Below are 121,896 nucleotides of genomic sequence, written 5' to 3'. Positions count from 1 at the left end.
CCCTAGAAAGTGCCGACGCACGGTACCAGAGCTGTTTTCGCTGTCAACAGCATGGGTGTTACTAACCTCTGCGCCACACAACCGGATGAATTGTATCCCCCATTTTGGTCCCAGCAAGGGGAACACCACCATACTATCACACACTTCCGTTGTTGTAAACTGACCTGCCCTCGTAGCTAATGGATCGAAAAAATTGCACACGGGAGGGAAATGACAATTTACAGCCATAGCAATCGGAACCGCTAAAAATATAGAAAAATGCGAAGGGATGCCTACTAATCAGGCATAGTAACAAGGATGTGCAGATCGGTTTGAAGGCGACTGTCATTTCCTGCAAGTAGCGAAATGCATGGTTAAATTAATGCTGCAGAGATTTTCTCTTAAACCACAAAATTAATCGGGTGAATGATGATGATAATGATAGATGGTCGGTGCTATTGTTTGGTTTAGGTCGCATAGTCGGTGGTGGAACCCCACAAATTCTTAGCAAAAAAACCAAGAAGTATCATATCAACGAACCTAGTCAATCGAAAAAACGCAGAATTCTAAACATCTACAATTTACAAATGAGTTGCAAAGGAGATATACTATAAATGCGTTTTAACCATAACCGCCAACAGGAATGCGACCCCTCAAATTAAATAAACAAATTTCAATCCTCATCAGTTCGTGAGAAACATTTTCACAAATTTCTAAGGACTAGTCTTTACTAAACATAAAATTGCCATTTCGGCATTTTCCACACGGGGCAACAATGTTCGGCAATACCACGATCTGTCACTGCACATCTCCCCCAATCTTTCTACTTTCTCTAATAGTCCACATTGACTGAGCAAGTGATTCCATAACTTAATGCTCCCTTTCTGGGATATGTCGTACAGCCAACGCCCATCGTGAATATAGGGAACAAGGACAAATAAAAAAAACTAATGCCGAAAATGAGAAAGAGCCATAGACCTACATATACAAAGGAAGAAAAAAAATAGATAATATTCAGAGATAGGTTTGGGATATCTTCAAGCACACACTTTACACAACACCATTTACTATGGTGTGAGAAGGCCCTCGAGACTGTGTACCAAGCTATAAGAACTGGGCGTCTGAGACTAATAAACGAGGAGATTTTATCTCCAAGGATTTATTCGGTCGTAGAGCAGGAGAGATTAAGAGTAGTAGGCTGGCATATAGGTCTTCGAGAAACCACACAAAGGATTGCGGAGTATCGGGACTGATTGGCACGAATTATCCAATCTGAATGTGGTGAATTACTGGCATCCATCATTGAATGGAATTAAGAATTTCAATTAAGTAAATAACATTTATCAAGCCAATGGACTGAACGTTAGCGCACGTCTGAGAAGTTCCAGTTATAGTGATTGGGGATGAATGTGAACGAAGATAGTTTTATTGTATGAGCTCATATTTCCAGTAGAACCATACACCGATTTATAAAGACCTTGACAAGTTTTTGCTCCACGAGATTATGACTTGAGAGCAGTATGGCACCGGCTGAAACATATAGGCTGACCGAGGTGCAGAGCGGAAAGATCAGATGCTAAGCGAAATAATTTAGAGACGCAATTTAAAAGAGCATTGCAGGATATTTGGCCAGCCGTTTATTTTGTGATCCCAAAAAGCTTATTAATCCAAATAAATTATATTCACCAAAACCAACTTAAAAAAAATACCTATAATTAACCTATTATCTATGGGGTCCTTTCATAAAGATTGCAATTATCAGTTATCAGGCATTTTAATTAACACCATCTTTTCATTTATTCTAGAAAAACGTGGTTTGCACTTAGAAAATTTCAATAACATTCTATAGGGTCGTACTCACAAATCGAATACCGCCCAATTAATCACCAAAATATTTCAATAAATAAATAAACAACAAACATTATATCAGACTTCCAATAAATGATTCTCGCATGGGCATAAATGAAAGATAAACCAATTAACTTATTTGTCTTAACACAGATATATACGGTTGCACATGTCAAATATTCAGAAATTGAAGACGAAGGATTTGGTGGTATCGAATTGGAGAATTCTGGTCAAACATACACATATGCCTTAATTGCGACGATGATTATGGAAAAATGTTAAATGGCTTTTCAAATCTAAATACAACAAGATGCGACCCCAATATTTAAGTATTATTAAAAGTGAATGTTTTATTAAACCACACTCAGCGGCGGGCACTTACCATCTATCCGGAATTTTTTTGTCACCTTTTTTTTTTTTGTATTTTCTTTGACAAACTTTAGTATTTCAAAAAGCGATACATGTAAATCGGTATCTATAATCATTATAAATAAAATAACTCTATATGATATTCTAATGTATGTTATATTAAGCAAACATTTTCTTCTCAATTTAAGTAGTAAAGAAGATAGTTAACTATATACATCGTACCACTACTATTGCGTAAAAATTATTTTTGGTCAATACTCTCACAATTGAACATAAGATTGCACATAAGAGGCAGAAGGCACATTAATTCCTCTATAATCAAGGTATATCTTTCTGTCAGGGTGTAATAAAAATTGGAGAACATCTCACAGTATTTTTGTAATTACATATTATACCATTTTTTTTCGACATGTTTTGATATACACTAATAACTCATCTGTACCCTGTCTCCACTTTATGTCTGGGTTGCTTTAAAGGTTCCGGAAAGGCAATTTTTTGAAGCCATGATACTTTCTTTTAGAATGGGATATACATATATATACTTTTTTGTTAATAGAATGTGTAAATGCTTGGGTTTTTTAATTTTTAGTTTAGAAATTGGTAGAGTAATAGTTATTAGTAGTAGTAACGCTCACTAGGTGGGTCAGAGGGATGGTGCTACTCATACATCAAGAAAGTAAGCATCTCCACAAAATGCTAAAATTACGCTCGGATTTTGATTTTATAATATTTTTGGAGGGGATCGGGCGAGTTATCAGACAAGAAAGCACCTGCTAAAAGCCAGTTAGATGGCAGGCAGCGTGTTTGCTGTTGTTGCTCTGAGATTCCTCGGATGGTGAATTATCAAGACATAATTAGTCTATTAATTCCTATTCAGTATCATGTCTTTATTATTTATTGTTATTCACCCACAAAAATACTAGAAGACACGATTCTACCCTGTTTCTTTGCATATATGGTTATGTTATCCCTACTACATTAGTTAAACATTATATGTAGAACTGAGCGGAAAACAACCAACCTGGAGAGCAAAAATAGGAAGCCTACAAAAACACAAAAATCAAATTTTAATTTGTAATATACGAGCACCGAAAAAGGACAAGAGAATGTTGGACAACGCAGGTAATTTAGTTATTAAAAGACGAAAATTTGTTTTATTTTCCGGATCTCTGAATATTAATTCTGAACACCAGATGGAATTTTAGGTAAAAACTTGAATAGTGTAGTATCCTGACAACAATAAACTGATAAGAACCTTTAACATTATTATTATACAATCTCTTTCAAATTCAGTTTATATTTATCAAAATGTATAAGCTCTTGACCCTTAAATAACGAATCCCATTATCAATTTAAGTCTATATAAATGAAGTAATTGTTCACAATTCGGAACAGGAACCGAGGATAGGACAGAACGAATCAATCCCATTTGAAATAGACTTTCCAAACAGATTTCTTAATTGTCTAATTCAAAGGCCACTCCATGAATAAGCAAATTAAAATATCATTAGTACTCGATATTGTATACTTCTCTAAGTTACAACCGAATATTTAATAACCTATCGGTTGAAATAGTTTAGTAAATTGCTTTAATTAATCCCCATAGCGGATGTGGTTAACCTTATGCTGATGTGATAATTCAATAAACTTACCGGTATTCTCATTCAGCAAAGGATCAAAAGCCTCCAAAACACTGACTCGGGAACTAAAAAAGAGAAGGCATCAGATAAGTTTCTAGACTAATCGTAATCAACATTAGATCTACTTACTAGTCCTCCTGATTGAGGTCAATCAAATCGTTTCCAGTACGATGGACGACCCCAGTAGATGACATCTGCCCGCCGCTGGTAGACGCTACACGTCGTGGCGGCAGGGACACGCCATTTGCTTCTGGAATCTTCGGTTGGCTGGGCAAGCCATTGTTCGTCGCTGGAGGATGTGAAGGAGGTGGGTTTGGACGCGAGAAATCCATATGGGTGGATGCAATTGATGCAGGAGGTGCCGCAGCCGAGCCGGGCGGGTGCTGAGCATAACCGTATCCATGGCTAACATACTGAGGCGGCATAAAGGCAGCCGAGCCGGGCACTATGGGCACAGCGCCAGGATAATAGAGGTAGGCGGTTGGTTGAACTACTGGTTGGACCACAGCCAATTGATTATGATTGGGCAGGCTGTAGAGACGTTGCAATTCCTCGTTGTTCAATGGACGTTGCTGCTGCTGCTGTTGGGGTTGATAGGGAACCAATTGCATGCCAGCACCGGCAGCACCTGCAACTGCTCCACCATAGGGCATAGCGGAGGGAGGCGGAGCAAAACCATAATGCGGTCCAGGTGTTTGTGCTGGAGCAAGTGGGACTAGAGCCGTTTGTGGATTTGTTGTCTGTAGACGCTGCAAATCCTCGATTAGTTTACCAAACGGTGTTCCTCCACCCTCCGGATGTTTGCTAGTTGGACTGGCAAAGCTTATCAAATCATTCTCTGGTGTCTGAGAGGCTGGCGGAGTCCGCGATCTTTCCACATTGCTACTGGGTCGAGCTTCCGTTGTCAATGCTGCCATCGATTGCTGATGGATCTCAGAATGCCTACGCTGGGTAAGATGAGTACCACCACCACGCTGCTGCTGTCCATAACCATAGGCCGCCGGACCATATTTCTTATGTCGCCTATAATCATCTAACGCCTGTTGCTCCAAACTGAGAGCCGTTGCCTTGGCCATGTCATCCTGGAATTGTTTGTCATAATCAATATCGGCCTGGTTTGACATTCTAGCGCCACTGCAGAGTCCAACAGTTTTCTTCTTGTCGTCGTCTTCTTAGTCTGCAATTATACAAAATATTAGGTCGACAAAAATAATACATATTTCTTTATACTTTTGTTATTGCCTTTTCTGACTCTCTCGAAACAAAGCCGTGTGGACTTTTTTGTTTCTACCTACATAAATGTATGTATATAGTATGTACATATAATAATTCTCTTATCTGGTAAGCGATAACACAAAATCGGACGATAAAAGTGATTAGAGGTATTGCAAACGTTTTTTTGAAATGGCCAAAGGGGTGTGCGGCAAAGGTAATTTCTTAATTACGGGGAGCGTTTCATTTACCATGATAAGCAAAATAAAAAGGACAAAGAATTTAACATCTCCCTTTTTTTTAGGAAGGGGAAGCAAACTGGAAAGAAACTGAGTGGACTCAAAAGGCTTTACAAAAAAAAAAAAGTACGAAACCCAAAAATGAATCATCAATATATTCCCTCTGTCGTGGTCATAACAAAATCGATAACATAATTCTGTGATAACATATTTTTCAAATATGAAACTAAAAACAAATAAAAAATAATAGACTCCCGCAAATTAGAATCGTAAAATATTGTTTCGAAAATAATCTGCCAAAATCCTACATAAAATACTAAGAAATTTGTGTTTTATCAAAATTGTAAATACTTCCGGTAAAAATTACAGCTAATTAAATTAGAAACTTCTGTCGCCAATTATTGTGAAACACTTGATTCAAATTTTTAGATAGTTTCAAATTAAACTTTTAATTAATTAAAGGCATTTGTTATATACAAATGGACTTTTGCAATCCTGACCATGTGATAAAGTGAAATAATAAAATACCCTTTAGGGAAATATATTCTCTATTTTGCGTTTTTATAGCTTGTTCTTAAATACTTTTATCGTTTTAATATAATTTAGAGCACCGGATATCAAAATTCCAAACAAATATTGTGATAAACGTTTTATATAGTTTTTGCGAAATTATTTTAATACTCTTTTCATAAAACAAACATAGAGCTACATGCCATATCAAGATCTTATGGAGTTTGTAGGAATAGAATCAACAAGTTATTCGATTGTCACGATGTTTTTAAACGAAATTTTCGATTAATTAGCAACGTTCTAACGAGATTTTATTGTACATAAGAATTTCATTGAGCGCGTATGTACATTATTGCACATCTTACTGATCTTATTGAATAAATGATTGATATAAAAAAAATGAAATAGGGTATTAAAACAAACGGTGAAGGCAGCTGGCATTTTCTTATTGTTAAATAGATGATAGGAAACAGCTGTTCAGCATGAATGCCCAAACAAGCACAGATGCTGTTACATACATACATACAACATATCTATATATGCAGATACATATAAAGGCTAGGGAGAGAGAGAAAGATGGGGCTATGTTAGTAAAGAAAAAGAGATCGTAAACCGGCATAGAAAGAGAGAGAGGTGAAGCCAATGGCTCTCTCGATAGAGGTTAGAGTCAATTAATTGAAAATTTATGCACAATATTCAATAAACAACAATCAAAACTAAATTGATTATCAATTTTGAATATTATTTTCTTTTTGCAACACACGCACACACACATTCACTCCCGCTTTTACACACACACAATGGTTAGGCGGACAGTGGGAAGACGAAACGATAATGGCGTTTGTCATTAATATGCATACATGTGTATGTATGTATGTATGTACATTTGTATGGCTACACGGCTCTTCTTTTTGTTTGCTGTCTTTTTCGCATTTTCAGCCAACTTACATTTCCTTTGTCGTTTTTGTTTTTCCTTCAGGTAATTAAATTCTCTTCTAATTCTCTGCTGTTTGCCGATGACGCCTCGTCCAATTTCAGATATTGTACTGTAGATTTCGTTAAATTGTTACTACAGCGTTTCCCCTCCCACACTCCATTAAACTCCTACAATAGTACACTAACACGAAAGCACAAACACACACACAACAGATGTACACCCATACACTGAAACGTTATGGGGAAATACTGATCAAACTTGCACTTTAGTTAAACATTTACTGTAGTAGCTTCAAACACTGCTATTTACATTCAAATACATAACATAAAAAAAAAAACTAAAAAGAAAACTGTGTGTGTGTGTGCGTGTGTATATTGCCTCGTCACACTTGCACTTGTCGTTTTGTTCGTTTGTTTTGGTCGACTTTCGCGTCTCGCAGGTCAATCTGTGCTAGCTGATTTTTTTGGACTTTGCTACGAAATAATAAACTGTGCTAGCCAATTTTAAGGACTGTGCTACGAAAAAAAAAACTGTGCTAGCCAATTTTTGGAACTGTGCTACTAGGGTTTTTACACGTTATCGTCAATCGAAACTAGTGTTTGAAAATATTATAGCCTGTCTATCGAATTATCGAATCTGCGAATTTCCATCACATTTAACTTGTTGATTGTAGTACGTTTGAATTAACAGCTGGGCGGGCTGTATACCTTACTCGGTATCACACCAATTGTTAAAAATGTCGGAAATGATACATTTTGAATAATATTATTTCCAACTCCAAAAAAAAAATTCATTGTTATTTTCGCCCTGTTGACGTGTCTCTTTTTTTTTATAGTATTGAAGGTCCCATTTTCAGGATTCACAATATTATTTGATTTACAAAATTAAAAAACTGGATATAAATGTACCTAACTAAAATAAACTATTAAAGACAAATTACTATTTGTTGGCAGCTCTGCTATTACATAATATTTCAATCCTTTTATTAATTATTGTGCTTATTGACGTTTACAAATTTAATATTCATATTTCTTTATAGCATATTTTGAGTGCTTAATTTATTCCGTACATTTTATTACTTATTGTTATATTTACATTTCGGAAACAAATAATGTTATCCACAAAAAAGAAAGAGAATATTAAAATTGATTTTTTGGCAAACGAGCCACAATGCAATTATTCAGATCGAATAATATTTCGTCTCGTTGCAGACGTTTTTTTTTTATTATCAAGTAATCAAATAAATAAACAATAAACCTAAACAGTGACAAGATTGTATTTTGTTTTTAACATTAATGGAATGTTTCAAACTTTTACATATAAATTTAGTTTCCGGCCTGCAATTTTAAGCAAATTTCTATGCTTATGTTAAGATCAGGCTTAAATCTATTAATTAACCGCAATAAATTTAGTTTTTTTGTTTTCGAATTATTGGACTCCAGTTCATACAAGGTAGAGAGATTAACCAAAAGACTCTCATTCAGTGATTTCTGTGGGTTTAAGTTAATTGCCCTTTCATACAGAGTAATCGCATCTTTCAGTTTGCCGGCATACAACAAGCAAACGCCCATATTGTTCAAAATCATGGTATTACCAGAATCCAAATGCAAAGCTTTTTGAAAAATTAAGTAGGCCTCAGGAAAATCATTTTTAGCCACAGCAATTAGACCCTTATCAACTAGATCCCGTAGATCTGGATTAGAGTTCCTACAATGAAAAATAATTCATTTAGATTTACATAATTTTCAAAATGCCATGAAAACTTACATTTCCCTTAATCTTCGGGCAACAGCAAACTTTTGTTCAGCTCCAAAAATATCACCAATTTGCAAATAAATGCGACCCCACGCTGAATATAAGGATCGTTGTTCATCTTTAGTGAGACTCGAGCGAGTTAACAAGATGCCGCTAATTATGTCATCGATCATACTGAATTTTTTCATCTGCAATGAATATATGATTATTATAAGGAGTTTTAAAGTTTGTTAGTCTCAGTTACTCACCATTAAGGCACAATTAACAATTGAGTGGAGAACCATTTCTCCTCGTATTAACCAAAATTCTCCAGCTGGGCTGTCGTTTAATGCAATAAAATGTTCCCGAATTTCTTTACAGGTCACATATAGCTCTGAAAGTCTGTCCAAGGCCAAATGAGGCTTGCCCAAGTACGTGGGCAACTCAGCGATGAGCAAACGGAAAGAGAAACAGGCTATAGATCCCGTCTTACCATTATACATTTCGGGATAGTGTTCAAAAAAGACATCTGGTCCATTTAAGTGACTGCCAAAGGGTTCTGCTTCCGCTTGAAGCAGCTCATATTCTCCCAATTTGGCCAACAGGGCAAGTCGAGTGAACCAAAGTTGTAGAGAGTGCGGTGAGTGCTTAGCTGGTTGTCCAGAACGTCCATATCCCTGGCCATATATCGTGAGCAATCGTCCACTTAAATTCACAGCCGAACGAAAACAACTGGCGTGGATAAGCATCTTTAGGCCTCGTTCATCTTGAGTAACATCATCGACACAGAGAATTTTGCGATGTTGTAGCTCAGCTTCATCCAGATGTTGACTTACCGCTATAGCTATTGGATCGGGCTGGAAAATATAAATATATATTCTATAGAGACCGATGATGTTGCAATTTTTCTTTGTCTTACCAAGTCCCCTTGTATGTGTATGCCGGGCATAATCAATTTGTTCTGTTCGGAGGGCAGCTCCCAAAAATTTCGGACATCTTCGCTGACCTTGATGCCTCCGTCATCTGTCTCAGTAATTTCCACATACTCGGGGGGTTGAAAACCACCTGTGAAGCCGCTGGACAACATGGTGCTACCTCCACTTGGTCTCGGTTCTGGTTCTTGCTCTTTTGTGTTCGGTTTTGTAGGAGTTAACTCATCAAAAAAACTAGGCGGATCGTTAGCAAAATATTCACTTAGATTTGACATTTGGCCCCAACCAATAATATAGACATATGTTTCGCTTAGACTACAGAGTTGCCACCTACTTCGATATTATTTATTTGTATATTGATAATATATCGGTGTTTATATCGACTTATCGATAATGTTAAATTTGAAAATATATCGAAACTGCTAAACGGCTGCAAAACGTTGCACACAATGGTAAATTATTTGTCATATATTTTGCGTTTGGGGAATATCTATTTAGAATTTTTTAGGTAGAAAATATATGTTCACATGTCGATAATTCTTCATTAGCTAGTCAGCCTAATTAAAAAAAACATATATAGAATTCAAACCAAATTCAGATTATTCTGATATTTAAAATCTTCATGCAGGATATTCAAATTTTAAGCATTTGCTTAAATATAGTTTTAATTTTACGACGTATTTAATCAATCGCAAATCTCTAATATTTTATTAATTTATTATTTCTTGGTACTCTTGTGGTTCATATAGAATATCATTGAGAAGCTATGTACATAAGTCAAAAATCATGATTATGTTCATAGGTACGATAACTTTCAAATATTATAGGAACTTCAGGTACTGTAATGATATTTTGCGTTTAATTTATCTTTAGTGTTTGTTTCAAAAGATTTCGGCAAATATTATTTCTTCATTTTTTTTTCTACTTTCCCAATTAATCGTTACTAGAAAAAGTTTTCTCGTCCATTGTTGAGAAAAATGAATTGTTCATCATTTCATTTGCATTACTAGTCAAAAAAATTCTATTGAGTAGTGAAACGACAAACAAAATTCTGTGCGAAACATTTGTTTTATCTCATTCCAAAATAAACAATCTTCTATTTAAAATTTTGTAGTGAATCCCCAATTTGCAAATTGTAAATCCCCGTTTTTATTTAACGTCAGTATGGAATACCATGCAACACTTTGAATAAACTAGGTGATTTTATTCCTTCAGTTAATACATTGCTTGCAGAACTTCTCTTTTCATTCATTAGACAGAAGTTTGGCCACAAGTCATAACTTTGGTATGTAAAAATTATATGTCTTTCTTAAGGGAAGAAAGCCAAGAGTTGCACATCCCGATTTACCTTTTCGTTAAGAATTTGTATAAACTCTTTTGTAATTTAACTACTTACAATCAAAACATGAAATAGATGAAAGCCAAATACCACAGGAATACACACTCTCAAGTAGGGATATTGATTCATGGGAGGAATCTATTTTCTTTACTTGCCAGAAACACAAAAAGTGAGTCCTTTGATTATTCGTTATTTAATTCTAATTTCAAGCGAATTAAAATGTGTTCATTTTTATCTTTAACTTGTTTAGATGATGCACCGTACATTTTTATCAATGTATCCTCGATCTTTCTTTTTTTCAGTTGATTTTTAATGCAACGAAATTGCCAAAAAATTTTAAACCCTTCTAAAGACTTTTGAAATATTGTTAAAATTATAGCTTATTTAATCGGTATACCACAAATTTTCAATTAAGACCTACAGCTCGCTTTGAAATTATCAATTTTTTTGTTTTTATTTTGGGGTCTTCCGATTTGGTGAGTCTTTAATTTATTTCCAAGTATTATTTTCCTTGAAGTTCAAAAGAAATTGCGTTCAATTCCGAGTCGAATGAGATATATTTTCAAATGTATGGCCAATTAAGAAATTTCTAAAAATTGAATTATTTAATTTATTTATTATTGTACAATACAATTCGTTATTTTGTCATTTGATGACATACATACATTTGTATTTATTAATTTATTATTTACAAAAGATGAGAAGAGGAGAAAAAGAGAAGACAAAAAAAAAGAAAAAAAAGAAGAAACAACAGCCTCTGCCTGTAGTTAATGTTTATTGCCCATTGAAAATGGTTTCGGGATAATAGCTTGGGGCATTGAACATGCGCGGAAAACAACCATTGGCATCCAATTGACCCACAGGCAAAACGGACATTATATCACTGCAAAGATAGAGAGAGAAAGAGAGAAAAAACAAAAATTAAAAATAAATAAAATTAACATTAAAACAAAAAGTCGTGTGTGGGTGTGGGTGTGTGGGTGTGAGGGTGTGCGTGTGTGCGTGTGTGTGTGTGTGTGGTGCAATTTGACACTCGGAAAGTGAATCGAACCGAACCGAAGAACCAGCGGGATGCGGCATATGCTACACGCATGCGCTCGATGCTGTGGCACGTCCCCTTTTCTTTTTTTTCTTTTTCTTTTTTTGTGTGTTAGCCTCTAAAAATATGCTTAGAGAGGGCCAAGGAATTGCTGCAAAATTGGAAATAAAACACGCTCAAGTGGATATGCAAGTGAAAGATGTGGAACTGGACGCAAGTGTTTTACGGTCACTTACAAAACGATTTTTAATGCCAATTCCAAAACAATAGAAATCTTTTTTTTTAGTTTCTTTCTCAATGCTCAAGTGAAGTCGTTCAATGAGTAGTTTTTTCTTTACGAGTTATATGGAACTGAGCAAAGTGACAAGAGAATTGGGTTGACAAAATGAATTGGTAATATGGTAATAATATAAAATGAACAAATATTATGTATGTTACTTTTTTATGATGGAACCAGCAATGAATTTTTTCTTTAAACTCTTGTAAAGATCAATAGCAATTTATGATCCTGACATAAAGTTTGAAACTGAAAATTTTCAATTGAAACTGCTAAGAACGAAAAATTGAGAGCAAGCAACAAAACAAAGAGGTTTTTTTTTTATTATTAGCTAATTCAACTATTAGTTGATGGGATAAATATGTATATGGAATATCAATAATTCTGTTTAAATAATTTTCAATTCTTCTTACGGTCTTTGCTGTGGCGTACGATCCCTTTGTCGGCGATTTTTAAACCAATTTGAAACCTGGGTGAGTGTCAATCCTGTCTTTTTGGCCAGGGTCTTTTTCTCATCGGGAGTGGGATAACGATTGGTCAAGTAGCAATCCTTTAAAGCATTTCGTGATTTCTCCTTGAAACAATAAACTGTCTCCTCGCCATCCCAAATGGTTTTGGGTAATGGATATTTCTTGCGTAGACGATATTTATCCACAGCCCCCAATGGACGTCCACGGACCTTTTCGGCCTCTTTATAGTGGGCCTTGAACCAGAGATTCTGCAAATCGACATGATATTTGATGGAGAAACAATGTGTCTCTAGTAAATTGTATAATTCATGAAATTGTCCCAGATTATAGGCAACCATGGCGCGGGCACGAAGTACACTCTCATTGGTGCGAAAAAATTCGCTTGGTGGCAGGCTGCAAAGAAATGTGGTAAGCTTCTCAATGTCCCCCTTTTGTTGCAAGGCCTCGCACATGCATTGAATCTATAGAGAGAAAGAGAGAGGATATCATATATAAAACAACAAATACTAGAACAGATATGAAGGAAATATCTACCTGATCAGTTGAGAATTGCAACATTTTGGCATCGATGGGAAAGTTGCCCACAGCGGACATATTATGGGCAGTTGTTAGATTCGAAATCAAATGGCCACTACTATTGCTTGAATGACTAAGATTTGCAGTGCCGGCGACTCCAACAACACCGACACGTTGTAGGCCAAGTGTATCTGTTGTTGTTGTTTTTGTATTGCCATTGACATCGTTCTCAAACATAATACTGTTCAGATTTGGGTATAGTCTGGGCGTGGTTGAGGCAATGGGCGGTGGCGTTTTATTTTCATCATAGCCACCATTTGTGATATCCTGAAAACGTCGTTCAAGCAAATGCTGTTGATGTTGTTGTTGTTGCTGCTGTTGTTGTTGTTGTTGATGATGATGGTGATCCTTTTCTGTGGCCTCATACACCTCATCCAACTGGAGTACGGTTTTGCATGATATATTGCCGCGATAACCTAAAAGGTTACAAATTACACATATACATATGTACATACATATTACATACTTATATATAGAATTTCTTTTTTGTTTGCTTTTGATTCTATTTTGTCTGTGACTAATAAAGTTTTCTGCCTGTTGTCTTTCGACACCTTCTTCCAAGACGGCGTATGCAAATAAATTAAAACGTCATTTGAGACACACACACACACACATATGTACATATAAATATATATATATGTATATATAAACATAACTTTTTGCATAAGTAAATATTTAAAAGCATTATGCATTGACTGACTGACTGACTGCATTGTTTTGGCTACATGAAATGCTAAACCCTTTAGCCGAAGTGTCATATACCCTTTAAGAAAATATCGTCAAAGATTCTTGACCTTATGTCTATATAAGGAAAATAGCTCAATCTCATCTTCCCCAAGGACCTCCCATTAACTAACGATATTAAATTAAATTTGAAATCTATTTTTCTGGATATTAACTTGGATTAACTGAAATGAAATTAAGATTTTCTGTGATATAAACTTTGATCAACTAAAATGAAATTTAAGATCTTTTATCAATTTTTGGGCTATTAACTTTTATTGATAACTAAAACAACTTCTATAACATTTTCATTAAGTGAATTCTTAATTTTATATTCGTTTTTCTTAAATGTTCTGTTAAATATGAATTTACTTAAACTTTGAAGAATATGATGGAATTTATAGCAAAATTTCAAAAATTGAAGAATAAAGTTTTCGAATTTATATTATAGTTTTTACAATTATCCTAAATGTTTATTTGTTTGTTTTGATAATTAAGTGTTGTTGGTTTCAGACAATACCATTCAGATGTTTAAACTTAACACTTTCTTTTGTCTCTTTAGATCCCCAACTAGTGAGTCCTTAAAGTGTTCGAATCCCTTATACTGACAAAATGCCTTCAATGAAAATTACAGAGCTGAAAATCTTGATTTTTTAATCGAACCATTTTCAACCACATTTTCTAGACTCTAAATCTTATTTACCTGAAAAAGCATAAAAAGGATAATAATATAGAAAATGATATTTTCCAAAAAAAGTTTCAAACAAAAATTGTTTTTCCTTGTTTTCTTGATGAAATTTTCCCTGTACTCTTTATTTACATACATAAATTCATATTACGCTAAGCAAATTCTACAGTCCTCCAAAAAAATGTGTAATCCTCAGCAAAAAAAAACATAATAATACATGGCAAAGGCTTTAATTGTTTATGTAGCGCGTCTCATTGACGCCTCGGTCTGATCAACTGTCTCTTTCTCTCTCTCTCTCTCTCTCTCTATCTTTGAGCCAAGAAGTAATATGAAACCAAATGGTCAAGATAGATAAGATTCATGGTATCCATGTACTTACCAGCATGTGGCAAAAATAGTGATCCATAGGCCATGGGTGAACTAAGATTATCCTGTTGGATGGCCGAGTGATCTGATGATGTGCCACCTGATGAGGTCGAGTCCAAATCACCGCTAATTGATACTGATAAATTTGTTGAATTCATATTTTTCTCAAACATTTTCCTTTTGCACAATTGTTAAGCTTGATTAATAAAACAAAACAAAACAAACACACTTAAAAAAAAAACAAATCACTTGATTTGGCTTGCCGGGTTTTGTTTTCTTTTGTTCAACTTGTCATTTTTGTAACGGTTTTTTTGCACTTGAAGAAAACCAAACACAAAAAAAAAAACCCGGGATTTATATTTTTTGATATCTTTGGAATTTAGTTGAATATCAGTTTTTTTTTTGTTTTCAAATTTGCCGTCTAAACGCTTTGACTTTTCAAACTCAACTGCAAGTGGAAGTGGCAAGAACGCAATGCTACCGCCAAAGGCAACGTCGACGTCGACAGCGCTGCCAGCAGCAGCAGCATAAGGGAAATTGCATTGGCTCTGGCCCAGCCAGGCTATGGGAACATTTGGGAATTGGAACAAGAGAACCGTTAACACACGCACACTGACTGACTGTCTGTCTACTACTGGCTGCTGCGTATATTGAGCCAGCCAATTTAGGGGTTGTTATCCTTTGTAATGGGCGTGACTTGTGTCGGCCATTTTGTTTTTGTTGTTGCTTGTACAATATTTGAATATTGTGCAATTTGCTATTGTATATGTGTTTCTTTGTTATCTAACCTGTTTTTTTTTTTTGTTAACTGTGACCTTATTATGGCAGTGATTTTTGCTTCTTCTTTTTTTTTGTTTTTGGAGTAAAGATATCTAATGAATGCCCGTGTGCAGTTTCTAGGAATTTTATGTTAAATTTCTTATGACATTGCTTAATATATATGTACATATATATATGTATATGTATATTTGTTGCATTTTGTTGTCAGAGTTGAAATGAAAATATAATATGCAATTTGATGCCCAACTCCCTTCAATGGAAAAACGCCAATGGAGGAAGCTGACAATGAGAATGAAGAAGAACAAGAAGATGATGATGATGATGATGATGATGAAGAAGAAGAAGAATAATTCATCTAATGGCATCAAATTTCAATTACACAAAATGTGTGACATGGCAAAGGTGACAAATCCACAAAAAGGCTAAACAGAAGGAGCAGCAGCAAATGCAGGAGACGATTATAAAGGGGGGAGGGTAGACAGTAGCAGCAGCAGCAGGAGCAGCATTTTTCAATTTTCCTCTTGTTGTTGTTGTTGTTTATTGTTGAAAAGAATTCATTAGGAGGGTTGTGACAATTATTTTGTTGTCACCCTTGTTTTTTTTTTTTTATTTCGAGATTTGTCACAGGCAACAGATTTGAGATCACATTGGGAATTATTTGATTTTGTTGCGTGAATAATATGAATGAAAAGATAAAGCAAAAGCAATCTCAAGAGAGAGACAGAGAGAGAGAGAGAGAGGGGGATTGCAGGTGTATTCTATTCCTACCCTTCCCCCCAACCACTCCACCCTTAGCAACGCCCTTTTTGAAAATAAAGGTGTTCCCTCTAATTGACCGCTATCGAAAGGCTTATGTAATCGCATCATCCTCATTGTATCAACAGCTAATTCCCTTCATTTTGGGGGAATCACGTGTCAGGACTTAGACAGCTTTAAGCTGGTTGTAGCCTGTCATCGGGATTGGCAAGTGAATAAAATAATCAAGCTTTTGCCTTGTGCCTCACCCCCCACTCCCTCCTTCTCCACCGCCCTCTCTTCCTTCAATGAGTAACGGTAAAGTTTTGTCTCGACGCGTTTTTGGTTCCCACAGTGTTTCATATTTAGTTGCTGATTTAAGCAGATTTTTTTTTAGCTTTTGTTTTCCTCACTCCCTCCCTTTCTGCACTATGGCTAGAGTTGGAGTTTGCTTTGGTTGTCTGATATTACAAATAATGCAATTCGGCGACCGGACAGTGTGTGTGAGTGAGTGTGTGTGTGTGGGGAAGTGCATGAGTGCAATACACACAAGGCAGGGGCATTAGAAACTTCATTAGTCCGATTCATAAAGAATTTGATATATCCAGTAGCGGATCCTCGGAGAAAAAATTAGTGAAATTTTCACTCCTAAAATCGACATTTTAACTCTGAAAATCTATATAAAGGAATGATTCTGAATGATTGATGAATGATGAATGATGAATGATTTTCTTGGCTTTTGAACCCTTGAACTCTTTGAAGAAATTGTAGATCTAGCAAAACTTAGATAAACTGCATACCATAAATTTTTAATTTAGCCCCAACTTTTGTATATATATATATATATATTGCGTAACACTTTTGGAATCATGGAATTTAGTTCTTTATTTTGAAAATAAAGGAGCTTTATTTAAATGTTTTTGATCTATATTTAGAGCTAAATTTATTTTCATGTGGATCAAAGTAATGTCAAGTAAAAGTTGTATACTCAATTCAATTCATAATGGACCTGATTTGGACAATTGGAAAGCAGAATAATCAAAAATTGACCACACAATTTGAATTCTGAATTAGATTATTTGAGTTGTGATCCTATAAGTATTTGATTTATCTGACTTTTTTCACATTGTATTTTTGTTAACTTTTAACCAATTTCCAAAATTTATATACCAATTAAACCGTAATTTAGCATATTTTAGAATGGCATTAAACACTTGGTTAATTGCAAAATTTATTTCAATACGATTTTTGGAAAAAAAAACAGATTTTTGTTCTCGAGATTTAAAAATGCAGATTGAAAGACATTTTTCTTATATGAAAATCAAGACATGATTTATTCAAACGTTTCAAAAATTGTCTAAATTAGAACTCCATAAAATGAAGGTTCGTTGGTTTATTTCCTGTTCTTTGGCATTTCTTGTCTTCGCTTAAAAATACGACTTGATAATTAGTGTGACTAACATGTGTTTAAAATTGAATTTAAAAGTATTAAATATAGATATCATTTTCGAAAAATCGACTAAAATTTAGCAAACTTCCCAAATTAAGAGTTTATGAGAATTTTTAAAATTATGTTTTGTCAACAATGATTCAATCTTCCAGTGACCAAAAATCGTTTTACAACGTTCAGAAAGGGTTAAGTTTTTTCGCTTTTTGAATCTGAATTTATACCACATTAAAATAGTAATATTAAACAATTTTATTGTGTTATTTTAAAGCTTAGAGGTGGTTTTTGTTTGGAATATAGGATTTTGGTCTAGTAAAACTTAATTAGACAAACTTTGTACCACAAATACAATTTGGAGCCAACTCAACATCTGAATTTAGTTTGATTTTATTTTTGGATCCTTTCTTTTGTATCATTTTACGTAACAAATTATTTCTAAAACATAACAATAGCAGCTAAATTGAATTACGATTTGAAAAAGACATTTTATTTATTAAAATCACATACTAAAATACTTTTTATCGCCTCCCAAAAATATGAATTTTTAGTCTTTCTTGCAGGTAAGAGAGGGTCAAGTTTGATTAATGTAATCCCGCAGAAAAAGAATTGAAATTTCTTTTAATATTAACTTAAAGAGTATATAAGTCCTATTATTAACGTAAAGAATGGGATGATTTTTTCGACAGTCGATCAAGTTTCCAAGTCAACAAAATGCAAGGTATTGTTAATTTTCATATAAATAAACCTTTTTAATTGAATTTTCAAAAATTTACATATGTAAGCGTATATTGTATGTATGTATTATATGTTTAATGTTTGTGAGGATATATATTCCTGATTAAATTGAGACTGCATCTAGATAATCCAATTCATCAGTTATTATAAAAGGACATTTTTTACAGACTTTGGTCTTATTAGGCAAAAAACACATTGATAACATTTTACAGATGATTTAGAAATTTGTTTTTTTTTTAACATCTATCACTGAACCTTTCTATGTACGAATATTTGATATATCAAATATCATATTCTATCAATTTGCCTAATGATTATTTTCTTTATAACAACGTGAGACTTGAGTCTGAGTTTAATTAAGAAATAGGAGAGATAAACAGAATTGAATATCAAACCAAAAATCGTTGAATGAATAAACGGCTCATTCACTTGAAGACAAACTAAACATCCATGTTACATTTTTATGAGGAGTTATGCAAAATGACTCCAGTTACTCAGGGACTATACAGATACGTCTATATAACATTTTCAGTTCCTAATTTTAATGGGAAAAAATGTTTTAAACAAGTCAATACGGCTAACTCTAATGATAAGATGGAACTCGTTATCATTTAGTTACTTCCTGTTAAGAAAAATTGTGTAAGATAAAATTTGCAAGCATTTGCTGTTCCGTTTTTCTCACTGGTGATGCGATTCCAGGTATTTTCTTATATAAGTTTGTTCAGAGAATGTCCTTTTTTTTTTTTGAAAAACACTTAAGAATGCACAAGAGTTTTTAATCTCGTCTCGCTTGTCTGTTACCTTTAACTCTCAACCTTGCCAAAAGTTTTGCCTTTCTTTTGCCCTTTTTGGAAACGTTGATTTACACATAACTTCTTACATAATCACTTGTCGTCTACTCGAGATGGCCCATTGTCTGGGTCGATGAGACGCGACTGCCCACAAATTGCAGTCAGGAACAATCGGGAGCAGCAAGCAACCTGCTTAGATAATCCTTGAGTTTTTGGTTTGAAAGCAAACAGCTTATAAGATAGAAAGAGAGAAAGGGAGATAGAGCTATGTAAGTGTATAATCGCAGAATTCTGAACAAAAAAGGTTTGTACACTGTGTCTCCCTGTCGATCGAGCGAGCATTCTATTCATTCATTCATTCATGAATGCCCAAGATTACAATGGCTGAGTTTTCATTATCCGCCCCTGATGATCGTCGCACAATAATGGGCAAACACTCTGGAATTGAGGGATTATGAGAGAAGGTAAAAGAATACAAATATACACACATACATATGCATACACATTGTTGTAGGAGTAACAGATTGTGTCTACTGATTTTTCGCACCTTTAAAACAATTTGAGTTATTTATAAATCACAGCAGGAAAAACCAACAACCAAATATGTATGTGGTACCCAATTAATATACTTCAGCAATTAGTTAACAAAAAAAAAAAAAAATAAATACCAAAAGAAATGAAGGAAAACAATGTTTTTGAGAAAATGGAAACATATGTCAATATATATAGCATTTTTACAGCTAATTGGGGTAATATTCTTTCCCTTTCGCTTTTCTCAATGTTCATTCAAGGGGGTGAACTCAAATTGAAAGACGAGAACCTCATTAATGAAAGCTTCGGATGACCAACACAAAAAGATAAATAAGTCGAACCAAAAAGTTTCTCTTACTATGTAAAATGAACTATTTATTTATTCATTTCGATTTTCATTTTGTTTTCTCTAGCTAGTTGTCCAGAGATTTGAATATGATAATTGAGTTCGTATTTAAGGGAAATTCTTTCTAAGAATTCAAAGCCTAATCCCCATGATAAATATCATGGACACCCTTACAAAATGCAAGGTATTTATAGTTTGTTCTACATTTAACTCAGATCCGAATTCATGTGACTTTCGTCTTGATTCTGTTAGTCGAGAATTTAACACTTTTAGTTAGAATTAGTTTCAATTCATTGTTTTAGATATTTTCAGACTGAAAGACAGAGTAAGAATGTAAGAGTGGAAAGGGTATGTGAAATTCGGTGCGGCTTACGTTTTGCATATTCATCTATTTATCTAGATCAGATTGATTGATTTCTGCTTAAAATTTTGTAGAGGAAATGAAAGGATTTTGAGAACAGCAAATGCCTTTCTTCATACTTTTGTTCCCCTTTCAACACCTTGGCCCTCTTGTTGATCAGAGATCTTGCAGAACAAGAGCCAAATACTTCAGTTAATACTTACTGCTAGTAGAAAACTTATAAGCCAACTTAAACAGACAGACATAAGTAATGGAGAGTTGAGTTAGATTTTTAACTACTCGATTGAATGAAGGGACTTCAAACTATTCAACTACTTAAATTGAATATAGTAAGTACTAGTTAAGGTCCAAACAAGATATTACAAACATTTTTTGAAACAATCTACATTAAATTATTTAGCCAAAATTTCCAAATATTTTTAATTTTTAACTTTAAAACAGTTCAGTTAAGTCTTCTCTACAACTTCTATTCAAATCTCAAGAAAAAAAAGAATTGTTTTTAACCGCTTCATTAAATGAAATTGTGGCCAATGAATATTCTCGCGGGATGCAATTAGCTGATTTTATTTGAATTTTTGTGGACATATGCTGAAAATCTGTTCCCCGTTGCCACACCACAAAATGAGCAAATAAATCATAAATGTTTCGCTATCGTTTTATTCAATGTAATTGAGCTAACACACCCTTAAATCTCACCAAGAGCCAGACCATTAGCGAGGAACAGGACCAAGACCGAGACCAGGACCAGGACCAGAGACCAGGTCGTTATGGCTACACATTTCTCTGAACACACAAAAAAAAAAAGAAAACACTGTGTAATCCGATACGGAGCTGGTTTTTGTTACCTTTGTTATCCCCCTCCTCTCTCATTCTCTCACCGCCTGTTGTTATGCGTAAGATTGTGTGTTGTCGAGCAATTTGATGAACTGCTCCCGGATAGGGATAGAGGGAAATTTCACATTTAAGGGTTGCCCGTGCAAGCTCCTCCCACATTGGAACGTATTGGCAAATGGAACAGGCAAGTTGGAATTTTATTGAAAAGGTCAAAATTTGAAATTTGAAACAGAAACAAGAACAGAAATCAGTTAATTAAATAACAACTTAAAAAGAATTCAGATATTTGAGATTAATAATAAGTGTGTGACATAAGTCAAACTTTGTTGGAATGTCCTTTCTCTTGGCGGTAATTGACATTAATCAGACGAAGACTTCCGCCCACAGTGGCCAATGGTTTCATGAAGTTATTCAAAGTCTCCGCCACTGGTTCCAATATATCGCGCATGGAGCATAGAATATTATAAAGGAATATCATCGGTGGCTGCAGATAACCATTAAAGATCACTGTCAGTATCGGTTTTATCATATAGTCCGACGTCATATGCAGCAGTCCGACAATTAAAGAATTGACCAAAGAATATAATATAAAGCGATAGAATTGCAATATAAAGGCCACAATAAAGGCAACTCCAATGTGTAGCAGACCAAAGAGTTCGGCCCAGAAATGAGTGGCATAGGTTGTTGCCCGATCGGCAATTATAATGGAATTGATTTTTGGGTGTGTATCGGTGGTGCTTAAATAGTCGGCACAGCCATGCTCAAAGGGATAAATGCCAATGCAAGTGTGACGCACTGCCTCCTTTTTATTCCAATGCGGTTCGGGCAGATCATCGATGATATTCATATGGCCTTTTGTTTTGGGTGGAGTGCATTTGCACATGTTGTCCAAGGTAGCCACCAGACGTGCCCAGTAGCCAGCTGTTTGTCCTGAGGCTACCTTCTCCGATGCCTTGTTCGACTTGAGTTTGCTATGCGATTTTCTTCTCGGCGGTATAATCATATGTGGCAGCTTCTTCCTGTGATAACGTTGAAATTCTATGCGATGTGGCTGACATTTAAATGGACGTTCCTTGGGGGCAGCATGAGCCTGCATCTCGTAGAGAACATGCTGAGAATTACTGGAAACTGTGGTGCATTCCGTACTCCTTTCACCCAATTCACCCTCGTTTTCGAATACGTGATAATTCGTCATTTTCGCTTGAGCCGGAAAAATTTCCGAATCACTGGATGTACTCTGTCGCGGCATAGGCAGAAAGTTCTTCAATGGAGATTGCAATTTGGCCGTTACACCAACATGATGAACTTCAATCAGATGTGATTGCGAATTGGTTATATTTATATCAGTTGATTCGGACATTTTTATAAAAATTTTCTTTCTATTTAAAGTGTAAATATTATCATAAACAGAACAGACTGAATACAGCTCTGACCAAAACTCTTTCTTGTTTAAATAAAATTTGGAAAATTCCGACGTTTATCTCATTACATACTTATATAATATCAAAATACAACTGATTGTAGATTGAAATTGGCCAATATTTATCTCAACCAGTGATTACAATGAATAAAAAACAACAAAAATTTTATGAATTTGAATTTCCCGCTAAACATTGCATATGCCAGAATTTTCAATATATGCACTTATGGCAACCCTTGAAGAAGTGCTATTTAAATATCGATAGTGGGCGCCATCGAGCATAAAATTAATAACGATCTAGTGAATTGTATTATAAATGACTTCATAGAAAATTAGTAACAAATATCTGACTGTTTTTTTTTCATTTCTTTACAAATTTTTTCCCACCGATAACACTATCTAAAGAAAACTAATCGATGAAATAGTAGTCGAAAAATTGTTCACCATCGATAGGGCTATCGATTTTTCGACCAACACTAATTTTGAGCTTTTTCCGGCATTTTGGACGAAAAAAAAAATCAAGTAAATAATTCTAAGTCACCCGTCCCTTTTAAATAAATTCATTTTCGCTTTAGCCAAATTTTAAAAGAAATCTCTCTTCAATGTTATCATCCGCTTGGCGAAGTGTTGCAAATAGCGTCGAGTCACAATTAACGGCCGCATATTTTCGAGGTTCGATACGGAGCAGTCGAGCTCCGATTTGCTCATTTGGTGCTGGGATAAGCATAAGCAAACGATTTCTGGTTTTGCAAATCTGTTCAAGTCCAAGTCGCAGAAGTCTCGTCAATTGTAATATATATATATATGTATATGTGTATATGTATTTGTGTTATAATCTTATCTAGTTTAGTTGATGTTGTTGTTGGTTAACTGTATATCTGTCATAATTTGCAATATTGTTTTCTGTTCATTCTTGTTGGCAGTTCAAAAGTTACGCACCGTTGGTTTAAGAGGCATGCATAGCACTTTGGAGGATGTGGCATTGGCCGGCATGCAGGTGAAAATCTTGCCAGCCCTGCAGGATAACTACATGTACTTGATTATCGATAATAAAACAAAAGAGGCCGCTGTTGTGGACCCCGTGGATCCCGATCTAGTGATTAAGACAGTCAATGAGGAAAAGGTGACCTTGAAGAAGGTGCTAACTACACATCATCATTGGGATCATGCAGGTGGCAATGAGAAACTGGTTAAACTGTGGACTTCTGGCGAATTGAAGGTCTATGGCGGAGATGATCGCATTGGAGCTCTTAATGAAAAAGTTCGCCAGAATGACACCTTCAATATAGGGTCACTGAATGTAATGTGCCTATCGACGCCATGTCATACCACTGGGCATATTTGCTATCACGTCTCAGCAGCGGATGATGCAGCCGCTGATTCTGGTGCTGTTTTCACTGGCGACACCCTCTTCCAAGGTGGTTGCGGTCGCTTCTTTGAGGGAACACCCGAGGAGATGTATGAGGCATTGTGCACTAAACTGTCAGCTCTGCCCGATGACACCAAAGTGTTTTGCGGTCACGAATATACACTCCAGAACATGAGCTTTGCTCGTCATGTTGAGCCCGACAATCAGCTCATTCAGCAGCGCATCGAGTGGGCCAAACTGCGTCGTGCCTCACAGGATCCAACTGTCCCATCAACCATAGGAGAGGAGAAGTCCTGGAATCCATTTATGCGCGTTCATGAGTCCACAGTACAGAAGCATACAGGAAATACTACAAATCCGATAGAAACTATGGGCAAGTTGCGCAAAGAAAAGGATAATTTTAAGGCCTAAAATGCTTTAGAAACGCTAATAGTTAATTTTCTTAAATCGTTTCATAAATTGTGATTAGAATGTAACAGGAATAAATAAATATGGTTGGAATTTTACAATACTGCAAAGGAATATAAACTATTTTCTTTAAACTGGCCCCAAAAACAAAACTTGATTATGAAACTATCAAAATATCAATGATTTCTTGCGAACCCTACCATTATAATCAATTTTTGTTGTTGGGAACATATACGAAAATTTCTAATTTCAAAGAATTGAAGATGTTTAGTTTTCTAAAGGGGCGATATATTTGCAATGAAGCTAAAGCTCAATTCAATTCCAATTAAACTTTTGACCTGCTTGGCAACTTGAAAATTTTTGCCTCATCGTTAAGGGCATACAAATCATTTTTAAAAACAGAAATTTGTTTTGGTATAAAGCATTTAGCTAGTATAGTATGATATATGACATTTGTTGAACTTTAGGCTTTGGCTGCAATATCTAGAGCTTGTTGAAGATCACTTATTAAGTCCTCAGAGTCCTCCAGGCCGACTGACAAACGTATTAGGCTATCAGTTATTCCCAATTTGAGTCGATCCTCAAGTGGAACGGACGCATGCGTCATGAGAGATCTAAAAAAAAAAAGATTATAATAACAGAAAATATTTCGGGGATTCTACTCGAACATACGGTAATTCTGCCAAACTTTCATAGCCACCGAGACTCTCAGCCAAGGTGAACAGTTTGAGAGCTTTAAAAAATGCCGTGGACTGTTTTAAGTCGCCTTTGATATAGAAAGAAAACACTCCGCTATAGCCATAGGTCTGTTGCAATGCAATCTCATGCTGTGGATGTGAGACTAAACCTGGATGCAGAACTTTATCCACGAACGCATGGGATTCTAGGAACTTGGCGATTGCCAGTGCATTGCTCTGATGCTTCTCCATGCGAAGTGAAAGTGTTTTAAGGCTGCGATTCACTTGATAACAATCAAAGGGCGAGGGAACAATGCCACAGGCTGAAATCAAAATCGGGTTAGTTTAACCAAATGGCATCTTAATAAGATTTAAATACAAACAATTCTGTAAAAACTTCAGGGCCTGATAAAGTTTATCCGAATTCATTGTAAGGCCACCCATGACCACATCCGTGTGCCCATTCATATACTTGGTTAACGAATAGCAAACCAAATCAGCTCCTAACTCGAGGGGTCTTTGGAAATAAGATGTCAAGAACGTATTATCCACGGCAAGAGTTATATGATCACCGATCTGATGACAAATAACACTTATTGCTTTGATGTCTACAATTGTAATCAAAGGATTTGTAGGCGATTCGATCCATACAAGCTGCAAATAGACATGATAACCTATATTAGAGTAAAACATTTCAAGTGACTATATCTAATAGCTCTCAAAAGGTTTTTTATCAAGATCTTATTCTTTTTTACGAATATTTTCAAGTTATATACCTTGGTTTCGGGTTTAAATGCAGCTTTAAATGCCTCCAAGTTAGTTGGATCAACAAACGTGGCAGATATTCCAAAACGAGATGTAATCTGCCTAATAATATATAATATAAATAAAATATATAGATCAAGTATTTAGTCAGCTTTTACCGTATTAGCCTATTGGTTCCACCATAGATATCATCTCCAACTACTATATGATCTCCAGCGCTTAGCATGGACAGCACTGCAGTTGTCGCTCCTAGTCCAGATGAGAAAGTTAATCCATATTTTGCATTGTCCAGAGCAGCTAAACATGTTTCCAGAACCTTGCGAGTGGGATTGCCACCTCTTGAATACTTAAAGCCCTACAAAAAAAATTAATAAATAAATTTATTAGCAAATATAGATTTTCAATATTTTGTAAAATGAAATATCCATACAAATACTTCCATTTTTAAAAGTTATTTGGTTTTTCAAATCTTAATAAGAGAAAGTCAGTAGTCAGAATCATAATCATTGCTCTAGCATATATTTAAAGTATTTAGTTTAACAAGTGTCCAAATGAGACTCTTTAAATGTCGTGTAGATCGTTAAAGGTTCGTTAATTAGAATCAATTTAATAATACTCACTTAATTTAATTTTGTCTGAATTAAAGAAGCGGGAAATAGTGACCTATTTCTTATGACTAGTGCTGAGAGGAAATCAGTCTTTATTATTAAAATTTTAACAACTCAAAAAATATCTTTTATATACATCAACTATATTTTGTATAATTCTATTGCAAAATATGTAATATTTTAGATAGGGAAATAATTTCTCCCACCTTTGAATTGATAAAAATGATAAGAAACAATAATAATAATAACAAATGTGATAATGATAAGTTTGCAAAAGTTTGTGAAATTCATCAAGCAAATGTTTGATAGTATTGCAAAGAAAGAAGTTTGTTTGTATGTGTAATTACCTCCTGCGGAAAATAACCTGCCAGGTGTTAGGTAAACGTGACAATTATATAGATTTATATTACCAAAGCACTTATGAGCGATAAAGCTCAAGCATTTGAGACGTGAACATCTGTTTGCCATAGTAGGGGATATTTTCAGGGTTTTATATTTGAGTATCTTTTGAAGTATAATAAATAAATAATGTATCAATTATATAGTATTTAACTCTCATAAAGTAAATTCTTCAGATATTTACTTGGGAAGTAAAAACATCCAGAGAAATGTTTAATTAATTAAGGTTTACTTTTTACAAACTTTGTTTATATGTTATTTGAGTCTTATTTTTATTTACACACATATTTTCGATATAAATAAAATGATACATATATATAGATTTGGACAACGGAGTGATTTATATTTAAACTTCAGAATAATACCTAGGGGAGGCTACTGTAGAATATTCTGTTTAGAATACACTTTCTCTCAAGATGATTTTTGACAAGACAAAATTTTAATTTATTTTAAATAGATTACATTCCAAAAACGTGGTTTTCATTGAATTTTATGATTCATATAAACAAAACATAAAAATGTTATTTTTAGGATGGTTTCGAGTCACTCTAAGAACACAAAAACAACAAAAAAAAAACTATAATTTTGTATGGCTTTGTATATGGCATAAATATTTTGTAAGCCGGTATCACAAAGTTATTAAGACGGTACTTATTTGCTTATTTGTAAAACTTATTATGCGCTTACATCTTTTTCCGGGGGAAAATTCTGTTTAAAATTTGTGCTTAATGATATCGGAGGAATGACAGCATTGCTTTTCCATTGCTCTGGTTCTTGACCCGCATGAATGGATTTGGTGGCAAATCCTTTGGGTTGAACTCTGAATGACATTTTGATAAAACGAATAACAGTTTGTCACGGTCCGGAGATCGCCAAATAACTAAAATAGTTACAAAATGATATAATAATAAAAAGTACTCTGCCGGCAGAACCGTTTCAACTAATGGATCTATCGATAATGGAAAATATTTACTTAAGCTACTCGAGATTTCAGTGTTAAAAAGTGTTTCAGTGTTGGCAAACACTATTTTTTATTTGGCGCGTTGCTTGACCGCCCTGGCAGCCATATATTTTCCTCTGATTTATGAAATTGAGGAATATTGGGCTGCTCTGGCAGCTGGTTGAAATAAGCTGTGAACCACATATATTCTTGTATGTACAAATGTATGTAAATTTGTACACATTTACGGCATATAAACTTGCATGCATACGTAAGCACATGCATAATATGTATGCATACGCACATATGTATGTACATATTGTTATTGTATATTATAGTAAATACATTTTTAATTACAATGTTTAATGTTTAATTTTTTCCTTAAATTATATTTTATTTGTTCCTTTAATTATATTATTTTATGCATGCATTTTATGTTTTATTTTTCCCTTTAAATATGTTATTATATGCTTGCATTTCATGTTTTATTTTATGTTTTATTTTATAGATAAAATGAAGTACATTTTTAATTACATATATGAATTATATTGTAGTATTTTGTTATTGCATATACAGGTACATACAAATATCCAAATATTTTATACATATGAATATTATTCATGTTTAAGTTATGGGGTAAATAAATCCCCTTTGGCGAGCACATGTTAAAATCCCCTTCACTACGCCCTAATGCAAGCAACCTTTTAGTGAGGGGAAACATTCCGATGAAATCTATCGATCACCATTTGTAATATATATCGATATTAACATCGTCCCTTACTTTACGGACATGCCATTTTGGCCGGCGCTGAGATGATTGTCAAATACGTTACAGCAAGAAGTTCGTTAATAATCGTTCATCTCTAGGATTTCAGATATACAGCTGTTCTGCACAAAACAAAACAACTTTTTTTTATATAATTTTAAACAAACTGAAATGCCTCGCAATCTAAATGCAGAGCGGGATAATCCCTGCCTCAAGGTAAGCTTTCAATTTAAAAAAGGTAAAACCCTGATGATTATTATTTACATTCGTATAGGAGCAAGAGCTGTCATTCAAATGTTTAAATAAAAACAATTTTGACCGGGACAAGTGCGAAGTTTATTTTGCCAATTATAATAATTGCAAAGAGTTTTGGGCAAGTTTGATAAATTAAACCCCAATGGTTATTGAATATATTGACATTTCTACAATAGAATAAAATTCGAGCTGATCGCCGGGCCAAGGGCATCGCACCATATTTGCCGCCCATTGAGGAGCGTGAAGCGATCAAGGCGGATTACATGAAGGCGAAACCTCCACAGACCTCATAACAAAAATGTAAAAAATAAATATTTATGTGATTATATTTGCCATGTTAAGAAAACATTTAATTGTCGTCTTCTTGATGTATAACATTAGATGCGACTATTTTAAGTGGGGCGAGTGCGACTTCCAGCATAGCAGTCGCCAATTCCATTTCCAGATTTTCTTTGGGATCATTGAGAATTAGCAATTTCAACGAAGGCAGACGATAAAGGCAGGATAGGCCCTCGGCCGTGACTCTGGTGCCTGAGAGATCCAATACCTCGAGGCGTGGGTATTCACTGCCCGAAACACGGTCCAGACAGAAATCATCAAAGGTGGAAACATTGTGAAAGGATAAAAACTTTAAGTGATCGAGGCATCTTAGATTTTCCAAGCCTTCAAAGTATAGAATCATATTATCGCATCGTAAGGCTTCCACCTTATAATCGGGACTGAATTTATTGGGTAAACTGAATTCGCCATCCTCTGTGGCTCGGTGCCAGCGTCGTCCCTCAGTAAATTTGACTGCACCACCGCGATAAAGTATGAAGTGGGCAGCCGCCAGTTCAGGTCCCAGAATCTTGTGCCTTTCTGGGATGAACTGTTGCATGTGCCGTTCAATTCTTTCCTTTCGCTTGTCCCACCAATTTCGCAGATTTGAGGGACTTAGGTCAAGAGGTTGCTGCATCATTACTATAAAATCGGAAGTCTGCTCCGAGTCGGAGAAGAGCTTCAGTTTGCTATTCCAGTCCTCTGGCCGGTCGCCAATTGGCTTACGCCAGTTTAGTTTCTGTTTGTCAGCAGCCATTTCCTCACGGATCCGTTTGACGGTGCTACTCAGCTCATCTTGACAAGAACTACTGGGCTGCTGATGGGTTGATAAGAGTCGGCACGCTCTATTTGCCAGGTGTCGCGGACGAATTAATTTCAACATATTTGCTGACAAAATTTCTTATTTAATAATAAATTTTCGACTACTTTAACAGCAGCCCTAGTGTGACCACATTATTAGAGATGGGAATGTTTGATTTAACAGTATCGAAATGAGTTGCTACAACAGCTGTTAAATAAAAATAAAACAAGTTGGCATCACCAAACTGGTTGTCGCCATTTTTTTTCCTTGCGTCAAAACGTTTTAATTTAAGAAAGAGAAAAAAAACAAAGTAAAACGTCAAATTCCACCGATAATCGTTACTAAATATTTTCAAACATCACAACAAGCCTTTGGAGTCAACAGCAGCAACAGCGCAGCAAAAACAACAGGATTTGATTATTACATGTGACTCATTTGTTGACTGGCAGTGTGAGAGTCCTAGAGATAAATTGGAGTGCAATTCTACCCATATCAATATCATCACAGCATGGTCAATTCGTCAGGCAGCGAGGATGGACAATGGCGTAGCCCCCAAATTGGCCATTATCTCAGGTGTGTACAGTAAATTGTGTTAAAAACAACAATTGTAAGGAAACTACTTTACATACATATATATACTATGTGCGAGTCATTGAAAAATTGTTGCTGCATACACAGGCACACACACACAGCCAAATTCACATCCACGCGCACACATGCATGGAGACAGCGACGGCACACCAGAGGTGCCCAGTTAGCGGATTTGCCGCCAAAACGAAAGAACAAAGACCTTTTTAGAAAGAATATATATGAAAAACAATTAAAATTCCTAGCTTAAACTAAGGAAACTTGGTTTAATTGCTTTTCCTTTTTTTTTCTGCACAAATTGGTTCCATTTTTCAAACAATATTTTCCCAAATTCTTTGTTCATAGTGTATAGCCGAAAAGCGATTTCAGAAGTTTGCGTTCTGCATTCGATGCAGTGTTTAGCTTTTCCACAAAGGTGACAACACTAATGTTTTATCCTTTTGTCCTTCTTTGTGCGTGTGTATGAGCCTTTCTGTGTGTGTGTATAGGTGTGTAGGTGGATGAAACGATTTTTTTTTCTTGCTCTCATTCCGTTTTCATTCGACGACAAAAGCTAAAAACAAATTGTAATTGTAAATTAAACAAAAAATCAATTCTTCCCCTTTTACTTACATTCCATCCTTCTGCTCCTCCTACACACACACATATACAACTTCCTTGCTCTTTCTCCTTCTCCTACCTTCATTTCCTGTGCTTGCTCACTCTCTCTCTTCCTTTTCCCTTTCTACTTTATATGTTTGCCAATAACAAAATAAAAACCAAAAAAAAAAAAAAGAATGTACTAAAAGCAAAAAAAGAAAAAAAAACATATTTAAACAAAAACCAATTTACTGAGAATTTATTATTGCAAATTGCATTTGTAATTGTGCTTTTTAATTTACTTGAGTTTTTTCATTGCAAATAGGCCAAAAAGTGTGTACTTGTCCCATGACCGAGGCGCGCGATGGCCAAAAACAACAAAAACTAATAATCATATAAAACCAAAAAATCAAATGAAAACAAGAGAAAAAAACAAAGAAAAATCAATCAAAATAAACAATTAAACCAACTGCAAAAAAGAAAAGAAATGCAAAACAAAAAGAAACAAATACAAAACAAAATGAATAAATAAATAAGAAAAAAACGAAATATGTGCTCTCGCATCAGCTGCTGCAGTGTCTGGTCCTGGTCCTGGTCCTGGTCTGGTCTGGTCGTAGATGTACACGAATCTTCTCAAGCCAAGCCAAGTTAACATCAATTAACGGTGAACTCTGTCTCTCTCACTCTGTCGCCTGGCGGTAAATTATCAACAATTCAAAATCAACAACAACCCAAACAAAAATCAACAAAATATTTCCAATCTGATTCTTCTAATAATACAATTAATTACTCTTACTTTTTTACAAACAAAAAACACACACACACAACAATTCCGCAAAACAAATAACAAAAACGAAAAGAAAAAACTAAAATCCTTTCAGCAGGTTGCGCAGTCTCTCCAGTAAGTGTTTAACATTTTACAGCCCTTGAGATGATGATTGTGTGTATATTGCTTCAAATTCAAAAATCAAAAATGTATGAGAAACTTAAATGTAAAATTGCTTCCATTTATGGGGATAGTTGTAACTGAATTGACGAAACCACAAGTGGTTCTTGTATGAAAAGGATATATGCCACCTTCTTCTTCCCACTTACCCAACTCTCAGGTAAGTATCAAATGTGATATTCGCTTTCAGCTGTTTCTCTCTCTCTTACCTTATTCTTCCTTATTCAAAGAGCAGTTAAACGAACGAGGCGGAGAACAAAAAATTACGGATTCGACTGAGCAAGGGAAGGAACTCCAGATTGTGATTGCACCTGAGATATTAGTGTGTAGGCCAACTGATGAATATCGGGGCCCAGTAAATTATTTGCTATCCATTATTGTTTTCCAATGTTTTCTCAAATTAGCCGGGATAACGAGTATTTCCTTCGAATATATAGAAGTAGTATAAACATAAACAGATATACTTCCAACGCATGATACATCCATTTTGGGATTAATGTAAATAGGTCTCAAATTAATTTTTCGCTATATTTCATAATCTATATTGTATTTTTTTTTCTTTTTTTTTTTTACAAATGTTTTTTAATAATTATTAGCATGATCAAAAAAGGTCACTACAATTAATGGCCAGTATAATTTTTGAAAGATTTTAACATAATCTCTATTGTTTTTTTTTTTTATAAGTTTTAGATAAACTTTGCAAATTTCATTAAAACTTGATTTCTAAGAGTCATATATAATTGCTTTTAATTCCTAGTGAATTCATTACAAGCTTCATCTTTTTTTTTTGTAGTGATTAAAAATCATTCTTATAAAATACAAAAATATGATGGATAATGGTTTATAATAATTTATTGAGTCTCCTTTAGTTGACCTATCCACAATGACATTTTAAACCAATCTGGGGATTCTTTCTGCTTGTGAGACATATATTAATTTTAATTGAAAGATCGATTCCCATATTGTACAGATTATTGTTTGCCTATCTAACGGGAATTAACAAATTCAATAGCACAACTATTTTGATGCATGCAACAATAACAACAACACTTATTCTAATTAAATCTCCAAATTCCAATAAGCACAAACAAAAAAATTGAATTGTAAATGAAAATGTTAACTAATCTAACTTCTAAATCAATCCTAAACCAATTTTAGGCAATTTTTTTTTTATTTTAATGATTTCAAGATATTTTCCTTTAGATTTGTGCTTTTGATCTTTCTCTCTACCTCCCACCATTCTCACCAACACCTACCCCCTCCGCCTCACCCCTGAATTTTTTTAACCCAGTAATAATGGAAAAATTACACTTTATATTTTCTCTACTTGTTATTCAAGGGAATGTTTTCGGTCAGAAAAAGAAAATGAATAATCTACAAATTAGTTTATAAAAAGGTCTCCCTTTCTCATTCTACGCAACTTCTTCCTTCTCAAGGGCACAATGTAAAATGTAAACTTCTTGCAACAAGACTGCAGCAACCCATCATATGTACATATATATATATATAATAGCCAAGACGGCCTGGCTAAATCGCGATCCTCGGTCAACAACAACAACTTGTGCGATGAAATGAAAAACGTTTAGTGAAAAGTTTACCACAAATTTAGGGATTTACTTAATTTACCTTATTTTTAATTTTTCTTTTAGTGCCGGCGATGATGATGAACATGAAGGAGACGGAGATGCCCTGTATATACAACCGCCGCAGGCTAGCCGGGACTTGTCGGCAACACGGCGTGAGAAGAAAAAACATTCCCGCGAGCGAAGAAGACACAAGGATAGAGGAGAAGATGTAGGAGGAGGAGGTGAACATCGTTATGGAGATTATCGTGCTGCACGAGAGGAGCAACACTATCATCATCATCATCATCGGCGAGAGCGTTCTGGAGGTGCAGCCGAGCCATCTAGACATCATCATCATCATTTACAAGCTCATCCACAAAGCTATCATTATGTAGTACCGAATGCTTTGCCACCACCGCCGCCACCATCGCATCATCATCACCAGCATCAGCATCACCATCATGGCATTTCTCGTATCCAGAATCCACGAGGAGGAGATTCTTATCATCATTCCTATGCAGCAGCAGCAGCAGCAGCTGCATATCATGGCACTAGTGCCCGGCATGCTGATTATCCAATGGAAGAGCCACCCCTATCATCATCAGCTGCAGCACCAAGACGGACCAAAGATGCAGAAAGTCTTGAACAAGATTTACGATCTCGCTTGCTTAGTAAGCGGCATAAATATGTCAAGGACTATGAGGGCAGAGGAGAGATACGCAGCAGCAGCAGCAGTAAGGAGGGTCGTGGCGACAGGGAACGTGGTAGCAGGAGCAGCCATAAGCAAAGGCATGAGCGTGTTATCGAGTTACTCGATAGCCCTGAGTCAGTGCATCCGCCCAAGGGAAGCAGAAGAGGGGTGATGGAACAACAGCAATTAAGCAGCAGTAGTAGAAGAAATTTACACGAGGATCCCGAATTGGTGGCACGACGAGAGAAACTTTTAGCCGCCGAGCGCGAGAATCGGCAACGGAAACAAACGGCCAGAGAGGAATTGGAGGCCAGGCGAGAGCTTCTGTTTCGGGAAAGGAATGAACATCAGATGACTTCGGGTGATGCTCTCAGTCCCTCAAAAGTGGCGGCCAGTGTGACGGCTGGCTTGAATATATTTAAGCGAAAGAGCTATGAAAAGGATCAAGAGAAACATAGGAAGCGAAGAAAAGGCGGCGCGCATGTGCCACAACATGAGAATAAAGAGGATGATGACGACGACGACGACGACGACGACGATGATGACGACGATGATGATGATGATGATGACGATGATGATGATGATAGTAGGGCTCGAGCCGTGGGTGCAGAGGACGATGGGGAGAGCGAAAAAAGTGATTCCGAGGACGATGAAGAGGATGAGGACGATGATGATGACAGCAATGAGAGTGCCAGCGATTCGAATAGCGCGGAAAGCTATGAACATAAAAAGAAAACCAAACGGAAAAACAAATCACAGCCGCAGCCACAGCAGGACAACCAAGAAGACAATGAATTGCCCGATCTGCCAGACAGTCCGTTGAGCGTGGGTGAACTATACAAGTCACCGCCCAAACCAAAAACAAAACCCAAACCCAAGCATCAGCACAAACAGCGCTCTCATTCGGTTAGCTCCTCCAGTTCCAGCTCTTCCTCCTCCTCGAAATCCAGTCGTCGCAGCAGTCGTTCCCGCACCTCGAGAAGCCCATCCCGCTCTAGCATAGAGGAGGGTAATGCACGATCGCCTAGTTCGAGCACCCGTAGTGAGGAACGTGGCATGTCGCAGCAAGAGGATAACAAGCCATTGCCTGTAAGCGAGACAAAGGCTTTGAAATCCTTGGAAGATCTGCCACCATGTGATGACAAGGGTGTCCCCTTGCCCAACTATTATCCTGGCGTCCAGGGATGCCGATCTGTTGAGGAATTCCAATGTCTCAATCGGATCGAAGAGGGTACCTATGGCGTTGTCTATCGCGCCAAAGATAAACGAACCAACGAAATTGTTGCCCTGAAACGACTCAAAATGGAAAAGGAAAAGGAGGGATTCCCCATCACATCGTTGCGTGAGATTAACACTCTGCTTAAGGGTCAACATCCAAATATTGTGACTGTACGGGAAATAGTCGTTGGCTCCAATATGGATAAGATATTTATTGTTATGGATTATGTTGAGCACGATTTGAAATCACTAATGGAAACGATGAAGAATCGCAAACAGAGCTTCTTTCCTGGTGAAGTCAAATGCTTGACTCAACAACTGCTCCTGGCCGTGGCCCATTTGCATGACAATTGGATCTTGCATCGCGATTTGAAGACATCCAATCTGTTGCTCTCCCACAAGGGTATCCTGAAAGTGGGCGATTTTGGTTTGGCCCGCGAATATGGTTCGCCTTTGAAGAAATATACCTCTCTGGTGGTCACATTATGGTATAGGGCACCGGAATTATTACTCTGCTCGCCAGAGTACTCCACGCCCATTGATGTTTGGTCGGTGGGCTGCATATTTGCCGAATTTCTGCAAATGTTACCTCTATTCCCAGGCAAATCCGAGATAGATGAACTTAATCGCATTTATAAGGTGAGTTTCTCAAAGCGTCAAAGACTTCACTCACTTATCTAACTTATTGGTCTTACTCTCTTTTGCAGGAACTGGGCACACCAAACGAGAAAATCTGGCCTGGTTATAATGAGCTGCCTGCTGTCAAGAATATGCTTAGTCAGAACTCACAATTTACAGAGTACCCTGTCTCACAGTTGCGTAAACATTTCCATGATAAAACATCGGAGGCGGGTCTGGCTTTGCTTCAGGGTCTCTTAACCTATGATCCGAAACAAAGACTGACCGCTGATGCGGCCCTCAAGCATGGCTATTTCAAAGAGCTACCCCTACCCATCGATCCATCCATGTTTCCCACCTGGCCGGCAAAAAGTGAACTAGGGGCGCGCAAGGCTCAAACTGCATCGTCGCCGAAGCCACCATCGGGTGGTTCCCAATTCAAGCAATTGGGTAAGGATGAGCCCATTGCCACACAGGGTGGAGCAGCAGGCGGTGGTGGAGGCGGCATGGGATCCATCAATACCGGCAATAAACTATCCTCGGGCATTATAACGGGCAATAAAAAAAGTGGCATTACGGCTGGTGCAACGGGTGCAGCCAATACAGGATTCGTTCTGAATGCGGGTTTGACACAACGCCAATTGGCCATGGGCCCCGGTTTCAGTTTGAAATTCTGATTCCGGCTGGGATTTTGGGTTTGGATTGGATTTCACTCAAACCTCATCCCGCCGCCGCCACCGCCGCCGCTTCTCCTCTGTGCCCGTCCCCACACATATTTTTTTTAGCCAATTTTCGATTAATTGTTATGTATAGAACACGTAGCCATGTAAGCCAAAAACTTCGTTTAGTTGTATGTAAAAATATTGTTCCAAAAACAAAAACTAATTTAAAAAAAAAAAAAAAAATTAAATAGATCGCCAATGTGAAACAAAAAAAAAAAAAACAATGTAAATTGTTAATGTTTTGTATTCTTGTAAGTCATCTATGTATATAGCTATCTCATTCATTCTTGTGATGGATAGATCTATGGATCTACATGGAATGAAATCTGGAAAGCTTCGACATCAAGTATTGGGTCACTCGGTTTTTCTTTATTTTTCCGGCAGAGATTCAGCAGAGGCAATACACATAGAATAATTGTGAAGAAATTATGGGGCTTATTTCATTTATTACATCTATCCTCAGCATTTTATAAAATTTCTAATCTCAAACTAATCATTTTCGATTCCATTTTCTGAGTAGTTTTAAATGAGCTCGTTGTCTAATCTGAAATGACCCCTTAGTTGGGAGAAAATGATATTCTAGCAAGGAGTGATTATTTCCTTGCTGATTCGACTCCTTTTTGAAGGATTCCTAGTCATAAATGACTAGTTTTAGCAAATAATCGTACGCTCCCCGATTTGGAAACACTTCGGTTTCATTCATTTGGTTTAGGCTGATTTAAAAAAAGATCAAGACAAAACTTTATGTTAAAATGCAAATGTGTTTTATATATAATATAAGTATATATATATAAACAATTTATTTTTGAATTAAAAAAATACATTTCCACCATCCATTCATGCCATGTCAACTTTACAACTTACACTAAAGAAAATACTCGCTGCTAATTATCCTGCTCCTGTTTATTATAAATTATTGAATATTTCTATGTGGACCACAAATAGAAATATATATTTTGCCACGTCGGAATGTAGTCACGGAGTGGTCCAGCTACTACTTTGGCAATGGGGACACTTTCGGCCACAAAACCCAAAATTCTATTTATCTTTGACTCGGTATAGTTCTCATAGAATGGAGAGCGTACCAAGTAATATAGAAGATTGATGCAACGACGGCTCAGTTCCAGTTTCTGTTGCTGTGACATCAAATGGCGATGCTGACGATACAGATGCACACTGTAGAGATCAAGGCTGAGGGCAATGGCATATTGTTTCCAGCTGCGACGACCAAACACGCCCATAGAAAGCAAATGAATTAGTGGTTTTGATATATACAAATATTCGGCTTGCATCAGTTCTCGAGGTATTTGAGTTCTAGCCGCCTCGGCGTTGTCTACATGAAGCTTAAAGTCCCGATATTGAATTGGTGGAGCGCCCTCCACTTTGCGTATTACACGTCCAGATCTCTTCAATTGGAAGGTAATGGAATGCTGAGAGTTGACAGAATTCATCGCCTGATTTTCGTCTGTCACCACAGGTTTTTGCTTCTTGAGGGCCCTACGGTTGAGTGCGGCAATCGGTGGTGATGTTATTATATCCGATGTTGAATGCCGCAGAATGAAGAATCTTCCGGCTGCCTTGAAGACTTGAATTAGGGCAATTACCAGCCATCGGCCAGTCTGACCAAGCAAACGTCTAGCCGATATCTCAATGAACACCTCACTGTACTCAAGTGTGGTCAGAGTGACCTTTAGTCGATAGCAAAGTTTAGATTGCCGCTGGAGTACAGAGTCGGTACTATTCCGGCGACGCGATTTCTCAATGATGCGATCATTGTAAAAGACCAGCATGTTGGACAACGTGTAGACGAGCTCGGATACAACATTCGAGGATGATATGCGACCTATGGGAATTGCATCAGAGAGGGAATAAGCGTTAGCACATAAGACCTTCAATTTGTTTAATTAACTTTTTGTTCTTATCTCTGACCTGCTACGAAATATGAGACCCATTTGGCTGTGGTCTCAAAATCGCCAACCATGTCGGGATTCTTGGCTACCCAGGATTCGTAAGATTTCAGTATATCCTTTAAATTGTCCATGTTTTATTTTGTTTTTATCGTTCGATTCGTAATATAAATTAAAAAAAAAATGGGAATAACTAAAATTGAGTTGCGCGTAAATGAAATACAACCTGCTGTTTCAGAGTTGCCACCTAATTCGCTACTGGCCTCACCATAATGCAACCAGGGCTGATAAACTAGTTTCATCACTAATAAATATTTCTTTCGTGTTTTGCTCTCAATAATTTGGGTATATTACTAATTTGTTTATAGGTACTTATAACAATAATATGATGATTATTAAATTAAACAATTTTAATATCCGATTAAGTTCAGCATAAATAATCACCTTAGCCTGTACATTTTCCCAACTATTCAATAAAGGTTTTAACAATTTAGTCGCCCACATTTGATTTTTACAGAAAACAACTTGTGGTTAGTTAGTTTAGTAATTAAACTATATTTTTGTGTATATAATAATTATTATAATTATTTAATAAAAAACTTAACAATTTATATTCGAAGTCAAACGTTTCAGAGTGATTTTAAAATTCTCACTCACAGTATAGTCCTCTTTGAAAACTACAATTAAATTGAGTTCAAACTCTGAAAAAGAAGACAAAAAAATTAATTGGCAATTTAACTTTAATTTGCAATAACAAACCAATTTTAAAGTTCTTTGTTATCAAAGTGGGACATGTGAACAGTCGAGGTAATACCATATATATAGGTAATTCCAATTTCGGCATAATATTTCCATCGCTTATCTGTATTGTTTGAATTTCTGTGGCATCTTTGGAATATCCTTCGTCGCATCCACAAGTTTCCACGCGTACCAGCTGAAGGTCTATGGACTTGATGGCCGCCTCTGTATGCTGGACGATTATGTGTCCTGTTAGTGGTTCGGTAACACAAGATTCGAGTCGATCTATACTGCCTGTTATAAGGAATCGGGGCATGGACAGACGCTCCTTAGCCGTCGATGCGACATTCTTCTGCAGCGAATCGGGACTCAAACTAAATGGCACCGCTTTGCGGGCTTCGATATCACTTTCACTCAGTTCTTTTGGCTTGTATTGCACACAAAATTGTTGAATTTTCTGCAAAGATTTGCCAAGAAAATTCCTCTTCACATCACATCTGAGTTGATAGTTGATGCTAATGAAGACTCCATGATATGTTTCATATAGCATCTTGGGCTCCTTACGGCAAACCAAAGGCAACTCAAAATGAAACTCAGAACGTCCAGGACTCAGTTTGCCTGGCGCCGCCAACTCTAGGCTGGATTGTAGCAAATTGATTGGTTTCACCGAGTTATAGAAGGCATCGAAAACACCCACAGTTTTGCTACTCAGCTGAAGGTTGACGACCCCCTCGAGAGTTAGGAAAATGCCTTCGTGTTTAGTTTCTGTTTCCTGAGGACACTGAAATTGAACGCAGCCCAACAGCATGTCCTAAAAAAAAAAAATAAAAAAAAAATCAGAAAGAATTTACTTGGTTATAGATTTGTTTGTTTACATTCTCATAGTACACTTTATTTTCTCTGTTTTTTAATTTAATTTCAAAATTTATTGCATTCATCTCTCTTTGGTTGTTTGGCCGTCGAGCGCAGCTGATTTCCTCATATCAGGTGGCAGCTCTGTTAAATTCAAACAATTTGTATTAGTGATGGGCGCGTGGTAAGCGGAGCCGAATTTCGTCGAAGAAATTTTCATAATTAAATTATTTATTAGTGATGTGTTAAATTAACACTTAATGGTATAAAGTGCTCATTATATTTTTAATTTTATAATTAATTGTAAGTAATTCGATATATATCGCCTAACTATAAGCATTTAATGATATGTTAAAGAGAGTGAAGAAGGAGGGATTGACATAGTAAAAAAAAACTCACGTAAAACTCAAACAATTAAACAATCAGTTTACTTACTTACGTAAAACTTAAACTATTAAACTGATCGTTTAGTAGATGGGTTTAACTGATACTCATTGGCACTGTTTATTACTGTCTTCACCCCCGGGGTCCAACGGGGCAGTGTGTATATAGTAACGAGCTTTTTAATTCCGAAAAATGTGTCATCTAAACAGTTATAAAGAGTTGCATTTCCATATGTATGTATGTACATATACATACTTAAAAATATTAAGTTAACTATCGCATCGACTTTGCTATACCATGCACAATTATAAATTTGTATCCGTCTAACAAATATTAGTGCGTTATATTGATAACCGAATCGAAAAAGGGGTGGTAAAAATTTAAAACATAAGTTTAAGATGAGCTTCATATGGAGGATCAACGGATCGACTCGGCTATTGATGCTGATCAAGAATATATATACTTTAGGGGATCGTAAAAAGCTTCTGTCTACCCTGTGGATGCAGGGTAAAAAAATTGCAAGGCCTCTGATAATGATTAACTTTTGTGGGGTCCAAATGAGTTCGTATCCGCCCATCCGTCCATCTGCCTGTCTTCTATTTACCATTGAATAGTTTGTACATGCATACATATATGGACAAGATCGGTCGAAAATATGGTTTTAGATCAATCATTTTGTTATATTTCAAGCAGGTACATATATGAAAGACAATTAGAATTTACCCCATGGTAACCAAGAAGCGACTATCTTAGGGGCTGCCCATAAATTACGTAACGCATTCAGGTGGGGGAGGGGGTCTCTGTGTGTGTGACAATTTGTGACATAGGGGGGGGGGGGGGGGGGGGGAGGGGATCTGAAAGCTTGTGACGTAACATATATTTTTATAACGTTTCAAGACAGAAAAAGTCCGTTAAAAGTTCAAATTTAGGCTGTACAAGTGTGTTCATTGGCACAAATACGGTCCCAGTTCCGTATTATTAGTTATTATTAGTTAGTAGTTATTAGGTAACATTTTATATCGAAATTCTTATTATATCAATGTTTTTTTGATTGGCTTTGTCTATGTCTCAAGAAAATCAAAAAAACTAGGCTACATTGTGGTTAATTATAACAAAGGATCTCCTACAACCACTTGGTGTGATCTTCGAACAATAAAAGCCTCTACATGAGTACACGCCTAAAATAACTCTTTGTAATATTTTCTCCACTTGCACCATTTTCTCCTCTTCATTTTTCCTATAACTCAATAATTGATTGTTTTGCCCAACTAAAGAGCTGTTCCTCATACCAAAAATAATATTGACTTTACTATTAATAAATAGTTTAATTTATTTTAATTCCGAAATGAAAGCCGTCAAAAATAAATTTAATAACAGCCGTCGTTTCAGTAATTTTGACATCCATTGTTTTTTGCTATTTTGATACAAATTTATTTAATGGCAAGAAGCTGAAAACAGTCGTATAATTATATATATGTAGGTAGGACAGTCTTTCTTTAAATCTTGCAAACATTCCAACTGGTCATATCATGAGAACAGGCACAAGGCATGGAGGCACAGTGGGTTGTTTTTGCAACCTTGGGATCTAAATTGGTTTGCCACATTAAACCTACATATACTGGCCACCAAAATCTTTATGTTTTGTTAACTAAAGTAACATTATTTTTGCGATTTAATATCTAAAATTTTTAAACTTATTTTGAAAATAAAAAAAAACTCAAAAAAAAAGGTTTATATAAACTGGAACTGAATTTGAATTTCCTTATTAAGTTACCACATTTTTAAAAGATTTTTTCCACTAACAAGTAAAATAAATTTGTTTTTTAGATTATCTGCATTTTCCTTTGTACATATTTAATTTAACACAAAAAAATAAAGGTACTTATTTTGAACTTTTACTATAATGAACAACCAAATAACAATTTTGCGACTCTTCATATCAAATTTTTGATACGAGTTTTCTAAAAACAAACCACTGTGCACATTGTCTCTCTTTGCTGAGTAAATATCCCAAAAGGGAAAATTTTGAAATAACCCAATATAGGATTTGGCGGTTTGTAAGAAAATTGAAAGAGAAATGTAGGGAAACCTTTTAAACAGTCGGGAATAAGACCCCCCATAAATGCTCAGAGGGAACCTTACCTTAAATATAGAAGGAGGAAAGACATTTCAACAATTGTTTTTTAATTACAAAGTGTATTAGTTGAAGAACTCTTCAAGAAAATCACAATAATTGGAATTGGTAACTTGCTAAAGGAGAAACTAATCAAACTGTTCATATGTCCTTGTAGACCATTTTAAAATGATGGGTTAAAGATAAAGTTACGTTTAATTACTTTGAAAATAAGTTTAACAACATTGCTAAACTAGTTGAGATCTTAACTATACTATACTTTATAGATCAAGGAGATCAAGGTGTTGTCTAATCAAAGAACTCCAGATAATAAACTTTGAAAAACTTTGGAATAAGTTTCTATAAAAAAAATACGATGAAAATAATTTGTTAAACCCTATTGAATTTTATCATTAGATATTTAATAATTTCGCGATTTCATTATGTTGCTTTCCATCAATTTGCTATAGCTTATTGAACTTGTACTCCCTCTCCTTCCCACACTTTGTCCCTTTCTCGCTTCTGATTTCTTCTTTTTATGAAGGGGCAGTTTTGGATAAAGTTGTAATTTTTTTTTATGATTAAATTCAAAGTTTATGTACCATAAGGCGTGTGTTTGATAAGTGTCATAAAACGAAATTGGTTTTAGTTAGTTGAATGTGTAGTGCACTGTCATACGTATACATAAAACGCTTCAGTAAGGGAGATGGGGCGAGGAATTCGTATGCGGTTTACTTGCCCCATAGAATTTACAGACATTCCACTCGTATGTATGTATGTAGTATAATTTATGTGTATGTGTGTGTGTGTGTGTTGGTTACGTACCCGCAAATGGACAAAACAGGTAACTGTAAGTGAACGGACGTCAACAAATGTCATCTCATTAAACGCATATGTAACCTTAGATACCAAGTTGAATCTAGTATGAGGTTTATCTATCTTTCCATATCCTTGCACAGAAAGGTTATAAATATTATGATTAGCAGCATTTCTGATATTCTATTGATCAGCATGACAAATTTCAAAGCATCAAATTTTGATTAAAATCTGCATTACTTATATTTCAATTTTTCGGCTTTTTCTAAATAAATCGTTTTTGGCTCTGACTCCTGATGGTAAAGAGTTAGACAAAACCCCACAAGGTATATAAACAACGGCAGGCACGGAGTAAGCTCGCTTTTGATTTTGGTTCAGTTTTAGCGTTAAGGATATGAATTATAATCATTGCAACACTGACGTCTTTTGGTAAGGTCTGCTGAAGATAGAATGTTGATGGTTTTTGAACTAGCCATATTGGTTCTACTCACCTTTTGGAGGTGCCACTGAAAACTATATACTACTTCGATATACATACATACAAATATTAGCACTTACTTTCCAAATAATAAATTAATGACAACAAAAGTTTAACCTTTCAACTTTAGGATGGTCAAATGGAAAAGAGAAATAAAGGATTCGAAAGAAGGACAAAAGTTGTTTTCCTCTTCTGCTCTACACTTTAAACACGTTTCTTTAAAAAGAATCTGGTGAACTTATATAGTGTAAAGATAAATACCAGCATAGATAAATTGTAAATCAAATAGCTAGTAACTGAATTAGATGAAATTAAAAAAATAAACATGAACTAACATTCATTCAAACTTCTATTTCCACATATTGCCATATATTGCGGCGAATTAGTCTTTCTATTATAAGAATATGGAATCAATATAGTCGTTTGTGTATTTTTTTTTTGGAAAGTTATCAACCATATTTAATGGCAGTTTTTAAAATCCTCTTGTTCAAGCCAAAATACTACAAAAGTTTTCATGACGTATGTAATACATATAATCCCAGTAGAAACTAACCCAGTGTGCGAGAAGATATACAATCAATTTTGTATTTTGTATTTTTTTTAAATTTTTGATAGCCATACAATTTATGCAGAAGCGACAATTGACTTGTTTTAGCGTTTTGTTTTTAAGTTGAAAATAAAAAGAAAATTGTTGTTTTCTTTGAATCAAGAAAAAATAATAAACAAAGAACGAAAGAATAATATTAAGTATTTGTTGTTTTAATTAATATTGGCTGACTTTTAAAAATAAATAATCAGAAACGAAAAGAAGCCTGATACAGAAAAGAGACTAAATTAAGATTCCTGTCCAACATCTGAGACCACAAAGTAAAGAGTCATTCTCCTCTTTCTTTTATACCATCACTGATTGTGCTAAAGGAATAATATTTAAAGAGTTTAACTGTAAATTTCACTCATCTTTAAATTGCTGAAAATATAGTCTCTTATTAATTAAATATACAGTTATGTATACTCTTGTATATATGTATGTACCTATAATTTAAATTTGAACAATTATCTACGTTGGCAGGGAGAAAAAGCGAAAGCAACTGCAATATGCATAGGGAAACGACTTTGTTGAAGAAAGTTTAAAAGTTGTTGAAGTTAATCAAAAAGTTTATGTCTTGTATAATGATTTCCTCGAATCAAATTTCCGTTTGATACTAAAAAGCAAAATACAAAAAAAAAAGGAGAAAAAGAAAAGAACCAAAGGTGAATGAAGCAAATTGATTTCAAGTCATAATTCGAAATTCCTTTCATTTACCTTTTGCAACTCTCTGTTATTATCTTTCAATTTGCCAAAACAGCTGGCAAAACAGCAGAAATTTCATCTTCACTCACTCACACTACCACCACGAACGACACACTCACACACACACACGCACACCTTGAACAATTCTTTTTGTATTAAAAAGAATGAAAAGAAAAGAGCAGCAAAATATACTTAATATAAACAAACAAGTACAATCGTATGTATGTATGTATGTATGTATGTACATATATATGTTCACAATATTTAGAGTTTACGGGTAGCAAAGCATCCAACTTTATTATTCTTAGCATACTTTTCTGCTGGCTGGCTTCCTTGCCGCTTGCCTTATGAACGGACCTGGGGACCGGTAAGTGCATATCAATTTCCTATGCCCCGTCTCTTTACCCATTCCACCATTTTCCCCTTGTTTTCTCTCTCTCTCTCTCTCTCTTTTTCTCTCTTCATCTCGCAACTTCACACAATCTATTGCTCTTTTGTATTGCACAAAAAACTTTAAATCTTTAATAAGCTTGTTGTTGTTGTTGTTATTGTGTGTATTGGTGTGCGTGTCCTACCTACACATATGCACTGCTTTTTATGTTTGCTATATAAATTACTTAGCATAAAATTTGCTCTCAGTCTCTCTCTGCCTCTGCTGATGCTTCTTTCGATATACATGCATATAAATATTGCTGCCTACATGCGACCAAAAACCAAATCACTAAACCTAAATCTTAATTGAACCGACATTCTAATACTCTTAAGTGCAATGTAATCGAGCTGCAGTTGTTGGGGACAGACAAAAACATGTTTACAGTCGATTCTTTTTGGGCAAGTTCATGTACCTTTTTATTTTATCAGGGTATAGAAAAATAAACGAAGCAAGTTTCAAGTTCACTAAATTATGTACATACATACATATATAGAGGTTACTTGCAAGTGCTGTCTCTGTGTATGTATGTGTGTGTATTCAGTATGTATATTTACTCGTCTCGACTCGACTTTACTCGACTTTGACTCGTAACTTTCTTCCATAAAGAAAGTCTTTTTCCCTCGCCTATACACACAAAATACACTCACAAGGAGTAGGCAGGAGGAAGGACATGCAAGAGATGGAGTGAAAAAATGTATTTATTTAAGGCATATATTGTTAATAAATGCAAGGAATGAGTAAGAAATTTCAGTTTACTTTTATTAAAAATTGTGATACACCTCCAGCTGAAAGCTATTTAGAATGAAAATGCATGAAAGTTACATTTTAAAAATTCTAGATGGTGTTTCAAACAATACAATACAATAGTGGGCAGCTGATAACTCATCTAATTATATCTTTAGTAAAAACAGACTTGAAATAACGTATACGCAGGGGGCGCCAGTACACAAATATTTAAAATAATTACCAAAAATTAGGAAGAATAAAACGAAAACCTAATTAAAAGCAGCTTTTGATTATTTTTGCTTGGCAAGCTTGATAAATAATATTTATAATATTAATATTGACAATCAATTTCTTTTAGATCGAAATATTAAAGAGTATTGTATTTTCTTAAGGAAATTTGTTGAGAAAATTTTGATAATTGGCAAAAATAACAATTGGGTAAGAAATTAGTATATTTTGGGCAATTTAGTAGGACATAAGACTTTCAAATTTGTACATATTTATTAAGTTTAATATATATATTGTATTCTAAACTAATTAATAGCTCTACCGAATTTCATTAAGATGGCCCGACTATATTAATTAGCATCAATTAGAGAGTAGTGTATTAAGATCGCCAAAATGTATGTAATAGGCAGAAGAAAGTATTTTCGATCATATAACTTGACTTGGTATCTAGTAGATGTACACTCATGATGAAAATAATACATTTTAGTTTCGTCGCTAAGTAGGATATTACACTCATTTTTTTGAACTTCAGATGCTGCCCATGTGAAATAGTGGTTAGGAAATCATTGCTACATGATCAAATCTTTGGTTCGCATCAAAGGAACCCTTCTTGCGATACGAACTGATAGATTAGCCATTTATAGTCATATCCTAATTGGAAAAACATTAATATCATTGTGCATTTTGGATCCAATGGCTCTCAAGGATTCGAAAGGGTCAGAATTTTCGTGGTTTCTGGTTTCTCCTGATCTGAATCTCATCGATAACTTGTGGGGTCAGCTATAGAATCAAGCGGGAACAGAAAAAAGTGCGTCAAAGAAGATTTCGATAGAGTCCTGCCAAGCTCTGATTAAGAGTATCCACAACCGGATGCAAAAAGTAACGGTCAAATAAAGGGGGATACATTAGATATTAATCACATAATGAAACAAAAATAGATTTTCAGTGATTTAAAAACCAAAAAAATTAAATTTGACTTAGTCAATTAAAGTGTACTTATTATTTTCATCAAGTACGAAATTGTACAATTACATTTTTTTTGTTGTAACTTTTAAATAAAAGTATTGTTCTTTTCCAAATTAATGCATTTTTATAAACAAATGTTCAATAAAGAAAGGTGCATTTAAATTTTTGTGATCAAGTTAAAAGTTGTGCTAATCTTAAGTCAAAAAATTTAAATTTTAAGGGGTGTACTTATTATTTTCATCATGAGTGTATATGTATCTATAGGAATCTCTACAGGATAGATCAATACTTGGCTAATCTTCGCAAGTTCTTTGTTGTGGCTGCAAAATTTTATTACTTTCTAGCTATAGTTAGCCAGGAATTTCCGATTGTATTATAGAATATTGGTAATGTTAGGAAGAATCAAAATATCAATTCACCATTTATGGGTAGCTTTATATTCATTTACCTAAATTAATAATATTAATTTTTTTGTTATTTTATTTTAATTTAATTTTTGTCTACATTGCTAGCCCGTAAAAAAACGTAAATAAATTATTAACTATTTTGCATGTTTGCACAAAGAGGAAAGAAATCAGGGAATCATGAGCCATGAGCCATGAACATTCTCCTAGCAACTTTTTCGATTTTAATGTTTTTGTTTGTAAATAATTGAAAATAAAAACACATAATACTTGAAAGCTTACAAGTTTGGAGAAGTCAATTAGAAGAGTGTGCAAGAGATGAAAAACTAAGGAAAATTCGATCAATAACAACAAAATCCATAGGGAAGAACTAAAATTTTGTTGCTTAAGTTCTTTATGCACTTAGGATTATATATTACATACCTAGCCACACACTTTGCACCTTTCAATCGAAGTGGAGCGCTTTGAAAATATAACTCGTAAAAAAGGAAAACAAATTGATAGGTATGAGTTACCCTTTAATAGAGCATCCCTTTGGAGTTACACCATTTAACACAAGATTCCTTTACATATTTATGCCGAAAATTGTAACAAAGAAATAATTAAAATGTGCATGCAGGTGTCGTTAATAAGTTAATTAAAGTTACTAGTAATTATTTGTACATTCTTCATATTTACTCAGTTGAATACTCATCTTTTTTTGTTGGCAGTATCAAAGTTTGCCTTTGGTGAAGCTATCTGATATTGCTGATGAAATCTTTATCTTAATACTTACCGAATCGATATTAAATAGTTGTACAAACTTTTCTTCTTATTATTATTTCAAATTTTCGACATTTTCGGTTAGAGTGTTGCAACAAATTGCCGAAAAATTCAAACAGACTGTGTAGAAAAATTATTCTTTATCTCTTTTCATCTGAATTTGTTTGCCGCTGGTATGTGATTTGAAAATGGTTTTTTGTTAAGAAGAAATTAGCAGTGTCCTTTATCCCAATAAGTATGCTACGCTTTTTTTTATTTACTATAACATTTGTAGTGTAAATAATGTATTGAGGCAACCGTGTCAGATCTCAAAAGAAAGAATTAATATTAAGATTGTGTTAAGAAATGTTTGAGAAAATTTGAAATCATAAAAAAACTTACGATAGTAGCAATACATATGTATTTAAATATTATTTAATGATCTAAGTTTTTCAATATTAATTTAAACCATGTTTAAAATGGTTTCTTATCCAAAAACAAAGCAACTCAATTAAATTGAATTTTCAATGACAACTCAACAAACAAATCAGAAAGTGTTAGCCTAATTGTCTTAAGTTCATACATACCTCAATTTCACCTATTTATATATCAAATCTATAGGTTTTGACAATTTTTATAAACATTTTTCGTTCTAATATTCTTTCATCTTCCAGGGTAGAAAAACTGTTGCTTTTTTCTTTTATTGTCATCTGAAATGTGAAGACAATTTCGTTTCTGCTCAACCAAACCGAAATTGAGTTGAAAAGATGATAGAGGAACCATAGCAAAGTTAAGTCTAACCACTCTCAGTTTTCGTCCTTTCTATAAATGGGCCTGTGTATAAGTATATGTGTGTGTGTGAGTTTGTTTGGCACTAAGCGAAACTTTTCTTTGCAGACTTCTTGTATGTACGTGCTATGTATGCTTCTTTTCCTTTTAGCTTACATTTTTTTCCTTTTGGGTTTGAAACATTTTACATTTTGACTACAGTATACATTCTATAGAATAGAGCATGGACAAATTCAGAGTTTAAATCACAAAAAATAACAACAACAAATGGCAATAAGAAATTTATATATTCTTTTGCGTAAGTAAGTAATGTAAAGAAAGAGAAACTTTTCACACCAAATGTTGCCAAGACAACTGATGCTACCATTTTCACTACTAAATTTGCCTATTCCAGTCATTCATCGCCCACCAACCGTCAATGGATAACACTGGCGGGAAATGGCAGGAAAAGTCCCGTTTGTCAAGTCGTGTAATTGATTTAAAATTAGCACATCGCTTGACAAAATTTTAAATTGTTTACATGAGCGCCTTGGGAGCCAGCTGGCAATGTTTCTATCTATGTGTGACTCTCCATATCTGTGTGTGTGTGTGTTTGTGGATGTATGTGTTTATGCATGTTTAATGAACATCATGACTGTACCAAAAACAAAAACCCTGGTGGCAAGGGAAAAGCGTGAGAGGGGGAAAAAAAATGCCTGGGCTGCTGTAATCGCATTTCAATATGCTGCCATATCCCGTTGCGCTTGTTCCTTGGGCGAAACGGCAATTTAGTTCGTTTGCTGCCGGAGGGAGGAGCCAGGCCAGAAAGTAGTAGTAGTAGGAGGGCCAAAAAACTTTTTCCATAGCCCACCACCACCATCACTCTGACCCGTAAACGAGGTCAACACAAAAAAACATTTTGAAAAATTCATATGCAAACGTATTTTCAGTAGCAGTTGCAGTGGCAGCATTTTCCAGGTGGAAAATGGCACTGCCATCACAAACAGAAGCAGCAGTAGCAGCAGGTATGCAAAATTTTCCCTTTTCTCTTACCATTTGCAGAGAGTGAAGGGTTTTAAGAGGAGAAACTTTTTAATGGCCGCACCAATTTTAATAGGTTCGAGTCCAAAGTGATGTTGTTTGGTATCTCTCATAACAGGGCAAGTTAAAGAGGCTGAGAGACTGAGAGACCAAGGAAATGAGGCGGGACTGGCTCAAATGTTTTCCCAAGTTGAGCGTAAAGTGCAAACGTTTTGCTGCTTTATTAAGTGTTAGTAAATAATAAAAAAAAAGCAACCAAAATTCATTACGTTTCTATTTGAAAATTTAATTATGCTATTACAAAGTATATCAAAAAATTTTCGAAATTGCAGCAAATTGGGTTTCCTTATTCAAGTAAAAGGCAGAAATTTAAATAAATCTCACTTAAGTTTTTGCATGAATTCTTATTCATAATTTGAAAAACTTACATTCTTATTATAGTGCATTTTGATAGACCTGAAAAAACTTAATTTCCTATTAAGAGTAAATAACAAATCTACCATATCTGAAATAGCGACACGACGGCGGTCAAAGGACCTTAAGTATAGTCCTCAATTGACACCGATTACTATTAAATGGATGAGGTTTAAATAACTTCAACTTAAATAATACACGTATATTTACTAATTTAAGTTATCGCAAGCGATTTGAGAAACTAACTATACATAAATCTTTGAAAACAATGTACGACAACTTAAATGACTTCTCGATGCTGGCAAATCTTTCGAATAACTTATAGAAACATTAGATGTAGATCTGGGTCAGACTTATGCCGACTGCGAACTTAGACCGAAATATTAATAAAAAATAACATGTGTTGAATTCGAAGAGTCTAAATAGCTTGCGTGGCTTTTTATTTAAAGTTTTTTGGTTTTTCTTCTAACAAACGGCGATTATAAAACTGGAATAGAATGGCTAGTCGGTCGTCGATTGTATTTAAATCTGAGCCGCACAATGCTTCTGCTTTCCGGACTAGCCCCACTTCCTTAGATGTAGATTGGGTGCCTTAGGGGCAGTTGGCTCATGTTGCTCGCTAACCACATGATGCAATTTTTGGTCAGATTTCTGAAGAGCAGTTGATAATCTATCACTCAATTCAGGTACCGCCTCGTCTTCAATGTCCATGCGCTCGTTTGTTCGGAACTGTAAGCATAATCGTCATAACAGTCAAAATAGTCAGCATAATCTGCAACGCCTTCGTCCAACATTTGAGAAGGATTCCTTGTCGGCCAGAGAATGGAAGGCTTTGCTATTCTCCTAACCTTCTTTCTTCTCGCCTAGATAATTAAGGAGACGCTCGATATTAATTGCCGCATATGAAGAAAGGAGCCATAGCCACATGTTTTTGATCCTCGAATAGATCATCTCTCGAATGGCTATTGAAGAAGCATTTGCGCTCAGTTAAAGGATTCTCCAGTAGTTTAACCCATTTATTTCGAAGTTCTTTTCGGTATGTATTTCTTACCTCTTCAATGTCCTCAAAGTGGGCATCCTTGTCCTCATTATCCATTTGATTCGCTCTTTCTGCACGGGCATGGGACATCGCTGGAGGTTGCAAGAAGTCAACTCTTTAATTTTGAGTTTCACAACAAGCCAAAATTAGATCTTCATTTTTGTATTTTGTTTTTTTTTTACTTCTAATAACATCTAAAACAAATTTAAAGTAAAAATGACCTATCCTAACTGGTCTGCCTTCCTTAAAAAACTAAAAAAACTGAACTAAATGTGCCGAATTTGTTTTGCTTGCTTTTTGTTCAAATTGACAGAATAAACAAGGCGTGTTCTTCAAATTTTTTTTTATCGAAAAATAGTCTACTACACAGTCAAGTGTCAATTCATTAAGACCGAACTACTATATGCATTTAGCATCTATAGGAACGAGTGGTGAAAGAAACATGTTTCAAAATCAAAAAATAAAGCAAACACTTATATTTAAAAATTCCTAAATGAAATATATTAAACAAATTTGTTTACAGTTTTCCATTTATGTTCTATGTTACATTTAATTTTGTTTTTGGGTAACTCTCTATAAGTTTTGTATGAATTCTTAGTCATATTTTGAAAAACATTAATGCGATTCTTATTATAGTGCATTTTTATAGACCTCAAAAAACTTAATTTCCGCTTAAGAGTAAATTACAAATCTACCATAGCTGAAATAGCGACACGTTGGCGGTCAAAGGACCTTAAGTATAATCCTCAATTGTCACCGATTACTATTAAATGGATGAGGTTTAAATAACTTCAACTTAAATTATACACGTATATTTACTAATTTAAGTTATCGCAAGCAATTTGGGAAACTATAGATGTAGAAACATTAGATGTAGATGTGGGTCAGACTTATGCCGACTGCAGACATATAATTAGACCGAAATATTAATAAAATATCAAAGAAGCTAACTTCCGCTAAGCCGAAGTTTATATACCCTTGCAGTCCTTGGCAATAATATTTTTACATGTCAAAATTCTTTTTCTGCAACTCAATTCTTTTATACACAAACAAAACATTCAAATTATTACACTTTTTACTACTATGTTTTCTTCTTCTTCCCTCATTTCCTAAGCAAACCACGGCACGCATACACATAGAGTTTACGTAGCGTTGCGTCTGTATGTGTGTGTGTGTGTTCTGTTGCTCTATTCATTTCGACCAATGACGTAGTAGGCAGCAAGCAGTGCTGATTTATATTCACTGTAACTTGTGTTTTACTTATCCGATCAGATTAAAATTTTTGGATCTCATGTTTTATATCCAATACTACCACATGAGTATATTTCATAGTGATACTCCAACTGCTTCACCTACTTTCTATATAAAACTACATATATGATATACTGGTCCGATCCTAATGATATTCATACTTGGATCTGCTCTTGATAGCTCTTAAGGTGGCCGAGTAAAACGCATACGCACCGACAGACGGACGGACAGACGGACGGACAGACGGACATGGCTATATCGACTCAGATTCTCATGCTGATCAAGAATATACATATATACTTTATAGAAACGGAACGTCTCCTTCTATTACATATCTTCAATTATATAATACCGTCCGCAAGGGTAAATAAAGAAAGCCATCTGTTGAATTCGAAGTGTCTAAATGGCTTGCGTGGCTTTTTATTTAAACTGAACTTTTTTGGTTTTTGCTTCTAACAAACGGCGATTATAAAACTGGAATAGACTGTCTCGTCGGTCGTCCATTGTATCTAAATCTGAGCTTAACAATGCTTCTGCTTTTCGAACTAGACCCACTTCATTAGATGTAGATTGGGTGCCTTAGGAGCCGTTGGCTCACGCTGCTCGCTAACCACATGATGCAATTTTTGGTCAGATTTCTGAAGAGCAGTTGATATTCCATCACTCAATTCAGGTACCGCCTCGTCTTCAATATCCATGCGCTTCTGATTTTCCGGAACTGTAACCATAATAGTCACAATAGTCAGCAATAGTTGAGAAGGGTCCTTTGTCGGCCAGAGAATGGAAGGCTTTGCTATTCTCCTAACCCTCCTTGCCCAGATAACTAAGGAGACCATCGATATTCATTGTCGCATATGAAGAAAGGAGCCATAGCTACATGTTTTTGATCCTCGAATAGATCATCTCTCGAATGGCTACAGGAGAAGCATTTGCGCTTAGTTAAAGGATTCTCCAATAGTTAACTCCATTTATATCGAAGTTCTTTTTGGTATGTATTTCTTACCTCTTCAATGTCCTCAACGTGGGCATCCTTGTCTTCATTATTCATTTGATTGGCTCTTTCTGTAAAGGCAAGCCGTCCTGTGCCAGCTGCTTACGTACGTCGCCAGGAATTCTTAGCATGGGACATCGCTGGAGGTTGCAAGAAGTCAACTCTTTAATTTTGAATTTCACAACAAGCCAAAATTAGATCTTCATTTTTGTATTTTGTTTTTTTTTTACTTCTAATAACATCTAAAACAAATTTAAAGTAAAAATGCCCAATCTTAACTGGTCTGCCTTCCCTAAAAAACTAAAAAAACTGAACTAAATGTCCCAAATTCGTATTGCTTGCTTTTTGTTCAAATTGACAGAATAAACAAGGCGTGTTTTTCAAATTTTTTTTATCGAAAAATAGTTTACCACACAGTCAAGTGTCAATTCATTAAGACCGAACTACTATATGCATATAGCGTCTATAGGAACGATCGATGAAAGAGAGAATTTGATTGATTGCCGCGTTGCTCAGCGTGGGAATCCGAATCGATATAGTCACGTCCGTCTGTCTCAATTAGAAAACTACTAAAATAAAACTTGGATATTAAGCCTTTTTGAACTCATTGAGATCAAGTTTCACAATTTGTCAGATCGGACCACTATATAACCATCAATCAAAATTCCTACTTCTTTTCACAAATATCTCAATAGAAATATAGAAAAATCTTGTTAAAGTAGGCTTGGCAAGAGATTTCTCATAAAAAAAAAAATCGTATAAAATACGAAAAAAAAATACATTCAATCAACGATTTGAAGTTAGCTTCTTCCATGTTATTTATCAAGAACATTAAGGGTAGTTAAACAGAACTTTAGTTCTCTGATTCTTTATTTTTTTTCGAGCTATGTGATACAGTTACCCGATCTTTATCAATTCACTACAATAGCTTAGAAAATAACGATGTTATTGAGAAAAGTCACTGTTCGTGGCTGCCATTTGTATGGGAGCTATATGATATAGTGATCCGATCCGTCTGAATCAGAGATATACAACCTGCAGTATATTCAAGCCTACATGCAAATTTTCAGCTCTGTAGCTCTAACGGCCAAGGAGGAGCTTGCGTTGATCCAGACGGACGGACGGACGGACATGGCTATTTGAGCTCGTTTCGTCGTGCTGGTCGGAGATGCTTCCTTCTATGCGTTGATCACTTCTGACCAAAATAAAAATACCCTTTTTGCAAGGGTATAATAAAAAAGAACGACATGTGTTGACTTTGAAGTGTCTAAATGGCTTGCGTGGCTTTTTATTTAAACTGCAAGTTTTTTGGTTTTTGCTTCTAACAAACGGCGATTATAAAACTGGAATAGACTGGCTCGTCGGTCGTCCAATGTATCTAAATCTGAGCTCCACAATGCTTCTGCTTTTCGGACTAGACCCACTTCCTGCTTTTCGGACTAGACCCACTTCATTAGATGTAGATTGGGTGCCTTAGGAGCCGTTGGCTCACGCTGCTCGCTAACCACATGATGCAATTTTTGGTCAGATTTCTGAAGAGCAGTTGATATTCCATCACTCAATTCAGGTACCGCCTCGTCTTCAATATCCATGCGCTTCTGATTTTCCGGAACTGTAACCATAATAGTCACAATAGTCAGCAATAGTTGAGAAGGGTCCTTTGTCGGCCAGAGAATGGAAGGCTTTGCTATTCTCCCAACCCTCCTTTTTGCCCAGATAATTAAGGAGACCCTCGATATTTATTGCCGCATATGAAGGAGCCATGTTTTTGATCCTCGAATAGACCATCTCTCGAATGGCTACAGAAGAATTCGCGCTCAGTTAAAGGATTCTCCAATAGTTAACCCCATTTCTATCGAAGTTCTTTTCGGTATCTATTGCTTACCTGTTCAATGTCAAGTGGGCATCCTTGTCTTCATTATTCATTTGATTGGCTCTTTCTGTAAAGGCAAGCCGTCCTGTGCTGCTTACGTACGTCGCCAGGAATTCTTAGCATGGGACATCGCTGGAGGTTGCAAGAAGTCAACTCTTTAATTTTGAATTTCACAACAAGCCAAAATTAGATCTTCATTTTTGTATTTTGTTTTTTTTTTACTTCTAATAACATCTAAAACAAATTTAAAGTAAAAATGACCTATCCTAACTGGTCTGCCTTCCCTAAAAAACTAAAAAAACTGAACTAAATGTCCCAAATTCGTATTGCTTGCTTTTTGTTCAAATTGACAGAATAAACAAGGCGTGTTTTTCAAATTTTTTTTATCGAAAAATAGTTTACCACACAGTCAAGTGTCAATTCATTAAGACCGAACTACTATATGCATATAGCGTCTATAGGAACGATCGATGAAAGAGAGAATTTGATTGATTGCCGCGTTGCTCAGCGTGGGAATCCGAATCGATATAGTCATGTCCGTCTGTCTCAATTAGAAAACTACTAAAATAAAACTTGGAGATTAAGCCTTTTTGAACTCATTGAGATCAAGTTTCACAATTTGTCAGATCGGACCACTATATAACCATCAATCAAAATTCCTACTTCTTTTCACAAATATCTCAATAGAAATATAGAAAAATCTTGTTAAAGTAGGCTTGGCAAAAGATTTCTCATAATTAAAAAAAAATCGTATAAAATACGAAAAAAAAACATTCAATCAACGATTTGAAGTTAGCTTCTTCCATGTTATTTATCAAGAACATTAAGGGTATGGAATGAAAATTTTACATTTTAGTTCCTTTGAAATTAAAAGAAATTTCTTTTCCGAAGAGAAATTCAAACTGCTTGCAGACTTTGCTGTTATGTTGTCCGCAAATGGGAATTATTGTTTTTTAGAGTAAATGTTTTTAAAAATATAGAAAATTATCCATGAATCCACTTTAAAGCAGAATTTCTTTCCCTTAAAATATATTTTGCAAGTGTTCTAAGAATTTCTTCTATAGAAATTTCCTTAGAAGACCTACAACTGAATCAAAATAATTGTTTCTGGTGGCTTTGACTTCATTTCTGACAGTTTCGCAGAGCTCTTTGAAATCCTGGCCGTATGTTTTCTTTTTAATTTGCCATCAACTTATCTTTACTTATTTTTAAGCGCTATTTTTTGATGAAAAGTGTACAAAAATTAGGCCCGAACTCAAGCGGAAATTCTTTACTTCAAACGATGGGTTGCCGAAACGGAAAAACGCAACGTAAAGTGAAACATTTTCCGCATTGTGTGATAAGCTCTTTGACTCCTTCAACAGTGGGTGGGTGGGTCCAACCGTGGAATGGGCAAAAGGGAAGGGGGGGCACTACTAAAGCAGTAACCAGCGGTCACAATGGAAAGGAAGGAATAATGCCCGTGTTAGTAATTGTTACACGGGTGTCCAGACAGCGTGGAGGATGCCGCTACTATTGCTCTGAGCTGAGCCGCTTTTTCGTGAGTAATTAGGGTCTGGGATTAGGTACAGTCTCGCCTACGCCCCAATAAATTTGTTGTTCTTTTTTCCTTTTGGGTGAAAGAGATGAACCCACAGCTTGGGGCGTCGGCACATTATGCCATCTCGCGTCCGTTTCCATACACTCGCTGGCATGCCGTTATCCTTTCTCTCTTCCTAGCTCTCTCTCCGTCTCTTTCTCTCTATCTCACTCTCTCTCCGTGTGATGTACGTGTTTCGGCTTTGCTTCCGTGATAATTTTCAAACTTTTGCACCAATTATGTGCACGGCAGCAACGCGAGCGAGCGATATTCTCTTACTTCTTAGCCCTAGCCGGAGAGGATTTTTTTTTAAGTGTGTGTGTGTGTGTGTGTGTGTGTAGGTGTGGGTGTGGGTGTGGGTGTTTGAATCCGCCTTCGTCTGTAGTTTATGCTCATTACGTGAGTGCTGCAAACTCACAAATTGTTGTACAAGAAATTGCCGCCAGCGGCGCTACACGGCACGCTCATACACACACACATACACACAAACACACGCAGCTCTCACTCACACCTAAGCGTTGGAAAAGTAAAGGAATCATTTTTGCTTTTGCAGCTAAAAATTTTTCAAATTTAATTTTCAGTTAAACTGTAAGCTCTCCGCAATGCTCACTAATAAAAAACTTACTTAGCTTAGTTTTTGCTCTCCACCTCTTATTTTATTTTTACGTTTTGTTCGCATACGCCCTGTACCCTGTAGCCATAATGCTGTAAGGGTATATCAAAGTCGATACAAAAAATAAGCATATTGAAAAATGATAGCGAAAGTAAACTGAAGTTATTGCAAGCTTAGAACAAATTTCACGCCCTGGGCACTACAAAAAATCAAACAAAACCAAACCAAGACCAGACAATTAGGAATTAGAAACACTGAAAAACAAGGAAAATTTTGCAACATTTTTCATTTCTGTTAATTTGACGCTACTCTTGAATGTTGCACCGGGGCCACTAGCCTCGACTACCCTGAACCTTGTTAGGTAGTCGGAATGATGGGTATATATGGCAACAATTTTGCAATTATAAGTAAGATACTCTAAAAAATTGCTTCAAATATTAAGTTATTTTTAAACTTTATTATCTAATTGTTTTTTGAAAAGTTTAACGATTTTTTCTCAATGCCAAATCATCAAAGAAAATCATAATCAAATGTGAATTCAAGTTGGGGCCCGTATTAATGCAAAATCCAACATAAAGACAAGTTTTCGGGGTCACAATGTAAAATTAAAGTTTACTTTCCAAGGTGAAAGTTGCAACTCGGTAAAGAATCTTTTTTGAATATTTTTCAATAAGGAATTTTTAAATATAAGTTTTAAATATATTGTATATTTCTAACCGATTTCAAAAAGTTATATTTCGAAATATTTGACGCCATTTTAAAACATTTCTCTTTCACCGATCGTTCCTCTAGACGCTATATGCATATAGTCGTTCAGTCTTAATGAATTGACACTTGACTGTGTGGTAAACTATTTTTCGATAAAAAAAATTTGAAAAACACGCCTTGTTTATTCTGTCAATTTGAACAAAAAGCAAGCAATACGAATTTGGGACATTTAGTTCAGTTTTTTTAGTTTTTTAGGGAAGGCAGACCATAGAAGGAAGCATCTCCGACCAGCACGACGAAACGAGCTCAAATAGCCATGTCCGTCCGTCCGTCCGTCTGGATCAACGCAAGCTCCTCCTTGGCCGTTAGAGCTACAGAGCTGAAAATTTGCATGTAGGCTTGAATATACTGCAGGTTGTATATCTCTGATTCAGACGGATCGGATCACTATATCATATAGCTCCCATACAAATGGCAGCCACGAACAGTGACTTTTCTCAATAACATCGTTATTTTCTAAGCTATGTAGTGAATTGATAAAGATCGGGTAACTGTATCACATAGCTCGAAAAAAAAATAAAGAATCAGAGAACTAAAGTTCTGTTTAACTACCCTTAATGTTCTTGATAAATAACATGGAAGAAGCTAACTTCAAATCGTTGATTGAATGTATTTTTTTTTCGTATTTTATACGATTTTTTTTTTTTATGAGAAATCTCTTGCCAAGCCTACTTTAACAAGATTTTTCTATATTTCTATTGAGATATTTGTGAAAAGAAGTAGGAATTTTGATTGATGGTTATATAGTGGTCCGATCTGACAAATTGTGAAACTTGATCTCAATGAGTTCAAAAAGGCTTAATCTCCAAGTTTTATTTTAGTAGTTTTCTAATTGAGACAGACGGACTGACTATATCGATTCGGATTCCCACGCTGAGCAACGCGGCAATCAATCAAATTCTCTCTTTCATCGATCGTTTCTATAGACGCTATATGCATATAGTAGTTCGGTCTTAATGAATTGACACTTGACTGTGTGGTAAACTATTTTTCGATAAAAAAAATTTGAAAAACACGCCTTGTTTATTCTGTCAATTTGAACAAAAAGCAAGCAAAACAAATTCGGGACATTTAGTTCAGTTTTTTTTAGTTTTTTAGGGAAGGCAGACCAGTTAGGATTGGGCGTTTTTACTTGAAATTTGTTTTAGATGTTATTAGAAGTAAAAAAAAAAAAAAACAAAATGCAAAGATCTAATTTTGGCTTGTTGTGAAATTCAAAATTAAAGAGTTGACTTCTTGCAACCTCCAGCCCAGATGTCCCATGCTAAGATTTCCTGGCGACGTACGTAAGCAGCACAGGACGGCTTGCCTTTACAGAAAGAGCCAATCAAATGAATAATGAAGACAAGGATGCCCACTTTGAGGACATTGAAGAGGTAAGAAATACATACCAAAAAGAACTTTGAAATAAATGGGGTAAACTATTGGAGAATCCTTTAACTGAGCGCAAATGCTTCTTCAATAGCCATTCGAGAGATGATCTATTCGAGGATCAAAAACATGTGGCTATGGCTGCTTTCTTTATATGCGACAATGAATATCGATGGTCTCCTTAGTTATCTGGGCGAGAAGAAGGAAGGAGAATAGCAAAGCCTTCCATTCTCTGGCCGACAAAGGACCCTTCTCAAATGTTGGACGAAGGCGTTGCAGAGTATGCTGACTATTTTGACTATTATGGTTACAGTTCCGGACAAGGTGGTACCTGAATTGAGTGATGGAATATCAATTGCGTTTCACGAATCCGACTGAAAATTGCATCATCTACATTTAATGAAGTGGGTTTAGTCCGGAAAGCAGAAGCATTGTGGGGCTCAGATTCAGATACATTGGACGACCGACGAGCGAGTCTATTCCAGTTTTATAATCGCCGTTTGTTAGAAGTAAAAACCAAAAAACTTGCAGTTTAAATAAAAAGCCACGCAAGCCATTTAGACACTTCAAAGTCAACACATGTCGTTCTTTTTTATTATACCCTTGCAAAAAGGGTATTTTTATTTTGGTCAGAAGTGATCAACGCATAGAAGGAAGCATCTCCGACCAGCACGACGAAACGAGCTCAAATAGCCATGTCCGTCCGTCCGTCCGTCTGGATCAACGCAAGCTCCTCCTTGGCCGTTAGAGCTACAGAGCTGAAAATTTGCATGTAGGCTTGAATATACTGCAGGTTGTATATCTCTGATTCAGACGGATCGGATCACTATATCATATAGCTCCCATACAAATGGCAGCCACGAACAGTGACTTTTCTCAATAACATCGTTATTTTCTAAGCTATTGTAGTGAATTGATAAAGATCGGGTAACTGTATCACATAGCTCGAAAAAAAATAAAGAATCAGAGAACTAAAGTTCTGTTTAACTACCCTTAATGTTCTTGATAAATAACATGGAAGAAGCTAACTTCAAATCGTTGATTGAATGTATTTTTTTTTCGTATTTTATACGATTTTTTTTTTTTATGAGAAATCTCTTGCCAAGCCTACTTTAACAAGATTTTTCTATATTTCTATTGAGATATTTGTGAAAAGAAGTAGGAATTTTGATTGATGGTTATATAGTGGTCCGATCTGACAAATTGTGAAACTTGATCTCAATGAGTTCAAAAAGGCTTAATCTCCAAGTTTTATTTTAGTAGTTTTCTAATTGAGACAGACGGACGTGACTATATCGATTCGGATTCCCACGCTGAGCAACGCGGCAATCAATCAAATTCTCTCTTTCATCGATCGTTCCTATAGACGCTATATGCATATAGTAGTTCGGTCTTAATGAATTGACACTTGACTGTGTGGTAAACTATTTTTCGATAAAAAAAATTTGAAAAACACGCCTTGTTTATTCTGTCAATTTGAACAAAAAGCAATACGAATTTGGGACATTTAGTTCAGTTTTTTTAGTTTTTTAGGGAAGGCAGACCAGTTAAGATTGGGCATTTTTACTTTAAATTTGTTTTAGATGTTATTAGAAGTAAAAAAAAAAACAAAATACAAAAATGAAGATCTAATTTTGGCTTGTTGTGAAATTCAAAATTAAAGAGTTGACTTCTTGCAACCTCCAGCGATGTCCCATGCTAAGAATTCCTGGCGACGTACGTAAGCAGCACAGGACGGCTTGCCTTTACAGAAAGAGCCAATCAAATGAATAATGAAGACAAGGATGCGAACTTGACATTGAACAGGTAAGCAATAGATACCGAAAAGAACTTCGAAATAAATGGGGTAAACTATTGGAGAATCCTTTAACTGAGCGCGAATTCTTCTGTAGCCATTCGAGAGATGGTCTATTCGAGGATCAAAAACATGGCTCCTTTCTTCATATGCGGCAATAAATATCGAGGTTCTCCTTAATTATCTGGGCAAGAAGGAGGGTTGGGAGAATAGCAAAGCCTTCCATTCTCTGGCCGACAAAGTACCCTTCTCAACTATTGCTGACTATTTTGACTATTATGGTTACAGTTCCGGACAATCAAGAGCGCTTGGACATTGAAGACAAGGTGGTACCTGAATTGAGCGATGGAATATCAATTGCGTATCACGAATCTGACTGAAAATTGCATCATCTACATTTAATAAAGTAGGTCTAGTCCGGAAAGCAGAAGCATTGTGGAGCTCAGATTTAGATACATTGGACGACCGACTAGCCAGTCTATTCCAGTTTTATATTCCACCAAAAAACTTAGTTTAAATAAAAAGCCACGCAAACCATTTAGACACTTCGAAGTCAACACATGTCTTTCTTTTTATACCCTTGCAGAGGGTATTATATAATTGAAGATATATAATAGAAGGAGACGTTCCGTTTCTATAAAGTATATATATTCTTGATCAGCATAAGAAGCTGAGTCGATGTAGCCATGTCCGTCTGTCCGTCTGTCCGTCCGTCCGTCCGTCTGTGCAATTTTCATGGGCATACTCCAATATTCATGAAAATGAGGACGGACGGACGGACAGACAGACATGGCTATATCGACCCGGCTTCTCATGCTGATCAAGAATATGTATACTTTATCTGGTCGGAAACGTCTCCTTCTCTTCGTTACAAACATCTGACCAATTTTATAATACCCTCTGCAGGGGTATAATAAAGACGTGAGAGTTTTTAAAATACGCGAAAAATTGCCTAAATTAGAGCTTTATGAAATTAATGTTCATTGAAACATTTTTTTCTTGCGTAAAAAAATAACTTGATAATTTGAATGAAATACATTCCAATTCAAAATTGAATTTAATGAATTGGCAAAGTTATAGATTCGCAGGTATATCTTTATACCTGTTTTGGAGACTTTCAAAAAACTTTTTGTGTGTTTGTTTTTTGGTAACAAATCATAAGGCATTGGGGTGATTTCCATAAGTTAAAAGGCTAAGAACTTAGCTTTGATAAACTTTAAATATTATTTTAATTCACTGGACATCCATTGTAAAGAGTTTTGCCAACTTTATGTGTCGATTTTAAAAGCTCTCTATTTTTCAGTGGAAGGAAACGAAGCAAAGTGTTTTTCTTGTTTAAATTCGATTAGAAATTTTCTGTTCGATTGAATTTAAAAAATATTTTGTTTATTTGTTGTTTTTGTTATTGTAATTTGAAATCAGAGCGAGAAGGAAAATCACTATTTTGTCTTTCCATTCATTTTGATCGGTAATGTTGGATTTGCCGTGCAAATATCCTGGGGGCATTTGCAGGAAGAACTTATACTTTTCTGCTGATGTATCACATTTACTCTGACCATTTGAACAAATTTATTTTATAAGTAAATGCCTACATATACATGTATGTATATACCTATATATTTATTTTGTTTGTTTGGACATTTTGTTAAAGTGCTTCTGATTTGGACATAGCGGCTAAACAAGAAAGAGAGAGCGGGAGAAAGAAACCAGAGATAGAAACAGAACCAGAGAATTGAAACTTTTTCTGTGTCTGGACTGTCTTCTTTGTCTATTTTTGGCAATTTCCTTCCTACCTACGTACAGTTGTCACCACTGGGTGCTGATGCTTCTGGCGAAAACAACTATCTTTGGGTGAAGTTTCGGAGGCATCACCAGGATTGTGAATTGGGGATTGAGGCTGCCGTTGAAAGTTTCCATTGCATTTTGCAAAACTGAGACGAACTTCGCTTTGCTTGACTGCTGAGCAGGATATATGTATGTACGTATACATATATGTATACATATTGTTTGTTTACTTTGGAAATTGTAAATGGATTAGCCACACACTCTTGCAGCACTCTTGGCCGAGTGGGAAAGAGCATAGTGGGGGAGGGGAGGGCGGTTTAGCCAACATGGAGGAGTGTTAGGGACTTGGTGTAAGGCGCGCGCCAAGCCCTGACAAATTGAATTTGTTAGGCGACTCTCGGCGAGAAGTTTTTGAGGGAAACTTTTCAACGTGCATGAATGTGAATCTCTATATATATTTATATATATATATATATATGTGTGTGTGTGTGTGTGTTTTGTTGGTGAACCAACCGAACCATTGCCATAAACTTTTGGGCCTGGTCGAAAGTGTTGGAAAATAAATTGCCATGCCCAGGGACACAAGCCATCGACCACCCATTCTATCATCCTTCAGTTTTCACAAGAATCCTACATTTTCTTTTTCTTCTTCTACTACTTTTCACTGACTGATGAAAAACTACTGTTTATTGCTAGCAGGCATTGATCAATAGAGGCGTTTGCGTTTAACAAGAGGGGTAAATCATTCAAACAAATACCAGATTAAGCTTGCAACTTCCTTCACAATGACAGCTATACGTCCAACTAGACGTATGCACAATGTACAAACATACATCCACACACACACACACACACACACACACATGTATATAAATGATTGTACTTTCAATGAATTATTCCAATAACAAAACGAAAATCCACACAAAAACGGATCAAGAACTCACACAAGTGTTTAATTACAGTGATTTGCTTTAAGGAAATTATTGTCATTTAGGAAAATATATCTTATTCGTAAGTCATTCAGGCAAAATATATACATATACATACTTATGTATTAGCAAATATTCATTTAAATTATGTCAATGCTAAGTCTTCTTATCCTTATTGAAATTAAGTAATTTCAAATAATAGTGTAAGATGTAATGAACATCGCAAATTAATAGACCTAAGAAAGATAAACTTTAGTATCCTTTCTATCACTATTGATTTAATGGACGGCAAATTCCATTTACTTCGGAATTCAAACTCGAGAATAAGAGTTTTTTAGATTGATTTGTAAATTAATTCAGATTCAGATATGAAGAGTTTGTTAATTATACTTGCCAAAATGAATCAAAAAAGAAAAATCCATTACCATACTATCAAAGTTTGATCTCTTTTGTCACCAATACATATACAAAGAAGATAAATTTTAATAATTTTTTAATTGCTGTTTGTTTATTTTTCGCCTTAGAAAAAAAAATATATACATATTTATTATCAAATAAGGAGCTTTTATTCTCTCAAAAAATCTAATGCGATTTTTGATGACTAGACAAAGTCGTTTATTGATGCTGATAAAATCAGCAAAAAGAAATAGTAGTTGAAAATGTAGTTCTAGCAAATGCCAAGCAGATGTCTCTAATATAACAATTTGCATACTGGCATAAGAGTCCATAAAAAATAATGGGAAATTTAATGTACATGCTGGCCAACTTTTGATGACATTCAACAATTGAGAAGTGTGTTGGTTGGGCAAGGGTTTGGGGAGGGGCAGAAGTGTTTAGTATTACAAGTTAAAGTTTAATCGCCTTAGTCATACCTTGACTGTTGCGTAGGCTAATTGAAATTATTTTGAATGGTTGTAAGGGTTAAAGTCGGTTGCTTAGCTGGATTTAGATGGTTTGGTCGGAAAGTTAAATGGCTCATTTCGATATGTAATCCAATGTAATGTGCATCAAGTCCTTCGTTGCCTTCGTAATCTCCGCTGTCTGTCTGTCTGGCTGGCCGTCTCTGCCTCATCGTTTTGGCGTAATAGAAAACCCTTTAGCCAAGTTGCTGCTGTTGTTGTTGTTGTTGTGTTAAATCCATGTTAGTGCTAGCCAAAATTGTTATCCTTACATTGTATGCCCCTGCCACATTGTCCCGCAACCCTATATTCATTTTTTGCCAACACGCCCCGCTCGTTGCTCGTTCCATATATACGTACATATAGCTATGGGTACGTCATTTACATTATTATGATGAGATGCAAATCTCGTTAAAGGACACTTCAGCCACGGCTCGGCCCTGCCCAGCCCAGCCCAGCACAGCTCAGCCCTCTGTTAGTCAGTCAGGCTGCTGTAGCAATCGCAGTGGCAGCAGTGGCTGTCGTTGTCCTTTCATGCCATATAGACTACACTTCAATATGTGTGCCATATGCCCCGCTTCACCGACATCTCTGTAGTACATTGCTTCTTTTGCCTTTTCTCTTGCCTTTTCCTCTGTCTGTGTTATTCTTATGCAAATTACATTTCCTGTGTTTGAGCTACAGCTTGTAGATACATGTGTATGGACACACACACAGACACACACACACACATGCTGTCACACAGACATATACATTCTATATATCCCAACATATTTGTATGTACATACATACGTACATACATAGATAAAATATATATTTCATACAATTCTTTTCGTAAAAGTCACCAACGAACGAAGCAAGCAAAAGCGCTCATAAATGTTTTCCCTCTGCCTTAGTGCCATGATTTGCATTTGTAAACTTTAGTGTCCTTATTTTTTGCATCATTTTTTTTCCCTCTCATTTTTTGTTGCTCTCAACATATTTTCCCCACAGATTTAGTTTGTTACACACACACACACACACGTAAACCCACGCCTACAACCAAATTTTCAATATCTAGATTATAAGTTTTTTGTTTTGCTATTTTTTTTTTTTTTGTGGTAATTTTAAAAACTCATTAGCTATACATATTAAGGTCAATTTTAGTAGTCACTCGATAGATGCCGCATCAGCACATTATACACTATACAAGGAAGGATACTATGCATTGGTCCACTACAAAATTCAGTTTTACTATCAAGAATTTCAATTGAATAGAAGTTTTTCTATGAATTATTTAAACTTTGATTATGAAAGCATACCTTTTGGGGCATTTACTTAGATAGGTATGCTTTAAAACAATAATTTGTGGAAATGTTCAATAGGCAAATAAACTCATGATCATAAATCTGTCAAAAGCAATGAGTGTAGCATACTTATTGGGGCATAGCTTGAGCCAATGAACTCTCTAAGAGTATAAATATTGCGACCTTTTTCCATTCAATACAACTACTACTCACATCCCAGCTAAAAACTGTGATAGCACTTTCACTCTACTTAATTTTGTGTGTGTGTGTGTGTGTTTTTTTTTACTGTTGTCATCTCAGCGAGGTCTGGTTAATGGTCGCCCAGGCAGCAACCACGTCTGACAATTGGAAAATTGGAAGTTAAAACCATTAAATAAATGAGCGTCATACAAGAGCTGAGCAGGAGGAGGAGGAGAAGGAGGATGAGATAGATAGATAGAATGAGAGTATATGTATATTGAGTAGAAAGAGTGAACGAGAATGGAATCACAGTTGAGTTGCTATTTGGCATTTTTATCTCTTTCGATTTGCACAGTCATTCAATATAACCCGGCCCCTGACAAATGAACAGAGAAAGAGAGAGAGAGAGAGAGAGAGAGAGAAACAAAGGGACAGACAAACTTACAGAGAGACAAACAAACAGGAAGCCTTGTTTGAAAGTCAACAGTTTTAACCTAATCACAGTGGATTTTATTGCTTGCCGCTCAACTTAAAATCGATACCAAAGGTCCCTTTTTTTGTGTGAGGTGGCTCTTAGAACGAACCATTTTGCGGTAGGACCGCACCACACAGAGCGGGAATCATTAGGTTTTCCCTTTTGCTGCGTAAGAATTTTCGTTAGATGCGTTAAGTGGCCAGGACCAGAACCAGAAACAGGGAAAAAGCTTTCCGGGGAGTCATTTTTGGTTGAAGGGTGACGAAGTTCTTTCTTTTGGTGTATGTGTGGGTTGTGGGTAAGGGATATATATATATATATATATATGTGTGTGTGTGTGTGTGTGTGTGTGTGTGTGTGTGGGTGTATTTGTATGTGTTGTAAGCTCTCAATGTTATTTATCTCTAGATTAAATGGATTTGTGTGTAGAAATTGTCTATTTAGACTAAAGTAAAAGAGCCCAGTTAGCAGTAAGAGCAAAGTTACCACCCATAGAAAGAAATGGAAATGGAGAAGGTTGTGCCGTAAGTTCATTGTTTGAAACAAGGTTTTTCGGTTCGTAGATTAAGGGCGTTATTTTTTTTTTTTTTCTGTTTGCCCCACAGGCAAAATGGGAGGAAGTGCAGCTTAACGCTTTTACAATTTTGTTCTAGGTTTTATTGTCAATTAGAAACTGACAAGTGGCTGACGATAGACGATATAGTATGGATATATAGTACCATGAACATTTTGCCCTTTCTCTATGTTTCTTTGTCTCTTTTTTTCCCTCGTTGTTGTTTTTGTTATATTGTTCCTGTTGAAGTGCAATTGCCTAACGATTGCTCTCATTCCATATACATACATTTGTATGTGTGCGTGTGGGTGTGGGTGCGTGTGTGTGTGTATTGATGTAAGGATACTTGGGGCAATCTCTTGTATTTGTTGAATACAGAAAACAGAGTGCCTGGCAGCGTTTGCAAGTGTTTGTCAGCCAATTAATGACTAGAATGACTGCCATGACTTTGAACTATTTCCATGAAAGATGAAAAAACCAAAAGAAAAAAAGAAAAATGGTAACAACATTCTACAACACAGACCAAAAAAAAAACAAACTGAAAAACGTGGTCAAAACTGTCATCTGTCAATTTGCCGAAGCCATTTTGCTCCTTCACGTTTCATTTGAACACTTTTATTGGCTTCACATTGGTAGTGTGTGTGTGTGTGTGTGTGAGTCCATGTGTGTGCACCAAATGTCGAAATGTGAGCCACATAAATGTCACTATCGAGAGTTGTTTCTTTTTTTTCTCTCTCTCTCTCTCTCTTTCTCTTTTTTACTTTTGCTGTCCATTTACAAAACATCTGCAGTTGAAATGCGCGTTTCAATGCTAAAAAGTTTATATTCCATCGAGAGCATCTGTAATAAAATCAATTTCCACTAGAAATGGCAACAGTTTCGTTGGCTCGAATGAAATATTATTGAGTGCTAAAAGTGATGCTAGTGATAATCAGAACAAAAATGAATTGTGTTTTTTGTTTTTTTTCCGAATGGCAATAAAGATTTGTATTAACCAAAGCATTTTAAAGAATGATATCTAAACAATAAGTTGACTTAAATTATGTGAGTCATTGATAAAGTATTGGATGACATAATAGTTGGCTTTGATAATTCACTAATTTATGTGTGCAATTAGCCAAAAAGGTTATAAAAGGAATTTTTAATCAGGGTTCTATTTTAAAAAATTTGTTTGACTCTAGCTTTTATAATCTTTGGGATGTAGGAGTTTATAAAGATGAACGGACTGATTGACATGGGTAGATCGACTTCTTATTAAATACAATTTTATATCATTTTATTGGGAACTCTTGATTCTGTCTCTCACATAGATTTAGTTGACTTTAACTTACCATTTAAGTCTATAATTTTATAGTATGAATGGCAAAAAAGACAACTTTAGCTATGCTGTTACACGTATTTGACCATAATTTGTTCCAAATAATTTTTGTTTTGCTTCTCAATATAGTCATATACATACATACATACATACATACATACATACATACATACATACATACATACATACATATGTACATACATACATACATACATACATACATACGTATATAACTGTATGGCCTTAAATAACTGTCTCTTACAATTAATTTTTTTTTGCTTAGCACACCACAAACATTTTTTTTTCGTTCCTTTGTGGTTTGTGTGACATTTTAGTAATCTATATTTCTGCGTCTGTGTAGCAACAGAAATGTTTTCTTACTTTGTTTAATTAGGCATTAAAATTAATTGTTAAATTACCTACCAATTACGCAGCCGTTAACGCTAACCAATTCAGATCTGAATTGGCTTTTTTAGGAATTGTAATCTAAACTGATTGAAACCATAATAATCTACATAAATAATTCAAATACCAAATTTCAACACAAAATTACAAATTGTTGTCATACAATTTATACTTTTTGTTAACTAACTATAACAAATTCCATGACAAAATTTCAAATTTTTTCATAAAAAGTATTCTTTATTCAGTCGGATGGAATTACAATACCTAATTAAACAAAATTTGGTCAACAACTGTAAATCAATACCATGCACATTTGCTTTGTGTCTAAAAACGAATTAAATAGAATATAACAGTTTATGATTTACAGTTTAGTACACCAATAAAGCTGATTTTCGAACTAAAACTACCCGTGATAATGAAAAGCTTAAGTATTAAACTAACACAAATGACTCAGCTTCTCTTAATTAAGGGGTCAACTTCTATTAAAAACATCCGATTTGATACCAATATTGGAATGCTATATAAAATTATAATACATTCAAAACATTCTGCATTTGTCTACACTATTATCAAAATTATTGGCTTAATTTTTCTAGATATCGAAGCTTATACAAACATCCAAACGATTTGCCATGGTTTCATCCTTTTCGAATTATGTTTATCTATCCTTTTTATACCATACACCCATAGGGTGAAATGGTGTATTAAAGTCGCCAAAATGCATCTAACAGGCAGAAGGAAGCTTTTCCGACCACATAAAGTATATATATTCTTGATCAATATCAACAGCCGAGACGATCTAACCATGTCCGTCCGTCCGTCCGTATGAACACTCAGATCCCGGAGACTATAAGAGCTAGAGCCACCAAATTTGGTATGTAGTCTCATGTAGCATGTACAGTTATCGAGTTTGTTTTAAATTTTTGCCACGCCTCCTACCGTCCCCGCAAATTAAATAAAACCGATTTTCTCAACCACAATACTAACTAGATACAACAAATTGGGTATGTATATTTGCTTAGTAAATACTTAGCCCCTTTCCTTGTGAACTTAAATTTGACACATTTAAATTAAATACTAATATCCAGCAAAATACCAAATTTGATCAAAATCGGAATAAAAATGGCCAAGTTATGCATATAAACGTTTTCCATAAGTTGGCCGTTGGCTGGTGGGGGCGCTAGGGTGCTCGTATGCTTATGTGAGCGAGATACTAAGATATGCTTATAAAAAGCATGTGAAAATGCATTTATTTAATAAATTTTAAATATTTGCTTTACTGGTGTATGGTATACCTAAGTCATTTAATTATGAGTAATTTCTTGCAGACCTACTTTAAGAAGATTTTTCTCTATTTCTATTGATATATTTGTAAAGAGAAGTAGGAATTTTAATGGATGGTTATATAATGGTCCGATCTGACAAATTGTGAAACTTGATCTCAATGAGTTAAAAAAAGGATTAATCTTCAATCTTTATTTTAGTAGCTTTCTAATTGAGACAGACGGACACGACTATATCGATTCGGATTCCCATGCTGAGCAAGGCGAGAATCAATCAAATTCTCTCTTTCACCGATCGTTCCTATATGCTATATATCGTTCCTTATATGCTATATGCATATAATGGTTCGATCTTGATGAATTGACATTTGACTGTGTAGTAGACTATTTTTCGATAAGACAAATTTGAAAAACACGCCTTGTTTATTCTGTCAATTTGAACAAAAAGCAAGTAATACGAATTTGGGACATTTAGTTCAGTTTTTTTAGTTTTTCAGGGAAGGCAGACCAGTTAGGATAGGGCATTTTTACTTTAAATTTGTTTTAGATGTTATTAGAAGTAAAAAAAAAAAAACAAAATACAAAAATGAAGATCTAATTTTGGCTTGTTGTGAAATTCAAAATTAAAGAGTTGACTTCTTGCAACCTCCAGCGATGTCCCATGCTAAGAATACCTGGCGACGTTAGCAGCTGGCACAGGACGTCTTGCATTTACAGAAAGAGCCAATCAAATGGATAATGAAGACAAGGATGCCCACTTGACATTGAACAGGTAAGCAATAGATACCGGAAAGAACTTTGAAATAAATGGGGTAAACTATTGGAGAATCCTTTAACTGAGCGCGAATTCTCCTGTAGCTATTCGAGAGATGATCTATTCGAGGATCAAAAACATGTAGCTATGGCTCCTTTCTTCATATGCGACAATGAATATCGATGGTCTCCTTAGTTATCTGGGCGAGAAGAAGGAAGGAGAATAGCAAAGCCTTCCATTCTCTGGCCGACAAGGGACCCTTCTCAAATGTTGGACGAAGGCGTTGCAGAGTATGCTGACTATTTTGACTATTATGGTTACAGTTCCGGACAATCAAGAGCGCATGGACATTGAAGACAAGGTGGTACCTGAATTGAGTGATGGAATATCAACTACTCTTCAGAAATCTGACCAAAAATTGCATCATCTACATTTAATGAAGTGGGTCTTGTCCGGAAAGCAGAAGCATTGTGGGGCTCAGATTTAGATACATTGGACGACCGACTAGCCAGTCTATTCCAGTTTTATAATCGCCGTTTGTTAGAAGCAGAAACCAAAAAACTTGCAGTTTAAATAAAAAGCCACGCAAGCCATTTAGATACTTCGAAGTCAACACATGTTCTTTTTTATTAATATTTCGGTCTAAGTCCGCAGTCGGCATAAGTCTGGCCCAGATCTACATCTAATGTTTCTATATGTAGTTGGAAAGATTTTCCAGTATCTAGAAGTCATTTCAAAGTTGCTTGTAAAAACCATGTGAACAGAATTGTTTTAAAATACGTAAATGCTTTTGTTATAAATTTGAAATATTTGTTTTACTGGTGTATGCTATACCTACATAAGTCGGCGAGACGACTTTCTTTATTTCAATAGGAATTGGGTATACTGATTTCTAATTAAAAATTTACTTTTTTTTTTTTTTTTATTAGTGATATTCTATTCGAATTAATGAAATTCTAATATAGATTGGATTTTCCATGTCACACTGTACTGGGAATTCCCGTGGAGTTATCATGGCCTACAAATAACTCGTTGAAATTAACTTTTTTGATGATTTTGAGTGCCTTTTTAAGGTTACGACCTAAAGTCATACTAATTTTACAGTTTGTATACAAAACTCTTAAATAAAAACCATAGGATGGCTGATTTCAACTGTTTGGACGTCCTCTTAAATGAAATAGAAGTGCTTAAAGAGTTGATAACATAGACTCAACCAAATTACCCATGGCATAACCAAAATATATATACTATTAACATATGTACATATATTATATATATTTTATTAACAAGATAAAATCGATTTAAAATCCTTCGTTTTTTTCCACCTTTAGAGTAAGATGAATTCAATCAGTTCAGCTTTAATACCATAAATATAATATACAGAGTTCGAATGTTTTTCTATTGTGAATGGGACTATAACTTTGAGAGGTTAAAAAAATTTTTGTTGTTATTTCATTTAACAAACTGTAGACAAAAAAGTGTAACGTAGAATGATGGGCAACACATTGTTTTCAGCATTGACCAAATCAAGTCATATATTAAAATGGATTACCAGATATAATTGTAACACAATCTGTGATGGATACCAATTTTCTTCAAAAGAAAAAAACAAAAACAAGTATAAATTAAATTGCAACAATTGTAGCTTTTTTTATAGTTGTTTTTGGTTTAATTTTATTGATTGTTGACTGAATCAGGCTATCAACGCTTATGGATGGATTGAAGCAATTAAAATGAAGTGTTTATCGTAAATGGCTTCGATTGGATCAGACTTAATGCCATTTTAGGCCAACATACCAAGCAAAACGATATGCGATGAAAATACTAACAACTTTGTCTAAATAGGTAACAAAAAGCAATAAAACAGCAAAGATGCCTATCTATTGATAACCACAAATGACTCTGGGCATATATAATATATATATATATTTATATATATTATATAAGCGTAAACCTCATTCATATATCAAAAGCACATTAGCCTAAATTTGAATTGCCAATGCACACACACACACACAAGCAAGCAAACAAAAGAGACAGATGGACAGACAGAGTGAGCCAGAGAAAGATGGTCGGATGGACGGATGGACGGACAGAGAACGAACAGAACAGATGACAAAACCCCAAGCACATGTCAAAATTAAATAATGTACCGCACGATTTCTGCTTTCGTCCTGCATCCTCCCACAACAATCTCTATCCATCTCGCTCATTTGTTCGTGATTCTTCTTCTACTCAACCGACATTGGCATTGGCTTTTATTTGAATTTGGTGCGTGCGGCTGTCACTTGTCTGTTACATTCGCCATGTAAACACAACCGCAGGCAATTTTGGCAATTTGCGTCAACAGGCAAAACACGGAACCAACAGAGAAATACAAGAAAATACTAGGTACATACATACATATATACAGACAGACAGACAGACATTCACACACAAACAGCAAACATATATATATATAAGAGGCAAAAATAAAAATCCAGGGATTCAATAGAAAGAGAGGGGGGTGAAACAGGGCGCAAAACCCAAGCCGAAAGCCCAGGCCAAAGGAGACAAACGGCTCGTCCTTGGTTGAGGCGAGGTAAATACAAAAATCATGCGGGGCATTTGCCTAGACTGAACCCGGCAACACACAGTCAGACAGGCCCTCAGACAATGAAAGCTAAGTAAAGTCGCTTGCACCCAAAAAATACCAACAACAGAGCGAAAAAAACAAACAATCAAAAAACAAAAAAATAAAAAAATATACAAGAAAAACGAACGCAGGGAAAGAAAAGTGTTTGCTTTTGCGCTAAGACACAAGACAAAAGAAAAGAAAAAAACGCAAAATGGTTAAAAATTTCAAAATACACGGCAAATAAAGTTCAACACAAGCCAAACATTGCGTAGCCGACTTGGCCATATCCTCTAAAGATTTTTAAATTGCACTTCACCTCCTAACTTAATCAACAATCACCCACTAACAGACACTTTGATTTGAACCAAAGCCTTCTGGCCTTCAACTGTGATGCCATCACTTCTCCACTCGACTATGACAGATTTCCATGTGGATGAGATGATTGATGGACTGATAAAACGAAATATGCTGGCCAAAATCAAAGACATTGTGAGAGAAAGAAAGGCAGAGTGTAAGAACAAGACAGCAACAAACTTTTCAGCTTCGTATTCGATCAATTTACAAGAGTAAATTTTAAGTTATAGTCAATTAAAAGCAATTAATATTCAAGTTTTTGCTCTGGTTTTGTGACTTTCCTTTTAATTGACTTTCATTTTTCTTGTGATTTACAAGTAGTTCAGAAAGCATACCATGGCTATTGGGATGCTCAAGTGAAGATATTTTAGGAGAAAACTTAATGAAAATGCTGACAATCTGCTCATTTTTTTTTCTGTCTTACATGATCATGAAATTTCATGTTTTTATTTTATTTCTTTGATTTTAATAATCAAGCGACAAATAGAATTTTATAAACACTTTTAAAAAGTGAAACCTAAACGGCATAAAAAACATTGTCCTTGCGAATCTAAGCTTAAATTTGGCACAAACATTGTTTAAGTGAAACATAAAGTTCTAGAAGTAACTTGTTATAGAGGTGAAGTTAGTTAACAATTCGAAGTATTTAAAACGAATTGCTATTTTATTCAAATTTCTAACCAAAACCAAAAGTAATTTTATACTTTTCAAAGTTAAATGTCTGTTTTCATATTTCTTTCCAAATGTTTTATTGGCGTTTTGTTAAATATATATAGTATATCAAAAATGTTCTACATTAATTGTGTAAATTGGATTTTTGAATAGATAATAGGAAGGTATAAAATAATTTCTAAATAAAAAAAATTGTTGTCATGTTTTAAAAAAAATTTTCAAACCAAAAACCGACAAGCATGTCCAGTTTATATTCCTGTCTCAGGATCCTTTATGATCGTCAGCACTAAAGCATTTTCTTTGTGCTTGTGTGTGTGTGTGTGTGCATACCCCTCTAGTACCCCACCTTGTTCAGGCAGGTAAAAAGAAAACTGAGACACATGTACCTACAATAAAATACCAGAGCTACATAAAAATTTGCTATGCCAAATCTCAAAACACACAAAGACAGACAGAGAGACAAACAGATGGGGAGACAGAGAGAGAGAGAGAGAGAAAGGGAGACACACGGTAATTTTGTATACAAAGTGTACATATGTAGGCGTATGTACATTATGTACATTATGTATGTATGTATGTACGTACATACATATGAGTATACCTTATACAATATATAAATATTTGTGCAAGGTAAGCAAAATTTTTTATACTTATTCATTTGTTGTCGCCATAGCCAGCCGTTCGTTTGCAAAAGAATTTTGCTTGCTCTCATCATCTACGTACATACATATATGAAGAAAAACAGAAACCTTAAAATCGGTGGCGTAAGCATCTGCATGCATCGCCAAAATAAATCAAGAAATAACATTTACACGTTCGTTTTATGTTGTATTTGCCACGTAACAATAAAAAGAGACTATACGGTCCCCACCCCTCACAACCACCGCAGCACCACTCTCAGCCCCCATCCACCACAACCCACATAGACCAATTTTCGCTTTTGCCCCCCAAACGTATAAAAGGCAAAATCCAGCACGGTAAACATGGGACAAAAGGACGCAAAGGCAAGCGGTGGCATTGATGCTAAAGCTGAAAGCCGAAAGCCAACCAAGACAATGCCACAAAGGAATTATTTACTACGTGATACAACATTGAAGTCATTCCCGTATAAATGTGCTTTGGTGCTCTGTTGCCTGGTTGTCCGTTAACATTAACGTTAGCGATGCGATCGTGACTCTCCTCCCAATTCACAGAAAGTCCCATTAAAATGATTTCGACAAAAATTCATTGTTCAAAGAACTGAATTACCCTATGTTTATGTTTATTTGCAATCAATCATTAAAAAAATATTCACATGAAGTGAATATCTCAAGAATTGAGATTTTCAACGCATAAGCCATAAGATGATCAATTCTTTGAAAGAATTTCTTTTTGCGGTATTTCCTTGAGGACTTGACTTGAGATTGTGACCTTTCCATCATTTAAAAACTTTCAAACTAAAAGTCATTCAAATATTACAAGTTGGGTATCAAAAGATATTCTTATTAGTACAAAGTCAATAAGAAAACCAACAACTTGAAATGTTTTGCTAATATTTATTTTTAAAATTTAATTGCCACTTACTTTTTCCAACCTGTCAACAGTTAATCACTATATTATATGGCTCTAATAAAATAGACTTTTTACTGTGGTGATACTAAAAACTTGATAATTAAATGGGTTTATGAACTTTTTTTTGGTTGCATAATAATAATTAAAGCCAGTTGATATAAAGTTTAATCAAATGAGACTAATTTTTATATTATCAAACATAATACTGATAACTTTTTGAATTCAATATCCTTATTATCTATAATTAAACTTCATGAAAGAAAAAGAATAACAATAAAAGAAAGGAAATGAAGTATGACTTTTAGGTTCTTTTTATTCTTATGTAAAAGAAAATACCAAAGAGAGCTACTGTTATTAATTATTGCAAATCTCTGCAAAGATCTTTACACTATTTATATCAGTTAACATTAGGTTTGTAGCTTTTGTCTTTACACACAGGGATTCGTTTAATTGAAATCGAGCATGAAGAGAAACAAAAATGGAAGAATGTATTCAACTTTAAAGAGGCCAGCTTGATCTCTAATCAATTCTTATGATCTCTGATAAATTCTTTTGTTGACAGGCTGCAAACTCTTGAAGTTGACCTCGCCATAAACGTATAAAACATTGAGACTTGTTGTGGTTCCTTGATCAGCAGATTGAAAATTTCAATAGCATCTCAAATTGTAGCATTTTAATAATTATGGAATGTCGCGATTATTGCAAGATGCACGCTCATCTCTAGGATATTTCAGTTGAGTGCTAAAGGGAGTAGAAAGTACTATTAATATATAAAGAAAGCATTTCTCACCCATAAGCACAAAAAGGCCATCGCCATCGAGCATTACGCAAACGACCGCATCAGCAGCCAAGACCAAAAGCTGCAAAAAGCGCAATAATAAAATTGGGAAATTGGCTTTAAGATGAGAATGTTGGTAATACTGCTTCATCGCCCACCCACTCTTACTGTAACCCCCACCCCTCCTCCACCGCGCTGCTTTATACCTTCTTCTGACCAAAACCAAGCAACAAGAAGCGACCGGGCTAATCAGCTGTGCGCACGCTAAGTAAGTTTAGTAGACTATTATTTTGAATTGCCTTCTCCTTCGTTTCGTTACGTTTCGTTTCCTTTCTTCTTTTCTCTATCCTATTGTCTGTTTTGTGTGCAATTTCTTCTTTCATTCTATTGTGCAGAAGCAAATGAAAAAATGCTGCCAATTCAGCTGCGTGGTGAGTGCAATTCGAACTACTTGCTGGAATGGAGTGTGCTGGGAATAGCAAAATTTATACATAAATTTTATTGTTTTAGTGGGCCCCTTAAAACAGAACCAAAGCAATGATTATCAAATACAATACCTTTGCCCCTTATACATATAAACAACTTCTGCGTTCACCCTCTCCTTACAACTCACTCCCAGGCAACTCCGTCTAACTCGGTTTTTTTTCTTTATTGTTTACAAACTTTGATGGATCGAGAAGTTGATGTTTAAAATATATGAAAATCTTCCCGTTTGCCTGTTATACAATAGGGTTTAAAATCTTTGTGCATAACTGAAAAGGCTTCAATATTATTACAACTTGTTTTGACAGATTTGATTATTTTGTAATTCAGATTAAGATAAATTTGCAATTGTCTAGATTCTGCCCTCTTTATAATATCTCGAAGACATAGATCATTTTATTGTCAGCGCTAAAGATAAATAAGTTGTCTATATTCTCTCTCAAAAGTTTTCCAGAATTGCAATGACCATATTATCCATACATTCAATACTAAGACCATCAAAGTTTGTATACCCTTGCAACTTTTTTGGTAACTATTTCCTTAGCTATAGCCATCAAAGTGGAAAAACGTTTTATCTAAAAAGTCTAAAGTTTGCGAAAAAACAGCCTACAATCTTAGCATAGGAAATAACTAAGATATTGATCAGTCACTGTTTTCGACCGATCGTTCCTATGGGAGGTATATGATATAGTCACCCAAACTTTATCAAATTTGGCACAGTCGTTTATAAATATAATAAACTCTCTATTATTAAATTTCGACAATAGCTCAAAAAATAACGAAGCTATTGAGAAAAGTCACTGTTCGTGACTTTGGCGTTTGTATGGGAACTATATGATATAGTGGTCCGATCCGGCTGAATCCGAGATATACCTGTGCCCTTACGGTCTAGGAGTTTGCGCTGATCCATACGTACGGACGGACGGACGGACAGACGCACAGACGGACGGACATGGCTATATGAACTCGTCTCGTCATGCTGATCAATATATAAACTTTATATGGTCGAAGATGCTTCCTTCTATGCGTTTCACACTTCTCACCAAAATTAATATATCCTTTTTGCAAGGGTATAAAAAGAACGAGACGTGTTGAGTTCGAAGTGTCTAAATAGCTTGCGTGACTTTTTATTTAAACTGCAAGTTTTTTGGTTTTTGCTTTTAACAAACGGCGATTATAAAACTGGAATAGACTGGCTAGTCGGTCGTCCAATGTATCTAAATCTGAGCGATGATGCGATTTTCAATCGGATTTCTGAAGAGCAATTGATATTCCACTACTCAATTCAGGTACCGCCTCGTCTTCAATGTCCATGCAATCTGGATTGTCCGGAACTGTAACCATAAGACTCTGCTTACTCTGCAAGGGTCCCTTGTCGGCCAGAGAATGGAAGGCTTTGCTATTCTCCTAACCCTCCTTCTTGCCCAGATAATTAAGGAGACCCCCGATATTCATTGTCGCATACGAAGAAAGGAGCCATAGCCACATGTTTTTGATCCTCGAATAGATCATCTCTCGGATGGCTACAGGAGAAGCATTTGCGCTCAGTTAAAGGATTCTCCAATAGTTAACCCCATTTATATCGAAGTTCTTTTCGGTATCTATTGCTTACCTGTTCAATGTCAAGTGGGTATCCTTGTCTTCATTATCCATTTGATTGGCTCTTTCTGTAAAGGCAAGACGTCCTGTGCCGCTAACGTCGTCAGGTATTCTTAGCATGGGACATCGCTGGAGGTTGCAAGAAGTCAACTCTTTAATTTTGAATTTCACAACAAGCCAAAATTAGATCTTCATTTTTGTATTTTGTTTTTTTTTTACTTCTAATAACATCTAAAACAAATTTAAAGTAAAAATGACCTATCCTAACTGGTCTGCCTTCCCTAAAAAACTAAAAAAACTGAACTAAATGTCCCAAATTCGTATTGCTTTTTGTTCAAATTGACAGAATAAACAAGGCGTGTTTTTCAAATTTTTTTTATCGAAAAATAGTTTACCACACAGTCAAGTGTCAATTCATTAAGACCGAACTACTATATGCATATAGCGTCTATAGGAACGATCGATGAAAGAGAGAATTTGATTGATTGCCGCGTTGCTCAGCGTGGGAATCCGAATCGATATAGTCACGTCCGTCTGTCTCAATTAGAAAACTACTAAAATAAAACTTGGAGATTAAGCCTTTTTGAACTCATTGAGATCAAGTTTCACAATTTGTCAGATCGGACCACTATATAACCATCAATCAAAATTCCTACTTCTTTTCACAAATATCTCAATAGAAATATAGAAAAATCTTGTTAAAGTAGGCTTGGCAAGAGATTTCTCATAAAAAAAGAACAAAATCGTATAAAATACAAAAAAAAAAATACATTCAATCAACGATTTGAAGTTAGCTTCTTCCATGTTAATTATCAAGAACATTAAGGGTAGTTAAACAGAACTTTGGTTCTCTAATTCTTTATTTCTTTTCCGAAGAGAAATTCAAACTAAGATATTGATCAACGTCACTGTTTTTCACCGATCGTTCCTATCGGAGCTATATCGGAGCGGAGTTACCCGATCTTTATCAATTCACTACAATAGCTTAGAAAATAACGATGTTATTGATAAAAGTCTCTGTTCGTGGCTGCCATTTGTATGGGAGCTATATGATATAGTGGTCTGATCCTGCTGAGTCCGAGATTTACAATCCCTGCAGTATATTCAAGCCTACATGCAAATTTTCAGCTCTGTAGCTCTAACGGCCAAGGAGGAGCTTGCGTTGATCCAGACGGACGGACATGGCTATTTGAGCTCGTTTCGTGGTGCTGGTCGGAGATGCTTCCTTCTATGCGTTGATCACTTCTGACCAAAATAAAATGAAGTAAGTAAGTCGTCTCGCCGACTTTGGTATACCATACACCAGTAAAGCAAATATTTCAACTTTATTAAACAAATGCATTTTCACATGCTTCTTACAAGCATATCTTAGTATCTCGCTCACTCAATCATACGAGCACCCTAGCGCCCCCACCAGCCAACGGCCAACTCCGGCCTTATGGAAAAACGTTTATATGCATAACTCGACTGTTTTTTGTCCGATTTTGATCAAATTTGGTATTTTGCTACATATTAGTATTAAATTTAAGTGTGCCAAATTTGATTGAATAAGGTAAAAAAATACGGGAGATAATCAATTTTTTCAAATTACGGGGGCGGAAAAGGGCGTGGCAAAATTTTTATACATACAAAATGTGTGTATTTACTAAGCGAATATACATACCAAATATGGTGTCTCTAGCTGGAAAAGTTTTTGGGATAAACGCTTTTTTTAAATTGCGGGGGCGGGAAGGGGCGTGGCAAAAATTTGAAATAAACTTGATCACTCTACATACTACACGAGTCTACATACCAAATTTGGTGGCTCTAGCTCTTACAGTCTCCGAGATCTAGGTGTTCATACGGACAGACGGACGGACGGACAGACGGACAGACGGACGGACAGACGGACATGGCTAGATCGACTCGGTTGTTCATCCTGATCAAGAATATATATACTTTATGGGGTCGGAGAAGCTTCCTTCTGCCTGTTACATACATTTTGGCGACTTTAATATACCATTTCACCCTATGGGTGTATGGTATAAATACCATTTTTGCAAGGGTATAATAAAAAAGAACGACATGTGTTGACTTCGAAGTGTCTAAATGGCTTGCGTGGCTTTTTATTTAAACTGAACGTTTTTTTGTTTTTGCGTCTAACAAACGGCGATTATAAAACTGGAATAGACTGGCTAGTCGGTCGTCGATTGTATTTAAATCTGAGCTTCACAATGCTTCTGCTTTCCGGACTAGACCCACTTCATTAAATGTAGATGATGCAATTTTTGGTCAGATTCGTGAAACGCAATTGATATTCCATCGCTCATTTCAGGTACCGCCTCGTCTTCAATGTCCATGCGCTCCTGATTCTCCGGAACTGTAACCATAATAGTCAGCATACTCTGCAACGCCTTCGTCCAACATTTGAGAAGGGTCCTTTTTGTCGGCCAGAGAATGGAAGGCTTTGCTATTCTCCTAACCCTCCTTGCCCAGATAACTAAGGAGACCATCGATATTCATTGTCGCATATGAAGAAAGGAGCCATAGCTACATGTTTTTGATCCTCGAATAGATCATCTCTCGGATGGCTACAGGAGAAGCATTTGCGCTCAGTTAAAGGATTCTCCAATAGTTAACCCCATTTATATCGAAGTTCTTTTCGGTATCTATTGCTTACCTGTTCAATGTCAAGTGGGTATCCTTGTCTTCATTATCCATTTGATTGGCTCTTTCTGTAAAGGCAAGACGTCCTGTGCTGCTAACGTCGTCAGGTATTCTTAGCATGGGACATCGCTGGAGGTTGCAAGAAGTCAACTCTTTAATTTTGAATTTCACAACAAGCCAAAATTAGATCTTCATTTTTGTATTTTGTTTTTTTTTTACTTCTAATAACATCTAAAACAAATTTAAAGTAAAAATGCCCTATCCTAACTGGTCTGCCTTCCCTAAAAAACTAAAAAAACTGAACTAAATGTGCCGAATTTGTTTTGCTTGCTTTTTGTTCAGATAGACAGAATAAACAAGGCGTATTTTTCAAATTTGTCTTATCGAAAAATAGTCTACTACACAGTCAAGTGTCAATTCATTAAGACCGAACCATTATATGCATATAGCATATAAGGAACGATATATAGCATATAGGAACTATCGATGAAAGAGAGAATTTGATTGATTGCCGCCTTGCTCAGCGTGGGAATCCGAATCGATATAGTCATGTCCGTCTGTCTCAATTAGAAAACTACTAAAATAAAACTTGGAGATTAAGCCTTTTTGAACTTATTGAGATCAAGTTTCACAATTTGTCAGATCGGACCACTATATAACCATCAATCAAAATTCCTACTTCTCTTCACAAATATCTCAATAGAAATATAGAAAAATTTTGTTAAAGTAGGCTTGGCAAGAGATTTCTCATAATTAAAAAAACATTGTATAAAATACAAAAAGAAGCATTCAAGGACATTTTTTTTCTTAAAGAATCAACGATTTGAAGTTAGCTTCCTCCATGTTAAATAACATCAAGAACATTAAGGGTAGTTAAACAGAACTTTGGTTCTCTTATTCTTTATTCAATATGGAATGAAAATTTTACATTTTAGTTCCTTTGAAATTAAAAGAAATTTCTTTTCCGAAGAGAAATTCAAACTGCTTGCAGACTTTGCTGTTATGTTGTCCGCAAATGGGAATTATTGTATTTTGGATTAAATATTTTAAGCTTTTTTATACTTGAGGGCCGGGGCTAACTTCGACCGCGTCAAAGTTTGTATACCCTTGCAACTTTTTTGGTAACTCTTTCCTTACCTATAGCCATCAAAGTGAAAAAACGTTTTATCTAAAAAGGCTAATGTTTGCGAAAGAACGGCCAACAATCTTTGCATAGGAAATAACGAAGATATTGATCAAAGTCACTGTTTTCCACCGATCGTTCCTATGGGAGCTATTTGATATAGTCACCCTATCTTTATCAATTTCGGCACAGTCGCTCACTACAATAGCTCAGAAAATAACGAAGTTATTGAGAAAAGTCACTGTTCGTGACTTTGCCATTTGTATGGGAGCTATATGATATAGTGGTCTGATCAGGCTAAATCCGAGAGTTAGCTCTGTAGCTCCAACGGTCAAGGAGGAGTCAATCAAGATCGTCAAATATTTAGAAATATAACTTTTTGAGCTTTTTGTCCCACATATTTTGTAGATCTGCACAAAATTTTATTTATCGAAATATATAAAAAAAATGTTTATCTGAAATTTTACGGCATATTGTAAATATTTAACGCTGATTTTGAGTTCTTTTGAAAAATGAACTCATAATATGCTTTCGCAATGTATAAACATGTATAAAATGTATAAACAAATTAGTAATAAGAAATTTTTTTTTGTAGGTTCATTTTTGTTAATGCTTTTATTATGTGTATTATTAGATAAATTTAACAAGTTTTTGTTTGTATTGTTTAATACAAATTTAATATTTGCAATGATAGGCAAATCATTTTTAGTCTATGGTATTTAAAATCAAATCTTTAAATCAAATGAAACTATAAATCTTGTTTGAATTTTACCTCAAGTCCAATTTGCTGGCAAATGCAGAAAAAGTCTTAAGTTTGGCAAAGATAGAGATAAAGCATATTTTTAAATACACATATATGCATTTTAAAATAAACAAAAAAGCTATCAGTTAAACTGCCGTAAAGAACTTTTATTATTTTTAATATTTTTTTCGAGTACATCAATTTAAAAATCATCTCAATTGCAATATCCAATTAAGAGAAACAATTTTTGATGCAAGTGTTTAAATAATTATTAAGAAAATGAATAAGAAAAGCCAAATATTTGCACAAAAATCAAGTTTATTTTATATTTCGATTTAAATAAAAGCTTAAAAATTTCAGAAAAGTTATTCCGGTTGAGTTTTTTGCCAACTAACAAACGATTCAAGTTAATAAAATTGATGAGGATTATACGATCGGCTTAGTTCTTGATTTTTGAAAAGAATTTTCCTTAATCTCAATCTAATGAGCATTCCAGTTAGAACAGAATATGACAGGTTTCTGCTAAAGTTGACTTGCATAACATTATAATAGACAGTCTGGTCCATATAGTTTGACATCCATTGCAGATGTGCTGACAGCATTTTAACTTTAAACAGATTTAAGTAGTGTTTCTGTGTCCTTGTTCTTCTGCTTTTGGGTTTATTATCTCTTGCCCTTTGCCATTCCTCTTTTGTCCTTTGATATTGATTTTTCTTCTGCTTCCTTTTGTGCTGAACCTTATAGCTTTTTGTGGACATGGATTTCGATTGCACTTCACTGCCGCTGCCTTTGCAATGTTTGCTGTGTTTTTCTTATTTTTTTTGTTTGTTTTTTTTTTTGCTCTTCTAGCCTGACGATTGCTCTGTCGAGTTGAATGATTGTAGATCTTGCGATATAAATTTCATTGGTTTTTCTTCTGACTTTTTTAAAGAATTTTCTTTATTTTTTTTTTCTCTCCTTGTTTTCCAGGGTCCTTTTTCTCTCTTTTCCGTTTGTGTAATAAATCTACTCCTTGCTTACTATCCTTCTCATACTGAGACATTTTTTCAGTGTCTTCTTATTTTTCTTCTTCTTCAGTGTCATCATCCTTGAAACTTCTTAAAAGTCTATTGTTATTTTTTGTTTGTGTATATGTTGTTGTTGTTGTTGTTGTTATTACTCCTCTTTTCATTGCTGTTTGCTATGCCTTACTGTATTTGCCTTTAGCCTTAACAAAACGTTTGACGGTTGCAATCGTCGTTAGATTTTACACGTGTAGCCCAGGACAATGGTTTGGCTTGGCTTTCAGCAAAAAAAATTTAGAACGATTGGTTTCTAGAGGGTCCCACTTATGTTTACGCACACACTCAAACACACACATACGCACACACGCACACGAGTACCCATTTTTTATTAGGTGTGCTTTGGCTTTTCTCCATCTCCCTGCCGCTCAATATATAAAAAATACTTGTATATATATTTTATTCATGGCATTTTAGCATTTGATAACAATCTAAGCAAAATGTATGACATTGCTAGGAAAGAGACGGAGAAAGAAAGAGCGAGAGACAGAGAGATAAAGAGAGAGAGAGAGAGAGAGAGGAAGAGAGAGAGCGAGAGACCGTTCTACCAACTAACACACTACCCCAACCAATCTACTTTCCCTGCAAAGCCTCACTTTGCTTTTCAAATACCCTGTAATCATTTAGAGGTCGACTTGTCCCCTAAATGTAGGCTATAATATATGCAACATTTTTAAATTTAAAATGAACATAAATTTTTTAAACAATATATAATTAGAATGTATTTTAACTTAATAGAATTTAGTTTGTCTCCTTTACTTCAATAGACTTATTAGTATAACTGCTCCCAAAAATAGGCAATAAAATTATACAAAAAAACACAAGTAAAATCAGAGTTTCACTTGATTTGTGTGATTAAAATCTGGTTTGTTTATACATAATTTAGTTTGTTTTATTCTTTTTAATGGTTTGGTCTAATAAGTTTCCCCAATTTACATTTGGAATATTAGACTTCAGCTTCTTGCTCCTAATGTTAGGCTATACAATTAGGAAAGTTCTTCAAAATAAACAAATGCAAATGGGAATTCAGGTTTCTTGTAGGGTATTTTGAAGTGGGGTAAAACACAGGATCGACTTGTAACTTTTTGAAAAAAAACGTCAGCAGTCAACAGTCAATAGATGTGGGTCGGGACGCCAACGCACAAAACACAAAGCTCAAAACACACAATTCCCATGCATATTCTCATCCTCCTTCCTCCTTCCTCCTCTCATCCCATTCCCTTTCCACCTTCCCGTTTGCTTCTCTCTCTGTTTTACCTTGATGTATTTTACGAGGGGCCTGTATGCTTTGCCAATGTGTAGAACTTATTACATATTATAAATCATATCATGGCCTGACATTATGCTTAGGAACGACCTTTTTTCTTTTTTGTTTTGGCACAAACAAATTTAAAAATGTTGTTGTTGTTTTTTTTTCTCTTTCGTGTAAATTGTTGTTGGCCCGCTCTGAACGAGACGTAGTTTTGATTCTTATTCCAAGCTTTAAGGAGAGCTGTCCATTGTTGCAGAAATAATGTTTTCTCTTCATAAGTTCAATCGGCTGTGGTTATAGAAATTGGTCATATACAAATGCTTAACTTACCTTTAAGTTGATTTCAAAGTTTGTCGCTTTGATTAGCACTATTATCTCGTAAATGTTAATATTAGCATAAAATTGCTCCCAAAGGTAGGCACTACATAAAAAACAAAAACTCTTTGAATATTCATTTCATTGGTATTATTCGCTTTTTATTTCAATATATATATAAAATTTATAGTATACATATATCGGCAAGCGGTATTCATATTTAAATGAACCTCCTTCATCCGTTTCTCATCCTTTGCAATACTTTGATTTTTGTTGCATTTTTATGTTTGATTCTTTCTTTTTGTTATTTTTTTGTTTCTTTCTTTGTTTTTGTTTGTTTTTTCTTTTTACTTATTAACAAATATCACATAGATATTAGCTTAAGATCTACACATTTTTTTATATATTATAATTTTTTTTTATTTGATTTATTTTTTCGTTTTTATTAGTGAATTTTCTATTAACTATGGCGAAATATTCGTTTACGGTGTTTGTATTCGTTTTTTCTCGTCATTCTTTTTTTTATAACATGAATATATATTTGATTTGGCATTTTAGGTAATAAAAAAAAAAAAAATATATATATATATGTAAACATTGGTAATGCTTAATACTATATGTACCTACTATATATATATATATTGTATATAGCATAGTATCACACATATGCACACATATATACACATATATGTATTGTATGATATCGTATCAAAAATTGTTGTAAGAAGTTTTTGAATTTCGCTTTTGCAATAATAGTAACTTTCATTTCTATGCTGGTTTTTTTTTCATATATTTTTTGTGTTTTTTCTTTCATAATTTCATAAAAATACTTTCTTTTTTCGTGTGCGGAAGTTCGTGAAAATTGAAATGAAAATGAGATCTTTTAGATACTAGAAAAAAAAATAGGATAGATATACACAAAATTTAAATTAAGAAAAAAAAAAAATTAACAAATCGAGGGCTGCACTTAAAGCGAGAATTGTTTGCTTCAACCAAACCCCTTGTTAGTATGTTGTAGAAGTTACCAGTGTTAAGTAGTTACAAAGTTTATTTTTTTTTTCTTTTTTGCGGTTTAGTTTAGTTTTTTTGTGTTTAGTTTAGACCTTATCTTCGAAATTGGAAACCGGCCGATAGGAACGCTGTTTGACATGCAAATGCCGTATATAGAATGATAAGCAGATAACGATAACTATTAGAAAAGCAATTATGATTATATATATATAATCTTTATCTTCATTGAATGCAGTTTTTGACACCGAAACGACATTGGGTAAGTCCCTTGAGAAGGATGTTGCGGCTGGGCAAGGAGATGTTGTTGTTGTCGTTGTGGTTGTCGTAGTTGTTGATAACGATGATGGCAAGACAACCAATTCGGCATTGGTAACACTTGAAGTCAAAGTGTTCGGCTGAGTTGTAATTAGGTCTGTCTTACCATAGCCAATCTCATGGGGCATTGGAGCACCTTTGGGCCAGCATACAGGACAACAGAAATCTTTTAGTGCCACCTGACGCTCAACTGGACAGTTGACATTGCCACAAAAGCTTGTTACACAATTCTGTTGCCCCTTTGCACATGTGCACTCGTAGCAACCGTCCTTCCAAGTTTCACCATCCCTGTAGAAGTCATGCTTTGATTGACAAAACGCATGTTTCTCCTCAGCCTCCCCCCCAGCGATTGTGTCACAAGTCTGTTCGCATAGCCTTTTGCCTCCAGTGCATTGACAACGCGCACAATCCTCCAGCCAATAGTAAGTGGTGTCCACTTCTTCGGTGCAATTGGGCTTGCGCTTGCATTCGTGTTGGCCACAACATTGACCCGGAGTATCCATAGACTCGGGCATAAGTTCAACAACAACTTCACGTATATCCTTACAATCGCGTATAATACATGTCTTGCATATACATTTCTTCGATAGACAGCACTGGGCATATAACTCATCCTGTTCGAGCGTCCAATTACTTTCCACTGGCTTTGACATATCATCCATAATTAGTGACTCTGTGGTAAGTGGCACGCCAGCATTCGAGCTAAACAGATCCACAGGTTTAAGTATTTCACGAACGGAACTGTCTTCGGGACATCGCAACTCGGCATCGGGTGGACAAATAATCGAGTCACATAGATTTGGGATAGGTGGCAAGTCAACTGAAAGAGCATAAAGAGAAAGTAATGGAATAAGTTGTAGAATAGACTAATACTTTCTGAATTCTATCAATGTGAAATGATTTCCAAACAAGTAAATCATATAAAAACCAGAGGGCCGGGGATAACTTCGACCGCATCAAAGTTTGTATACCCTTGCAACTTTTTTGGTAACTTTTTCCTTACTTATAGCCATCAAAGTGAAAAAACGTTTTATCTAAAAAGGCTAATGTTTGCGAAAGAACGGCCAACAATCTTTGCATAGGAAATAACGAAGATATTGATCAAAGTCACTGTTTTCCACCGATCGTTCCTATGGGAGCTATATGATATAGTCACCCGATCTTGATCAAATTTGGCAGTCGTTTATATGTATAATAAACTCACCAATATTAAATTTCACGACAATAGCTCAAAAAATAACGAAGTTAATGAGAAAAGTCACCGTTCGTGACTTTGCGGTTTGTATGGGAGCTATATGATATAGTGGTCCGATCCGGCTGAATCCGAGATATACACCGCCTGCAGTATATACAAGCCTACATGCAAAATTTCAACTCTGTAGCTCTTACGGTTTAGGAGGAGTTTGCGTTGATCCAGACGGACGGACAGACGGTCAGACGGGCATGTCTATATGAACTCGTCTCGTCATGCTGATCAAGAATATATATACTTTATATGGTCGGAAATGCTTCCTTCTATGCGTTGCACACTTCTGACCAAAATTAATATACCCTTTTTGCAAGGGTATAAATATATATTATATCATATAAAAGCAAACAAGTAAATAAATAATATAAAATATTAAAAGTTCACATATATAATATCATATAAAATCGTATGATTTTATTGGTTTACAGCAGTTACTCCTTTTACCTATCTACTAAGCAGTTTGCTATATCTAGCATACTTTAGGGAACTACATAATACAATTGCTGTAACTCAGGTATCGCAGGTAAAAATAGGTTTTTTTTGATACGCTCATTTTTTCTTATTCTTTCCTTGAAATTTTAAAATTCTCCACCTTATATGTACTTTTACTATACCTATATGTAGCTTTAGTTAATTGAATATTGACTACCTGTCAGTTTTTCTTTTACTTTCTCTTTATCAATCTAACTGTGTGCTTTCTTTGCCCTTTCTCTCTGTGTCTCTGTGTGTGTGTGTGGGTGGATGGGTGGATGTTTTCTGATTAGGAAAGCAGTGCGGGTTCATTCCATCTTCCAAGTTGTTCAAGTTAATTTGTCATTTTCACTCGCCCATATAATGGGAAATTTCCCCCGTTTTATTTTTTTGTTTTTTGCACTCTTCAAATGACGAGACTCTCTCGTCTTGGGTAAACAATCAACTTTTGGGAAAATTTTCGGGTTCAAAGACAAAGTAAATATCTTGATTTAAGAATAAGAATCTCTCCAGTGAATGACAGAATATTAAAAACTAAACTTTTTTTCTTGCGCTCAGGATGTTTCCTGTGGGAAGACGTTGACTGCTTGGACGGACGGATGGATGGTTGGTTGGGTGGTGGGGTGGTTGGTGTGGTTTAGTGAGGTGGGCTGTGTAGGTTGCACTTTGATGTAGAAAATTTTGTCATGTTTGGGGTCGGCATGCTTTGAGCTCAACAAACTTCTTACACTTTATTTAATTAAAGTTTGTTGTTGTTCCCTCTGCCTGTCGTCTGTTATCAGCGTCAGCGACGGCGACTGCGACAGCAGCGGGGACAGTTGTTTATGTATAAGTAATATTGAGTGCGCGTAGCAGCATTTTGACTTTGAAGTTTAGCGACGACAAGAGGTTAGACAAGATTTATATATAAATAAGTATATAAACATGTATATGTGAATATATATTGTCGAAAAAAAACAAATGCCATACAAAACAATTTAAATGCTGCTCAAAGTTGAGAATGAATTAGCCGTCAGACGACGCTGAAGACGTTTCTTTTCTGCTCTCTCTCTCTCTCTCTCTCTCTATCTGTCCCTCTGTTTTGTTTTTCTTCTTATTCAGTTTCTGTTGCTGTGTCTATCTCTCGAAAGAGGCCACCTAACCTAGATAAAACCGAAACCGCACACTTGGCTGTCTATTCAGAGAGTGGAAGACAGGCCACAGATAGCACCAACAGCAGCAGCAAATCCAAGAGGATGCTAGGGAGGGGCCTAGTGATGAGAGGTGAGGCAGGGGCCGAGTGACAGGCAATAACAGGAACAACAGGACAAAAGCGTTGCACAAACTTGTAGCTACATGTTTTTTTTCTCCTATACCCTTCCCTAAATTATGGGTATATTCATTCTCAGTGCAAAATCTTTAAAGTGCGGCAACAAAAAAAAAAATAGAAATTGCTCTTATATTTTGTGCTGTTTCACTAAAAGTTTTAATATTATTTACCAAATATTCGTATAAATATATTAGCTTTTCATAAAATTTGTGAAAAATGTTTGTGACTTTTATTTGTTAAATGTATTTTAGATGAAAAATTAAATTTTATTGAATTATTATTTCAAGAAAGATATATTTAAGTTGTGTGTACGTTTATACAAATTTTACTTTAGATTTCAATTATTTATAACATTTATTCATTTAAATTGCTGCATTTAATTCAAATTATGTAGAATTGATTTTGGAATCATATATTTAAATATTTTGAATTTATTTCATGTACTTATATTGTTAAAAAACAAAATTTTCCTAAAAATATCAATTGGCAATACATATAAAATGCAAATGCAATCCAAAGTTAAACAAAAGCTTAAAACTTTGTTTTATATAGGTATGTATTTTGTTTATTGGTTTTCCAATAAATATATATACTTTCAATTTAAATTTTCCACTGTTAAATGGGTATTATATACATGGATCAAACTGGACTTAGGTTGGCTTGGTTTTTAGTTTCTTCTATAAAATCGATTTATATAAATATACACCATATTTCTAAATACATTTTCAAACTTTAATTTTTAATTAGATCAAAGCTTTCCTTCTCCATCGAAACATCTCGATTATGATGAGTTTATTGGATAAGAATTTTTCCTTTTCCTAACAAATCTTTAATTGAGTTTTTAGTAAAGTTTAGTCACTAAAAACTAAAATTACTTTTATCAGTAAGAATATTTCATTAACAAAAAAAAAATAGGCTTAAGAAATCGGTTGAGAAATATACAAATTCCACAAAATTTTGTATTCTTTAGCTCAAAAGAAATCAATGTTTGGTACATTTTTGGTCACTAGTACATTGGGAATATAGGGATAGGGTATTAGGGTAAACCTTTTGCTCTTTCCCCCCTTTGTTTTTTTGGCCCGTGGAAAACTTATAAACAGCCGTTGAAAAGTTTTCATAAAGGCTAGCAAACTACCAACTCGAGGGTTTTGCATTTTATGTTACCAAAGAACAGAGGAAAAAAAACTATATATATATATATATATACATATATAAAAAACAACAACGAGAATAAGGCGAAAAACTCTTCTTTAAAGTGAAAACTTTTTTAATAATCCAACGACAACGACACACAACAACAACAGAGCAGAAAAAAACAACAACATCAATAACACATAAAAAAAGGGGGAAAAACTAAAGAAAAGTGGGGACAGAATAGGGGAGAAGAGGGGGAAAAACTGTGTCAGGGAATTTAAATTGTTAGTTTATCTCTTGACACTGATTGGTATCCAGTTTATCCTCCACCATATGTGCTGAGTCAGGTGAGAACTTCCACCGAGGTTGAGGAGGAAAGTCGTGAGAAAATAAAGGAGAAGAAGTACTCGAAACGATGGGAAAGGCTTGTGTCTGCTATGTAATAAGACAATCATGATTTTCTGTTTGTAAAAAAATGGGACAAGGTCTGAGAACAGGCAAATGGAAATGTTAATCTACTTGAAAAAGAAAGACTTTTTTGAAGGAGGGTATCCCTTCTTCAAGATAAGATAAAGCCTTTGGCAAGGGCTTGATCCAAAAAAACAGAGAGAGAGAGAGAGAAAGAGAGAAAGTAAAGTCTTGAAAATGATTGCATGTCTGTTTAGGAACTACATTCGTTGTGATAGTAATCGCACCACAAATTCCTTTCTACTCTTTAGTTTCCCATTCTGTTCGCCCTTCACCAAAAAGAAGGAGAAAAAAAAACAATACCTTTCGCTTGCCATACTCATTCATTTGTCACTCTATTATCTGGTTTTGGCCATCTCAGCTGAATGAACGCCTTGGCTAAATGAAATTCAATCAGGCTAATAGTCATTGGGCGTGGGGCCAGACAAAAAAGGGGATATCGCGATTCAATTATGAATTATATTCCACTGCGCCACTGTTTGCCAGTTACCATTCCGCAGTCATTCAAAATACAATGCCATTGCCGCATTTCCGCACTTGTTTTCTGATTCCCCAGGCTCGTTGGATTATGCAACAACTGATGAAACGGCTGTTGCAAGGTCTTTACTGGATGGCCAAGGTGTTTGGCTTGCTAGCAGCCACTTCAACGCCTACGAAGCAGACAGAAGCGACATCGACAACGACAACATCGTCGACAAAGAGGTGTGGCAAGGGCAAAACACGACAGCCAAGTGGAAGAATGGAATGGAAGCTGCATTATTCACGTTACTGGCGACTACATGGCTATCTGGTGATGATATTTGTTGGCTGCTATTCACCGTATGCCTTCTGGACAATATTTTGTCGCATGTCGTTTTTGCGTCAGAATCGTTTACTGCTCATTATTGGTTTCAATCGTTATGTCTTGGTATTATTCTGTGCCTTTTTCACCCTTTACATACATACGAGCAAGCAAAAGAGTATGCTTAAATGCCTCAATGGTCTCTTGAACAACCAACGTGAATTGAAACGCCTAATGATGCCAGTGAGTGAGAATTGTAGAACAACTTCCGCATCATATCTACATACATGGAATCATTCCATTGCCTTGGGAGTCTTTTTAATTTGTTTCGTTTGTTCGTCAAGTCACACAGTGCAATTGCTATCAATCGATCCGGAAGTTCCACGAAATATTGCCTATGCCTTTAGTTTGTTTTTCGTTTTTCTGTGTCAATTGTGTTTGGAATTATCACTGGGCATGTATTTCTTGGCTTTGCTATTGATCACCCATTTGGTGCATCAGTGTAATGTGCTGCTAAAGCAAATTCTCAACGATGTCAACGATATACATCGACGGCATACTCAAACGTTGCACCGACGAACCTTTTATTCGGCCCAACAATATTGGCTTTCATTGGAATTGTGGCAAGTTTTGCGAGTTCATTTCGATCTAATGCGTTTGAGTCGCTGCATTACTTCATTACATGGCGGTCAAATGCTTTGTTTCATGGCATTTGTACCCATGGAGTGCATGGTGCATTTGTTCATCAGTTACTTTGTATACTATAGTCGAGCATTTCTACGTAGATTTCATCGCCGTTTGCCTCTTAATATGTATGCAATGGTTTTCATTGGCTCACTGTTTATCAATCTTTCACTCGTCATTCTCTATACGCATCGGATGAAGCGAAAATTTGCTGAGACACGCAACACACTGAGTTGGGGCGTTACGGCTTTACCATCTGGTAATTGGATGACCAAACAATTGAGAGAGACGGTAAGTAATCAGAAAAAAAAGTAGAGAGAAATGCATTTAAAAGAGCGGATGTATGAAGCAACTTTAAAATAAATAGGAATTTTATAGTATTTTGGTGTGAATTTTATAGAAGTCTAGGCGATGAACCATTAAAGAGTTAACTTATTATTAAACAGGTTTTCAAACTAATGAATGGACGTGAATCAAAGACAATTGCATGAGTCAATCTGCAAGAGGTTGTTAGCAAGCAGGCATAGAACAATTTTCCTAAGGTTTACTCATAAGACTTTCAATAAGTAAGAATTAGTGTGTAAAGGCTTAAAGATCTGACTCTGAAAGGTTAAGATTTCCCTTTCTACTCTTAAGGTTTACATGTAAGACTTTCAATATGTGTAGAATATGTGTGTAAAGGCTTTAAGATACGACTCTGAAGACACTGATTCTATGATTTTATCTTACTTAATATGTATTCCTTATTTGCAGATCCAATATTGGGGCTTATATTTGAAACAGGGTAAACGGATTTTTCGCATCACCGCTTGTGGATTATTTAAACTAAATAATGCGATACTCTTTTGTATTGTGCAGGGCATGTTAATCTATATGATGATACTTATACAGTTTGATAAAGTCATTAACAAATAAGCTAACAAGCGATGATAAATGGCCATGTCAAGAATAATATAGCTTCATTTATGTACCACAATGATAACTTGAATAAACTTACGTGTCGTTGCACTCGAAATGGGAGCCATGGTAAATATTAGTCCATATATTATTAGCATATGGTGCAAGCACCTCCGACTTCGTAGCGACATGTTGCTTGGCTATTCTCCTTCTCACTCTATATGGCTGGATATGACAATCAATATGACCTTGAAAGTTTTGCTGCTACTGCTGTTGTTGTTGCTGTTGCTGTTTGTTGTTGCTGTTGCTGCTGATGCTGCTTTCTTTTTCGAATCACAAAATTTCTTGTTATAATCAACAAAAATCAAAATCAATTTGGCAAATTGTGCAAAACTGCAAAGAAAAAGAAAGAAAGCATGATATTTTAAAAAAGTGTGCACGACAGAGAGAGACAGGGAGAGAGAGAGAGAGAGAGAGAAAGAAATATATACGTATACACATATGTATGTGTATGAGAATTGAAATTTTTTTTTTTGTCATTGGCGAAAATTTAATTTTAATTTAATTGCATTGCTAAACAAAGCAGTAAACACATTGCCTGAGTGTCTGTTTGGTTGGTTAGCTTGTGTTCTCAGTGTTACTAAGTCATCATCATCATCATCATCATCATCGTCATCGTCATCCTCATCATCATTAGCAGCAGCAAGATGAAGTGTATTATGGCTGGAGGGGATGCGGTAGGGTGGCGTTGAGGTGAGGTGCAAAGGGGGAAGGCTATGCTTTCGATTTGCTTTGGGTATTCTCAATGCTTGTATCACTGCTAAAAATAGCAACCTTTTTTCTTTTTTTTTTTTTTTTTTGCGCGCGCTATGCGAGTAGTTTTAATGGACCAAAGTGGAGGACAGAGCAGCAGCCCAGGGGTCACCTCGCCCTTGTCCGCCCCCCTCCACGCCATCTCAACGCTCCACCAAAACCATGTTTGTGTATGTATGTGTGATACGTAAGGGAAAAATGTTTGAATGAATCCCGGCACACACACACACACAGAGGCAAACAACTGATAAAGCCTATGGACGAGCATGAGCAACGTTTTAGTTTTGCTCTCCAGGTAGCAGCAGAGATACATATACATATGTGTATGTGTATCTGTTTGTGTTTGTGTGTGTGTGTGTACTCGTCTTTGCACAAATTTGTCTGCAGTGTCTCTCATTCTCTCGTGTACCTTGTGGAGTCTGATGATTTGCTTTTCATATTCATTCAATCAAATTTTAAGCCCTGACTAACGTAACTCAGCTTAACGTTTACATATACATACATGAATGTGTGTGTGTGTGTGCTTGTACGCAAGCGGCGAAATAGAGAGGGAGAGACCGAGAGAGAGGACAGAGACTCTGAACAGTTTTGTTTTGAGCATTTCCAAATTAAATGCCTGAAATTTAGTTTGGCATAAAATCATTTTTAAGGAAATTTTGCTGTTGGTCTGTGTCTGTTCTCCTGTTTCTCCTTAATTTACATCACACGCATACATACACACACACACACACATGAGTATGCAAATATTTCTCATACTTTATATTCAGATTTAAGCCCTGAATGGTATATTTAACCTAAAAATTATCATATATGTATATAATTATGTAAACTTCTGATTCATTTCGCTGCTACTCAATTTCACAAATTTCTGACTTAGTAATATGATTTAAAAGGGATTAGATAACTTGAACACAAAGCGAATGTATTGTTTTTTTTGCTTAGTTTGATAAAATGTACATTTTTTGTGCCACTCGATGACTGCAACTGGATCACTTGTCGTATGCGTTAATTGCATTACGCATACGACAAGTATTACCTGATACAGAAAAAAGTATTACTCAGACTATTCGAAAATGAAAAAACACATTTTCTTTATGAGACTCAACCATATTCGAGTCTCTTTCCTGCCAAAAGATAACCCAACCAAGCCTTTCAATGATATGAGATTTCGTCAGTAGTTTAACTTAAGTCTCATTAAAGAAATTTGGGGAATACTACCAGAACGTGAGGCAATTAAAATCCCACGGGCCTTGGTAAACGTATTAATACTTGGAGCGTTTCCAATGCGTTCAACAGGCAACACAGGCAAAATGTATTCATTATTAATTTTAGAAATAAGTTGCCAATTTTGTTTGATGATTTTTCCTATTAACATACAAAAGGATTATTAACCAACGAAATGACTGCCATCAATTTGAAATTGTCTTCTTTTTAGTTTCTATATTTTATTACTTTGTTTATCTTATCAAAAACAAAAAAAAAACAAATTTTTAACAAAATTTTACCTATGCTTATTTTTTAAATTGTGGTTTTTTAGTAAAGATCCTAAGATAGGAAAAAAAGAAGAAAAAAACAAATATCATGTAAATGGCAAAGTTTTTTCTGACAACTTTTTGATTTCCATGCGTTCATATTGAACACTTTGTTTGTTTTATTCTTATTTAATAAAGTAAATAGATTACACATTAAATTTATACAACTTTACAATAAGAAATGTTAAGCTTTAAATTTAAAATCTATTATAGATAGTAGGCTATAAAATAACAACTAAATATAGTAAGTTGTTTAATGCCTTTAAGTTTCTAAACGAAAAAATTTAATTTTGGAAAATGAGTTTAATCCCAATATAGCAATTACTTAAGGTTTTATTAAGTTGATAATGAAAGACTGGAACTATATTGTAGTAGGTCAAGAGTTAAGTAAAGTAAGTGTCACCAAAATTGAGACTACTGAAGCATACTAAAAAGTATTGTTTTAGCTTGCTCTAATTTCTATTCTATGCTATTCTATTTGTTATTGTAAGCTGAGAACATTGTAATTACTTTTATATATAGTAATTTTCTATATCTACAGACAACAAACACCTTCAACAAATGTATATAACAATGGTCAAGCTATTTATATTAGCTCTTTCGTTACATTTACTACTTTTTAGATGACATTCTAAAAACAATTAAAACAATTTCTTGTATTTGACATATTGAAATTGGAACCATTATTGTAGTCACAAGAAATTCTCGACTACCAAATAATATCGCTTTTAAAACCAAGATCATTTTAATCAGCTTATACGAATTTCGGATACAGCTCTATTCTATTTGACAATGAACGGTTTATATATAATTTGTTATATATGTGATATCTTAGAAAGAATTTATTATTAACCATCTAAGTATCTATACCTATATGTATCCATATACATATGTACATATGTATATACCTCTGCTTGGGCCTCGTTGTCATAGTGGCATCTAATCTTTTGGGTCTTTACTTATCTAACTTTCGCTGGCTTAAACGTAGATATGCCATCTTGTATGTGTCTGTATAATTGGTATGTATATGTTGTGTAAATGTTTGCTTAGTGTATTTTCCCTCATACTTACATAGATTTAAATGTGTGTGTGTGTGTGTGTGTGAGTGTGTGTGTATGTAGGTATGTACTTTTGTGTTTTCCAGTTAAAAAGAGGTTTCTAAACAACCTCTATGCCAATGTAGTCATTCTCGACTCTAGTAGCTCATACATATCTTTGTCGCATATTTGTTTAGATGACTAAACTTTGATATGGGCATTAAAGTTATAGTAATAGTTGTTATTGTTGCTGCTGTTGCTGCTGACATGATCGTGGGGCATGATAAAAACAAAAACAAAAACAGAGAAAGAAAACGAAAAAAAAAAAAAAAACACTTGCTCGATCGAGTAAACTTGCTGACGGATGCGAAAAAATTCTTTGGCTTAACTGTAAGTTTTTCGCTTATGATTATTATTTTTCTTTCTTTTGCTTCTGCTTCTTCATTTTACCTCGAAAGCAAGATAAGCTTTATTATTGTCATAAATTTCACTTGAATGCGAAATCTGATGCATCTATTTCATGCCTTCTTGTTGTTGTAGTTGTTGGTATTTTTTATTTATTTATCTTGAAAGACGGCAGAAAACGCCAAATACATACACACACACACAAAACACATACACATACACATATGTAGATATGCAAAAAAAAAAACTCAACTCACTTATGCATATATGTATGTATGTATGTATGTATGTATGTACATATGTATGTATGCATATGCTATGTCTGTATGTATTTACTCGTGTTCGCGTACAATAATTTCACGTTCAACAACTTTTGGCTTTATTTTTTTTTTTATTTTGATGAGCCAGCAGCAACAGCAGCCCGCACTTGAAAGGTACAACGCTGAAAGGGGCCTGTGGAGGGGGTGGTGTTACCGAGAAGGGGGAGGTAGGGAAATTTGCGGTAGTGTTGCTATAGCTACCGCCTGAAAATCAAGCTACTCGTCGTTGCCGTCGTCCTCTCTTTTCAACGCATTGCACATTTTCAAAGTTGGGCTTCACATAGCACAGCAACAACAACAACAACAATAACAACAACAATAACAACAACAATAACAACAACAAGAACAACATCAGCATAAGCGGTTATATAGTAGGTATGCTCTGACCCGATGTCGATTGCCGTTCGCTTTATTTTGCATATTCTTGAAAGTTGTAGAAGAGAGAACGAGAACGAGTGTACAAGAGTGAGCGCGAAAGAGAGAGAGAGAGAGAGAGAGCGTGCTAGCCGGGCCTTTAATATTTTCTTGGTAACATTTTCTATGAATGAGGTTTAAATATGGAAAGTTTAATTCAGGTTTAAGTAGCCAAAAGCTTTTCCACGATTTTTTCCAATGCTCATGCAACCAAAATATAAAGTCAACATGTACAAAATTTTCACTTTAATCTAAGATGGCAAATGAAAACAAGAAACAATTGAATTAAATAAAGAAATTTCAACAATTTGTAAAAAGAAACCAGCTTCAAAAGAATTGACTGAGACCTTCTTCTAACTCTTTGTAGAGAGAAATACATAAATCATAATTTTAAACTATATAAATAGTTATGTATGTTGGCTAAAAAAGAATACTGAGGATGTTTTCTACATATAACAGATTTTGGTCAATTTAAACAAAATATTAAAATTTTTATGTTTATAATAGTTCGTTTTGGGTATAAATAGGTTGTTCACTCTAAAATACCCGCTGATCAGAAAGCATCAAAACCGCTTTTAACTAAAAAAAATGTTTCAAAAGAGGGTTTTCCGATTGTTTCAAAAGGTTATCAACGGTTCATTGGAATTGAAATAAATCAAACGAAAATTGAATTAAACACGTGCTCAATAGCATAGAGAGTAGTAATAAGTGAGTACGGTTTGTCTATGATGTCATGAATGAAACGCCATTAATCAAAAGATAAGAAATCCATTAACACAGTACTTATTTTGCCGAAAAGGCACAGAGGCACAGACCCCGAACCTACAAAACAAAAAAAAAAAAAAAAACAGTCTAAGTAATTTATTAAGTAATAATTTATTTTAACTTTTAATCAGTCTCTTTATTTATGCTCATAGGGTAAAAGTCAAAATGGCCTCATATGTGTACCTAACTAATCTTGGCCAAATTTTGAAACTGCTTGACCATATCTAAATAACATACATAACTTAGAGGGGAAAAAAATGGAATCACTTACTTTTAAAAAGAAAACCTTACATAAGAGATTTTAGTTGCTGGCTTAAGAAATACTGATATATATATGAATTCGTACTTCGATGTGATTGGTGACCCCAAATGTTTTTATTTTTATGGGTAATTAAATGTGAAGGAATTTGAAAAAATTGAATTTTCATGGGGTAATATTAATTTTTGGTGGAATGTGGAATATACATATACTTATGTACGTAGAAAGTTATATACATATGCACCGACACTACGAGTCAAGTTATTTTACAATAATTGCTTAACACAGCTTCGGATGGTCCATTTAGCGGATCGTCAGGGGAAATAGAGAAAAATTACCCATCCAAAACACAGATTTTACCTCTCAAATTGGTCAAATTCGGATATCTAAAAACGGGGGAGATTTTCCTTTTTAAATAATAGAGTTTTCTTCCCAAATGGGAGATTTCTGTCAAAAAAATTATGATCTACATCCTTCAGATTACTGTATCGATCAAAAAAGAGCTTTAAATCAACAAATTGTTGTTTTTCAGAAAAAACATATTAACATATTTCTATATAATATTCATTTCAATATATTTAAACGTTGTTCCTGCTTCAATTTGTGGTTGTTTTGTTCATATAAAAGGTTTTTCCATTTGACTGATAGGAAAAGAATATTACCAAAAAATCCAAAAAAAATTTTGAAATTATCCAATCAAAAAAATAGTATGACAATTTGTTGAAAAAGTTTTGGTTAACTTTTAGTTGAAAAAATTTTAATTTCAGAAAAAACACAGAAGTTTAATTGTTGTATTATTTAAGCTAAGATCTATTATCTTTAAACTGTTTTAAAATCTGTTTTTGTAAAGTGGAATAAAAAATCAAGTAATTTGTTTTCTTATTAATTCTCTTGGAAGCCTAATTCATGGTAATTGGGAAGGTATCTGCAATTCGGTTTTCTCAACATAACTCATGTTCATATCTAATTTGTCTTGATATCAGTGTGTTTGTGTGTGTGTGTGTGTGTATATGAAGGTATGACTCTTGTTTCTCTTTCTAACCAGTGTCTCGCCTTGGTTACTTTCAGTGTAATGTTTTTTTTTTTTGGTTAACCCTCCACCCTCTTCCCCTGAAGAAAAGTTCGATCTTTTTCTTCCTCTACTTTTTTTTTTTTTTTTGGTTTTTTTGTGTGTTTTTTTTTTGTTCATTTACGCATGTCGCTTGACGCTTTTAACCTTGATTTTTGTGTAAACAAAATACAAAAAAAAAAAGCTTTCAGCATTTTTGTCAGTCTATACAGTGGTTGTTTGTGTGTGTGTGTGTGTGTTTGTGTCTTTTTGATCAGTTTGTAGATTTATTAAGTTACCTCTATTTATAATTTGTTTATTATTTAGCACAAAATGCCCGTGAATAATGTTTAAATTTAGTGCAAAAGCATCTGGAGCCAAAAAAAAAGAAAAAAAATACACAAAATGCCAAGCAAACGGCAAACGGCAAACGACAAAACGGCAACAAAGTGCTCGGACATATTTCATAAATGACGTTATTGGGCCTGCGCTACTATTAGTTGGTTTTTTTTTTCTTTTTATTATTAGATACGCCGCTATCTTATCTCAATACGATTTCTCTCTTAGTCGCTTTGTGTGTGTGTGTATGTGTGTACAAATGTGTGTGTCTGTCTATTTGTTTGTTTCTCTGGTTGGTTGGCTGGTTAGTTGGTTCGTTGGTTGGTGTTTGCATATAACTACATATAACCAAGGCCCCAAGGTACAGAGTTTTTTTTTTGTTTTTTGCTTTATGCTGGGCTTATATAATCACTTTTTCCATGCACTATATAGATTATGTTTGTATGTACATATGTATGTCTATCTATCTGTTTTCATGTATGTATGTATATATCTGTGTGTCTGTACAATCTGCGGAATGGGAAATGGAATGCTGTTGTCACACACCTGCCACGTAAAATAATTTAAGCATCAATTTTATTCACATGATACACTTGATTTCTCATCATCATCATCATTATGATCATCATCATTATCATTATCTTCTTCTTTTCGGTGTGTGTGTGTTTTTTTTCGTCGTTTTACGGTTACGGATTTTGTGATTTGTATTTAGTTATATTCCTTTCGACTTCACTTCACTTGTTTGTTTGTTTTCTTTTCTCGGAAAGTTTTAACACTCGAATGAAGCTGTTTTTGTTTTTCTTGCTTATTTTTTAATTGTTGAAGTATTTCATTTCCATTCTAGTATTTACTCTCATTTCACAACATTTTCCATGAATAATAAATATTATTTACTGTATATTGTCTACTTGTTGGTACCGCTATTCCAACAAAAAAAAAAAGCTTGCGCGCGTTCACTGCTCAAAGACGCAGACGACTAACTAAAGCATTCAAGTTTGCTACACACAAATTTAAAGCTCGTTAAAGATCGGTCGGCTACGCGATGTTTGTACGTACACATACACACACACACACAAACAGACACACACACACACACGGGCGTATATACCGCCGATGACCGGTTTTTGCGGTACTCATTCTCTCCCTGTCTCTCGCCTTAGCTCTTGGTAATTGTAGTGGGCCAAAGGGGGTGGGGTAATGCTAGTGGCTAGGGGCACTCTCTCTCTCTCTATCTCTCTCAACTCTCTTGTCAACCCGGCTAGCCGGCTTTTTTTCTATACAAGCAACAACAACCAAATGCATGGATCTCTCTCTCTCGATCTCTTTGCACTCTTTTTTTTTTTATTTTGTTGTAGCAAAGCTTTTGAGGGGCTCTCATTAAGCTTTTTTTTTTGGTTTATTTTTTATTTTTGCGATAAAAAACAACAACGAAAATTTATTAACGAGCAGGTCGTAAATTTTGCAAACAAAAAAACAAAACAAAAACAACAACAAGAACAGCTGAGGGGGTAGGGGAACGCAAAAGAAAAAGGAATTTCGTGGATTTGTGCATCTCACGCACTCAATGATCGATCGATCAAGCAGCAGATCGGGCCATTCCGCATTTTTCCAGGCCAAGGCGTGTGTGAAATGTGAAATGCAAATTCATGACAACACCCCCACAACAACAACAGCAACAACAGCAACAATCACAACGGATTAAATTGTACAAAATGCACACAATATGTAATTTATGCAGAAATATTTTTAAGTACAAAATGTGTGTACGAAAAATATGCAAAAACTCTTGTCGATTGTTGATCGCATGCCAGAAGCACTCTTCCAGGTGACTAATTGCATTTAACCGAGTTACACACACACACACACACACGCACAAACAAAATCATCTATACAAATGAGTAATATTTCTGAAAATATGCATGAGTCTTCTATGGACTTAATGGTTAAATGGCAAATATTTCATTTATTAGATTGCAACATCATAACATCTGATAAGGTAATTGCTGGCCTCGCGGCTAGAATTCTTAACCCAGATCACACTCACAAGGCTCTGATCACCACATCTCGATCTTGTCTAGATAATAAATTGCCAAAGTTGTCACATGAATTTAACACTGAAGAATTAACAATACCGCGAAAACATTTTTTTGATACCCTTTTAAAATACATACTCTGGAGTTGAATTTTTATGGACATGCCTATAATATCTGGAGCAATGTAAACTCATTTTTTCATTTTCTAGTTACTGCAAATAGGTTTCGATTTGTAATTTTATGAAACTTTTGTAATTTTGTAATTCTTTGTTTCCTTTTTGGAATGAATTTTGAAAAGTAGGATTGCTTTTTTAACTTTTTGTTAACAAAAAAAGGAATATAGTTAGATTAGACTTATTTCTGCCATTGCAATGGCTTTATATAAAAGAAATTCGTAGCTTAAAAGAAATATTCATTGTTCGTATTTTTGTACATTTTTTTTTTTGTAAATTTTTTTTTATAGAACTTTTAAACGTTACCTCAAGTTATAAAAAGCAAAAGCCCCACGGTGTTTGGTAGTGTGGAGAGTATGTTCATAAAACACCTCAACAAAAAAAAAAGAAGAAGAAAAATCATTTTGCCTTTTCGTTCCCTTTGGGCTATTTTTTGTACCAACGAATGCCCAAAGGTAGGTCAAGCAGTTCACTTTGTTATGATTGGCAAGCAGTGAAACTGAATCGAGTAAAAACTGAACAAAAGTTGTGTTTTTCGTTTTTGTTTTTTAAATATAAACTTTTTATATTAATGAAGTAGACCTAAAAGATTCAACAAAAATTTGAAATGTTCATAATTAACTCACAAATTTGTATTTCTATAATTTGTATTTTTTAATTGATTAACTTGTTTTCTATATTAATTAAGTAAACTAAAAAAATTGAAATTAATACGTTTGCAGTTTAATTACGCACTCTTTCCTTCAGATTGCGATTTTTTCAATATTTTAGTAGGCTAAGAACTTCTCAGACCGCCCACGGGGATGATAAGTATGTAGTACTATGTACTTATGTTCATCATTGTGATTAAATGTAAGCTTATTCTATTTATCAAAATATTAACTCCATATTTAATATTTTGATTAATCGGTTGTTGCTGCTAATCAGGAGTATATATAAATTGCATATAAACTTTGTGAGATGGAAAAGGCTTAGTTAAATAACAAGAAGAAACAATATTTACATTACTCATATTTTTTGAGCACATTATTTTTAATTGGAAATGTCTAAATGGTTTATCTAAATTAATTTATAGCCAATATTGTTTATCATTTTGACACGTGCTTGTGATTGGCAAATTAAAATAATAATTAAAATGATAAGAAGCAAACGTTAAGAATGCCGAAGTTAATATGCCCTTTAATAAATTTCCTTGAATTAGTTTCGTTTTGTCCATATAATTTTTCAATGGGCAAAACAAGTGCTAAATGTTTTTTTAATAACTTCAATTTGATGGATTTCCAACTTAACTTAATTGGTACACATGTCGTATACGTTATTATTATAATTATGCATACGCCACATATACCACATTTATTTTACCTTTGTAAAAATATCTAAAAAACTTTATAAAATAAGTGTCATAGCTGGTTTAAAGATCAAATTTCATTGTATTGACCTGTCGAATGGTTCATTTGTTTATAAGTATATGCAATTTTTCATGGGGTAAAGTGTATTCTCAAGTTATCTTTTAAATTGGCTTTTCAATATTTAAACGGATTTCTTTCAATCTTTATTTGATCTGCTACTTAGGATGTGTGCGTGTGCTTCTAATATCTACGCAAACCTAATTCTAATTTAACTTTCTTAAACTCGAATAAATGGTTTATCATTAGCTTATCTCGACCTTACTAAATATCGTCGTTTTCCTTCTCTCTCTCTCTCTCTCTTCCTCTCTCTCCCTCTCTCTCACGGTTGGTGCACTTCACTTGGGAGTTTTCATGGTCAGTTGGCAGTTCCGTTTCTTTTGGCAGCTTCTTCTTTCTTTTTTTTGCCTTGGCAGGGAACATAAACTTTAGCCACAAAGATAAGAAGCAACAACAAGAGCAAAAGCAAAAGCAACAGCAAAGAGGCAGCCGAAAATCCATATAATGAAATAAAAATACATGGCTAAATAAAGTGAATGAACAGCATCAACTACATGTAAAGAGTGGGAGAATGGATGCTATGGAGTCACTGGTAAGTGAGCGGGAGGGAGAGAGAGAGGGGAAAGTGTGAGAATGAAAATGAGAATGGTATGGGAATGCGAATGTGACTGTGAATGGGTGTGGGGGTATGCGAAGAGAAAAAGTAACAACAACATTGATTTCACTTTAACGAGCTTGTAATGTCTTTGAGCCGCCTCAAAGGCGAAAGTATATAAACACACGCAGACACACACTCACACGCATATGTATCTAATATATGTATATGTGTGTGTGTGTGTGTGAATGAAAACTTTGTGCGCTGCTGCTGTCACATCCTAATAGGATAATAACGAGCCAAAAGGCAAAGCGAAACGAAACGAAACGAAAGTTGTTGCGCCTTGCAACCAGCAATTCCTACCAAGTAAAAACCATTTTCTGAAAAAAAGGGGGGATTCGTGCGGGGATAAGTGAGGGAAAAATAAAAATAAAATATGTAGCACAACAATAAACGATGATAAGGGGCCAAAGAACGTGTCGCCTCGAGCTTCAACTTGGCCATGAAGACTGGCTTTCGGTGTTGCTCTTGGTCCTTGTCCTTGGTGTTGGTGGCGTTGGTTCTGGTCCCGTTTTCTTGTCATTATCCATTTTCAGTCTGCGGGCTTGGCCGCCGGATAAACTGATAAGGAAAACGACTTGCGGCAAAAGTGAGGCCATACTACATATATATATATATATGGTATAGTGCGATGCATATCCTTTTCTCTTACCCAAACAACAGCACCAACAACAGCCAAAGAACAGAAGGAATCATTTCGAAACAGAGAGAGTGAGAGAGAAAAGAGAGAGTGAGTGAGAGGGGGGCTTAAGGCTTGGAATCTTGTTTCACAAACTGCCAAATGATAATTTATGGGCGGAACCACTATGAAAAACTTTGAGGCGTTGCCAAATAATCTCCTCTTTAGCTGCGTTGCTTTTTATATTAAAGTCATTTACAAATTTCACACGAAAGGGGTGGCAACTCTGACGGAAAAGGTAAAGTAAATGGAAAAATGAGTCAAGTAATCAAAAGAAGCCACCAAAAAGAACACGCACAATCAAGTGGTAACAAAAATACAAAAGTAATTGCGCAGCAGCAACAAAAAGTTGCAAAAGTTGCCCATAAGATAGGCAGTTTAAAAGGTTTCCTTCCAGCCAAAAGAATACCTTAAATTTACCGACTTTAACTTTATCTGATTAAGTTCTTTGCAAATTTACGCCAATTACAAGTTTTCGGGCAGCTCAAATAGGAAAAAACTTCAAAAATTTCAATATTATGAAGGTTTCAATTTAGAAAGCCACTTTTTAATTGTTTTCCAAGTTTACTGAAATTTTGGTAGATCACATTAAATATTTCAGAAAATGCTGAGAAGTAGGCTATTTTTTTTGTATTTAAACTAATTTCTTCTTTATATCTTGTGTTCAATTTCCTTTCCAAGCGATTTGTTGCACTATTAATATTTCCAGAGCTTATGATTTCGGTCAATCAATTAAAATTTAATGACATTTCAATAGAATTTCTATAAAATTTAAATATATTTTGCTTTCATAATGCGACCAATTTTATACCCTTGCAAAAATGGTATATGTATATTAATTTTGGTGAGAAGTGTGCAACGCATAGAAGGAAGCATCTTCGACCATATAAAGTTGATATATAGTTCATATAGCCATGTCCGTCTGTCCGTCCGTCCGTCTGGATCGACGCGATCTCCTCCTAGCCTGTAAGAGCTAAAGAGCTTAAATTTTCCATGTAGGCTTGTATATACTGCAGGGGTTGTATATCTCGGACTCAGCCGGATCAGACCACTATATCATATAGCTCCCATACAAATGGCAAAGTCACGAACAGTGACTTTTCTTAATAATTTCGTTATTTTCTGAGTTATTGTAGTGAGCGACTGTGCCGAAATTGATAAAGATAGGGTGACTATATCAAATAGCTCCCATAGGAACGATCGGTGGAAAACAGTGACTTTGATCAATATCTTAGTTATTTCCTATGCTAAGATTGTAGGCCGTTTTTTCCACTTTGATGGCTATAGGTAGAGAAAGAGTTACCAAAAAAGTTGCAAGGGTATACAAACTTTGACGCGGTCGAAGTTAGCCCGGCCCTCTGGCTTAAAATATTTAATCCAAAATACAATAATTACCATTTGCGGACGACATAATATCAAAGCCAGCAAGCAGTTTGAATTTCGGAAAAGAAATTTCTTTTAATTTCATTACATATTCAATAAAGAATCAGAGAACCAAAGTTCTGTTTAACTACCTTTAATGTACTTGATAAATAACATCGAAGAAGCTAACTTCAAATCGTTGATTCTTTAAGAAAAAAATGTCCTTGAATGTTTTTTTTTTTGTATTTTATACAATTTTTTTTTAATTATGAAAAATCTCTTGCCAAGTCTACTTTAACAAGATTTTTCTATATTTCTATTGAGATATTTGTGAAGAGAAGAAGGAATTTTGATTGATGGTTATATAGTGGTCCGATCTGACAAATTGTGAAACTTGATCTCAATGAGTTCAAAAAGGCTTAATCTCCAAGTTTTATTTTAGTAGTTTTCTAATTGAGACAGACGGACATGACTATATCGATTCGGATTCCCACGCTGAGCAAGGCGGCAATCAATCAAATTCTCTCTTTCATCGATCGTTTCTATAGACGCTATATGCATATAGTAGTTCGGTCTTAATGAATTGACACTTGACTGTGTAGTAGACTATTTTTCGATAAAAAAAATTTGAAAAACACGCCTTGTTTATTCTGTCAATCTGAACAAAAAGCAAGCAAAACAAATTCGGCACATTTAGTTCAGTCTTTTTAGTTTTTTAGGGAAGGCAGACCAGTTAGGATAGGGCATTTTTACTTTAAATTTGTTTTAGATGTTATTAGAAGTAAAAAAAAACAAAATACAAAAATGAAGATCTAATTTTGGCTTGTTGTGAAATTCAAAATTAAAGAGTTGACTTCTTGCAACCTCCAGCGATGTCCCATGGCCGTGCAGAAAGAGCGAATCAAATGGATAATGAAGACAAGGACGCCCACTTGACATTGAACAGGTAAGCAATAGATACCGAAAAGAACTTCGAAATAAATGGGGTAAACTATTGGAGAATCCTTTAACTGAGCCCGAATTCTTCTGTAGCCATTCGAGATATGATCTATTCGAGGATCAAAAACATGTGGCTATGGCTCCTTTCTTCATATGTGGCAATAAATATCGAGGGTCTCCTTAATTATCTGGGCAAGGAGGGTTAGGAGAATAGCAAAGCCTTCCATTCTCTGGCCGACAAAGGACCCTTCTCAACTATTGCTGACTATTGTGACTATTATGGTTACAGTTCCGGAAAATCAGAAGCGCATGGATATTGAAGACGAGGCGGTACCTGAATTGAGTGATGGAATATCAACTGCTCTTCAGAAATCTGACCAAAAATTGCATCATGTGCCAACGGCTCCTAAGGCACCCAATCTACATCTAAGGAAGTGGGTCTAGTCCGAAAAGCAGAAGCATTGTGGAGCTCAGATTTAGATAAATTGGACGACCGACGAGCCAGTCTATTCCAGTTTTATAATCGCCGTTTGTTAGAAGCAAAAACCAAAAAACTTGCAGTTTAAATAAAAAGCCACGCAAGCCATTTAGACACTTCAAAGTCAACACATGTCGTTCTTTTTTATTATACCCTTGCAAAAAGGGTATTTTTATTTTGGTCAGAAGTGATCAACGCATAGAAGGAAGCATCTCCGACCAGCAAGACGAAACGAGCTCAAATAGCCATGTCCGTCCGTCCGTCCGTCTGGATCAACTCAAGCTTCTCCTTGGCCGTTAGAGCTACAGAGCTGAAAATTTCCATGTAGGCTTGAATATACTGCAGGTTGTATATCTCTGATTCAGACGGATCAGACCACTATATCATATAGCTCCCATACAAATGGCAGCCACGAACAGTGACTTTTCTCAATTATTTTGTAAGCTAGTGTAGTGAATTGATAAAGATCGGGTAACTGTATCGTATAGCTCGAAAAGAAATAAATAAAGAATCAGAGAACTAAAGTTCTGTTTAACTACCCTTAATGTTCTTGATAAATAACATGGAAGAAGCTAACTTCAAATCGTTGATTGAATGTATTTTTTTTTTCGTATTTTATACGATTTCTTTTTTTTTATGAGAAATCTCTTGCCAAACCTACTTTAACAAGATTTTTCTATATTTCTATTGAGATATTTGTGAAAAGAAGTAGGAATTTTGATTGATGGTTATATAGTGGTCCGATCTGACAAATTGTGAAACTTGATCTCAATGAGTTCAAAAAGGCTTAATCTCCAAGTTTTATTTTAGTAGTTTTCTAATTGAGACAGACGGACATGACTATATCGATTCGGATTCCCACGCTGAGCAAGGCGGCAATCAATCAAATTCTCTCTTTCATCGATCGTTCCTATAGACGCTATATGCATATAGTAGTTCGGTCTTAATGAATTGACACTTGACGGTGTAGTAAACTATTTTTCGATAAAAAAAATTTGAAAAACACGCCTTGTTTATTCTGTCAATTTGAACAAAAAGCAAACAAAACAAATTCGGGACATTTAGTTCAGTTTTTTTAGTTTTTTAGGGAAAGCAGACCAGTTTAGATTGGGCATTTTTACTTTAAATTTGTTTTAGATGTTATTAGAAGTAAAAAAAAAAACAAAATACAAAAATGAAGATCTAATTTTGGCTTGTTGTGAAATTCAAAATTAAGAGTTGACTTCTTGCAACCTCCAGCGATGTCCCATGCTAAGAATTCCTGGCGACGTACGTAAGCAGCTGGCACAGGATGGCTTGCCTTTACAGAAAGAGCCAATCAAATGAATAATGAAGACAAGGATGCCCACTTGACATTGAACAGGTAAGCAATAGATACCGAAAAGAACTTCAAAATAAATGGGGCAAACTATTGGAGAATCCTTTAACTGAGCGCAAATGCTTCTTCTATAGCCATTTGAGAGATGATCTATTCGAGGATCAAAAACATGTGACTATGGCTCCTTTCTTCATACGCGGCAATAAATATCGAGGGTCTCCTTAATTATCTGGGCAAGGAGGGTTAGGAGAATAGCAAAGCCTTCCATTCTCTGGCCGACAAAGGACCCTTCTCAACTATTGCTGACTATTGTGACTATTATGGTTACAGTTCCGGAAAATCAGAAGCGCATGGATATTGAAGACGAGGCGGTACCTGAATTGAGTGATGGAATATCAACTGCTCTTCAGAAATCTGACCAAAAATTGCATCATGTGGTTAGCGAGCAGCGTGAGCCAACGGCTCCTAAGGCACCCAATCTACATCTAATAAAGTGGGTCTAGTCCGAAAAGCAGAAGCATTGTGGAGCTCAGATTTAGATACATTGGACGACCGACTAGCCAGTCTATTCCAGTTTTATAATCGCCGTTTGTTAGAAGAAAAACCAAAAAACTTAGTGTAAATAAAAAGTCACGCAAGCCATTTAGACACTTCGAACTCAACACGTATCGTTCTTTTTATACCCTTGCAAAAAGGGTATATTGAGGGTATATTAATTTTGGTCAGAAGTGTGCAACGCATAGAAGGAAGCATCTCCGACCATATAAAGTTTATATATATTTGATCAGCACGACGAGATGAGTTCAAATAGCCATGTCCGTGCGCCTGTCCGTCCGCCCGTTCGTCCGTCTGTCCATCCGTCTGGATCAACGCAAACTCCTAGACCGTTGGATCTACAGAGCTTTTGCATGTAGGCTTGTATATACTGCAGGCGTTGTATATCTCGGATTCAGCCGGATCGGACCACTATATCATATAGCTCCCATACAAATGGCAGCCACGAACAGTAACTTTTCGCAATAACTTCTTTATTTTGTGAGCTATTGTCATGAAATTTAATATTGGTATTACATTTATAAACTACTGTGCCAAATTTGATCAAGATCAAGTGACTACATCATATAGCTCCCATAGGAACGATCGGTTGAAAACAGTGACTTTTGTCAATTACTTCGTTACTTTTTTCGCAAATGTCACAAAACTTGTTATTTCTCAGTTTAACATAGCTTTTAATGACTGTGCTAAATTTTATGGGATGATTATATCAAATAGCTCTCATAGGAAGTAGTGGTGGAAAACAGTGACTTTGATCCATAACTTCGTTATTTGCTAAGCTAAGATGGCAGGTAGGCCGTTCTTTCGCAAACATTAGACTTTTTAGTGAAAACGTTTTTCCACTTTGACGGCTTCAGGTGAGGAAAGAGTAAAAATAAACTTGCAAGGGTATACAAACTTCGACGCGGTCGAAGTTAGCCCTGGCCCTCTGGTTTATCCCATAATCCATGTAAAAGTAATAAAAATTGCATACTTTTAGGCATTATATTTGATTAAAAGAAAAAAAAAATCATACTTGAACGTGTCTGAAACAGGGGAAGAATTGGGCAATCGTTTAGTTTCCATAATTTGGAATTGTTTATTGTCAACAACTACATTATAGTCCTCAAAAATTCGAAATTTTCAACTTTATCCCACAAAAGACTTGCCTCTTTAGCCCATTGTATGTACAATGGCCAACTTTCCTTCTTATCAAACCATGTTAAAGTGATTCGATTGGATCTATTTTTTCGACTGTTGAAAACTGAATAGCAAAAACTTTAGGAACCTCAAAACAAAAAATTTTCATAGAAGACAATTTTAAAATTTTTTTTGAAAAGTTTTTGATTATAATTACTTTTTTTTTTGAATTTTTTAAATTTATTGACTCTAATCTGAAAGCACATAATGCTTGTTTTCTGTTGACAAAGTTATTTAAAAGAAGAACATTTGTTAAAAAAGAATTGTTTTAAGCCATTTCGAATAAGTTTTGTAGTAAGCGATTACAGTTTCTGTTTCAAAAGTCATAGACTTACTTACATTTTGTTTGTAAAGTTTGCTGTAAGTTATTTCTTATTGTAATTGACGCATTTTGTTTACTAGATGCTTAGTTGTAGATGAATTGCCATTTAATTCACTCGTCAAGTAAGCACTCTCTTATAAAGTCGCCCTTCTAGCCGGCAATTGTTCAGTTGAACGATTCACGTTTCCTGTTTCCTGTTTCCTGTTGCTGTTGCCGTTACCGTTGCCGTTACCGTTTCGCGGAATGATTATGGTACCTCTTGACACCTTAACATAAGAGATGACAAACAAGTCTTTCATAATTTTCAAGTGAAATCGCTGTCATCTTTTCGTCTGTCTGGTTAAACTCCTTGAAAACATGACGGCTGAGAGAGATGCCGAGAGAGTGCCTTTGGTTTCTGTTGTTTTCCTTTTTCTGTGTCGTTTTGTTGGTCTTGTAATTTTCTTACTACCTTCCTTTAGCTAACGCATCTGCCATTCATTCATTCAAACAACCATTTCAGACTAACGAGTTATTTTTGCGGTTCTGTTTCCCCCAAACACCCCCCAACCCCATCAAAATCGCCATTTCTCTGTTTTTTTTTTTTTTTTTTTGGTTGGCTTTTAGCTTAACAAAACGTCGCTCATTTATTTTGATTACCTTTTCAAAAAAAAAAAAAAAAGGAGAAGGACTAATGCCAACAACAGATTTTTTCTTTTGCCTTCCCTTTTTCATTTCGTTTCAATTTTTTTTCTATTTCTATTAAAAACCATTAAAAGACCAAGAACAGAAAGAGAGGGAGAGAAAGAGGGAAAAAAGAGAGAAAGGATAGTCTCAACAGTCTCTCTAGTATTATGATTATTATTTCTTTTATTTTTCTCTCGTTTCGCTGGCATTTCTCGCATTTCGTTGAATTTTAGTTACGACGTTGGAAATGAATCATGGGGCCATCAGCGTTGATGAGCTTAATTCCCTGGCGACACTTTTGTCCGAACAAATTTAGTGTAGCAAATTTTACACACACACACACATAGACATAGACACAGTAAGATAGACAGACAGAGAATGCAATAATAAAGTTGTGATATCTTTGCTGTCCCTCTCTCTCTCTCTCTCCCCTTGCCAGTTCGCAGTGCCATTTCCTCTTTATCTGCCATCTTTTTCCTTTGGCTTGTCTAACCGTTTCCGGAGCAAGCTTCCGTTACGCCTTGACTTTTTGGTCGACCTCTTTTGCGGGTATGTAGTGTGTAGTAGGGCGGGGTGGCAACCCTCCACCTTCTCCTTCTGCTTATTTTGGGGGTTACCACCGAAATTCCATTATGGGAATCCTTCTGCATTGTTTTGCCGTTGTCCCCTAGCTTTCTCTCTTTTTGCTCTAGCTTCCTTTGCCCCCCCTTACTCTGCTTTTCGTACAACAAAATTAATATTACAATTTTTGTCCTTCTTTTGTTTTTTTGGTCTCTGGTCTGGGTCTGGGTCTGGGTTTGGAGTCGTAGTCCTTGGTCCTGGGTTTCTCTGCTTGTCATATAAGAGCGAAATAATTTGGGAAAGCATATTTCAAAATGAAATTTTCTTGCGGCTTGCTGTGTTTTTCTCTTCTCTTTCTTCCATCTTCATTTTTTGCTTTTTGTTATATATAAATATACCATTTTGTTTTTTTTTTTTCTTTTTTGTTTTTTGTGTTTCTGTTGGTTAGATGATTGGGTGGGTAGAAGCTAAAACAAATGTTTGTGGAGAAGAGTGGCCTGTTTTATAATGAAATAAATTTCATTTGCTCATTGACTCGATGACGTTGATGACGACAAGGAGTCCACCACCTGCCCCTCCCCTTTGGTGGAGAGTAGGAGTAGGTAGGTCGTATAAAAGGGAAGGAAGGAGCTGACGAAGCTGACGGAGCTTGGCCGACATGTGTGGCCAGGCATGGAATTTGCATGCCTGGCAAAACTGGAGCAAGCAAGCAACCCAAACCAGACCAACCCAAACCCACCAAACAACCAACCAACCAACCAAACCTCTCCTGCCAAGTGGCCGGAACATGGCTCGAGACATTAAGTGTGCCTTGCTTCATTCGACTCTTCCCTTCCCTCTTACTCTCTATGTTGCTGTGTATGTGTGTGTGTGTGTGTGTGTTCATGTGTGTTTGCATTTAAGGTATTAAGACTTGTGTGTGAAATGAAATATGACATAAAGTTGACAAAGGAGCGAAAGCAAGTTGGTTGGGTCGTTGGAGGCATCTCTATATAGATTGCACACACATGTCGTCTGCCAGTTGCAAGGACACACATAAATATACTGCAAACACATTGACACACAAATACACACACACACGCTCACACCAACACACACTCATGCACAAGAGCATCATATATGTATGAACCAAAAAACCCTTCAGCAAATATTGATACCGAGTCTCGGATATCAGTGGAAAAAGTAAAGGTATGATCATTTTGTCACGTTTTTCATAAGCAAATACAAATATATAATTGTTGAAAATTTGAAATTAGATTACTAATGTCATATTAAGTATCCCATTAAAGTTAAGGATTGCTTTGCTTCAATGTATTAGAAAAATTTGTATTTTCAAAATATTTGGTAAAAAAATCGCAACAATTATCTCCTTATCTCTCCCTGAATTTATGAATTTATAAATTATTCTCCTATTGATATGACCAATTCTAGAACAAAAAGAATGAACTTGTCTCGACTTTAAACATTTTGCCTTTTTAATAAAACATAATGGCCAAATTTTTTGGCAATTTTTTTGGCAATTTTTTATGTAAATTTTTGTATCTGCAACGCATGAAAAAACAAATGGTAAATTAGAAATGCAAATGGCCATTTTCAGAATGGCTTCAACTGATAGTCTTAGGCAAAAGTGCAAAAAAGTAACAAAAGAGAAAGGTTTCTACAGGTTTTATACAGTAGAATCCGGTTATAACGACTCCGCTTATAACGTCCGTCCGGTTATAGCGACTAAACTTAGTTGAGTGATTGGTTGGTCCCAATACAAACTTATATGAAAGTGCCTTCGGTTAGTACGTCTTCCGGATAAATCGTCGGCCCCGTGAGCGTCGCTATAACACGATTGTACTGCAATAAAAATAACTACACTTATAAAGAGACTAAACTATAAACTATATTCTGCTGTTTATTGTTCATTTTCTTGTTCTTTACTTGCCCTTAACTTTAACTTTCAATAATTGGAATAGTGGAGTTGGTCAATCAAATAATGGATCTTGAACATTAACATTCAAAAAACCCATATGAAATACACTTAGAACAATCAATAAAGAAGAAAACTATCTCATTTTTAGATCTTACCTAATGACAGATATTTAGTTGTAAATCAAGAAAACTAATCTTTATCTATGTATTCCTGATTATAGTAACTATTTTTGAAATTTGTTTTAAGCAACTATTTCAATAAGACGAGTTATACCTTTAAATATTTAAGTCAAGAGTTTGTTGTCAATGTTTCAATATTTTAACTCTTATATTATTTGTTTTTTTGTGTGTTTTTTTGTGCAATTTTCTCTATTTGTTTTGCTTTCTTTCCAAATGCAAGTATTGCATTTTTTTTCTCTTTGCTTCACTCTTTCCTTTCTGTCATTTCTTTTAGTTTTGTCATCAATTGTTTAGCTTTCTTTTTCTTGTTGTTATTTGTTGCTTCTTTAGAATAAGCTTACTTAGTTTGTTGATATTACTCTTTGTCGGGAGGAGCATTTTAGGGTATTCCTGAGGCGTTCCACTCCATATCACGGTAAAGTTTCACATAAATATTTGTTAACTTCTATGCTTCAGCATGACTATCTTTCTGGTCATATCTCCGGCTGTCTGGCTGCAGCATTAAATGCCACTCATGCACCAGGCGGATGGACGGATGGGAAGATGGTAGAATGGTTGAATGGTAGGATAAAAGGGCTGGCCATACGGGGATGCGGGCGGAGGGGAGGGTTCTGTAGTCAAGCTTCAGCTTTTGTTTCACTCATTTTCATTTTCCAGGCAAACCGCAGGGGGGCGTGTTGTGTTGCACATTGCATACTTTTCAGCGTTCACGTTGTTGTCCCGAGCTGCGTCATGTAACACAATGTGTTGTGTGTGTGTGTGTGTGTGCACATACACAAAAGGATACAAAAAAGATAAGCAAGTCGACATTTTGACAACCTAAAAAACCAAAAACCAAAACGAGAAAAATATTTTTTAAAAACCAAAAACAAAAACAAAAAAAAACGTTAACATCAGTGAAGAAGGCAAAAAGAAAAAACTTGCCATCAAATAATCGAAATCAACTTTCAACTTCCCCTAGAACTTTTGGACCCTGCAATTTATATGCAAATTTGATTAAGATGGAATGACGGAATGGCGATGCCTGATGTCGCCCGCGAACAGAGAGACAGAGAGTGAGGGAGAGAGAATTGTTGGAGGAGGTTAGCGCTATATTTTTTGCCCGCGGATCTACCAGCTTCATCTTAGTAATTGAAACACAAAAAACAAAAAAAAAAAAAACGAAACGAAAAAAATAAATATGCATTTGACCAGAACAATCTTCGCCCCGCCCCGCTAATGTAATTTAAAATGGACGAGTGGCAAATTACTTGGACATTGCCAAAACCCCAAAAACCCTCAAAACAACAACAACGCAAACACCAACAAAAAAATTTGAGGAAAACTCGCAAATTGCCCCAACGCAAATCCCAGGGAAAAGAAGAAAAAAAAACAACACCAAATTGGTTCAAATAAATTGGATGGGTGGTGCGTAAAATACTTTTTTCTGTTTTTTTTTTTTATTTTTGTTGCCTTTCGTTGAGAAGGAATAGAAATTTCGGCTTGGATTAATTTGTAAGTTAAATTTATTTTTATTTTCATGAAGGATATTGGCGTAATTGGAGGCTCAAACCCTGATGATTAGCAATTGATTTATTGTTTGGCCTTAATTGTTGAAAGATAGCCTTCCAGATTAATAACTATATGTATGTATATAAATTTATATGATTTTTATTGCAACATTTTGTCGCTTACAAAATTATAATCGACACATTTTTATGCGCTTAAAAAAATACATAGCAACATATTTTTTTTAACTGCCAATAAAAGTGTCATCAAAAAGTTGTAAAATAATGAAACATTGAAAATATACTCTGTGCTTGGCTTGGCTTGGCTTTTCTCTGCTCTTGCCGCTTTTCCGCTTTTTCGTTCTCACTCTTAAGGAAAAACTTTTGCCTGCCAGCAATTGTTCAAGAATTAATAGCTGAAATGCACAATTCCACAAAAAAAAAAAAACAACACGAAAGAATGAAGAACAGAGGGATTTACATACATTTTAAGTGAGGGTCCCCCCACCCTCCCCCTCCACCAACCACTTCATCCATTTTTGTTCACATTGTTGCACATTTATTTTGCCTGCCATATTTTCATATTCAGTTCAGTTCAGTTCAGCTCAGTTTTTTGTTGTTTTGTTCTGCTCGGTTTTTTCTTTTCGTTTCAAAAAAAAAAAGCAAAGAAACCGAAAACGAAAACGAAAAGTTTGCCCCACTCATAATTCCCGATTGCTCTTTTGTTCAATTGTTGCCCATGAGAGGGATGGGGAGGGGGAGGGGGAGGGAGAAGGTGGGAATAGACCAACCAACTGACCGGCCAACTGAACGGACTGACTCACTGTGTGTATCCTCCTCAGTTTTTACGCAACATTTACTGGTAAGGGAATTCGACTTTGGCTCCGACTTGGTCTTCGTCTTGGTCTTGAATGTGCCGTCGAATTGACTTGTTCGTCTGTTTTTACGCTAATTGGAAAAGTTGCAAGTTTTTCTTCATTCTTGGTTTTGTTTCTTTGTTAGGTGGGTTCTTGTATTTTTTGGTTTTTTTTTTTTTTTTTTTAGGCCATGCGGTGTGTGGCTTTTATTGGAGGCAAATTGCTTAGAGCGATGCTTATTAGCAGCTGACAGCATTCAGAGAGCAAAACTTTTATATAAAATGAAATAATAATAAGAATAAGAAAAAAAAAAAAACAACAAGAAAATGAAAGTATGCGACTTTAAAATTGCCCATTAGCCTGTTAGCCATGTTATAAATGTAGCCAAGAATCTCATCACACTTTGCCTCTTTGCGTCTTAATGACATCGTCTTCCTGGGCTTTATATTGTAATTATAATGAACAAAATGTCTTTATTTATGTACATCTTATGTTGTTGTTGTTGTTGTTGTTGTTGTTGCTTGCTAGTAAGAAGAATGTTTTGCATCCGGTGCTTGATGATAAAGTTTATGCGGTAGCTTAAATGGTGATTTGTTTTGATACGGCTATAATAAATATGAAAGTTGCAAGTCTTTGCCATCAAATTAGGTTTATACTCTAACGTGTTATTCAGATCAATTGTTGATATATCATTTTTTTTTGGCCTATAAATCGCGATTTAGGCTTTTTGTTTGAATATACCTATATATTACAGGGATAGTCTATACAACTTACAGATTTCTTTATCTTCAAATTGAATGAAATTGAAAGTTTAGATCACATTTACCTCAACAATCAGAATCATTACATATTTTACAGAAAGTTAGCTAATTAATATTTGTTTTACTTTTTATGTTTTAGTTAAGAAATATTTCTTGAAAAACTAAATAACTAAGTGTGTGGAATTAACTCAAAACTACTTTCTTCTGAGGTTTGCTGTTTTAAAACAAAAGCTATACCTTTTTTTTAAACGAAAACATCTTTTGTAAATTTTTAAATCGAAAAGAATGAATAAATGAAATAAAAAAATAAATGAAAATAAATGAAATAATAAAGAATATGCGCAATATTTTTAGCTTTTTTTTTAACAGCTTTAAAATATTTAAACACTGATTTTCAATTAGTAGGTTTTAATAAATTTTTAAAAAGGTTTTTTGTGGAGAGTTTTTTTTTAACAATTTATGTGTGATCTTGACACAATAATTAAAGATATTTATCCAAATGAAATTGAATAACAATATATTGACTTGAGACTTTACTTTGAACTTATGTTTCCAACTATTTTTATTTCACAAGGTATACAGATAATTTATTTATTTATTTTTAAGATTAGAAATAATATACAATATTAAGTCTAAAGGGGGTTTTTGTTAGTGGCTGAGAGTGCTAGTGATACAGATAATTATTCAGTGACTGTTTGTCTGTTAATATGCAAACTAGTCTCTCAGTTTTTTATCTGTGTTTGCGAAACTTAAAAATTAAAGGGCTTGTAGATGCAAGCAGCACATTTGTCCAAATTGGACTTATCGAACTACTATAACATATAGAAATTGGCCAATACTCTGACATACTTTTGAAGGCAACGCATGTGAGAGAGACACCTAGAGTCTGAGTCCTTCAGTTGGCTTTGTGTGTATTTAAGATCAACTGCCTAGAATGAAAGGAGTAAGTTAAAAAGTAAGAAAGTGATAGTCGTCATTTTTATTGTCTATTGAATTTTCAATGAGTCTACTTCAAAAAATATAGATAATTCAACTGATTTTGCCACCTGGGCTCTTTGTGTGAGTGCAAGAAAGAGATGTCATTGATTTGAGACACAAATCTTGGACATAGATGCAGTTGAGTACTTCGATATCTTCTAAGCGTTGTTACATTACATACAAATGTATTCGACTGCCATTGCATATTTTAGTCGGTAAATCTCTCCCATTATATTTCCTTAGATCATTAGTATTAAACTCTTTTGTCTACATTATGATCGTAAGTCTTTTCAAACATTTCGAAGAAAATAAAGCAGTTAATAAATCTTTCAATTCAACAAATCCTGTCCCAAAACTTCAGAACTATGTTAAGACTAATTGGAAAATAATGGAAATTTTCATAGAAT

General features: G+C 35.1%; 13 protein-coding genes and 6 long non-coding RNA genes across 22 annotated transcripts; 8 read left to right on the top strand and 11 right to left on the bottom strand.

Moving 5' to 3' along the window:
• Positions 1 to 275: 275 nt before the first annotated feature.
• LOC124460651 lies at positions 276 to 7,306 on the bottom strand. The gene is made up of 4 exons (XM_047011908.1): positions 6,746 to 7,306; positions 3,966 to 5,013; positions 3,849 to 3,901; positions 276 to 331 (listed from the first exon to the last, which is right to left on the bottom strand). Exons 2-4 carry the CDS (start codon positions 4,958 to 4,960, stop codon positions 276 to 278), a joined length of 1,104 nt encoding a protein of 367 aa, XP_046867864.1. The 5' UTR covers positions 4,961 to 5,013; positions 6,746 to 7,306.
• Positions 7,307 to 7,992: 686 nt separating this feature from the next.
• LOC6645248 (trafficking protein particle complex subunit 12) lies at positions 7,993 to 9,716 on the bottom strand. The gene is made up of 4 exons (XM_002068056.3): positions 9,388 to 9,716; positions 8,738 to 9,325; positions 8,502 to 8,677; positions 7,993 to 8,441 (listed from the first exon to the last, which is right to left on the bottom strand). Exons 1-4 carry the CDS (start codon positions 9,673 to 9,675, stop codon positions 8,060 to 8,062), a joined length of 1,434 nt encoding a protein of 477 aa, XP_002068092.1. The 5' UTR covers positions 9,676 to 9,716; the 3' UTR covers positions 7,993 to 8,059.
• Positions 9,717 to 10,427: 711 nt separating this feature from the next.
• Positions 10,428 to 11,148, top strand: LOC124460659. The gene is made up of 3 exons (XR_006954666.1): positions 10,428 to 10,685; positions 10,815 to 10,908; positions 10,990 to 11,148. It is a non-coding gene; the product is annotated as an uncharacterized LOC124460659 (long non-coding RNA).
• A 187-nt stretch (positions 11,149 to 11,335) lies between these two features.
• Positions 11,336 to 15,124, bottom strand: LOC6645247 (protein sine oculis). The gene is made up of 4 exons (XM_023177449.2): positions 14,892 to 15,124; positions 13,060 to 13,517; positions 12,469 to 12,986; positions 11,336 to 11,622 (listed from the first exon to the last, which is right to left on the bottom strand). Exons 1-4 carry the CDS (start codon positions 15,049 to 15,051, stop codon positions 11,514 to 11,516), a joined length of 1,245 nt encoding a protein of 414 aa, XP_023033217.1. The 5' UTR covers positions 15,052 to 15,124; the 3' UTR covers positions 11,336 to 11,513.
• A 6,497-nt stretch (positions 15,125 to 21,621) lies between these two features.
• On the bottom strand, positions 21,622 to 22,917 carry LOC6645246. Its single transcript, XM_002068054.3, has one exon. The coding sequence runs from the start codon at positions 22,796 to 22,798 to the stop codon at positions 21,755 to 21,757; it is 1,044 nt and encodes a 347-aa protein (XP_002068090.1). The 5' UTR covers positions 22,799 to 22,917; the 3' UTR covers positions 21,622 to 21,754.
• A 421-nt stretch (positions 22,918 to 23,338) lies between these two features.
• Positions 23,339 to 24,745, top strand: LOC6645245 (hydroxyacylglutathione hydrolase, mitochondrial). 2 transcript variants are annotated; one of them, XM_015177776.2, is made up of 2 exons: positions 23,339 to 23,647; positions 23,782 to 24,745. In XM_015177776.2, exons 1-2 carry the CDS (start codon positions 23,461 to 23,463, stop codon positions 24,636 to 24,638), a joined length of 1,044 nt encoding a protein of 347 aa, XP_015033262.1. In that variant the 5' UTR covers positions 23,339 to 23,460; the 3' UTR covers positions 24,639 to 24,745. The 2 variants fall into 2 exon arrangements, with proteins under 2 accessions (XP_015033262.1, XP_002068089.1); XM_002068053.4 differs by having other exon boundaries at positions 23,341 to 23,530.
• Positions 24,746 to 24,901: 156 nt separating this feature from the next.
• LOC6645244 (cystathionine gamma-lyase) lies at positions 24,902 to 28,026 on the bottom strand. Its single transcript, XM_002068052.4, has 6 exons — positions 27,772 to 28,026; positions 26,236 to 26,432; positions 26,089 to 26,179; positions 25,696 to 25,966; positions 25,308 to 25,635; positions 24,902 to 25,249 (listed from the first exon to the last, which is right to left on the bottom strand). Exons 1-6 carry the CDS (start codon positions 27,913 to 27,915, stop codon positions 25,099 to 25,101), a joined length of 1,182 nt encoding a protein of 393 aa, XP_002068088.1. The 5' UTR covers positions 27,916 to 28,026; the 3' UTR covers positions 24,902 to 25,098.
• An 806-nt stretch (positions 28,027 to 28,832) lies between these two features.
• On the top strand, positions 28,833 to 29,373 carry LOC6645513 (coiled-coil-helix-coiled-coil-helix domain-containing protein 7). The gene is made up of 3 exons (XM_002068051.3): positions 28,833 to 29,006; positions 29,065 to 29,163; positions 29,222 to 29,373. Exons 1-3 carry the CDS (start codon positions 28,962 to 28,964, stop codon positions 29,336 to 29,338), a joined length of 261 nt encoding a protein of 86 aa, XP_002068087.1. The 5' UTR covers positions 28,833 to 28,961; the 3' UTR covers positions 29,339 to 29,373.
• LOC6645512 (distal membrane-arm assembly complex protein 2) lies at positions 29,354 to 30,340 on the bottom strand. Its single transcript, XM_002068050.4, has one exon. The coding sequence runs from the start codon at positions 30,244 to 30,246 to the stop codon at positions 29,395 to 29,397; it is 852 nt and encodes a 283-aa protein (XP_002068086.1). The 5' UTR covers positions 30,247 to 30,340; the 3' UTR covers positions 29,354 to 29,394.
• A 101-nt stretch (positions 30,341 to 30,441) lies between these two features.
• LOC6645511 (serine/threonine-protein kinase PITSLRE) lies at positions 30,442 to 37,248 on the top strand. 3 transcript variants are annotated; one of them, XM_023177273.2, is made up of 3 exons: positions 30,442 to 30,738; positions 33,928 to 36,391; positions 36,460 to 37,247. In XM_023177273.2, the coding sequence occupies exons 1-3, from the start codon at positions 30,674 to 30,676 to the stop codon at positions 37,045 to 37,047; spliced, it is 3,117 nt and encodes a 1,038-aa protein (XP_023033041.1). In that variant the 5' UTR covers positions 30,442 to 30,673; the 3' UTR covers positions 37,048 to 37,247. The 3 variants fall into 3 exon arrangements, with proteins under 3 accessions (XP_023033041.1, XP_023033042.1, XP_023033043.1); XM_023177274.2 differs by lacking the exon at positions 30,442 to 30,738 and adding an exon at positions 31,864 to 32,030 and having other exon boundaries at positions 36,460 to 37,248; XM_023177275.2 differs by lacking the exon at positions 30,442 to 30,738 and adding an exon at positions 32,379 to 32,438 and having other exon boundaries at positions 36,460 to 37,248.
• Positions 37,249 to 37,833: 585 nt separating this feature from the next.
• On the bottom strand, positions 37,834 to 39,247 carry LOC6645510 (peroxisomal membrane protein PEX16). The gene is made up of 2 exons (XM_002068048.2): positions 39,022 to 39,247; positions 37,834 to 38,935 (listed from the first exon to the last, which is right to left on the bottom strand). Exons 1-2 carry the CDS (start codon positions 39,131 to 39,133, stop codon positions 38,019 to 38,021), a joined length of 1,029 nt encoding a protein of 342 aa, XP_002068084.1. The 5' UTR covers positions 39,134 to 39,247; the 3' UTR covers positions 37,834 to 38,018.
• Positions 39,248 to 39,530: 283 nt separating this feature from the next.
• LOC6645509 (vacuolar protein sorting-associated protein 26C) lies at positions 39,531 to 40,728 on the bottom strand. The gene is made up of 3 exons (XM_002068047.4): positions 40,613 to 40,728; positions 39,759 to 40,548; positions 39,531 to 39,700 (listed from the first exon to the last, which is right to left on the bottom strand). The coding sequence occupies exons 1-3, from the start codon at positions 40,673 to 40,675 to the stop codon at positions 39,600 to 39,602; spliced, it is 954 nt and encodes a 317-aa protein (XP_002068083.2). The 5' UTR covers positions 40,676 to 40,728; the 3' UTR covers positions 39,531 to 39,599.
• Positions 40,729 to 54,066: 13,338 nt separating this feature from the next.
• LOC111518970 lies at positions 54,067 to 55,214 on the bottom strand. Its single transcript, XR_002724182.2, has 2 exons — positions 54,686 to 55,214; positions 54,067 to 54,596 (listed from the first exon to the last, which is right to left on the bottom strand). It is a non-coding gene; the product is annotated as an uncharacterized LOC111518970 (long non-coding RNA).
• A 711-nt stretch (positions 55,215 to 55,925) lies between these two features.
• LOC111518971 lies at positions 55,926 to 57,245 on the bottom strand. Its single transcript, XR_002724183.2, has 2 exons — positions 56,559 to 57,245; positions 55,926 to 56,472 (listed from the first exon to the last, which is right to left on the bottom strand). It is a non-coding gene; the product is annotated as an uncharacterized LOC111518971 (long non-coding RNA).
• A 3,150-nt stretch (positions 57,246 to 60,395) lies between these two features.
• LOC124460615 lies at positions 60,396 to 61,453 on the top strand. Its single transcript, XR_006954517.1, has 2 exons — positions 60,396 to 60,882; positions 60,972 to 61,453. It is a non-coding gene; the product is annotated as an uncharacterized LOC124460615 (long non-coding RNA).
• A 530-nt stretch (positions 61,454 to 61,983) lies between these two features.
• On the top strand, positions 61,984 to 63,224 carry LOC124460616. The gene is made up of 2 exons (XR_006954518.1): positions 61,984 to 62,683; positions 62,770 to 63,224. It is a non-coding gene; the product is annotated as an uncharacterized LOC124460616 (long non-coding RNA).
• Positions 63,225 to 72,137: 8,913 nt separating this feature from the next.
• Positions 72,138 to 73,147, top strand: LOC111518974. The gene is made up of 2 exons (XR_002724184.2): positions 72,138 to 72,557; positions 72,644 to 73,147. It is a non-coding gene; the product is annotated as an uncharacterized LOC111518974 (long non-coding RNA).
• A 15,493-nt stretch (positions 73,148 to 88,640) lies between these two features.
• LOC6645505 (cysteine-rich motor neuron 1 protein) lies at positions 88,641 to 103,947 on the bottom strand. Its single transcript, XM_023177366.2, has 3 exons — positions 103,530 to 103,947; positions 96,152 to 96,444; positions 88,641 to 89,878 (listed from the first exon to the last, which is right to left on the bottom strand). The coding sequence occupies exons 2-3, from the start codon at positions 96,240 to 96,242 to the stop codon at positions 88,830 to 88,832; spliced, it is 1,140 nt and encodes a 379-aa protein (XP_023033134.1). The 5' UTR covers positions 96,243 to 96,444; positions 103,530 to 103,947; the 3' UTR covers positions 88,641 to 88,829.
• On the top strand, positions 94,201 to 96,069 carry LOC6645506 (putative gustatory receptor 77a). The gene is made up of 2 exons (XM_023177478.2): positions 94,201 to 95,445; positions 95,908 to 96,069. Exons 1-2 carry the CDS (start codon positions 94,204 to 94,206, stop codon positions 96,067 to 96,069), a joined length of 1,404 nt encoding a protein of 467 aa, XP_023033246.1. The 5' UTR covers positions 94,201 to 94,203.
• Positions 103,948 to 121,896: the final 17,949 nt, after the last annotated feature.

The sequence above is a fragment of the Drosophila willistoni genome, assembly GCF_018902025.1.
Source record: "Drosophila willistoni isolate 14030-0811.24 chromosome XR unlocalized genomic scaffold, UCI_dwil_1.1 Seg143, whole genome shotgun sequence".
NCBI lineage: Eukaryota > Metazoa > Arthropoda > Insecta > Diptera > Drosophilidae > Drosophila > Drosophila willistoni.
This window is presented reverse-complemented; position numbering and strand designations above follow the sequence as displayed.

Bases quoted from the DNA above. Each gene is read 5' to 3' on its own strand.
- LOC6645247 (XM_023177449.2), bottom strand. From the start codon at position 15,051: ATGTTTGAGAAAAATATGAATTCAACAAATTTATCAGTATCAATTAGC. The intron at 13,518-14,891 runs GTAAGTACATGG...GTAACCTTTTAG, and splicing joins ACTATTTTTGCCACATGCTG to GTTATCGCGGCAATATATCA. The intron at 12,987-13,059 runs GTAGATATTTCC...TTCTCTCTATAG, and splicing joins TGCAATTCTCAACTGATCAG to ATTCAATGCATGTGCGAGGC.
- LOC6645506 (XM_023177478.2), top strand. From the start codon at position 94,204: ATGCCATTGCCGCATTTCCGCACTTGTTTTCTGATTCCCCAGGCTCGT. The intron at 95,446-95,907 runs GTAAGTAATCAG...CCTTATTTGCAG, and splicing joins CCAAACAATTGAGAGAGACG to ATCCAATATTGGGGCTTATA.
- LOC124460651 (XM_047011908.1), bottom strand. From the start codon at position 4,960: ATGTCAAACCAGGCCGATATTGATTATGACAAACAATTCCAGGATGAC. The intron at 3,902-3,965 runs GTAAGTAGATCT...TCTCTTTTTTAG, and splicing joins GACCTCAATCAGGAGGACTA to TTCCCGAGTCAGTGTTTTGG. The intron at 332-3,848 runs GTAAGTTTATTG...CGCTACTTGCAG, and splicing joins TTTGCTGAATGAGAATACCG to GAAATGACAGTCGCCTTCAA.
- LOC6645248 (XM_002068056.3), bottom strand. From the start codon at position 9,675: ATGTCAAATCTAAGTGAATATTTTGCTAACGATCCGCCTAGTTTTTTT. The intron at 8,678-8,737 runs GTGAGTAACTGA...TATTCATTGCAG, and splicing joins TTGTTAATTGTGCCTTAATG to ATGAAAAAATTCAGTATGAT. The intron at 8,442-8,501 runs GTAAGTTTTCAT...TTTTCATTGTAG, and splicing joins GCCCGAAGATTAAGGGAAAT to GAACTCTAATCCAGATCTAC.
- LOC6645513 (XM_002068051.3), top strand. From the start codon at position 28,962: ATGCCTCGCAATCTAAATGCAGAGCGGGATAATCCCTGCCTCAAG. The intron at 29,007-29,064 runs GTAAGCTTTCAA...ACATTCGTATAG, and splicing joins GGGATAATCCCTGCCTCAAG to GAGCAAGAGCTGTCATTCAA. The intron at 29,164-29,221 runs GCAAGTTTGATA...TTTCTACAATAG, and splicing joins ATAATTGCAAAGAGTTTTGG to AATAAAATTCGAGCTGATCG.
- LOC6645510 (XM_002068048.2), bottom strand. From the start codon at position 39,133: ATGGACAATTTAAAGGATATACTGAAATCTTACGAATCCTGGGTAGCC. The intron at 38,936-39,021 runs GTCAGAGATAAG...CAATTCCCATAG, and splicing joins GGTCTCATATTTCGTAGCAG to GTCGCATATCATCCTCGAAT.
- LOC6645511 (XM_023177273.2), top strand. From the start codon at position 30,674: ATGGTCAATTCGTCAGGCAGCGAGGATGGACAATGGCGTAGCCCCCAA. The intron at 30,739-33,927 runs GTGTGTACAGTA...TTTTTCTTTTAG, and splicing joins CAAATTGGCCATTATCTCAG to TGCCGGCGATGATGATGAAC. The intron at 36,392-36,459 runs GTGAGTTTCTCA...TCTCTTTTGCAG, and splicing joins AACTTAATCGCATTTATAAG to GAACTGGGCACACCAAACGA.
- LOC6645246 (XM_002068054.3), bottom strand. From the start codon at position 22,798: ATGTCCGAATCAACTGATATAAATATAACCAATTCGCAATCACATCTG.
- LOC6645505 (XM_023177366.2), bottom strand. From the start codon at position 96,242: ATGTCGCTACGAAGTCGGAGGTGCTTGCACCATATGCTAATAATATAT. The intron at 89,879-96,151 runs GTAAGTTTATTC...ATGCTCTTTCAG, and splicing joins CATTTCGAGTGCAACGACAC to TTGACTTGCCACCTATCCCA.
- LOC6645245 (XM_015177776.2), top strand. From the start codon at position 23,461: ATGTTATCATCCGCTTGGCGAAGTGTTGCAAATAGCGTCGAGTCACAA. The intron at 23,648-23,781 runs GTAATATATATA...TCTTGTTGGCAG, and splicing joins TCGCAGAAGTCTCGTCAATT to TTCAAAAGTTACGCACCGTT.
- LOC6645509 (XM_002068047.4), bottom strand. From the start codon at position 40,675: ATGAATGCAATAAATTTTGAAATTAAATTAAAAAACAGAGAAAATAAA. The intron at 40,549-40,612 runs GTAAACAAACAA...TTTTTTTTTTAG, and splicing joins ATAAAGTGTACTATGAGAAT to GACATGCTGTTGGGCTGCGT. The intron at 39,701-39,758 runs GTTTGTTATTGC...CTTCTTTTTCAG, and splicing joins AACAAAGAACTTTAAAATTG to AGTTTGAACTCAATTTAATT.
- LOC6645512 (XM_002068050.4), bottom strand. From the start codon at position 30,246: ATGTTGAAATTAATTCGTCCGCGACACCTGGCAAATAGAGCGTGCCGA.
- LOC6645244 (XM_002068052.4), bottom strand. From the start codon at position 27,915: ATGTCATTCAGAGTTCAACCCAAAGGATTTGCCACCAAATCCATTCAT. The intron at 26,433-27,771 runs GTAAGCGCATAA...TTTTTTTTGTAG, and splicing joins ATTTTCCCCCGGAAAAAGAT to GGCTTTAAGTATTCAAGAGG. The intron at 25,250-25,307 runs GTATGTTCGAGT...TTTTTTTTTTAG, and splicing joins GAAAGTTTGGCAGAATTACC to ATCTCTCATGACGCATGCGT.